At 38.9% G+C, this 124030-nt stretch overlaps 14 protein-coding genes, 2 long non-coding RNA genes and 1 pseudogene across 20 annotated transcripts in view; 11 read left to right on the forward strand and 6 right to left on the reverse strand.

Moving 5' to 3' along the window:
• LOC103408932 (receptor-like protein kinase HSL1) overlaps positions 1 to 2387 on the reverse strand; it is a 3580-nt gene extending 1193 nt beyond the window's left edge. Inside the window, 1 exon segment of the mRNA NM_001328761.1 lies at positions 1 to 2387. This exon segment is cut by the window's left edge and continues 221 nt beyond it. Within this exon segment, the coding sequence (NP_001315690.1) occupies positions 1 to 2387 (2387 nt within the window).
• Positions 2388 to 19457: 17070 nt separating this feature from the next.
• LOC139196568 (uncharacterized) lies at positions 19458 to 20720 on the reverse strand. The gene is made up of 5 exons (XR_011581628.1): positions 20581 to 20720; positions 20400 to 20497; positions 20219 to 20316; positions 20038 to 20135; positions 19458 to 19862 (listed from the first exon to the last, which is right to left on the reverse strand). It is a non-coding gene; the product is annotated as an uncharacterized lncRNA (long non-coding RNA).
• Positions 20721 to 28564: 7844 nt separating this feature from the next.
• LOC103434834 (protein DMP4-like) lies at positions 28565 to 29756 on the forward strand. The gene has a single exon (XM_008373194.4). It carries the CDS (start codon positions 28757 to 28759, stop codon positions 29555 to 29557), a length of 801 nt encoding a protein of 266 aa, XP_008371416.3. The 5' UTR covers positions 28565 to 28756; the 3' UTR covers positions 29558 to 29756.
• Positions 29757 to 33509: 3753 nt separating this feature from the next.
• LOC103434835 (triose phosphate/phosphate translocator, chloroplastic) lies at positions 33510 to 37066 on the forward strand. Of its 2 annotated transcripts, none has more exons than XM_008373196.4 (12): positions 33510 to 34221; positions 34335 to 34409; positions 34540 to 34605; positions 34909 to 34987; positions 35205 to 35325; positions 35422 to 35517; positions 35682 to 35794; positions 35869 to 35946; positions 36045 to 36161; positions 36269 to 36368; positions 36458 to 36558; positions 36823 to 37066. In XM_008373196.4, the coding sequence occupies exons 1-12, from the start codon at positions 33968 to 33970 to the stop codon at positions 36838 to 36840; spliced, it is 1218 nt and encodes a 405-aa protein (XP_008371418.1). In that variant the 5' UTR covers positions 33510 to 33967; the 3' UTR covers positions 36841 to 37066. The 2 variants fall into 2 exon arrangements, with proteins under 2 accessions (XP_008371418.1, XP_017188015.1); XM_017332526.3 differs by having other exon boundaries at positions 33808 to 34226.
• A 3380-nt stretch (positions 37067 to 40446) lies between these two features.
• On the forward strand, positions 40447 to 51179 carry LOC103434833 (homeobox-DDT domain protein RLT1-like). Of its 2 annotated transcripts, none has more exons than XM_070821481.1 (18): positions 40447 to 41269; positions 41367 to 41822; positions 42442 to 42515; positions 43183 to 43590; positions 43665 to 43754; positions 43834 to 43998; positions 44098 to 44320; positions 44730 to 44830; positions 45397 to 45483; positions 45584 to 45733; positions 45823 to 45978; positions 46496 to 46705; positions 46839 to 47543; positions 47630 to 48184; positions 48584 to 49216; positions 49318 to 49422; positions 49676 to 49936; positions 50100 to 51179. In XM_070821481.1, the coding sequence occupies exons 1-18, from the start codon at positions 41125 to 41127 to the stop codon at positions 50853 to 50855; spliced, it is 5280 nt and encodes a 1759-aa protein (XP_070677582.1). In that variant the 5' UTR covers positions 40447 to 41124; the 3' UTR covers positions 50856 to 51179. The 2 variants fall into 2 exon arrangements, with proteins under 2 accessions (XP_070677582.1, XP_070677581.1); XM_070821480.1 differs by having other exon boundaries at positions 40527 to 41269; positions 42439 to 42515.
• Positions 51180 to 51656: 477 nt separating this feature from the next.
• On the reverse strand, positions 51657 to 54149 carry LOC103434831 (protein psi1-like). The gene is made up of 3 exons (XM_008373191.4): positions 53662 to 54149; positions 52855 to 53306; positions 51657 to 52365 (listed from the first exon to the last, which is right to left on the reverse strand). The coding sequence occupies exons 1-3, from the start codon at positions 53824 to 53826 to the stop codon at positions 51927 to 51929; spliced, it is 1056 nt and encodes a 351-aa protein (XP_008371413.4). The 5' UTR covers positions 53827 to 54149; the 3' UTR covers positions 51657 to 51926.
• Positions 54150 to 59073: 4924 nt separating this feature from the next.
• Positions 59074 to 60573, forward strand: LOC103434830 (protein E6-like). Its single transcript, XM_008373190.4, has one exon. The coding sequence runs from the start codon at positions 59268 to 59270 to the stop codon at positions 60357 to 60359; it is 1092 nt and encodes a 363-aa protein (XP_008371412.2). The 5' UTR covers positions 59074 to 59267; the 3' UTR covers positions 60360 to 60573.
• A 995-nt stretch (positions 60574 to 61568) lies between these two features.
• On the reverse strand, positions 61569 to 64098 carry LOC139195815 (uncharacterized). The gene is made up of 2 exons (XR_011580849.1): positions 63850 to 64098; positions 61569 to 62045 (listed from the first exon to the last, which is right to left on the reverse strand). It is a non-coding gene; the product is annotated as an uncharacterized lncRNA (long non-coding RNA).
• Positions 64099 to 66516: 2418 nt separating this feature from the next.
• Positions 66517 to 68941, forward strand: LOC103434828 (uncharacterized). The gene is made up of 3 exons (XM_008373189.4): positions 66517 to 67458; positions 68188 to 68346; positions 68438 to 68941. Exons 1-3 carry the CDS (start codon positions 67447 to 67449, stop codon positions 68714 to 68716), a joined length of 450 nt encoding a protein of 149 aa, XP_008371411.1. The 5' UTR covers positions 66517 to 67446; the 3' UTR covers positions 68717 to 68941.
• On the forward strand, positions 68768 to 70849 carry LOC103434827 (uncharacterized). The gene is made up of 6 exons (XM_008373186.4): positions 68768 to 68791; positions 68835 to 68941; positions 69410 to 69632; positions 69736 to 69857; positions 70431 to 70482; positions 70608 to 70849. Exons 1-6 carry the CDS (start codon positions 68768 to 68770, stop codon positions 70650 to 70652), a joined length of 573 nt encoding a protein of 190 aa, XP_008371408.2. The 3' UTR covers positions 70653 to 70849.
• Positions 70850 to 72992: 2143 nt separating this feature from the next.
• On the forward strand, positions 72993 to 76363 carry LOC103434826 (protein DEHYDRATION-INDUCED 19-like). Its single transcript, XM_008373183.4, has 5 exons — positions 72993 to 73547; positions 73657 to 73796; positions 74781 to 74858; positions 74959 to 75245; positions 76002 to 76363. The coding sequence occupies exons 1-5, from the start codon at positions 73463 to 73465 to the stop codon at positions 76108 to 76110; spliced, it is 699 nt and encodes a 232-aa protein (XP_008371405.1). The 5' UTR covers positions 72993 to 73462; the 3' UTR covers positions 76111 to 76363.
• Positions 76364 to 76985: 622 nt separating this feature from the next.
• LOC139187509 (pentatricopeptide repeat-containing protein At4g39530-like) lies at positions 76986 to 79007 on the forward strand (annotated as a pseudogene).
• A 4-nt stretch (positions 79008 to 79011) lies between these two features.
• LOC103435084 (pentatricopeptide repeat-containing protein At4g02750-like) lies at positions 79012 to 79779 on the forward strand. The gene has a single exon (XM_070821964.1). It carries the CDS (start codon positions 79012 to 79014, stop codon positions 79777 to 79779), a length of 768 nt encoding a protein of 255 aa, XP_070678065.1.
• A 193-nt stretch (positions 79780 to 79972) lies between these two features.
• Positions 79973 to 83512, reverse strand: LOC103408857 (MACPF domain-containing protein NSL1-like). The gene is made up of 7 exons (XM_008347676.4): positions 82909 to 83512; positions 82414 to 82652; positions 81924 to 82119; positions 81691 to 81771; positions 81398 to 81581; positions 81155 to 81321; positions 79973 to 80860 (listed from the first exon to the last, which is right to left on the reverse strand). The coding sequence occupies exons 1-7, from the start codon at positions 83161 to 83163 to the stop codon at positions 80171 to 80173; spliced, it is 1812 nt and encodes a 603-aa protein (XP_008345898.1). The 5' UTR covers positions 83164 to 83512; the 3' UTR covers positions 79973 to 80170.
• Positions 83513 to 94325: 10813 nt separating this feature from the next.
• On the forward strand, positions 94326 to 95450 carry LOC103434825 (ethylene-responsive transcription factor 4). Its single transcript, NM_001319254.1, is given in 1 exon segment — positions 94326 to 95450. A coding segment is annotated over 1 exon segment (744 nt). The 5' UTR covers positions 94326 to 94409; the 3' UTR covers positions 95154 to 95450.
• Positions 95451 to 100177: 4727 nt separating this feature from the next.
• Positions 100178 to 105091, forward strand: LOC103434823 (protein yippee-like At5g53940). 3 transcript variants are annotated; one of them, XR_003773721.2, is made up of 6 exons: positions 100238 to 100735; positions 101654 to 101697; positions 102089 to 102197; positions 102508 to 102563; positions 102636 to 102812; positions 104719 to 105091. XR_003773721.2 is itself a non-coding variant. In XM_008373181.4 (5 exons), the coding sequence occupies exons 1-5, from the start codon at positions 100640 to 100642 to the stop codon at positions 102712 to 102714; spliced, it is 384 nt and encodes a 127-aa protein (XP_008371403.1). In that variant the 5' UTR covers positions 100178 to 100639; the 3' UTR covers positions 102715 to 102896. The 3 variants fall into 3 exon arrangements, 1 of the variants encoding a protein (XP_008371403.1); XR_003773722.2 differs by having other exon boundaries at positions 104739 to 105091; XM_008373181.4 differs by lacking the exon at positions 104719 to 105091 and having other exon boundaries at positions 100178 to 100735; positions 102636 to 102896.
• Positions 105092 to 111616: 6525 nt separating this feature from the next.
• LOC103434822 (ethylene-responsive transcription factor 12-like) lies at positions 111617 to 112629 on the reverse strand. Its single transcript, XM_008373179.4, has one exon. The coding sequence runs from the start codon at positions 112489 to 112491 to the stop codon at positions 111955 to 111957; it is 537 nt and encodes a 178-aa protein (XP_008371401.1). The 5' UTR covers positions 112492 to 112629; the 3' UTR covers positions 111617 to 111954.
• Between the last annotated feature and the right edge of the window lie 11401 nt (positions 112630 to 124030).

A 124030-nucleotide genomic window follows, 5' to 3' on the forward strand; every position in this document is an offset into this window, starting at 1 on the left:
CTTGTAGGCCAATCCAGCAACCCTCCTTTGCTGCTATGCAACAAATCACCGAGACTACCATTTTGCATATACTCATAAACCAAGAGCTTGCAGTCCCTAGCAGTGCAACAGCACCAGAGCTTCACAATGTTCTTGTGCCTAATCTTCCCCAGAGTATCTACCTCCGCCTCAAAGCCATCGTCTTGCACCCAACCCTTCTCAACATCTTCTACTTCACACTCCTTTACCTTCCTTCTCCATAGCTTCTTTACAGCAACAACCTCTCCACTGTTCAGCACAACCTTGTACACCTTCCCCGACGCCCCACTACCAATCACATTATCTTCATCAAGGCAATCCAAGATCTCATACTCACTAAAACCCAGTTTGTGAAACGACATCAGCGTCCATTTTGATTTGTCTATGGTTCGGTTCACCTTCTTGAAGTTCTTGTACTTCAAGTAAAACCAAACCACGCCCACAACAAATACTAAACCAGACAGAATGAACATGCACCTAAGCAACCATATGTACCCCTGACTTTTAACCTCGGCTCTGCTATCACACAACCCATCCAAATCTCCACAAAGACCAGGATTCCCCAGGAAGCTATTCCTATATATTTCTTTAGCAAAAAGGGGAGGAAGCTCACCTGAGAGCTGATTGTAGGACAAATTAAATACATTGAGCTTCATATTCTGCAACCCAAATGGGATTTTCCCGGAAAATCGATTCCCGGAAAGATCAAGGTAATTAAGGACGGACAAGTTCCCAATTCCATCTGGGATTTTCCCGGAAAGTTGGTTACTTGCCAGATTGAGCTCGTTTAGCTTCGTCCAAGATTGGATCCCAACTGGGAGCTCACCGGAGACTTCATTGCTGTGAAGGTCCAGAGTCCCCAGCTGCCCAAGTCTCACAATGCTCTCCGGCAAAGGCCCACTGAACTTATTGTCACCACCGGAAAACTCCATAAGATTTTCCACCCACCCAATCTCCTCCGGTATCGGGCCCGAAAACTTGTTCTTCGCTAGGATTAATAGTGAGAGGTTCGTGGCTCTGGCAATGCTCTTCGCTATTGGCCCAGAAAGCTCATTCTCAGCGAGCTCCATCAAGTACACGCGCGGCAGCCCCCAGAAGCCCACCGGAACTTCCCCACTTAACCTGTTGTGACCCAATCGGACCCGGGCCAAGCTCTGGCACTCGCCCAACCTTGCCGGGATCTCGCCGGAGAACTCATTGTGTAGCATTAGAATCTCTTCCATTTGTCCCTTCTCGCACAGACTCGCCGGAATGGTGCCCGTGAACTGGTTGCTCGACACATCAAACCACTTAAGCGGCGAGTTCTTCCCGAGATTTTGGGGCAGCTCGCCGGAGAGCTTGTTTCGGAAGAGCCTGACCTCGTACAAGTTGGGAGAGTTCGCAATGCTCGCCGGCACGCTCCCCTCTAAGTTGTTCTCGTAAAGGTTGAGGCTTTCGAGCGGCAACCGGCAGAGCTCGTCGGGAATCTGCCCGCTCAGCTGGTTCATGGACGCGTCGAGGAGTCTCAGCCGGGTCAATTTCGACATTCCAGGCGGCAGCTCGCCGGTTAATGAGTTGTTGTAGAGCTCAATCTGGACGACGCTGGTCAGCTCGCTGAGCGACGGCGGAATCCGGCCGGTTAAGCCGTTGATGGCGAGGTCCAAATCCTTGAGGTTTTTGAGTCGACCTAGCGAGTCGGGAATCTCGCCGACTAGGTTGCACTCGGTGAGCCAGAGGACCTCGAGGTTCGTCAAATTGCCGAGCTCCGCCGGGATCCGACCCGGGTGAAACGGGTTGTAGGAGAGGTTGAGCATTTTCAGGGTGGAGATGTTGCCAAGAAAGGGCGGGATGGTGTTTTCGATGAGATTGTAGACGAGAGAGAGGACCTCGAGTTTCTGGAAGCGGCCGAAGGAGTCGGGAATTGCCCCGGAGAAATTATTTCCGCTGAGGTCAAGGTATTTGAGGTTGGGGAGGTCGGGGAGGGTGGCGGGGAGGGCGCCGGTGAGGAGGTTCTGGGCGAGGTCGAGGTCCTCGAGAGTTTGGCACGTGGAGAGGGAGGGAGGGAGGGTGGAGTTGATGGAGTTGTTGTAGAGGGAGAGGTGGGTGAGGTTGGGGAGGCGGCAGAGGACGGTGGGGAAAGGGCCTGCGAGGTTGGCGCTGGGGAGGTCGAGGGAGCGGACGACGGGGGAGGAGGAGGAGGCGTCGTCGCATGTGACGCCAAGCCAATTGCAGGGGGTGGAGTCGGCGTAGTTCCAGGAGGAGAGGGCGGAGTCGGGGTCATCGAGGGAGAGCTTGAAGTGTCGGAGGTAGAGGCCTTCTTGGTTGAGGGAGAGGGTGGTGGGGAGTGGCGGCAGGAGGAGGAGGAGGAGGAGGGGGAGGAAGAGAAGCATTGTCGTTTGTGTTGTGATTTTGCTTCTAGAAGTGGGGGGAGTAAGGTACGGTGTGTTAGTGGGGTGAATAATATTTGGAGGTGTTCGTATATGTGAGGTTTTTAGTGAAAGAGTGGGATGGAGGGAAAAGTAAGATTAATGTTTTTTGTACCACATTTTTATATTATGTTATTTGATGTGGATAATCACATCATTAATCGTTAGATTATTTTTTTATATCATTATAAAAGAAATTTAACTATCAACCATTACATCATTTGATTTACAAAATATAATTTCAATAGATAATCTTTCTAACATCATTCTCGACATAAATGTTTTGTGTGTAAAAAGATAAATAAACTAAAGTGGTTTGAAAATAATCTTACCCAACCTCATTGCAGTGGTTTAAATATTTTTTTTTTTAATATTTTTTTTATGTTAGTGTAATTTAATAGATTAAATATAATATTAATATATATTTAATACAATCTTCAATTAACGGTTAAAATTATTTATAGTATTATATGTATTTAATATAAAATCAATATCTAACCGTCGAATGATATTTGTACTAAATACGTATAAGTATTTAACTATGTTCTTAATCTAGAATCATATAATATTGCCTTGCAAATAATGAAAATTTTCACAAAACAAAACACACAAGTAATTATTTACTCAAAAATGAAAACATGACTAATCGTACTCTAACGCTTTATGTTACGTGACTGTAAATTTTACTTATTAGCGGTCATCATTTATAGTATCAACAAGTTACATACCAAATTAACAATAAAAGAAAATTTTAATATTATCTCAAAACTTTATTCAAGTAATTCATAGAAATACATTACCAATTTCAAAACATATATTTTAAGTACTTTAATTTTCATCCATTAATTATTCAAACAATAACGACGATAAGGTTGTTGAATGGTCAAATGACAGGAAATGTGGAGGTGAATTGGTGGACCGACCACGTCGGTATCATCGATTGACGGTTGCGATAGTGACTGAGAAGGGCGGTGCAAAACAGCGGAACCAGGAGGAAGTGCTGGCGTTGGAGGGAGGGCTGCGATTAATCGTGTTTAATTACCAGAATAAGACAGTTACGAGTCAGATCAGTTTCTGTGTGACTCTGAGTGGAAGCTGAAATGCAAGATTAGCGTGACCAAATGCGTGAGTCACGCTTGGCAAGTGAGATTGTAGTCTGACGGTTACGGTGGAACCAGCGACCGTGGCGGGCGGAGGCTGAGCTAGCTTTGGCAGTTTTAGGTCGAGGAAAGGAAAAAAATTTAAGATGGCAATGGTCAACTGGCAGTCTCCGGTTTATGATAGAACCAAAAATAGGATAACCCAACCCACTTACAATGTGTACATGATTTTATCAAAAATAGGATAAGCTAGAAAAAATAAGTGTAGCGGAGATGAAAATATCTTATTGGAAGTGTGGACACGTAAGAAATGATAGGATTAAAAATGAGGATATCTGAGGTAAAATAGGAGTGGCTGCATTTTAAGATAAGATAAAAGAAAATCACTTAAGGTGGTTTGCACACGTAAACGAAAAACCTACCGACACTCCTGTTTGAAATGTGACTACAAAACAGAATTTTTGGGCACAAGGATATTGGGAGACTTAAGAAGACTTAGAAAAAAATTTAAGGAAATATATAAAGTACTTGGAACTAAAAAAAAGACTTGACATAAAACTGAGCGTAATGACTCTCTAAAAACACACCAATTTATTCTCGCCATGAAGCATGCAATAAAACACAAGTTTTGATAAATACGTACTAGGTTTATTGAAGAACAACATTCATGGATGCATATAGCTACCCCAAAACAAAAAATTAAATTAAACATCACCATTTAAGAAAACTTATTAAAGTTCATATTTATATTGGAGAAGTAAATAACAAACCCTTTAAACAATTAATGAAGCTAGTAGACTCTTTTTAGTATGTAATTAGTAGAAAACACTTGAAAATCTCTTCCAACATAAATATTCTTTCTTTTACACACACTAATCGATTGGTGTGACCCATGTACAATGGGATAAGGATGTAAATCTGCCAAAAATTGTAATTATTAGAGTACACATCAAGCCATCCGATCAATTTGACGCCCGAGATTCGCTAGAGATTTTGATCAGAGGGCCAGAGGCAGACCAGCAGTTTGTAAATCCCTGGAAAAACCACTGGTAAAAAATAGGACCCCGAAGTGATTTTTTATGTTCATTCAGTGAGTCGTAAGTTTTCAATAGGTGTTTTAGGGAATTTTCAAACTTCAAATTCTTGGGGTGTGAGTAGGGATGGACAACGGTTATGGCAGACAGGTAATCGCGGTTATTTACCCATAATTATTTATGTTCATATCCGTATAACCGTTTACTTGTTGGGTAATTGCATAAACGGTTATACCCATACTCATAACCGTTTATGAACAGTTAACCATACTCATAACCGTGTACCCATTTAACCATAACCGTTTACCCGTTTACCCATTTACCCTTTTTTTCACTTGTCTACATGTTTTTTTTTTAACAACTTGAAAATTACAAAAGAAAAATTTGTCATAATTTTCGTTTTCTGACAATTAAACACCGTTATAGGTACATTTTAACATGCATTTCCCTATTTTAATCATTTAAATCCTCGTACAATTCCAATAATAGAAATAATAATTTACGAACGATATTTTTTTGCCGCACCCAAGCATGTCTTTAATTGTAATCCGTATGATTACAAAGTAAAGCTTCTAAAGACAAAAAGTAGTCATTATCTTGAATACTAGATGATTCAAAGCTTCAAAATATTCCGAAACTAAACACTTTCGAACACTAATGCTTTAGCACATTAAATCACAAAGTCTCATCAACTCGTTGTCACCAAAAGAGGCCTACAAAAGAAATGTATAAATTGAATTAGTATCCCATTTAAGAACATCGACACCAGTTAGCATGAATCCAACAGATGTAAGTGATCACAGAGTAATACCCATAACCGATATAACCATTATATTAAATTAAACGGGTAAATGGATACCCATTATAATAGCGGATAATACCCATAACTGATTGAATAAATTAATTTAACATATAGTTAATCAGTTATGACCATGAAACTGTTTAACATTTAAAAAACATATGAATTCATCAACCCTAAATGTATAAATAGACACTTTATCATTGTCAAAAATCGATTCCTTTCTTTTCTTTAAAAAAAAAAAGAAAAATAATGGGTAATTTTACATATATTAAATTAAATGGGTAAATAGATACCTGTTATAACAGCGGGTAATACTCATAACTGATGGATACCTGTTTATAACCACATGTAATATCCATAGCCGCCCATTTAAATTTCACATATAAACGGTTATACCCATAACCATTTGTTCGTCTAAACGGTTACACATAACCGTTACCGTGAACTTTAAATGGGTGGGTGACTGCGGGTACCCAAACCCACGGGTATTTTGCCCATCCCTAGTGTGAGTTTTGCAACATAACCCTTGTTTTAAGCTTATTTGACGACTTAGTATGTGCATTGTGTGCAACTTGTGATTGATTTTGCTATACAAAGTATACGGGCTTATTCGAAAATACTTTTAAAATTCTCGAGAGCATTTTTAAAACAAAAAAAACAAAAGTAAAAGAAAGAGAGAGAGGAAAAAAAGAGAGTGAGTGCATGTTTGTATAAATATAGTTTTCCATGTGACAACCAATGGTGTTGAACTGGAGAAAAAATTGTACGAATGTTGCATGATTAAGGTAACTCTCACATTGAATAAGACCAAAAATACATGAAGTCTTATGCTTTTGTGTAAAGACAGCTTATTGTTGAGTTATAGTCTTATACTTGGCATAGAACTCAGTTAAACAAATTAGTAATCAAATCATACGAATGACGTGGTCTAGGTGGCTTGTACACAATGCTCCTAAATTATCAAAAATAAGCTTATAAGTTCACACTTCGTACATTTTTATTGTCGCTAGGAAGACATACTAATATATTATGCTATATTGCATATGGTTAGTGACATGCAGACATTATCACAATATTGAGCGAATGAAATTCCCACTGGTCTTGCAAAACTGAATAGTGTAAACGAGATGTGTCTGTTTTTTTACCAAAGAAAGTCCAAATCGGGGCAGTGAAAGCTGCCACATTGGTCCAATATTTTCCTTTTGTCGACAATTTCTTCTGTTGGTTACGAATCCCCACCAATTTTCTTGGCATTCTGCATTCACTGTCATTTTCCCTTGCCCAAAAATGGGTCGGTTTTAGGCCACAAAGCCCCATGCCCCGACACCAGCCATGGTAAATTGGACATGTTCTTGTTTACGTCCTTGGGGTGACCTACACGTGGCTTTTGTTCATTTGCTGTCATACTAGGACATGCATGTTAACCCGTGCAGGCTTGAATCTCTCCTTCCTGCAAATTTGACTAGTGCCACACAGTTTGTCGAGCGTAATGCACTTTCGTACAATTTTGTGTATCTGGCATGCATACAATAATCTTTTCTTGTATCTGAGTAGTAGCGCTATATGGTTAGTTTAGTAGAGTTAGAGTTAATCGCTCACGTACGGATTTGTCCTGAGCATCGATACATTTAGGGTTCCATATCAAACGCCGACGCTAGGTTCAGACCATGCATGGGTGAGTGACCCTGGTCGTATAGCACCACATCTCAAGCAACGAATACATGTGGAGCTTGTACTCCATTATCGTTCCATGATGTGTGCATATATATTTGATTAACCGTAGCATCTTTCAAATTAACACAACGGGTTGTCAAACACAAATTTACATAATTATAAAATACCAATTCGGGTTTGTAGCTTAGTAACATAATATATCAAAATAACACATCAATTGTCCTTATGTTTGAGAATGAATCTCACATTTATGGGAGGATAAATCTTATAGGTACGTTTGAGAATAAATTTCACATTATAAATTAGTTTCATAGTGAAACCTCAAATTTTTTCATTTTGACCTCTCAAGCTTTATAAAAAAATGATTGTAATTCGACAATGTAGATGTTGTCTTCCTCTAAATAAGCTTATTATTTTCAAAATCATTGCTTTTGCCCTAAATCACCTTCATTTTTTCTCAAATAATTGTTTAAAGCAGATCTAGAGAAAGCTTCATGGAGAGGCATGCATAGTAGATGTCAGACATGTAGGTATGGAGAACGCAATGTCATTATTTTGCTGGCCTGTCCGGATACGTAATCAGGTGTACTTGTACATGCATGCATTGCATAAGTTGTTGAATTTACATTAAGGTTCCACCAACTCCATTTGTAGCTGCCTTAATTGTATGTGTTTATGCCGACGGTTAAATTCTGAAATTCAAAGTGCCGATCTCTGGAAAATAAAAATTCAAAGTTTAAAGGTTGGTGAAAATTAAAAGAAATTATAAAACGCTGAGCCTACATCGTCATTTGTTTGGTGGTAGAGTCTGGGAATTGGCAGCACATTTATAAACCAAAAATCAGAGATAATACAAAACTAAAACGAATATTTTAATAATCAAAAACATAGAAACATTGTAATATTTTATTAATCGAAACAATAAACACATTGTTGAAATGGCTACATAACTCGAAGATATTACATTTTAACAAACTTATTATTTTACAAAATTCAAAGCATTATATTTATCAAGAAAAATTAAAGCAAACTCTAATCCCTAACAGCTGAAAAGTTATAAACTTACGGGCAACGAATCATAATCTTTTTCCCAAAGGAAAACTAATAAAATAAAATCATTTTCGAACAATATGATATGTACATATTTTATTTGAATTTTTAATCTTCATTTTTTGCTCATAAATCACATATTAAATTAATAAAAACTAATAACAATTTTGTCTGATGGTGATGGATTGCCTCGAAGGTGACTTGAAATCCCCAAGAAGCTTTTGGGACTTTGAGTAGACTTCGGAAGGATATTGATTGAAAGTGTGAAACCAAAGGCACGTGCTGAACATTTTCCAAGTTGGCTGCTGGGAAGGATACAAAGAGATAGCAACCTATCTTATCCTTTCCGAATCAAAATTTGATACGTGGACAGCATCAACATTCATAAATTGTAAATTAACGGGTACCCTTTTAATGCTTTTATGAAGTTTGTAATTATTAATTAGCAAAAATTGTACAAATACTTCATAGAACGTTTCTTTAATCATAAAATATAAAAAGTTTTAACTAAATATGATACTATTCATTTTAAATAAAATAATATTTTTACTTTAAAAAGTCACTCATGATACTATTCACTTACAACCCTTTTTATCATTTTGATTAAAACTCAATGTTTTCATGTTATTTTCATTAGTTTTCCTTAAACTATATAGCCAAGAGCATAGTAGCGTAAATTTGTAATTAAATAGTGTATTAAGATGAATAATTGTATGAGGAGGTTGATCTTGAAGGTCTTGAACATAGATTGACATGGCACACCCTTATGATCATGGATAGGTAGCAAATAACATTTGATATGAAAAGTTCTAGGATCATAAGTACATTGTTGGCACTACAGATCAAGCAGAAAATGCAAAAACTCAAATTGACACATAATCTGGATTCACATTAACTTGATAATTGGCAAAATTAATCAATGAATTTACAAACTTCAAGTTTTCCTGAGTACTATATGTACCATTGAAGAAAATTTCGTACGATTGAGATTTGATACTGCATGAAACATCAAACATAGAGAATTCTCCTTCCCCTTTTTTTCTTGTGGTTTTTCTCTCTTTTCGAGTAAATAATAAATATATAGTAGAGATAATTTTTTAATGTCAGAAACAAGTATGATGACTGCTCTCTGATGTTAGTGGCATCGGCATCACAACATTTGAATATCACCATAAATTGTACCTCTAACTTATCAACTTTTGTTTAATTTTGCATTAACGAATGCCACCTAAAGTATGTTGTAACATTAAGCATGGACCACCCACTCTAATTTAATTGTGATTAAATTGGCATCTGCTTCAACTTCAATTCTTTTGCTCGATCAACGTCAGAGACTTAGAGTGATAGACACAATGCTTAACTTATCTATGTCCCCGATGCAAATGTTTTGAAGTCTTCCAAGTTACTACATACAAGAACAAGTACTACATAATATATTTTGTTAGATTGTGAATCTGTACTCATATACAATTAATAATCAACTCCGTTAACAATCTCAATAATATGGTAAAATACAGAATTTAGATTTACAGTATGACAATATAATACACATAATACAGGACATGTTAGTTGAAGCACGAAGCACAACATACAATTTGAGTTGTGTTAGGATGGCCGCCTACATGGTGCATGTAGATATCAACCGTTGAAAGTAAATCTCACGACCCATCGACGACTTACAGTGCATGCACAAAGGGGAATGCCCTAGCATTCCACCAACAGTATGAGGGGGAACATCAACAGTGAATTTCTTAGGTAAAGACTGTTGTAGATCATGGGGGGGGATTTGAATGTCACCCGCGTGAAAAGAGGAGTCAAGTGCCCATGAACTCCCAGGTATATACGCATGATTCAGACAAAGGCCAAATGAACTTGAAAGCTTTGCTAATAATTCAGCCTAGTAAAACCGAAACTTCACGTCCTTTTTTACCAAATTTTGATCACGTTTGCATGAGGCTGGGCTTACATGTCACTCGCTGTTGCCAAAAGCTATATTTGCAGAATTATTGCTGTCAGTTTGTTTACAAGATACGCATAGGCTTATGATTCACATCGTGGAAAGCAACTTTTTATTTAAGTAGGATTAAAGTTTTGTTTGGAAATTTCTGAAAAAAAACGTACTTCTTAAGTAGAGTTGCAGGTTTAATTTTTACTAGTCTCTTGACGCATGGCAATTGACTTTTGTATTTTAAATTAAGTTGTTTTTTATGGTTTTTTTAGAAAAAGAATAATTTAGAAATCAAGTTTTTTTCATGAAAAAAAATGATTTAAGAATCTTTTTATATATGTTTTATCAAAAAATTATTTAAAATGTGTTGACTTAAACTCTTTTTAATTTAATTGTAAATATGTAGTATTTTGAACGTTCCACCATTTGAGGATACTCCTTTATATATAGAAATTATAAAATGATATTACTACGTTAAATTACTGTACTAAAGTAAAAATTAAAAATTTGAAAGATGCCATTAGTTGAACAAAAATGCCTAATTTATCAAGACAATCCAGTATGATTTAAGTAGAATTCAAGTTCAAGTGGGATTAAAGTTTTTTTTTTTGGGAACTTTCTGAAACACTTCTTAGCTAGAATTGCAGGCTTGATGTGGCTTTCGTGCTTGATCGACCTTGCTAATTAGTCTCAGTATAAACTAAAATGTCCCTTTTTGAATAGTTTGTAACATTCCTCTCTTCAATTAACTATATTTCTTTGAAAAATTAAATTAACAATATTTTCTTGGTGGTCTGCTAATAGATATTCTATCACCAATTCTCTGGCTAAAAAACGGTGGTCCAACTATAAAAAACAAACAGTTGGCAGTCAATAATTTTGATTTGATTAAACATAGATTTTTGGTCTAAAAGAAAAGATCAAGAAGCCATGGTCCAACTAAATGATGATTTATTTCTCTTTATTGTACTAAAATTAAGGAAAATAATTCATACCCAGAAACCCAAAAATGCAGAAAAGAACAGGCACAAAAACCCTAGTGCTATAACCTTTTCTAACTCCAAACTCCAAAGCAGCAGACTCATTCTGACCTTGAAAAGAAAGGACAGAAAAAGAGAAACCCCAGTGCGGAGTAGGATTCTCTCCGTATCGGATCCGGATGATCAGTCAATCGTCTCTGTTTATTGTACATTGTACGGTTATAAATTATTTTAAATTAAACATAATAGTACTTAACGAAAATTGACCGCAAGATATCTGATGAATAGACACGATTGATTAATTTCCGGATCTCCACAAAAAGAATCTAGAGAGGATCCTTGTCCCCCTAGTGGTGTATAAGCTTTTCTAACTCAGTCATATAAGGAGGTGGATTGTTTGTCCTTCCTATTTTCATACTCTTCTCATCCCCTCTTGTTTGTGTGGTCACGATTAAGCCACGTCAACATTTTATATTGATTTTTTTATAAAATAATAAAAAAAAAGTAATAAAAATATAAAATGCTGACGTGCTTTAACCGTGACCACACAAAACAAAAAAGAATGAGAAGAGTATGTAAATGAGAGGGCAGACAATCCACCTCGGTCGTATAAACCTTTTCTAACTCACCTTGAGTAATTTGGTGAATCCGACTGTCCGACACACAGTTATATATCTCACTATTCTACATATATTATAACCAATATATATATATATATATATATATATATATATATATTTGTTTTTTTTTTTTTTTTTTTGAAAGGACTATATATATTTGTTTATATATATTAGAAGTGAAACATAAAAACTATGTCATTATTCCCTACTCTTGTTTAACATGTAAAACATCAAAGGGTGTATTCAATTAAAATTTTAAGGGATTTTAATGAATTTATAAATCAATAAATTTTGATAAGGTTTATATAATTGATTTCTAGATATTTTATATAAATTTATAAATTATCAGGGGGAAAGGTGAAATTTGAAAATGCATAAAATATACTACGAAATCTCTTCAGTTCTCTCGAATTTCCTAATTTTTTAAAATTCTTTAAAATCAATTTCTAATTGAATGAATCCGTATAAAATCTTGAATAAATACATTTAAATTTTCAGAAAAATGACTTAAAATCCTGATTGAATACTCTAAATTTGTAAAAATTCTCAGATTCTCAATACTAATCAAAATTTCTCCATCACCCTTAATAGATTAAGAGCTATTTTGTGGACCTACTAGCAAAGATATTGCCTTACAAACTTTGAGGAGAAAAATATTGCCTTAAAGTTTAATTAATCATAATATGGGTGATGATTAAAGATAGAAAAAGATTACCAAAGGGCTATGGTGGATCCAACACATTAGTGTGATCTGTCCTTAACCACAATAATAATTGTCCTCTCTTGCTTCGATCCTGCCTTTCATTCTTCCCATGCTACCATCTCCCACTTTATCTCTATCTAAACTAAATCCCTTGTTTACCAAAAAAAAAAAAAAAAAAAAAAAACACTAAATCCCTTTTGTGTAATAAAAATGAACTAAAAAGATATTTCTCAACTGGTTGTGGAAATTCTCTTTTTTTTTTTGGGTCAATTAGTTGTGGAAATTCTCTCCCATCTGGCTTTTGGAGTGTTGCTTTGCTTTCTCTTCTTTTCTGACAGGCCTCCTCACTTCCCTACTCTTCTGAATCATTGGTGGTGAAAGATCCCACAAGATTTTATTCTCTTATTTTAGTTTTTATTTTTAGCATATGGATTTGTTTGGAGTTTATTTTTTAAACATGATTGGATTAGGAAATTATGCATAGCATTATGTACATGTTTAATCTAATTCTTTAACTGGAAGTCCAATCCAAAAGATGCATATTATAGGTCGATGTGTAACTCTTTGGAGGGCCAATTAGCTCCCAATTTTAATTATGTTTTTGGGCGAATTATTTTTAGAGTGGCTAATTTTCTAGTTGATGCAGTTACATGTTGGCCATAAAAAATATAGATAAAAGATGAATATACTGAAAGTCTGAAAGCATGCTCATTCTTTCTCTTCTCCAAAGGATTTAACGACAGAAAGGTTATGGCAAAGACAACTTTTTCACTTCTTTACAAGTCTTTGGCTGAGATCATGCTCAATAGGAAACCAACACCCAGTGCATGCCCAGCTGTACATAAACCCAGCACCGACTTCTAAATTGAGAGGATTTTTGGAAGCTTTTTTTCTTAAACAAGGTTTAAACAAAACCAGGATTAATGCGAGTAGGATTATGTTATGTGTTAAAATCCCATTGGAGTCCAAGAAGAGGAATAAAACTTTATCATCTCCATCAATCATTGAGAAAACCACCCTGAGATAATTTGTGGTTGGAGACGAATTTCAAAACTGTATTTCATACAGTACGTTTTGAGCTCGATTTCAAGCGCTTGGGAATCACATGATGATGGTTAGAAGAAGTTGAAATGCTTTGTGACTCATCCCGACTCTCAAAAAAGTTAACTTTTGTATGATGAAGTCACTAGTTGGTTCTCTTTTCAAGAAAAAAAAACAATCATTGAGAAAGGTACACTATTGAACATCTTATGGACGGACAAGGATTGTCTACCCTCCCAATTCTGGTGCTCTCCTGTTTTGTGAGGTCATGGTTAAGCCACGTCAACATTTTATATTGTTTTTTTATAGAGATAATAAGACAAAAATGAATAGTAATATAAAATGTTGACATGAGGGCACGGGAGGGCACCGGAAGTGGGAGAGCAGACAATCCTTGTCCCTTAGGGTGCGTTTGGTACGTGGGACAGGACGAGACGGAACGGGACGAGGCGTTCCATCCCGCGTTTGGTGCGCCAAAAATGTGTGGAACGGGCTGTTCCACAGGACAGATTTTGGGTGTTTTTGCGTCCCACCCCCCTGGAACGGGTTTGTTCCACGTATGTGGAACACAATGTTTTACCATTTTAAGACAAATATACCCCATGTCTTTTTCAAAAATTACACATTCGTTCCGTCCCGTCCCGTCCCGTTCCGTCTGCGTACCAAACGCACCCTTATGGACTAGTAAAATTAGAAGATAGAAGAACCAACTTACATCACCACCACGTAAGATGCTGGCTTATTTAATGACAATGTTGAATTAATCGTCTAATAAATTCCATAACCAAATTAAGTGAAGAAAAAATAATGTTATCAACGGGAATTGGACCAGAATCTGACTGGGGAATGCAGTGTCTTTTTGACTTTAGTAGTCGAAATGGAGTACATACTTGAGTATCTTTGACTAGAAACTTGAAACCTCTAAGTTAGAAAAAGCTGAAAACATTATGTAGCAAGTTAACATGGTTTTCCAAATGTGTATGAATAAATAAACGCTAATTAGTAATTACGAAGAAAAAGATTAGAATTTGAGTACAGAAGCGAAAGTAAATTGCTGTAACTAATTTAATTAACTCAAATTAATGTCATATAGTTTTAAAGGAAGGTCTTCTAATTTCGTGCCCACACCAAGATGATGTGAAAAATTATTTGAATATGTTGTAGAAACAATGAATCATGCATTAACTGTGGTACTATCTGCACACTTCTTTTTATATTTTTTATATATATTTCTTAATTTTTTACTATCAAATTAAATTAATTGAAAAAAATTAACTAACAGATATTAATTGAAAATATGTAGAACGGAAAAAAAAGGGTGGATATCACTGCTCACGCTTTAAACCCAAGACTAGTCACTAGTGGTAGTAGTGGGGGATGAGAATTGAGAAATTTTGCACAGATAAAGACTGATATGGTGGCAGCCTTAATTCAGTGACCAAGTCAATGGAGTCATGAGTATTTTTATGTTTGTTGTTACTGTTCCTCAAAGCCTGGTTTTCATTTATAGCCATTGGAGAGTCAAATGGAGGACGACCCACGAGAGGAGAGATTCTTGAAGTCGAAGAAAAACAAAGGGAAGGGAGAGAGGGAGAGAGGGAGAGACTTGACGTGGGAAAAGTGATTGATGCATGACTACCCATTGGACTTTGCAATATGAAATCATGCAAGACACGAACGCATGTTATATAAAAATTGGAAGAAAATGAAATTTCAACGCATGGCGATTCCAGTAAGCAGCAAGTCTAATTAATACTTAATCTGCTAAATTTAATACTTAAATCTAATATGAAGTGTGTTTGTACCATACTTGACCAATCCCGAAACTACCGAGCACCGGCCAACGCTATACTGTCAAGGACCCAGAAGAGTTCCCCTCCGACCAGGAGGCCAATCACTACTCGACACGTGTCAAGATTAGAAGCCAATCAGAGCGCAGCACGTGTCAACATCAAGAACCAATCATAACATGACACATGTCAATGTGACAAAGCTACAAGTTTTTCTATAAATATGGGTCATTCCCCCACAATATTGCCTAATGCCATTTGTGTTAAATCATTCACAAGAACTCACTAAATTGAGAGCTTGATCCCTTGTACTTGTGTAAGCCCTTCACTACTAATAAGAACTCCTCTACTCCGTGGACGTAGCCAATCTGGGTGAACCACGTACATCCTGTGTTTGCTTCTCTGTCTCTATTCATTTACGTACTTATCCTCACTAGTGACCGAAGCAACCAAGCGAAGGTCACAAAACCTGACACTTTCTGTTGTACCAAAGTCTTCGCTGATTTTGTGCATCAACATTTGGCGCCGTCTGTGGGAAACGACACTTATTCCTACTCTCTTCAGCTGTGTCAAGCTGGTTTCTATCATTCGTACACTTTCTTTTGATCAGGCATCCCTCTCCAACATGGGAAGCGAAGGAAGCCACAGCACACAGAATGACACCCCCCTTGCACATAGTGCGAAACAACGAAAGAAGGAAGGAAAACGAGTTTTTCTTCAAGCTAAAGTCGATGAGTTGGAAGCTCAGAACAACAAGATAGCAATGAGGAATGAGGTCCTCCAGGAGCAATATGAGAAGCTCTTCGAGACACTCCACGAAGCTAGGCAAGCTCAGACACGCGAGCTTGTTGCCCCCGTGGAAGTCAACCATCAACTGGGTGCCCTCCAACATGGAGGGTCACATGCATTCGACATAGATATCCCTGATAGGGAACAGATTACCCCTCGACTTGATAATCAACATGAGGCTTCTCTTAACCCAGTTGTTTCGACCCGAACCATGAGAAGTGGAGGGAGACACCTCTTTGCTGAAGGGGCAGAAGGATCGAAAGCCGTCTTTCGCGATTGTCGGGATTTCCTGAAGCAACGTCGAGAGAATTCCATCCATATAAGCTCAAAGATCAATGACCCAAGGATTTCTGAGAGACTCGGTCCCCTGCCACGGCCCGAGCCGGCCACCAACTTGGGGAATGGGCAACAAGTCCTAGAGAGACATGAGGGTACAGGGGACTCAGAGGTGTTCCGACAGACATACCCTGGAAGCCAGTACAGCGAGTCCAGGGAAAAATCACATGCCCTTGATCAAACCTTCCTAATTCCAAGAGGAGATGGAGATTTACGAAAGAAAGCTCCAGTGGCACATAACTCCGCTCAGGACCCCCTTGTCCTACAACTTCTTGAGGAAGTAAACAAGTTGAAGGCTGAACGTCAGGCTGAAATACCTGACTGGAACCAACCCAGGCCTGGCCCTCTTACAAGGAGGATCCTCAACACCCCCCTTCAAGCAAAGACAAAGCAGAAGCTTGGCTTGCAACTTTATACTGGAAAAGAGGACCCGATTGAGCACCTTAACCTCTTTGAGTCCACCATGGCATACCGGATGCACACCGACGAAGAGCGATGTCTTCTCTTCCCCTCCACCCTCTCTGGCGGAGCTCTAAATTGGTATTGTCGTCTTACACCTGAGACGGTAGACTCATTTGAGGAATTGAGGAAACTATTTGTTTCCCAACACATTTTCCAAACCGATCGCTTGCACTCTGCAGATGACCTGTACACTATCCGCCAGAAGCCAGACGAGTCATTACGTATGTATGCTGGCCGCTTTAGCCATGAATACTCCCGGTGTGCCGAGGCAGACGACAAGACTGCCCTCAAAGCCTTCACGGCAGGCCTACGTGATTGTTTCTTTAAATACATGATCAATGCCAATACTTGGAAGACTTACTCTGAGGTGATGGCGCAGGCTTATAACCATGCCTCCGCCGAGGCAAAGACATATTAGGAGAAACCCCCTACAACCATCCTTTATCAACAAGTGGGAGGTGGAAGCCAGACTCACCTAAATGAGAAGACCTCGACTTTCCAAACAGCAGTGGCACCTCCCCATGCCTTGCATAATGCTTCGCCGAATCAACAGACATATCAATTTCAAGGCAAGAGGAAGGATTTCCATCCTCACCACTCTCCTTTCAGTAAAAAGAGTAAGGGACACTATCCCGATAACCAAGGGTATCGCCACAATAGCGCTCGCCCCCAGGCAGTCAATGCAGTGGGTCAAACCCGCGTCAAGGGTATCGCCACAATAGCGAGGTTTTAGCCTGCCATACTTAAGGTGTCTTACGCCTGCCGAGGCGGAAATCGTCCTTCGGGAAATACATGAGGGAGTCTGTGAAGATCATGCTGGATCTCGGTCCCTAGCACACAAGACTTTTCGCCAAGGATATTACTGGCCAACACTCCACCAAGATGCCATCAAAGTATCCCGCTCATGTGACAAATGTCAACGATATGCAACTATTCCTCATTCCCCTCCAGAGCCTCTTACTCCTATGATCAGCCCTTGGCCCTTCGCCCAGTGGGGACTTGATTTGATCGGCCCAATGCCGGCAGGGAAGGGCAAAGTCTGTTACGCAGTCGTTGCAGTGGACTACTTCACAAAGTGGGCCGAAGTAGAACCCTTGGCAACCATTACTGAGGCAAAGATAGAAGACTTCGTGTGGAAGAACATCCTTTGTAGATTCGGCATTCCCAATGCGATAGTCACTGACAATGGGCGACAGTTTGACAACAAGAAGTTCAGGTTGTTCTGCTCTAAGTTCAACATCAACTTATGCTTTGCCTCTCCAGCTCATCCCCAGTCTAATGGACAAGTTGAGGCCATCAACAAAATAATCAAGCGCACTTTGAAAACCAGCTTGGACAAAGCTAAAGGCTGTTGGCCAGAATTTGTACCCCAAGTTCTTTGGTCATATCGCACTTCATATCGGACTTCAACAGGAGAAACTCCATTCTCACTTGCCTTTGGCACAGAGGCGGTTGTCCCTGTTGAGCTCGAACAAGCAACATTCCGAGTCCAGAACTACATTCAAAGTGAAAATGACAAACAACTCACCCTCAACTTGGATTTAGTCGAGGAACACAGAAACCAAGCTCACTTGAGGAATGTCGCCTACAAGCAGCGCATCTCCAACTATTATGACTCTAGGGTCAAGCCTCGTTCTTTCAAAATAGGAGACTGGGTCTTAAAGAAAAGATTACTCTGCGACAGAGTCCCGAGTGAAGGCACACTTAGTCCAAACTGGGATGGACCGTATGAAGTCATTGGCATCAGTCGCCCTGGCTCTTACACACTTAGAAGCTCCGATGGCAAGACCCTTGGCCATCCATGGAACGCTGATCACTTGAAGTACTACTACAAATAGACTCACGATGTACAAGTGTTGAGCTATAGCCGTTCGGCATCCTATGTAATGAAGGCCATTTGGCAATGAATTCAATAAAGAGGTAATTTAGCCAACTCAGCCCTCACTCTTTTACATTCATAGCAAGCGATGCCAGAACCCTTCTCAATCAGAAAGCAATCCGTCTTCCACAGTCACTACAAAACAAGCAAATGAAGACCGTGTCAAGCGCCAAAAAAAAAAAAAAAAAAAAAAAAAAACAGCTTCATCCAAAAAGCTTCACCCGAAAAGCTTCACCTCCAAAGCTTCACCCACAAAGCTTCACCTAAAAAGCTTCACCCAAAAAGCTTCACCCGAAAAGCTTCACCTCCAAAGCTTCACCCAAAAAGCTTCACCCGAAAAGCTTCACCTCCAAAGCTTCACCCACAAAGCTTCACCTAAAAAGCTTCACCCAAAAAGCTTCACCCGAAAAGCTTCACCTCCAAAGACTTCTAGCGCCAAAAAAAAAAAAAAAAACTTCACCCGAAAAGCTTCACTTAAAAAAGCTTCACCTACAAAGCTTCACCTAAAAAATCTTCACCTAGAAAGCTTCATCTACCAAGCTTCACCATCAAAGCTTCACCTCGAAAGCTTCATCTACAAAGCTTCATCTACAAAGCTTCACCATCAAAGCTTCACCTAGAAAGCTTCATCTACAAAGCTTCATCTACAAAGCTTCACCTCCAAAGCTTCACCCACAAAGCTTCAACACCAAAGCTTCACCTACAAAGCTTCAACACAAAACCTTGCTCCAAATAAACAAATTTTGTTCACAAAACCCAAGATGCCCTTGAACTTGTACAAAAACACTTGGGTAAACATAAACATTTTTTGTTTTACACCCACAAGGGCCCAAAATTTTCCTTCTTATTTATTCACTTATATATGTTCCCAAACATATTATAATAGATCCAACAACAAGCCAAAGTCCCAAATTTCATAATGGACAAAAGTACAAGCAATTCATCAATAATGAAGGTGCTACAAAAATTGGAATCTGCTCCAAAATAGAAATCCAACCCAAGAGACTTTTTCTCTCTCTCCCTCTTCCGCCTCCTTTCATCTATCAAATTTCTGCAACCTCTGCTATTCTCCAATGGAGCTGAATTTTGGACACCCTATAGTTCTTGAGCATATGAACAACTTTCAAGAAGGAACCATTTCTGTTTGAGCGACGGAAATTAAAGTGTTGAAGCTCCAAACATGATAGTCGGCTTCTTGCAGATTTCGAAGCTGTTGTGATGTTTCGAAGATCTGGAAATATTTAACCGTTAGTTCATCCTGAATTTTTGATATGTTATGAAAGAGTCGATGAGGAACAACTTCAATGAAGAAAGCATACCGATCTGAACAAGAGAAAATGGAGTTTCGAAGCTCACAACAAATCTGACGGGTTGACAGACAAATAATAACCAGTCATTCATCATACCTGAATTTCTTGAGTTATACAGCTCCGAGGGATCTCAAATTTGGATATGTTGTAGTTCACAAGCTGAGGAACAACTTCAATGAAGAAAGCATACCGATCTGAACAAGAGAAAATGGAGTTTCGAAGCTCACAACAAATCTGACGGGTTGACAGAAAAATAATAACCAGTCATTCATCATACCTGAGTTTCTTGAGTTATACAGCTCCGAGGGATCTCAAATTTGGATATGTTGTAGTTCACAAGCTGAGGAACAACTTCAATGAAGAAAGCATACCGATCTGAACAAGAGAAAATGGAGTTTCGAAGCTCACAACAAATCTGACGGGTTGACAGAAAAATAATAACCAGTCATTCATCATACCTGAGTTTCTTGAGTTATACAGCTCCGAGGGATCTCAAATTTGGATATGTTGTAGTTCACAAGCTGAGGAACAACTTCAATGAAGAAAGCATGCTGATCTGAGCAAGAGAAAATAGAGTTTCAAAGCTCACAACTAATCTGACGGGTTGACAGACAAATGATAAACAGTCACTCATCATACCTGGATTTCTGGAGTTTTACTGCTCCGATGGCTCTCCAATTTGGATATGTTGTAGTTAAGGAATTAACGAACAACTTTCATGAAGACAACTTTGTGATTCGACCTACAGATGATGGTGTTATGTTGAAAAACAATTCCGGTTGTTAGGGGAAATGAAAAACAATTCCACCAAAGAAACATCATTATGATGTTTCATCATTATGGTGTTTTCATCATTATGATGCTTTCATCATTGTGATGCTTCCATCATTGTGATGCTTCCATTATGATGTTAATGCACCAACGGTTACACCTTCTGCAATTCCACTTATTCGGGCCTAGCAACCTTCATCAACAAAATCTATGAAGAAAAAGTCCGGGGCTACCACTTAGAAAACAAAAGAATGAAGTTTTGGTACTTACGACATGGACTATTAGCAAGACACCTCATTCGTCAACTCCCTCGACTAGAGACTTGGGGGACTCCCACCATATGCTACTACGCCTTGGTACTCAAAAGTTCGTGACTACTCAGTGACTTGGATTTTTCAAGTCTCCAACCGAGAAGTTTTCCTCACTCGGGAAATTAAGGGAACACTACCTCAAACTACATGCTTCACTCACAAAGCTTCAACAATACAGGTTTCAACAAAAGCAAAAATTCAAAGAACTTTATGAAGAAGGCTTTGGTGTATTTAACACAATATGTTGAAATGAAGCAAAGCTTATTTATTAATATTTTCGATAAGCCACAAATATGTACATATACATGAGTCAAAATAAACAAACAAAAGGGAGCCTTCACAAAGGTTGCTTAGGGGAAGTCTCAGCAGTCGGTAGAGCCCCAGAAAGAGAAAACACCGGAGGGTGGTTATCCGGAGCCTCAGTACTTGACAAAACCCCAGAAGGAGGAGGCATTGGAGGTTCATCATTTGAAGCTTCATTACCAGGTACAGCCCCAAAGGACGAAGGCAATAAATGCCTTTGGAACAAACCCACAAACCGCTGATGATCAAGTAAAACCTTACCATCAGATTCCTTCATCTGGTCAAGCTTCCTCTTCATGTTTGTAGCATAGTCATGGGCGAGCCGGTGCAACTGCTTATTCTCATGCTTGAGCCCTCTAATCTCCTGTTTGAGACTCATCACTTCAGCAGCCAATGATTCAACTTGGCGGGTTCTAGCAAATAGGCGTTGGGCCATATTAGACACAGAACCTGCACACTGAACACTAAGAGCCAGAGAGTCCTTAACAGCCAACTCATCAGACCGTTTGGAAAGAAGTCTGTTATCTTTGGGAGTGAGAAGGTTCCTGGCCACCACTGCAGCGGTCATATCATTCTTCATCACAGAATCCCCAACGGTAAGAGGACCAGTAGGGGATATGAAGGATGGGCGCCATATGTTGTCTGGAGAAGGCGTGGCTGTCTCTTCTCCAAGGTTCAAGTCAAAACGACGGTCGGAGGGTCCAGACATTTTCAAATGTGTTGAAGAAGGAAGAGGTCAGACAAATCAAGATCTTAGAAGTGCAAGAAATGAGCTTCTACTGGTAGAGATTCAAGTGTGCTGTGGAACTTAATGCCAGCCTCTATAAAAATCTGCACTCGACGGAGCTTCAGAAATCGAAGAGGCGTTTGCTTTCTCAAAAGCTGGGCTGCTCAGAGACCACGAGGGCCGATCTCAGAAATCGAAGAGGCGAATGCTTTCTCAAAAGCTGGGCTGCTCAGAGACCACGAGGGCCGATCTCAGAAATCGAAGAAGCACCTGCTTTTGCAGCCTCGTCAGCACCTGTCACATGCACAATCAGCTTTGCGGAAATTACGGGCAATCTGTCGAAGATTTCTGGTGAAGTAGAAAGCACGTGAATCTTACTGATCAATCACCGCTCTCCATATGCACCATCAACTCCTCGGGTACCACATATAACTTTGTCAAAGATCTCTGACAAAGTTTAGGCATGAGAATTTCGAAGTGCCAGCTACCCTACTATTACCCATAAGGGTAAAGGAACAGCACCACTGCTTGACAACTGGAAAGTCCCTATGTGTGTCGACCTCCGTGTTTTGTGGCAAGACAGGTTGGCAAGAACGACCAACCTTTACTCACATTCGAGAAAAGACTCCCAACATAATTACTTTCTCAAAAACCGGAGTAGCACCGCTTTCCGAATCTCGAGAGTCAGATCCTCGACGGGATTGCTTGTTCGAAAACCGAAGAGGCACAACTCTCAGAACTTCGAGAGCCAGATTTCCTTAGATAAAGCTTGTCTGTAATCTCCACACGTAATATCAGCTTTCCAGATACCACATACCACTTTTTCAAAGTGCTCTGACAAAATTAAAACACGTGAAGCTGGCAGCTCCCACTACATTGCTGTGACCAAGAAGGGTAAAGGAATAGCATTACTACTTGTTATTGGGAAATCCCTATATACATTGACCTCCCTCCTCAACGGACAGGCAAACCTGCAAAAATGCTCAACCCTTTCTCGCATTCGAAAAGGCACCCTCAACATAACCTCTCGAAATACTCAGCTTTATTTCCCCCCGATAATACCTCAGCAAATAAGCCACACCAAGAACAAGAGTTTCTCATATCATCAGGGTCGAAAGCAAGAGTATCCCATATCATGCTTTCTCCCTGTCTTTGTCTTTGTCCTTGTCCACACCTGCAGGACAAGGAGAAAGAGAGCAGTCAGTCGGAACCTGAAATCAAACCTCCAATTTGGAACTGACTGCCTGGAGCCTTTGCATGGTTGCTTACTTAGCATTGCTCTCGAGTACTCATCCTCAACTGCTGTCAAGGTCACGAATTCCACCGGCAAATACCTCATGACAGTTGATCAGATATTGGCTCTTTACACTGAAGCTGCCAAGCGTGGATGAGTCACTATGAAGGAATGTTCTGAAGGACCATTTAAATGCAAAGGTTGCACACCACTTCTGCCATGCAAAAGATTGAAGCAGAAGGTTCAACGGTGAGCTGAAACAGATCACTACAGCACGACACCTTTCCATACCACATTCATTATTCCGTCAACAACAAAAGTATCCCATATCATCAAGGTCGAACGTACTCTAGATTTGATGGACTTGTTTTGACCCTCAAATTTTTGAGTCGGCCTTATACTCTGAAGGGCACCAGAAAACCCTCCAGCACAAGAATAAGCCTGTGGAAAGTTACTTCTTCAAAAGCAAAAGTATCTCATATCATCTCTTATCCATTTACTTCTCCTTATCCTGGCAGTTGAATGAGAGACAAGGAGAATGAGAACAATCAACCGGAAGCCGACGTCAAACCTCTGATCCTGGGTTGCTTACTTGGAAGTTTGACTGCTTACCTTGTCTGTCACCTCTTTCGGCAGATCTCCTAGCTCGGCGACTTGGGGGACTCCTACTATAGGGTTTGTATCACACTTGACTAAGCCCGAAACTACAACTAAGCTTCAAGTGAAATTGATACATTACCTTGTGTGTCAACATCAGCTAAATACACCATTCCCGGATGGAGGAAAGGTACTTCCAGAGAAGGGCAGATGAAGATCAGACCACACTTCGGTACTTAGAAGTTTCGTGATTACTCAAGGGATTGGATCTTGCAAGTCCCCAACCGAGGAGTTTCCTTCACTCGGGAACTTAGGGGAGCACTGTTTGTACCATACTTGACCAATCCCGAAACTACCGAGCACCGGCCAACGCTATACTGTCAAGGACCCAGAAGAGTTCCCCTCCGACCAGGAGGCCAATCACTACTCGACACGTGTCAAGATTAGAAGCCAATCAGAGCGCAGCACGTGTCAACATCAAGAACCAATCATAACATGACACATGTCAATGTGACAAAGCTACAAGTTTTTCTATAAATAGGGGTCATTCCCCCACAATATTGCCTAATGCCATTTGTGTTAAATCATTCACAAGAACTCACTAAATTGAGAGCTTGATCCCTTGTACTTGTGTAAGCCTTTCACTACTAATAAGAACTCCTCTACTCCGTGGACGTAGCCAATCTGGGTGAACCACGTACATCCTGTGTTTGCTTCTCTGTCTCTATTCATTTACGTACTTATCCTCACTAGTGACCGAAGCAACCAAGCGAAGGTCACAAAACCTGACACTTTCTGTTGTACCAAAGTCTTCGCTGATTTTGTGCATCAACAAAGTGGATTATATCGACTAATCTAGGAACAAATGTGACATTTTGTCTTGTTTTTCCAAAACTGGTGAGCTTAAATCATATTCAATTTTAATCTGATTTATCAGGTTTATACATATGACTAATTTATTTACCAACTACAGCATTTTTCATTTCTTTCTTCCAAGCCAACGTATAAAATTTGATTTCTCATAAATATTGGAAAGGAGTCAAAGCTGTTGATTCTAGTTACTTGTAGTTAATTTGAATTTAAGATGAACAAGACTTGTACTGAAAATTTGAATTTAAATTATTAATTTTAGAAGTAAAACATAGTCTTAATAGTTAGCAAGCTGTGTGCAGAGTTCAAGTACTCAAGAACATTCATCTTTGTATATGAGGTCTTGTGTTCGATTTTCATCTAATTTTTGCTTGTGTAAAATAAAATATCTTGAATTGTTGAGAAGTTCAAAATAATAAATTGATTTCATAGTTTTGGTATGCATGGGAACATGCCATCATTGGACGATCCTAAGTCAACAAAACCTCAGCTTTGTGAGGTCGGAGTGGAGAACGTTTATTGTCCCCAGTCTTACATTTGCTTTGCAAAAAAACTATTTTTACAACTTGAAACAATGACTTTTTGCTCACAAAAGAACAACCTTTTTATTGCGCCAAGACTCGGCGTCAAAAACATACCATCATTGAAATTAGGGAAAAAGCAGAAACAAAATCAATAGGTACTGAAAACTGGAAGGAAGGCGAAATAAACAACCCAACAAAAGTTTGAAGCTATCAAAATTAGCAAAAAGGAAGGGAAAGGTAAAATCTTTCCTTCCCATCCCATGATCATATGTCTCTACATGCTTGTTTGTGCCATTGGCCATGGCTACCCATGATTTGTTAAGTAAAAGTTGAGAATTCATCATCACACCCAGAAACATCATTCAGAACGCACACCAGGTATATCTTTCTCTCCAGATGATCATTTGCTTTGCATTTGTAGGGTATGTTTGACAAAAAATGAGGACAACTTTAAAATGTACCAGAAGAAACCTTTTCCATTGTATATGTTACATTTTATTTGATCATGTCCTAAAGAAACAAAATTATAATATATGGGTCCAGTTTTGATGGGGTCATTATTTCACAATCTTGATATCATTTAAGGAGTAGGAAGTTGGGGTTGGTGGTCATCATGAATTCCATAAAAATAAAAAAAAGGCAATAGCTAGGTTATTCAAAAAAATGGGAGGACATTGGTACCTGCTCTAGATGCTAGTATTGTTCTGGTAATTACAGTTAGAAATTAGAAATTGTTGTTTATGGAATTAAAGCAGCTTCACAGTTGTAGCTGGTAATAAACAGTTTCAGACCAGAATCTGCAATCTAATAGCTCAAAGATTCTTCCAAGAAGGAAGAAAAGGAGTGATTTGTCAATTCAAACTCAGGTGTAAGGACATATATATGTTAACCTAACTAATCAATTGATTTAACTCATATATACAATTGAAATATATATTTTTAAAGTGAGATTCATTTTTACCTTTAAGATATTTTAGTAGAAATTCACATTTGTTTAATACATCAGTATTTCTATTTTAAGGTGTATTTGAAATCGAACTAGTAATCCATGTGACTTTGAACTGAAGACCTTGTAACGAAGAAAAAAACCACTAAAATGTAGGGTATTACTATCCACACATTCATTTTTACTTCTCATACATCTCTCTCAATTTTCGGCAATTAGACGAATGAATTAAAAAAGATTAATAGATAAAAATTAAAAGAGGTGTGTGGACTGTGAAGTAAAAAATGATGTATGAAAAACACTATTCAAAATGTATGGCCAAAATGTACGTTGTGGATAAGTTTGTACCGGATGACATCCCAAAAAGCAGGCTGAGAAGCTACGAAGTCACAAGCTAGCTACTAGCTAGGACTAATCACTTGGGAAAAAAGCGAGGAAGAAGGCTTAAAAGGGTTTAGTGCATGCAGCTGCCCAACGTAGCTTGCTAAAATCATAGAGTTAGGGGCAGGCGTGATCTTTCTTGTCTGTAATGGCTATCCTATGTTCATGCCAAATTACTAAATTAGAGGAGGGCGCACACTTTTGTCAAACCCTTTCAACATCACATCTCTCTCCCCCGTTAATACGCCGATCACGACACTTGGCCTAACTGGCATCTGTCTTCCTCACACAAGTCACAATTACGGTGTGAAGTGAAATAACTGAGAGTAGTTAGGAATTTTGAATCAAATGCAATTATTTGGGAGAAGTGAATGAAAATTTTGTTAACGGAAATTCGGACCATGTCATTCATAAGAAAACTTTTACAAAAGAGAATAACTTGCATGACACAAGTATACTGTTATGGTAGCGTCTTGTATTAATGATATAACTCCACGTGAATAAAATCTTATATATTTTTGTTTATTAACACAAAACGTCATGATAACGGTTTACTCGTGTTATGATAGTCCTCACTAATAAGAGGAGGTAAACCCCAACAATTTTCAATTTGCTTAAAAATGAAGTAAAGCAAAACAAAAAAAAACTTTTAAGAGCATGATTGAATTCCGAATTGGAGGCCCAAATTGGTATCTTGAGCCCAGCATGAGCACCTCGGTTGTTAGTTTGTGTGTGTGATGCCTTAGACCATATTTGTAATGGGCGGGCTTTAAGGTACCAGTCCTAGTCATGCAGGACACCTCTCCCAACCATTTCCATAACAAGTTCTCACTCAACATGAAGTGAAGAAAGTTATTTATTAAACCATCACTTTTACCACATTGGAAAACTTTTTACCAAATATTTTATTACAAGCGAAGCGATCACAATACACATGAGGGCGAATTCGTAACACCACTTTTTAACATAATTTTACACATATTTTTGTGGAGCTCGTTTCGTAATGTCTTTCAATAATTTGATCCGTTTATCTTTTAGGTCTTCTCTCCAAGATCGTGTCTACCAAAAATCATCAAGTCTGAAACCATATGACCGTTGGATTAAGGTTTAGGGTGTCTTTGTATAATCGTATTTGTCTTTCTTTTTTTCACTATAAATGAATGTCCTTGTCCATTTTTTGCAATGATGACCTATGAATAATGTTATAAAAGATAAACGGTTCGAATCGTTAAAACCCATTACAGAGTGGGCTCCACAAAAACGTGTATAAAAAAATTATGTAAAAAAAGTGGTGTCATAAATCCACCCCTATATATATATATATATATATATATATATATATATATATATATATTGAAATTCCTATAGATCCAGTTAGCATGTCAAGAGATACCGTATTTTATCTTCGAGAGAAAAAATTACTACTTTTCTTCTTCGATGCATGCGCTTCGTATGTCTGAAGACTCTGAACAGATAAAGATTTTATAAGGCTTTGGTCACGAAACAAGTTAATGCAAAGGAAGTGATTTTCAAACCCCTATTTTCTCCCTTTGCACTTGTTCTCTTGGTTCTCGTTTGAGAGAGAGAGAGAGAGAGAGAGAGAGAGATGGAGAGTGTGACGATCGCTTCCAATCCAAACTCTAACAAGTCCGTAAATGAAAATATGGGCTGTTTTGGGTAGCGAATTAGTTCCAAGACAATCTTCACACCTGCTTACAAAGTAATAACGTGCAAGGTATGAGTATATGACACCATGTATGATCTAACAACAAATTCCTTCAAAGTGAAGCCTAACCTCCCTCTCTCATCCTCACCAATCTTTCATGTTTCCAAGCAAAAACCACAAAAGCAAAATAACAAATAATTGTGGGTCCCCACTTCTAAATTTAGAAATACTACTAATATAAAAGTAAAGAATACCTCTTGTGAAGCTTGCCCCTTAAGCAATGCGCATTGCGTTTCAGCAACAAAAAAACTCCCAAACTTCTTGAACCTGATCCTCCCTCCCTTTGTGACTACTACTCTGAAAGACCGTGATCGATAGACAGACAGCGAAAAACCGAACACGAAACCAAACTCTCCTTTCGGAATTCTGCTTGCTGCTTTATCTATAATTCGGCTCCAGTTTTAGGTTTCTCTTCCTTGCAAGTCATGACTAACTACTCTTTCCCTTCCTTTACCTCCACTCAAGTTTCATTCCTATTCCTATTTATGCAACATTATGCTCACAAGAAAAATGCTAAAATAAGACGAGAAAAAGAGACCAAAGCATTAAGGGATAAGAGACGTATCAAACGATTCTGGTCGATGGAGATCAAGGTAGAAGCTGAGGAATCCCGGCACCTGCATGATGGTGAGCAGAAACTCCCCCTCTTGCAAGATGCACCAAAGTCCGCGACAGAAGAGGAAAGAACGCTGATACAGAAAGCCATTCGCCAGACTTTTCAGAGCACAGCTCATCTGGCCAATCTTTTGCCAACGGGAACAGTTCTTGCGTTTCAGCTTCTGGCACCCATATTTACAAACCTGGGAAACTGTGACTCAGTCAGCCGGTCCATGACTGCTGGACTTGTAGCCCTCTGTGGGGCTTCAAGTTTTCTACTGAGTTTCACTGACAGCTTTCGGGACAAGAATGGAAATGTCTGCTATGGGTTCGCTACATTCAAAGGCTTATGGATCATTGATGGATCAGCCAACATATCACCTGAAGTCGCTGCAAATTTCCGGCTGCAGTTTATAGATTTCCTCCATGCCTTCATGTCAATACTTGTATTCGCAGCTGTTGCACTTTTCGATCAGAATGTAGTGAATTGCTTCTATCCAACGCCGTCAGATGAGGCTCAGGAGGTACTCACAGCATTGCCAGTTGGCATTGGCGTCATTTGCAGTATGTTGTTTGTTGTGTTTCCAACCAAGCGCCATGGAATTGGCTTCCCGCTGTCTGCAAGTTAGCAACACCTCTTTTGCTTGATTAATTCATATTTGCCTGCGTGCTACTTAAAATTGCCAAACCCTGCACATACAACCTTATTTATTCTTTTTTCCATTCCGGCTTCCTCCAAGTTCCGTAAATGCCGGTTATATGACTGTTCTCCTTTTTTTGTAAATCCCAGTTCAAATCCATGGCACATTGAAAGAGAACTTTTAAACATCTCAACTCTTGATCAGATAACTACAAATATCGTTTGAGGTACCGACTAAGAAACGGTTGAGATAATTATTTCTCATATGAACCGAAGAGTGCGAATGAGGACCCTCTCCGAGGATATCCTCTTTGTGAGGACCTTCAATTACATCTGTTCATCGTACATCACGTGGTCAATTTTCATCAGATATTATTTATATTTAATTTTAAATAAAAATATTTATAATGATTTATGGTCGAATGATATACGAGAACGGATCTGATTGGAGATCTTTGGATCCTCACAAAAAGGATCAAGATAGGATCTTCACAAAGAAGATCCGGAGAGGATCCTCATTCCAGTACATCTTCTTGTATTGCGTGAGTCATGTATGCAAATAATAGGAAGCCTGTCTATAACTGTTATTCTGCTTTCAGCTCCTGGAGTTGTTAGATTTATAGACAGGCTTCCTATAACTTGCAGAGCCCAACCATCAATGAGCTGTAAGTAAACACATTTGGAGCAACACCTTTGGTTGTCATGTCTTTAAACATCCCATGGTTTTTATCCAAATTCTTCAACAAGAATCCCACGTATGGTTATGTAAGATTTTTGGGTTGGTTTGCACTGAAAGTCGTCCATCTTGTGAACACCCTTACACCATCCAGGTCCAGTGGCCTGTGAACGCAGCCATAGCCTCTGCAAACAGGGAGGAATATCTTCAGTAACACTACACTTCTCCTCCTTCATCCTATCAAGTAGTGCCTCCGCGGACCTGATCCGGTTCGCGGAGACTAACTGAGAGATCATGAGGCCAAAGGTGGTGATATATAGCGGAGGCATTTGACTGCGGCGGTGCGGAGTTGTTGAATTGGGCCCAATGGTTGAAAGGTGATGTCGATGTGGATCGGGTAAATCCACAATTATATCGGATCATGTCTGTGATAGGCCTCAAAATCTTTGATCTATGCATCCAAAAATACCAAAAAAATCCAGCATTTCTAGTTTTATCTTCATTAACTTTGAATGTTTTTAGGCTAATACAATTTCTATATATACATAGATGATTTTTGTAAACGAGAAATTACTTGACTATGTAGAGTTTCTCGCCTATCAATTGTCAAACTAATTAGTTGTTTTACTTTACGTGTTTTATACAAGCTTATTTTGTGCAGGACATCTGATTGTTTTGCGAAAACTTAAGTGTTACTCAATTTTTGTCAACTTCAATCTCATGTATTGAAACGAGTGATTGTCATATATTGACATTGTCACTTCGAGCTTAAACTTTTGATTTACAATATCATATTTGTCCATCCCGTGAGTTCAGAGCCCTAAAATCAAAGCTATATATATATATAATTTTTTTATATAATAATACTCGATAGATTCATTCCATTGCAAATAAGAAGACCTGAATTACAGAGTCTTACATCGATTACAAAATAGCTTCTTCATAAAGTAAATCTGAGATGAGGTCTGGACATTCCTCAAACTAGTTACTTGTGGAATTTGAAGTAAGGGCAAACTATGCTAGACGATAAGCAATACCGTTGGCTTGGCGACGAACATGGGTAGCATAAGCTCAAGTGATTGATGACAGGATCACCTGCAAATCTTCAATTAAAAGTCCAGTGTCGGACGAATCATTGGAAGAATTGATAAGAGCCGTCACAATCTGGAGTGAATCACTCTCAAGGATAGAGTTCTGAAAACCCCTTTGCGACGCCAAAAGAGGCCAATATAAGTTGCCATCGCCTCCATGTGAAGATGTGAGGAGATAAAATTCATTGTTATGGGGAAACTTGATATAAGTCCAATTTTTTTAGCCAATAAAAGGAATTATCCATTTTATTAAAATCAGTCCAATTCAATAATTATCTCTTTAATGATAAGATTTATTATAAAAATCAAATTTCTTCCTAATTATTTCTTTGATTATTTATTTTTATTTATTTATTTGTTATTTCTTGTTTTGCCTCCTACTTTAAACCCTATTTACAGATTTTATTTTTAATTTTTATAATCAACCTGTATCACATGTTAATTGTATTTATCTACCTATATGACAGATTCTTTTTTATATTCAACCTGTCACAGATTAATATGTCTTACTTGTAGGTATGTTATGTTTTTTTTTCTTCTACCTTTTAGTTAGGTTTCATATCTCACATATAGGTATAACATACATTCATATATTTGTTACTTAACTTAGGGTAGAATGTTTTACATATACATTTTATGCTATTATACTAGTTTTTTTGTTGTTGTAAGATATTAATTAGATTTTTTAGAGTTGAAAAATGCATAATATTTTTAATTGGTTTTTAATATTTTTAGAAAATATAAAATGAGTATAAAAGAAATAAAAACATATAATTAGATAACTTAACTCACTCCTAAAAACACTCTGTATTTTTGGACCTAAATCTAAAATATGTACCTTAAAAAACAATCAAGTGTGTGAATAAATTGCGAGAATGAATGTTGCTATGTAATAGCCCGTCTCTAAAAAATTATGGTTTTTATAATTTTAATACATGAAAGGACGGAAATGCCCAATGGGCAAAGCGTGATTTTTCGAGGACGTGTGTAACTCTCGTATATTTTGTCATGTTTATTGACATATTCGGATAGAGCTTGATCTTACAGATGCGTAGGCACAGGTAGAAGTGATTTTGGAGTTTCAGTTAAAGTTTCGTGGAATTACTGCATTTATAAATTAATTATTGCATATGATTACTGTGAATATTTTGAAATACTAATACGAACTACGAATGGCTTGATCCTTGTTTAGGGTACGTAGTCAGTCTAACAAGACGTTAGATGCAACCATATAATAAATGAGAACGAATAATCGAGACAATAGTCTAGTTTGGGAAATTGAGTAGTTTGAGGGACATTGGTGGAAAGAGAATAAGATTTGACCCTATGTTTTAGTGGTTAAATGTTGATCATAAATCATTGCGTGAATAATCAAGAAATTGAAGTAATGAGAGGGAATTAATTGATAGTTAATTTAACTAGTGTTTAATTAGGCTTATCATCGATGATTACTCTCAAAAGTAAATAGTTTGGGAATGAGGCACTACAGTTTAGACATTCTAGACCAATTGTTTATATGTTTATATATCTGGAAATATTATGACATGTTTTAAGTTTAGATTTCATCATGGCATATCCATACGTATATTCCTTGCACATAATTATCGTGAACGCTCTGAAGTGCAAAGGTGAACTCATGACACATATGTAAGTTCAGGTAAGTTTAGGTAAGTTCAAGTAAGTATACGGTATTAGTTGAATTGATGAGATATGTGATTAGATATGAATATGTCGTATAGGTCATTAGAGGTGACTTCGACTTATATGCTAGCCATGATTGATGAGATATGTTATGAGATATTTTTTTTGTTACCAAGGCTTGTGAAATTTCTTACACAAAAATCATCAAAGCTTTATATGTTTTTTTTTTTCCAAGAATTTGATTCCCGTGAGAAACAGTTGAGAGGAAAGGGAATTAATTAACAGTTCCGCACAGGAAAGGGAATTAAGGAAACAGAAAGGATAAGGCGATCCAAATCAACTCGCATTCTCGTCGCTCGTACGCCTTACGCTGGGGATAAGCTGGGCCCCACCTCTCCCATTTCACATCCCCATGCGTCTCCCTCATTCCCTATCCCACCCCCACCGTAACCTCCCATGCTCCTCCCCCCATCTTATGTAATTAACTTGGCTCCATAAAAGTTGACGATGATTTCCTCCTCGGCCGATTCATAAAACTTCAAACTTATATTAAATGATCGTAGAGGTAATTTTTACAAGATGATTTACAATATAAACAATTCCAATTGCAAACGTAAAATTTTATGAATCGAACACGAAGTAAAAAACACATACTAAATGCTTTGAGGATGCACAAGTTTTTTAATATAAATTTCAACATTTTTTGTACTTAAGGCACTTATATTATAAGCACTTGCGAACAAAAGATGTGCATAAGCAAATTTCAAACCAACCTTTACCTAATCGTAGCCGCGGATGTACTTCGCTAACGTGCCCGCGTTGTAGAAGAGCAGAACCGCGCGAACACAAAAGAATAAACCGCCCTCGTTCTCCTCCAACTGGTTCGTTTCCATCTGTCACTTGTCTGCTCGGAACAACTAACAAGAGTTCACTGCATCTTGCCAATCCGCATTCGCCACTCTCTCTCTCTCTCCCTCTCTCCACATCAATCATGCAGTCGCGGGTGTTCTCACGCGCCACCGCATTCGCACCACTCCCCTACCAGCGCAAGCCATCCCACAGAGAGAATGGCGCCGTCCCGTTCGTCTCGGCCCGGCCAATCGGGGCCGTGAGCGAGGGCGGGAACCTCATATGGGGGAGGCAGCTCCGCCCGGCGCTGCTGCTCGAGGCGTCGCCGATGAAGAGGGAGATTCTCCGGCCGTGCAAAACCGCGGCCTCGTCGCCGGCTGAAGGAGATTCCGCCGGGTGAGGTCCGTCTCCTCCGTTCTATCTCGGTCTGACTCGCCCGCGTCAGCCTCCGAACTAATGAGTTTTTTTGTGTGTGTTTGCCGGTTCTTTCTGACACGGTGGTGTTACAGGGACGCGAAGGTGGCGCCGATCGGGTTCTTCGGCAAGTACCCGTTTATCCTCACCGGCTTCTTCTTCTTCATGTGGTACGGACTCCCGCGCGTCGTCTACAATTTAACGGCTTATCATAAACTGTTGAAACAGTTTAAAATTAATTTGGATTTATTTTTTAGTAATCATTGTGTCGGGAATTACGGATTTGTCCTTGGTTTGCAGGTATTTTCTGAACGTAATTTTCAACATCATGAACAAGAAGATCTACAATTACTTTCCGTATCCATAGTAAGTGTGCCATTTTCAATTTTTATTTTTTTTCATGCAACGAGACGTTACTGTGTTATATTTTAAATCGTCCACTGTTATGCAAGGAAACTAAACGTATAATTTTGTTTAACGAGATGTTGTTGTGCTGTATTTTAAATCGTACACTATTACATAAAGAAGCTAATTGTTTTATAGTGGACAATTGATTTAAAATACAGTCACAATAACATATCCATATATGTCTATATCTCAAGCCTGTTCTAGTTATTTTAGTTTCGGCTTCTTCTAAAGAAGTGAGTTTTTTGTTCTGTGTGGGTGCAGTTTTGTGTCCGTCGTGCACTTGGCTGTCGGAGTTGTGTACTGTTTGATCAGCTGGGCTGTGGGCCTTCCCAAACGCGCTGTAAGTGAACTACTTAAATGTTGTGTAAATTATTGCTCGAAGAAATAAAGGATGATTCGAACTTGAGAGTTACGACATTGGAAAGAAAAAAAACTCGAGAGTTAGGACAGGCAAACTGGCCTAACTCATATATGCAAATCTCTGTTTGGTTCACTTGAAATGAGAATTCTGGTAACTCTTCATTTAGTGTATGTGACTGGTGTTTCTCTCCATGCAGCCAATGGATGCAAACCTCTTGAAGCTGCTTATCCCAGTGGCAGTGTGCCATGCACTTGGCCACGTCACCAGCAACGTCTCGTTTGCAGCCGTTGCTGTCTCATTCACACATACAATCAAAGGTGAGAGCACAAATTTTATGCTCTAAAAGATTTCGGAGAACAATAAATGACTGTATATAATTAATGTTGGATTAACGTCGGATTTATTTGTTTCAGCTCTTGAGCCATTCTTCAATGCTGCTGCTTCGCAATTTGTACTCGGACAATCAATCCCCTTGTCTCTATGGCTGTCCCTGGCTCCTGTTGTTATTGGTATGCTCTTCTATTTATGTTCGTTCAGTTGTTGTAATCATATTATCCGGCATTTAACTAAATGCATGGATATCAATGTGTGACTCATTATTTCGATGAATCATTTCTTCAAACACATAAATTTATTGTCACGTAAGTTGGTTTTCCATGGTTTTAAAATGCAGGTGTGTCGATGGCATCGCTGACTGAGTTGTCGTTCAACTGGCTTGGCTTCATTAGTGCTATGATTTCAAATATCTCCTTCACTTACAGGAGTATCTATTCAAAGAAAGCCATGGTGAGTTTCTCTAACTTTACGTTTTGAATTCTTGAAGTTAATTTTCCTTTATAACTTTTTTGTTATTTCTGCAGACTGATATGGATAGTACAAATCTATATGCCTATATTTCGATCATTGCACTCTTCGTCTGCATTCCACCTGCTCTCATCGTGAGTATACTTCTCTTGAGAACTGTGGTAGTTTGATTCTGCAACTGATATAATAATTTTGATGAATTGTGGCTCCATGTCCTGTCTCTCGTCAATAGGTAGAGGGACCTCAACTAATCAAGTATGGTTTCAATGATGCAATTGCTAAAGTAGGACTTGTCAAGTTCGTCACCGATCTCTTCTGGGTGGGATTGTTTTACCATCTCTATAACCAGGTATATGTGTTTTCTTTACTTCGTGTTGTAGCAGTAGCATAATCTTCTCACTGGAATTCAATTGTTATGAAATCATACGAACCGTTTATGTTTTTCCAAACTATCAGTTGGCTACCAACACCCTGGAGAGAGTGGCGCCTCTTACGCACGCAGTTGGAAACGTGCTGAAGCGTGTGTTTGTGATTGGCTTCTCAATCGTGGTCTTTGGTAATGATTTTATGTCCGACAATCTTCAACTTCGTTTTTTAGATCAATGAAAATTTGACCTCATAACTAATTTCTATCGGTGCTCGCAGGTAACAAGATTTCAACACAAACTGGTATTGGAACTGGCATTGCAATTGCAGGAGTGGCGATCTACTCTTACCTCAAGGCCAAGATAGAAGAAGAGAAACGAGTGAGTTAGATATAGCTAAGTAGATAGTTCATGCATGTGGCACTTGTTTGATATACATTTCGTCTGGCATCCAATGTCTGCATTCATGCATGTTTGGAGTTGCCCTTAAACTAATTCTAGAACCGCCGCTTGGGACTGCTTATGTAGGAAGCACTTCTGCTCATATGCGTTTTTTGAAGATTGATCTTATCAGTTAACCTAATGCTATATGCACCATTTATTGTTCTTTTGACTCTAATTTTCTTTTTCTTTCCTGAAATCCAGCAAGGGAAAGCTGCGTGAGGAGGAATGAAGAACGGACACGGAGGGAACCATGCATTGTAAATTTCATAAATTCCCTTCGTAAGTAGCAAATTGAGCATCTATTATCTATGTCATAGTTTGTTTCCTTCCCCCCCTCCTCCCTACCCCCCCCCCCTCTTTTTTCCATTGATTGAGAGTACACAGACATTCTAATTTGTAATAGTCTCATGTTGTTTGGAAATGAATAAAGTATCAATTTCAATGACGATTTTATGTGCGAGTCCACTCTCAACAGTACGTGCAGAAACATATGTTATGCAGTTACTTCTTTATCACATTCTTTGTTTACATGGCCTTTATGTTGTATTTATTTCTTTCTCCCAATAGTCATGCGGTTCTTAATTCTACATGATATCAGTTGTCTAGATATTTGTTTCACGTTGCATCTACTTCTTCCTCTCTTCCCTACAGTCTTCATGACAAGTGATTGGACAATTGTTCCTACAACTCTCTACACGGATAAGCGTCATATCACTTGGTTGCGAGCTTGTAAGAATAGTTGTTCGATCACTTGGTTGCAAGTAAGTGTTTTGAGGCGATTGGAAGTTGAGACACTGGGCTCCAACTATAGACGTACTTTTCTACGAGGAATTAAGAACATTGAGATTTAGCCACTAAAGCAAAGGTGAGGATAAGGACCTTCCAAGTTCTATAAAAAGACCTTAAAAAGATGGTTCAAGATACTCGAGTGGAGAGAAGAGAACCACAAAATTTTGGGAAAGGATTGTATTCTCTACTAAATGCTTCTAGTTAGTCATTTTCTCATTGGTGATCACAAACTTGCCACGAGCTCTAAGAGCCAAATGAACAATCTGATACATCTTATAATTGAAAAAACACAATTCCAATTGTCACTTAGAACTACGAAAATGCAGTATAAGCAACTTAGGGCATGCTTGATTGATCGGATCAAATTGGATATGGATTCCGACATATGTGCGGTGTGGTGGTTATCTATATTATAGAAGGAATAAAGAATCATAGGTACTTGTCTAGAAAAAATATGACTACGTACCTAACCATTAGTCATGGGTTTCAAATCGTTCGAATCAACAAGGTGCCGGACACCCTCATCGTTGTCATCATCCTCCTCCTCCTTATTCGTTTTAAGGGACTAATTCTGATATTTATTCAGATCTATTTTTAACAATGGTGGGTTGTGAAGTTAGTTAATTGTAAATTTGTAATCAATATGATATACAGAGTCCGATTCAGTATAGATCACCAAAGATGTCCTTAAAGGAAAAAAAAATGCTAGCACGCCACAAAAATGATATATTTTTATCTTCAAATGTTAAAAATGCCTCAAATTCAAATCATTTCTCTCTCAACTCACGTCACGCTATATCTAAAGCGAGTTCAAATATTCTGCATCCAAAATTCTCTGAGCCATCTCTATGACCTATTTTATTGAGTGACACGTGTCATTTTGACTTAATTTATCTTTTGTTCTTATTTTTTACTAAAGAGATTAAATGAATGGACACTAGGGGTGGGCAAACGGGTCCTGGACCCGTGGGTAGGGGCGGGTATTGGCGGTTCGGGGCGGGTACGGGGCGGGTCCGTATTCTTTTAGATACAAAACGGGGCGGGGCGGGTCTAAGTAAACAAAGGGGCGGGCTGGTTCCAATTTTTTGAAGTCGCGGGCCCCCGGCCCGAACCGTTTGCAAACCTCACACACTCTCAAATATCTCTTTCACACACACTCAAATCTCACAAACGCACATCTCAGCTTTCTAGAAGATTCTTCCGAGTCCTCCCGAGTCCCTCCCTGCCGATCTCTATATCTCTTTCAGTCTTCCCTATCGATCTCTCTCTCCCAAAGTCATCCTTCTCCATTCGTCGATTCTCCCGAGTCCTCCCTCTCGATCTTTCTCTCCCAGAGCCTTCCCTATCGATCTCTCTCTCCCAGAGTCCTCCTTCTCGATTCGTTGATTCTCCCGAGTCCTCCCTTTCTATCTCTATCTCCGAGAGTCTTCCCTCTCGATCTCTTTCTCCCAGGGTCTTCCCTCTCGATCTCTCTCTCCTAGAGTCCTCCCTCTCGATTCTCAATCTCCTCTCCCACAACACCACTATCGCCGTCGTCTCCTGACTCTTCTCCCAATCGTGACCACCCATCATCGCCGTCGAAAACACCACCATAATCTAAGCGGTTCAGCGACTACAGCAGCTAACAGGTATGCCTAATTTCGCATTTCAGTATTGTTGGGTAGAATTGAAAGGAACCCAGATGGAGAGTTTTAATTTTTATTTGAATTGCATGTTATCCAGATGAAAAATTGAATTTTCGAGCTACGGTTTTTCGATTTGTTTAATTTGGGATTTCAATTTTATTGCTTTTTCTCATATATGATAATAGTTATGGTTTTTCTAGCTAATTCTGATTATTTTACGATCTGGGTTTAATGATTTTAGATGGGGATCAAGTATAATACGTGTGTAGAGGTTATTCTTTGAATTGCTATGTGTACAACAACTTTGTTCAGTTAGCTATCTAATAGTTGATTCTCAGTTGGGGTTTTGAGCATCCAAGTATCAATTCTTTGTGGTTTTGATTTGTCAAGAGTTTTTTTTTTTTTTTTAATGAAAGAATAAGAATTTACTTGCTTTACTAAATTTTGGAAAATCATGCTGTGAAGGATCTTGCAGGACTTGTTGAAATCGTCTTTTTATCCGCTTTGGGAGCTCGATTTGGCTTGATTTCAGGCCACTGGTTCGAGTTTGGTTGTCCTTCTAATGGCAGCAGTGGCGGAGGGTGCAGCGGCAGAGGATGAAGGTGTTAGGGCTTTTTATGCTGGGCTTGGTTTCGTTGTCCTATTGTATTTGGCCTTGTAAATGTGAATGTGTTGTTGGTAATAAAAAAAAGCAGCCCAATGTCAGACCCAGAAAAAAAAAAAAAAAAAAAAAAGAGTAATTGGACCCGTAGACCCGTCCCGAACCGGCCCGTTTAAAACGGGCCGGGTTAGGTCTGGTTCCTAAATTCAAAATCTCTCTACCCGGCCCGTTACATTTTAAAACGGGTAGGTCCGGTTCCTCCAAATTTGGGCCTGGCCCGGCCCATGCCCACCCCTAATGGACACGTATCACTCAATAAGATAAGTCACATAGAGGCCACAAAAAGATTTTGAGGAGAGGTTTTTCAGTGTGACTGGAACACGAGTGGTACATCACATGTCATTATATAAATAGTGGAATATATATGCTAAAATGTTAATAACTTAAAAAATACAATTTCCCACTACTTATGTAAAAACACGTGATGTACCACGCATAGTCCCGTCACAATGAAATTTTTTTCGATTTTGGGTATCATCTAAAGCCTACTTTCTGATCAACACACTTCACAGAAGCCCAGCCCAATTGTGTACAGAGCAGACACGGGGCCCACAAACAGAGGAAAGCAGAAACATATGGTCGTTCATCGCGCGCCCAATGAGAAGATCGCATCCAACGAACGCACAGAATCCAAACCAACGAACACCAAGAACCCTTGGATAAACATCAAACAAACACGCACGCACACGATCTGATACGATGCAATTTGCAATAACGTATTTAACATCACTGAACCAAAAAAACATAAACATAAAACAAAACAAAAAAAACCTGAAGAAAGAAAGAACCTTAAAAAGTTGAAAATTCAATAAATAATAAAATATACGCAGAATTAAAAACTGAAAAGGCCCCGTTTAACATGAAAGTAGCATCAATCGTCTGAATTTTAATAAAAGACAAAAAATTTAGAAATAGAAAAAAGTGAGAGAAAAAGAAAATTATGGAAGGTGGTGGAATTAGAATTAGAGCGAGGAGGGAATACTGTTGTTGTTTTAAAAAACATGTTCCTCGTCCTGATTTTCCCTTTTCCTATTTTTCGATATTATTAATATTATTCATTGTTTTTGTTTTTGTTTTTGATGTTAATGTTTGTTGCTGTGTTTTCTTTTCAATCCCCGTAAAAAATTCAACATTTATTATTCCAAAATGTTTATTCTTCGTATTCTTAATATTCCATCATGATAATTCTACGCCTCTCTTTCTTCTCGATCTCTTCTTCCTTGACTGTTACGGTATTTTGTTTTTAGAGAGAGAAAGAACGAACGAGAGTTTTAGAGAGAGAGAGAGAAAAAGGAGAAGGAAATCGGATTCTTTACGAAGACCCAGTTTTTTATGACAATTCGGGGATTAGGGTTTCGAAGTTTGAAGGTTTGAGGGATTGAAAGGCGGAAGATTTGGGTGGAATCCCAGATCTCGGTCTCGATTTCAATGGAGGCGGCGTCGGAGGGAGAAAATCAGAATAAAAATCATGAGAGCAATAGTAAACTTAACAATTCCAGTGAGGGGCAGAGCAAGCCCAAGCGCCAGATGAAGACCCCCTTTCAGCTCGAAACCCTTGAGAAAGCATATGCATGTAAGTTTGATTTCTCGATTTTTTTTTTTTTTGTAATGTTTGTTTTGGATTCTGTGGAAATTGAAGTTTTATTTTTTTATTTTTGTGTTTTGATCAGTGGAGACCTACCCGTCGGAGGCGATTAGGGCTGAGCTATCGGAAAAATTAGGGCTTTCCGATCGGCAGTTGCAGATGTGGTTCTGTCACAGAAGGCTGAAGGACAAGAAGGAAGGGGGTCCACCGAAGAAGCAGCGGAAATTGGTAGCCGCTTTGCCTGAGCCCCCCATTGATGATTTGGCTCATGGGTCAGAGCCGGGTAGTGATTATGGGTCCGGTTCAGGCTCCGGGTCAAGCCCCTTTGGTCACGCGGAGTTGCGGAATGTGGTGGCTAGGGGTGTGGCTGATGACATTCCAATGAGGGGGAGGAGGTATTATGAGTCGCCACAGTCGATCTTGGAGCTCAGGGCCATTGCTTGTGTGGAAGCTCAATTGGGAGAGCCATTGAGGGAAGATGGCCCGCTTCTCGGGATAGAGTTTGATCCTTTGCCGCCCGATGCATTTGGGGCACCTCTAGGTATAATTACTGGGTTGCCTTATTGATTTTACAGGTCAATTGAGCAATGCCTTGTACTTGACTTATGTGGGATTGGATTGCAACATTATTCAGAGAATTTTGTGCATATTATTGTTTAGTGAGTTAATGTTGGGTCTGTTTTTATCAGTGTATATTTGTATTTTGTGCTCCCTTCCATAAGATAAACAGAAACTATTTTCATGACTTTCTTTTTGCCATGTTTAAATGTGTCAATAGGTGTGCTTTATTTCAGCAATCATGCGCTTTGCAAGTTTTCCGACATTCAGATCACACTTGCTACTCAGTTCACCAGTTTTTTCTGATAATTAAGATTACTAGTTGGTTTGTCATCGGTTTCTAGTGTGGTTTAACATTCTCATTTGCTTTGAAGGCTTTATGCTTCATGGTAGTTCAGTAAAAAACTTGAGTTTCAAATTTCTCATCTTGTGGTGGTCTAAAAATATGGACTACTACCCAAATTAAAATGTGAAAATATATGCTTTAGTGATTGATTAAAGCCACATTATTACCCTAGCATATTATTTTCTGTTATTGGAATGATTTTTGTATGCAATTAGGTTTCATGCTAACCCTTTTGATTCTTTACTTGGTGAAGCAGTTGCGGAGCAGCATAAGCGGTCTGCCCATGCTTTGGAGGGCAAATATGAGCGTCATGATGCAAAACCAATTAAAGTCTGTTTCTTTTTCTTTGATAAATCTATTATTTTTTATACACCATATGATGGCATGTGCAGTATGGATAACATCTACTATATAAGATGCTGGTGAACCGTTAAGTGGTATACATGTACTGCTTTTTTCATTAGCATGTGTCAACCTTTAAAACTTAAAACCACAAGATAATGTTGTGGGGAGTCGAACAAACATAGGGTAGGTGGTATTCTTTTGCAGTTCTCACTTGAGTATCGTTCGATGACTTCAGCAGTATCTAGAGTTTCCTTGCCAGTTTAGAACTCTAATTCGATTGAACTGGCTTCAAGAAGTCTGAGTTTGAAATCTTAGCAAGAGTATTTGCATCTTTGTCCAAATCTTCGTAACTTAATTTTATAAGGGTGATTTAAAATTGGGTTTAGTTGCATGACTGGTAACAAAACAACTCATTATTCGCTGTCTGGATACTCTCTCCCTCCCTCTCTCTCTCTCTCTCTCTCTCTCTCTCTCTCTCTCTCTCTCTCTCTCTCATTCCCTTTTGCTTCCTGTTGTGGGATCTAATGCATTTGAATTGATTTTGTACTGTTGGTACTCTTTATCTTTTTCTAATGCATGTAATTTTGGATGTTTTATGTATCCTCAATTTCTTTTGGATGAATCATTGAATTAGAATGAATTTTCATCTCAGGCTACGCCAAGGGCTATCCATGAATATCCCTTTCTTCAAGATCACTCCAGTATTCGGTCTGATGCATACGGACAAGTCTCTCAATCTCATTTTCACGATTCAGCAATTGATGGCCCAACTGCAAGAACTTCGTCATTTGCTGTTGGAAATGAGCCATTGTCAAGGGTTCATGGTGTCCATGGTCATGCGTCACGTGTTCGTCTTCTGTCTCAGCAGGAGAGGCAAGTAGTGCCCTACTCATCTCCTGTTGATGATGGCAGTGTAGCACAAAGGGACTCCTTCACTAACGTGAGGGTAAATACTCAGTTTAGTGATCCCCCTGTTGTTGCACCTGCGCTGGAAAACTCTAATGTATTATCTGAAGGTCAAATTAATGACTCTATTCTGAGAATGGAGAGGAAACGCAAGGTATACTTGTGCAGTTAACTTTAGTATAATAGTATATTTTCTCAACCAAGGACTTAACCAGTTGCACCTTGTAGAGTGAAGAAGCGAGAATCGCTAAAGAAGTTGAAGCTCATGAGTTGCGGATCCGGAAGGAGCTGGAGAAACAAGATATTCTGAGGAGAAAGGTTCTATTTTTAAGTCCTAAACAATTGTTTCTGAAGCATAGCAATTCGTATGCTGATATTTTGATTTTTCTGTTTATAGAATGAGGAACGAATGAGGAAGGAAATGGAAAAACAAGACCGTGAGAGACGAAAAGAAGAAGAGAGGTTGATGCGTGAGAGGCAACGCGAGGAAGAGAGATTAAAGCGTGAGCAAAAACGTGAAATTGAACGAAGGGAAAAGTTTTTACAGAAAGAATATATAAGAGTAAGTTCGAGGTCCTACAAATGTAATGCATATGTGATGTATCTTTGATTTTTCAGCATAGAATAATAGATTCTTAACCCCTCTGGGTTTATCTTGTAGGCTGAGAAAAGGAGGCAGAAGGAAGAGCTTCGCAAAGAGAGAGAGGTAGTGAAACGCAAAGCTGCACTTGAGAAGGCGACTGCACGCAGGCTTGCTAAAGAGTCTATGGAGCTTATTGAGGATGAACAACTAGAATTAATGGAGTTGGCTGCTACAAGCAAGGGTTTATCCTCCATTATTTGTATTGATCTTGACACCCTGCAAAACCTTGATGCATTCAGAGGTAGGCGTTGCTTGGTAACATGAATCCTTCTATTAACCCTTAACATGGCTGCTTGAAGTACCTAAGTATATCTTCTAGCCCTTTATAGTAAATCCATCTGATCTACCATGCTATTTTGTATCCTTCCAATTGTTGTACTGCTCTGGCACTTATTCTGAGAATTTTGAAGTTAAATCTTTTGAATCTCCTTAAATTCAGTGAAATAAGCTTGATGCTGACAGATTTAGGACTTTTGATGTACTAAATTGAGCAAAAAATAAATAAAATTCAGTGCGCTGATAACTTATGAATATTTAATCGACCTGAAACCACCCACAAGTATTCATAAAATATTTAATAGTGTACTTGCGCATCTCATTATTGTCTGTCTCTATAAAATAATTCAATGACGCGTTTTTTTGTGGTTCAGATTCTTTGGTTGCATTCCCACCTAGGTCTGTGCAGTTAAAAAGACCATTTACAATTCAGCCATGGATCAATTCAGAGGCGAATATTGGTAACCTTCTCATGGTGCGTTCTTCCTTTTTCTTATTATATGAGCTATTAAAAGTACCATATATGCTGATATTAACTATTCTTGTACGATTTATGGGTACAGTATTTCTTGTGCACACAGCATAGTCAGTAATATCAATGGTCCAGCCTCTGGCTATTGCGATAGTCTCACTGTACTTCTCTTACTACTTGGTCTTGAATGTGTTTCCTAGTTGTGGTAAAATGATGACATGCTTTTATTCTTTAGGTTTCATGGACCTATAACTATGCTTTTTGACACTTCATATTTAGTACAGGAGACTCATTATCACTTGTAAAAGATGTCGTTCGATCTCCAACGATAGTTGCGATTCTGGTGACAGTTACTTTTGGTCCTATTCTAGACTTCTAGTATTTAATCAAGTGATCGTTTGGTGTATGTGACTGTCTTATTGGCTTGTGATCTCACAGTTTTTAGTTTTGTGTCTGCAATTGTACGTTAATTGTTCTCTGGTCATATGCATGTTACTTTTAGTAGATTCTTTGTTTCTGGTATTTGAATTAATGCCTCTAATCTGATGTTTGAATTGTGATGGTGACAGGTTTGGAGATTCTTAATTACCTTTGCTGATGTTCTCGAGTTATGGCCTTTTACTCTTGATGAGTTTGTCCAAGCATTTCATGACTATGTGAGCCACCATTGAGTTATTTTATTTCAAAATTATGCTTTCTAATTATTTGTCCATATGTTTTCTGCTGCTCATATACTTCGTACAATTTTGATATTAGGATTCAAGGTTGTTAGGAGAGATCCATGTTGCTCTCTTGAGGTTGATTATCAAAGATATTGAAGATGTTGCAAGGACTCCTACTGGATTAGGAATAAATCAAAATGGTGCTGCTAATCCTGGAGGTGGACACCCACAGATTGTTGAAGGAGTAATCCCCCACTCTCTTCATGGACGCAGTTACTTTGTTTGCTGATTTTGATGCTTTTTCCTAATATTTCTTGGAACTATCCGTTTCAGGCTTATGCATGGGGCTTTGATATACGGAACTGGCAGCAGCACTTAAGTCTGCTGACATGGCCTGAAATATTCCGTCAACTAGCACTCTCTGCTGGATTTGGGCCACAGCTGAAGAAAAGGAGTATCGCATGGTCATACACACCTGATAATCACGAGGTTCTCTTTCAATTCTTTATTATCTTTCTTTGAAAGGAATTTATCTACTGCATCAGTCAAGAGTAGTGTAAAAAAGAAAGCTGAAATTTGTATCCATAGAAGTTTGAATTCAAGTTAAACTGGCATCCTAGACTCCTAGTTCGAAGGAAGAGCGTCAAAACAAGGAAGAGCATCAAAACTTTGATGTTTGGCTTTGCTTAGGTTTGATTTGTTAGTTGAACTCTATGATATGACGAAGTTCAGACTTTGCTTGATGAGAACTACAAAGAAACCCATATGAATTTCATTCATACCTAGCTTGATGACTGGGATTAGTGCAGTGCTCAATGACTTAGTCTTGGACTTAAAGATTGGGCAGTGTGTTCATACTTCACACTAAGCCACCTTATAGATGGCTACTCCTGTGTATATTTTTTTCAATCAAATTAGTACATTCAGACATTAAAGATTTGGAATTTCTTCTGTTTTATTTTTGTTGCTAAAAGTTGCAAGACTCACAGTACCATTGTTATTACAGGGTAAAGGTTGTCAGGATGCAATTTCTAATCTAAGAAATGGTTCTGCAGCTGTAAATGCATTTGCAGTAATGCAAGAGAAAGGCTTACTGGCTCCACGAAGATCTAGACACCGGTTGACTCCTGGAACTGTAAAGTTTGCAGCTTTTCATGTGCTCTCACTTGAGGGAAATAAGGGACTAACAGTGTTAGATCTTGCAGACAAGATTCAGGTGACTAAAGTTTATTGTTAGCAAAAATGCTGTTGTGAATCTTGTGACAAGAATAGTCTTTTTGGTATTGAGTTTTATGTGCCTCTTTCCTGATTTCTTTTTATTTGTCCGTTATCTGTTCTTTTTCTGTAAGAAATCTGGCCTTCGGGACCTGACAACAAGCAAGACTCCTGAAGCGTCAATTTCTGTTGCTTTGACAAGAGATACTAAGCTTTTTGAAAGAATAGCTCCTTCAACATACCGTGTACGAGCTGCTTACAGAAAGGATCCTGATGATGCTGAGGCCATACTTTCTGCAGCCAGGAAGAAAATTCAAATATTTGAAAATGGGATTTTAGCTGCAGAAGATGTCGATGATGTTGAAAGAGATGATGTTGAAAATGATGAGGTTGAAAGAGACGAAGACTCTGAATGTGAAGTTGATGAAGATCCTGAAGTTGATGATTTAGCTACTCCATCAGTTGCAAAGAAATCCCCTGATGATTACAATGAAGTAATTAGTTTCTCAGAAAATGGAAAGGACAGTTTAAGCAATGATGTTGGACTTGCTGTGAAAAATGAGTTTGATAAGGATGTTTTATGCTCCTCATTGACTGGTTCCAAAGATGCATTCTGTCCTAGTGCTTCCTCAAAACAGTGTGTTTTGGGTGCAGATATTAGTACAAGTCATCTTGACCAAGAAAATATGGAGATTGATGAAAGCAAGTCAGGTGAGTCATGGGTTCAAGGACTTACAGAAGGGGAGTATTCTGACCTCAGCGTGGAAGAGCGTCTGAGTGGTCTTGTTGCCTTAATTGGTGTTGCAAATGAAGGAAATACCATTCGTGTTGTTCTCGAGGTAAACATTTCCTTACAAGTTTTTGAAATCAATGTATTACCGTACTTTCTGTGTTAAAACTTCAATTTGACACCAAAATTCAACAGGATCGCTTAGAAGCTGCAAATGCTCTTAAGAAGCAAATGTGGGCAGAGGCACAGCTGGATAAAAGTCGCCTAAAAGAAGAGAATGTTGGTAGGTTAGATTTTCCATCTTTAATGGGAGGCAAAGCTGAAGTACAAGCTACTGGAGTAGAGGACGGCCTAAGTCCCTTACGGGATGTTGATAACAGGAACATTGATGCATCTCCAGTCACTGCAGAAAATGAAAAGTCAATCCATGGGTCACAAGGTGTTCAGAATCAGCTTAATGGTGTGCATGGTGAAAGGACCTCAGCAGCCCAAGATATCTCCATGGGTTCTGATAATTTTTTGACTCAGCAACTTGCATATGCATCAAAAAGGTCGCGCTCACAATTAAAATCGTATATTGCACATAGAGCAGAGGAGATGTTTGCATACAGGTCCCTGCCTCTTGGTCAAGATCGTAGGCATAATCGATACTGGCAATTTGTTGCATCTGCATCAAGACATGACCCTGGTTCAGGCAGAATTTTCATTGAATTGAACAATGGAAGCTGGAGGCTTATTGACACTGAAGAGGTAATGCTTAACAGCTTTTATAATCTGTTTCAGGAGCACTTACTTGTCTGAGTGTTTTGGAGTTTAATTCTGCACAATAAATGTTGTTGGTTATGCAGATTACATTTTATCTTTAGGATAAATTGGCATTGACCCCTTCATCTCTTTTAAGCGAATCAAAGTTGTGTCGGGCATCATGAGCTTCTTAGCAAAGTTGGAAACTTATTATCTTTTTATGCTTGCTAGATTTGACTTGCTGTTTCAGTTGGCAGTATGTCTTAGGTTCTTAAGCCACATTTGTAATAGGTTTTTGTCTGCTTGCTGGCACCATTTTTATGCTTGCTAGTTTTGACATGCTGTTTCTGTTTCTTTTAAGAGTTTCTTTATTATCATAATGTTTTTAATTGATTGTCTGTATAGGCCTTTGATGCTCTTGTTACGTCTTTGGACGCACGCGGGATTAGGGAATCTCATTTACGCTTAATGTTGCAAAAGATTGAGGCATCCTTCAAGGAGAATGTTCAGAAAAATACGCATCGTCCTAACAATGCAGGCCCAAGTAAAAACCATGTTAAAGATGAAGCTGACGAAATGGATTCTAGTCCTGATTTCCCTTCTCATTTTGACAGCCCTGAAAGTGCAGTTTGTGCTTTGAACTCTGATACAGCGCAGACCTCATCTTCTTTCAGAATTGAGCTTGACAGAAGTGAAACTGAGAAAAGGGCTGCCTTGAGAAGGTATCAAGATTTTCAGAAGTGGATGTGGAAAGAATGCTCTAATTCATCTACCTTATGTGCCACGAAATATGGGAAGGAGAGATGCAGACCGCTGTTTGATGTCTGCGATGTCTGCCTCAATTGTTATTACTTTGAGGATTCCCACTGCTATACTTGCCATCAGACTTTTGATGCTTTCAACAGAAATTTTGACTTTGGTGAACATGTAATGCAATGTAAAGAAAAAAGGATGTTGGAACCTTGGAATTTCGATATTCCTTGTACTTCTCTTCCCTTGGCCAGAAGATTGCTCAAGACGTTAATAGCTCTTGTTGAGGTGAGATACTGATGCTTTACACCTTGGGCATCGCTGGCATCTCATGAATCCATGCTTGATGTTTTATTCAGTCTTCATATCACTCACTGTTTGTTCGACAGGTATCTATTCCACCAGAAGCTCTTCAATTGTCTTGGACTGATGACCGTCGAAAGATGTGGGGAGAGAAACTGAATGCATCATCATCAATGGATGAACTTCTTCAGGTTTCTATCCTTTTTCTTGTTTCATTCTTATGGTCAACCCTGTATTCTGTTCTAAACTTCTGCAAAGAATGTGTTCCTGGTTTTTTTTTTTTTATTCTTTTACAAACAAAATGAAAGTATCACGAGGAAAGATTTATCCATCAATTTCACTTGCATTTTTCTAACCAGTACGACCATGGCACCTCATATGTCTATTCCTCAAACTAACTTTTTATATGTTAAGTTACTCATTTTTGTACAAACTTCCTTCCAGATATTGACTCTGGTTGAGACTGCAGTGAAGAAAGACTTTCTGTCATCACACTTTGCAGTGACGGAGGAATTGCTGGGCTCCTGCAAACAGCCAGGGGTTGTTCGCGATTATCTAGCCAGTGGATCCGTTCCTGTACTTCCTTGGATACCACATACCACTGCAGCTGTGGCTCTGAGGCTTCTTGAGATAGATTCATCAATTACATATGTAAAGCAAGCGAAAGCTGAGCCCACCACAGACAAGGAAGTGGGAGAATATCTTGTGAGTTTTTCCCATTTTCTCTCTGTAAAGCTTAATGACAGAAAAGCATGTAAATCTTTAAAATACAGCTCTTATGAAATCCCATAGATGTTGAATTGATGTTGGTGGTGTCATACAACTTCCACCGTGTCATTGAACTTACATGTGTTTTTTTCGTCTATAGAATCAACCTATGAGACTTCCGACATCAAGGAGTGAGACTGAACTAACTGAAGCAGGCCTCAATGAATACATGAGGGAAGAAAACAGTACTCACCTGAAAAGTGGACGAAACAGCTTTAGACGTGGTAGAGGAGGTCGAGAGCAAGGGCGCGGTAAAAGGTGGCAGAAAAAAGTGAGTAATCCCAAATCTGTTGCAAGTCGTCAGAACATTAGGGGTAATGAGAATTTGAATCAAGGGTTGAGAACGGTGGGAAAACGAACGCAGGGACAAGGGAGTGGACGGGGTCGCCGAACTGTTAGAAAGAGGAGAATGAAGAACAGGGCTGTTGAGGGGACACCTCTGGGCCGTGTGAGTGACATGCGCAGCAGCCCTGAGAGTGGAGGAGAATCACCAAGAAACTTGGCTGAGGAATGGGATGATGAAAAGATCGATATGAGAGGTGACGAGCAAGGAGAGGGATTTGAACGAGTAGACGCATTGGAATCAGAAGACGACGACCAAGCAGTGGGATACGAACAAGGAAACTGGGAAATTGGATTTGATGGGACTTCCAGCGGATGGAACGGGGGTTTAGTAGAAGCTAGTGACGACGATATAGATGCTTCAGAAGATGACAATAATGTCATGGAAGAAGTGAGAGATGAAGATTCAGAAGGGGATGTAGATATGAGCGATGCCTCGGACGAAATGCTACCAAACACGATGAGAAACGATGATGGCACAGAATCGGAAAGTTCAGACGACTCTAGTGAATGAAGCTCGAAATCTGAAGTGCCTCTGCGCAACCACCTGGTATACCCCGCGGCTGCATACATTTTTAGATAGTGCAGCTTCAGTAGCTGCCCATCCTGATGACGGAAACGGAAATTGATACCGGCCTCCGGTAATCTTGATTTTTTGCTGTTATAATTATTAGATTAAGATTTTCCATTTGAGGGATTAAATTGTTAAATGGTAGTGTATGGATAGAAGTACTGGATTAGGGGAACTGCAGTAGTTTTGCGGTGTAACGTGTAAGTCAAGTAAGCGTGTAACAAAACCATTTATTTACCTAATGGAAGGGTAAGCAAGTTACTTAAACCGCAAGCAACACATGTTGTTCTTTGTATTTTAGTTTTATTTATGGAAGATTTTCAAGGACCATTCCTGTAAAAATCACTTCTGCTCGCAATTGCTTTTAGGAGAATAGATTGAACTTCAATTGAATTGTAAGTGTTTCTTGATGATGCACCTAGCATTTTAATAAACACTTTCATAACTCATAAGCACTTTTAAATTCTTCTAAGGAATGAAATCTCAAGCGCTTTGGATGGTGAGAAAAACGTTTTTAACTTCCACAAATCTGTCACAAAAGAAACACCATTGACACTGTCTTTTTTACTTTCTATAATTTCATCCGACTTTCATTGACACACTCAAAACCAAAACGTCTAAAGACACCCGAATGAAGACATGTTGGCCGATACCTGAAAGGTGACGAATCCACAAAATGTAGGTAATGTGAAAAAATACGAATAAATTAAAACGAGAGAAACAAACAAGAATGAATGCGCAGTGTGCAGATTGGAACTCGTATCCTTGAGATTATTCAATTTTCATGAACATCATCAGCTGTTGAAAGAGACTAAATAAGACTAATTAAGTACTATTTCACACAAGCATTGTCACCAGAAAAAGATGAATTCCAACGGACAGTGTTTTTCTCCCCCGTTGGACTAACATATGTTTAACCTTGCAAAACAAACAAGTAACACAAACATCCCAAGCCATCCAAAAAAATATTCACAAGCGCCCTGGTTTCGCATAGCACAGCGGCTCGAATTCGAATCAAGCCGGCAAATATTTCTTAATTCCGGCCTTCTGGTCGGGACTCAATCTCGTCGGAAACTTGATGTTGAATTTGATTCTGAGGTTACCCTTCTTGGAGGGGTCCTTTGGTACAGGCATTCCCTCTTTAGGGACTACCTCCTCATAGTTTGGACTGATCACATTGGTGATGGGGATGGTGATGCTCCTTCCATCTAGGGTGGTCAGGTCGACAGTGTAGCCTGTTAGAGCTTCTGCTAGAGTGATCTTCTGCGTGACGACCAAGTCGTTCCCGTCCCTTGTGAATGTGGGGTGTGGTTTCTCATCAATTATGAACACAAGATCGGCAGGAATCATGTTTCCTTGCTCGTTTCCTTTCTCCGGGAACGTGATCTTGGTTCCCTTTTTCCAGCCAGGCTTGATCTCTATGGTTAGGATTTCCTCCACTGGCATTGTCATCCTGCGCAACACAATGAATAAGGTCATTAAAAACCAGACAAATGATTTGAGAAAAAATAGATCATACGAATTGCAATACGACTGACAAGCTATCAAATTAACAGCACGAAAACAAAAGATGACTCGAATGTATTCCTTTAATACTTCATCAAAGATGAGAACATAAAAGACATGTCAAACTAACATTCTGTTTTCCCAATGCGACATTCTAAACTATTCTAATCTACGGAAAAGGAAATTCAAACTTGAGTGCAACGAGACGGGAGCCCTACCAACTAAGCTAAGGCACGTGCGCTACATTAAACTAACGTTAATTTAGAATGCAATACAATGCTGGCATTGTTAAAATTGGTGAATAATTAAACACGAGCACCTACTTTTCCTATAAGATTGAAGGATGATCAAGGAACATGACTAATTGCGCGAAAGGATGAAAAGATGTGCGTAAATCATTTCCCTTCTATAAACTGAGGAAGAATAAAGAACTTACCCGCTTGCATCTGCAATTTCCCTCGAAATCTTCATCTTCTTGGTAGTCCCCTTATAGAGCTCCTCAAGGCTGCAAGGCAACCTCTTCTCTATTGGTTCAGCTTTTCGTGGCGCATGGCTCATGGGGCGGCCTTCTCCGAATGAACTAAACATGTCCTCCCCAAACATTCCACCGAAAGACCTTCCACCCCTCATGCCGCCACCGCCCATTCCGCCCATTCCACCCATTCCACTTCCCATTCCACCCATGGGGCTCGAAAACCCGAAAATCTCAGCAAAAATGTCGTTGGCGTTTCTGGGGTTGAATCTAAACACATTTGGACCGTCTCCAGTTTGGAAGAAGGTAGCTCCACCGCCAGGCCCACCGGCATCCGGCGGCGGCGGCACTTGGCCTTTCAGCCCTTCTTCTCCGTATTGATCATAGATTGCTCTCTTCTGGGGATCACTCAGAACCTGCAAAATTAAAACACACAGAATCAGATTCCAGCTTCTGGGTTTAATTTACAATCTAGAAAAAAGTGGCAACGTTGATTTTTCAATTGTTTGAGAAAGTTTTAGATGAAAAAAAAAAATGGGCTTCCTGCAAAAATCTACAGAACGTGAAAAGATTGAATTTTTATGCCGCTTGAGGAATTTTCACATGAAAAAAAAGGCAATTTAACTTCGAAGTCCAAAACCCAGATGAAAAATCTTTCCTTATCAGATTAAAAACACAATATTTCAAGCATAACCAATATGGATTCTTCAAAAAAAAAAAAAAAAAAAAAAACAAAGCGAAAGAACAAAATGGTGAAGAAATTAAACGAACCTCGTAGGCCTCAGAGATTTGTTTGAACTTGGACTCGGCTTCCTTCTTGTTGGTGGGGTTCTTATCAGGGTGCCACTTCATGGCGAGCTTTCTGTAAGCCTTCTTCAAATCGTCGTCGTTGGCATTCTTGTCCACCTGCAGAAGCTTGTAGTAATCCACACCCATCTCTTCCTTCTTTTTTCTCCTTGTTTTTGCTTTGTAATTATTAATATTTTATTGGTATTATTATTTTCCTGAAAAAATCTTTGCGAAATTGTGGAGAGTTTGAAGGCTGTGAATATTTATAATTTGGGTAGCAGCTTGAGATTATTTGACGAACAGGAGGAGGTGGGAAGGGAAAAGAGAAGAATGTGTCGAAGTAACCAGACGAGTGTGGAAGTTTCCAGAGATACCTCAAATTTTGTGGGCTCAAATTACATTATAAAGGCCCAAATTGATGTACCAAAAAATAAGGGCCCAACTAAAAGCCCAACCAGTTCCAATTCTGTGGAAAGGTCCTGCCGTTTGCGTTGGATTTCATCAGTAAGCCATTAATTTAGAATCCGGATCCTCTTTCTGATTCTAGAAATCTGTCAATCATGTTCGTTCATTGTATATTATGCAGTCAGAAATTATTTTAAATATTTTTATTTAAAATAAAACACAAACAGTACTTAACAAAAACTGACCGCACGATATATGATGAACGTACATGATTCACGAATCTCCAAAATCATCGCTAGAAAAATCCAAAGAGAATCCTATTAGATTAATTTAAATAAGGAACGTGTAGGCGTGTAGCTCACGTGATTAATAGCATTTACTTTTGCACCATTGTCGTTTGAGACAGTAGAAGGATAAGCACCAAAAAAACAATGGAGAACACCACATGGGAGCAAAAATTGAATGCCCTAACCCACATCCTAAGCAACCCAACAACCGCGCCATCTCTCCACTCCCAGCTCGTCATCGCCACCCAAATTCTCCTCCTACCTCAACTGTGACTACCCTCCCATCCACCTCCAATTTGCCCTCTCTCTCTTTCTCAAACCGGAGTAGGGCTCCCCCAGACCTCCTGGAGGTCCAAGTGCCCTTACCACCATCCCCCGCCATTGGTTCTTGCAAAGGGTGGAGAGGAAGCTCAGTGGGGTGAGGACCAGAGGATAGAGAGGTTTAAGAAGAGGATGAGGAGAAAACGACTTGGCAGTGATGTGAATCCTGTGCTTGGTATTTTGGCTCCCAATATGTTATTGTTTTCTCTTCTGCTTTGGAAACCTTATCCGGGGCAGCGTAATGCTAGGGATACAAAATTTGAAAACCAGGTCATCTCCAACCAAATAGTGCAGAGGACCAGATGGTCGAAAATAGCCTGAAAATCGTCTACAACCTAGGGTTAGACCAGATGGCCCCACGGAATCGGAAATGACCAAAAGACTATTGATGTCATATCATTTAGTTTATAAATTTAATTTTCGTAACATTACCCTATCCAGAAAGTCAGATAAATTTAAGGTAAGGAACTTTCGTGCCACATTACACTTTCGCTGAAGACACATAATGATCCCTGCATTTCGAGCCCACCGACTTGCGCCTGTGTGGGATCCGAAGAGTTTTTTCTTGTGACTGGGCGCGGACGAGTGAAATGGCCCGAAAGTCCCCGCTCAATAATCTATCATACAAGTGGTTTTTGTTAATCTTATCTTAATAATATATCTGGGTTTCTGGGAAATCTGTGTTTTATTAATGTTTTTGGGATGCATAAAAGAATGTATTTGTACTAGCTTCGCTTTCTGCTGAAATTAGTTGTTTATTTTGAGTGATTAGCTCTTCCCACTTAACCTTACAGAACTCAACTCTGCAAGAAAAATTAAATGAAGGGGACAACAAGAAAACAGTCAAGAAAAAAAAACAATGATTGGTGTTATCCGTTGTAAAAAGGATGTGTAGATAGCACTATTCAAAATAATAGCAAGTAGGAATGGAGAACATTACCAATTATCGATTGTATATCTATTGTGTTTATCTTTTTTTTTTACATAATTAGTAAGAATGGAAAAGATAAATTACACGATATACAACTGATTGCAAGACACATTCTGTTTAAAAACACACGTTAAAAGAGAGACATGAGAGATGAGATGAGACACATAAGAGCACATAAGAGCGATGGACACAAATAAATATACAACCGATTGCCAAACAAATTAATGTCCAAAGGGCAAACTTCGAAGGACGAAAACTATGCTCCCGCTAATCGTGCAACATAAAGAAAAAGAAAAAGAAAAGTGAACTAAACATAAAGAAAAAGAAAAGGGAATTGGGTGCTTTGTCAAACACAAACGTTGACAAAAGCATCTTTCACTGTTTAATTATATTCCCCCGAATCTAAGGAATGCTGGTGGTTGAGGAAAAAGAATAACCCTAAGAGATGTGCTATCCACACATCCCATTTTACTTCTCACACGCTCCTTGATAATTTATATCCATTGATCTTCTTCAATTCATCCGATTCGACGGCCGAAAATTAAAAAGGTATGTAAGAAGTAAAATGAGATGTGTGGATATCACAACCCTAACCCTAATTTTCTTTCCATTAAAAAACGATCACTAGCAAACAAGGTTTTTTGTTTTATGAGAATAAGAAATAAACGTTTATCGTACGCAGAACTCTTTGTTTCGATTGAGAAAGGAAGAGGGAGGAAGAGAGAGAGGGCTGAGTGGGCCACCTTTGCATCAATTAGTTGATTCAATCTGCAACTGCTATAACCAAACAATGACCTAACTCTCGGATGGCTACTCACATTAGTTGGCAAACACCACTTGCCACATGCTAAACTTCAATACCAAATACCAGCGCCATTGTAGGTCACTAGTTACTAAGACTCTTCAATATTTATGAAAACCTTGATGTGAAATTTGGGTCATTTTCTTTCTTGCTTGTGTGGATAAGTTGAGAGCGGCTGTCTTGTGATTTGGCTCGGCCAAATAGCAAAGCCGATCAGGTTTAGGTTTTCAGTGTTGGAGAAGGAGAAAAGGAATGCGCACAAGTTATTTTCTATAAGAATTGAGAAACAGGTTTTCTTTGTAATCCCAATCAGTTTAGGATTAGGAAATAAGTTAGTTTCCCTTATTCTAAAAGGATTTAGAAATTCTATACTTGTAAGGTATGTAACCATCGGTCTATGTACTATAAATAGGCTTGCTAGGGGCTGCTTATGCACACGAACAATATAGAAAATATAAGGGTAGATAGCCAAGAGTTCTTTATCCAAAGCAAGGTTTTGGGTTTTCAATAAGTTCTTGTAACTAGGTTGTTATTCTTCATAGTACAAGTGATTTCTTAAGAGAGATCACACGAGGAGTAGGCAAAGTTCGCCGAACCTAGCTAAATTCTTTATGTTTTATGTGGCATGTTTACTTTTTGTTCTTATATTTGTATAGCATCATCTTTTAAGTTTGTATAACATCAGAGACAGTTGATAAACAAGATCAACTGAGACAATCGATAAACAAGATCAACTACGAAGGATTAAAATCTATCAGATATACACTTATGTATCTTTCCCGCTCCTAATGTAATATGAGTCTATCCACATTGCAAGTAAGTCTGTCTCCGTCAATCAATTACTTTAGGAAATCTAAGTATGCAGGCAATTACATAAAACCAACTTACATAATGTGAAATCATCTATAAGTTAATTAAAGACAATGTTGTGTGAGATTTTTTCACCACTTGTGGTTGCTTTTTCAAAGGTTTTATTTACTGCTTTTTTCTGTCTTTATTTTCTGGTAGGAAGGTGCTAAATAGGCTTTTGCTTTTACAAAATCAACACCAATGATACCATGTACCTCTTCTTTTTCTTCCTTCCTTTCTTTTGGCTTTTGTGAAATGGTCTAGGGTTTTTGGTGGTGCATGTACAAATACAATCAACAAAGAAGCTTCCTTTAACCTTCCACCCTTTTCCTTTGAAATTATGACTTTAAAAAATAAATAAAATGTGAATGATGGAATTGAAGAAGATATAACGAACCACAAAAACTTCAACATCATCTTTATTTTTTTCACTATTTTCTGGTGACAATTTAATAATTTAGTAGTTGGGATCTAAATATTAGCAGATGAGATTGTTGGTCACTATTTTTGGACCATATAAAAGATGAGATTGTTATGAACTATCTCTATCTCTAATTGCATTTCAGTTTTGTATTTATGCAACTTAAATATTCCAACTAACACAAGAAAAATCCACTTAAAACAAAGTTAAATTGCAGAAACCAATATCATGCATTGTCACGTTAACTCAAGCTTAGCACGTAGACAAGACAAACGGGATGGCATGGAGCAGTATGGCACGACAATCTGCTCTAATACATCAAGAAAGTTGAAGTTCTACCATAAAACCAATTGCCAATTTGAGGAGTAACCCAACTTATATATAAGCTCATGCAAAGTATGTCCTCCCATCAATGTGAGATTCATTATCAACATTACACATGTATGTGCGTGATTGACTAAGGATAGTGTTAATCACACACCCATTTTTACCTCATACACACATTTTTTTTTTAATTTGTGGTGATTGATCTTCTTCAACTCATGCTCCGACGGTTAAAAATTAAGAAGAATATGTGAAAAGTAAAAATAAGCGTTTGAATAACACTACTTTTAACTAAAAATACCGTCACAGTTGCATCCACCGTCTAGGTTAGAACATGAATCATTAACTCCACAATCCAGCATAATTACATGGCCACGTCAATGATGTCTATGGGGTCGATCACGCTTCTCCTCTGGCACCATTTAGAATTTATTTCCAAATTATCCTTCGTCATATTTCCAATTTATTTTTCCCCTCAGCCTTCGCCTTGGGGAACATCATGAGCACCCTCAATTAAAGTTAACATTCCCTTATCAATTGTGTTAGATGGGTTCTCGTTGTCCTCATTCATCTTATATCATGTTTTTGGTTTGCTTGGAATGAAACAAAAATCAATGGTCATAACTCATAAGCATAATTCTATTAGCAAGTGCTTATTACATACTCTATAAATTTCGATGGAGCTGCTCTACGAGCACAATTCTCATATCAGCACTGATTCGGTAAATATTTTTCTGAGAAGTGTTTTACAAATAAAACGAAAACGTGGATAATCAAAATGACTAAACACTTTATTGATTAACCTAAAAGCATGTGTGTATTGTTGAAGTTGGATTAACCTAAACAACACCAATAGTTGGATTAACCTAAAAGCATGTGTGTGTGCGCGCGCGCGCGTGTTTTAAGGATAAAATACAAAACTCATTAACTGGAAAAGAAACAGAGTACTCAATATTGTTGAAGTTGCATACCAAAGTGGGGACCACAAACCATCACTAATCCTCCACCCGATTTGCACCTAATGAGTTGAAAAAATTGGTTGAGAAACAAGAAAAAGTATGTGCCGGAACACAATTCGGTATATTAAGTATATTAAGTATTATGGTAAAAATGGTTGGATACTTGAAAAAAAAATTATGTCTCTCTATATAAACAATGCACTGCCCGCTAGGTCTCCCTCCACTATAACACTCCCACTCTTCACACCTCACAATTCAGAGCAGCTGCCTCCCACAACAATAGCCACTTATGGCTCCTCCTCCTCCCAAATTCTTCTCTCTCCTCTTCCTCCTCTCTCTCCTCCTCTTCTCTCTCCAAGCTCAAGCCAGAGAGAGCCAATTCTTTAGCAAAGTTGCCAGTTCTAACAACAACAATGTGAAGGAATCAGAGCTCACAAAAACAGAGACTCCAAAAACAGAGTCTCCAGAAACAGAGCTCCCAAAAACAGAGTCCCCAGTTTTCAAGCAAGAGCAAGAGAAAGAGCCAACTTTCATTCCAGAGACTCAAAACGGATACGGCCTCTACGGTCATGAGTCCGGCCAGCTGCCTCCCTCCACCACAACCAACGGTGAACCCTACAAGTACACACCCAACAACAACAACAACCTGCCCTATACGGCCGAGGCAGAGAAGCAGCACAATACAAAGTACCCCGACAGATACAACAACCACTACAATCCCAACAAAAACAATTACTACTACAACGGGAACAAGTTTGAGGCCAACCCTAATGGCCTCAGCGACGCGAAGTTCGCTCAGAGCAGCTACACCACCACCACTGCCACCCCCAACAACTACCAGAGCAACAACAACAACTTTGAGGCCAATCCTAATGGCCTGAGCAACACGAGGTTCGCTCAGAGCAGCTACACTACCACACCCAGCAACTACCAGTACAACAACAACTTTGAGGCCAATCCTAATGGCCTGAGCGACACGAGGTTCGCTCAGAGCAGCTACACTACCACCCCCAGCAACTACCAGAACAACAACAACTTTGAGGCCAATCCTAATGGCCTGAGCGACACGAGGTTCGCTCAAAGCAGCTACACCGCCACCCCAAACAACTACCAGAACAATAACAACTACTACAATGTTGAGAAGCAGGGAATGAGTGACACCAGGTTTTTGGAGAACGGCAAGTACTACTACGACCCGAGAAGCCAGAGCAACTACAACCAGAACCAGTACGGAAACTCTAGGGTGGCGGACTCAAAAAATTGGTACAACAACAGGGGCAATTACGGCAACGGAAATGCGAACCAGAACACCTATAACTCCATGGAAGAGTACCAGAATGAGGAGGAGTTCCAAGACAGTGAAGATCAGTTCGTGCCATGAGACTTGTTTTGAGTAGTACCACTTTGCTGTGTATTGATATATATATTTATGGTAATATGTTTTAATCGAAAAGAACTTGATTAAAGATAGATTATTGTCTCTCTTTCTGCATAAAAATGCTTCAGTGTTCATGCTTTGTAAAAGCTTGAGTTTGTGGACTGAAAGAGTGAAGAAAATGTATATCAGCTTCTCCCTACAAGGTATTTTGTTTCAACTCCTTGATTTGCCAATTTGGTTGGTACCTTTTATTGTAAAAGAGTTGGTTATGCAGGTAATTAAGTTATAACAATATTGGTATTAGAGTAATTAATAGTAGACCGTTGATCCGTCTCATTGAAAGCTTAACGATGATTGAATTATTAGTTCATTCACCTAATCCCTTTGGCTAAGCTTGAGGCTTAGGATCCTAGCACGCTCATAATCATATGGTGAAAGAAAAAGGAGACTCAAGGTTGCTTTCAAGTTTTCAAAGTGGCTTATATTCATTTTCCACAGGAGTAATTAGCTGGTAAAAAGAGCATAATAGCATTCAAAGTGCTTCAACCTTTTGACCAAAAACTTTATCTTTTTTCCCCTTCTTTGGATGAATATTTTATTTACTTTAGAAAGTCTTGTCGCAACGAAAATGTTGTTCTTTTAAAGTCGAAGTATCATGAGTTCAAATTGTGAAAATAACATATATGCAAAATAAGACTATGTACGATAGACGTTCTGGCCCCTCCTCTGACCCTTCCAAAGCTTGGTGCCAGGCTTCGGGTCGCCCTTTGGAAAAAGTATCATACACGCCAGGAAAACCCTCACTCTTCATAAACAAATGTAGACACAATTATAGCTATGTCACACAACCCATGTTATGCTGATAAGGTGAATCCAAGAATTTTTTTTTTAATTAAAATTTTTTTCTTTCAGAAAGACAGGAGAACAAAAAACTAAACCCCGCAAAAAAAATTATGCCAACAAAGTTATGAAAAACGATAGCTAGGGAATCCTGAAAAATTCCTAGAATAGGCTCAAGACGCAAGGGAAGAGATATGATCCCACCAATGAAAGCTTGCATGATGAACTCCATAATTAGCTAAGAAATCAACAACTTAATTACCCTCTTGAAAAATATAAGAAATTTGAGAACACATTTTAGCTAATAATTTTGAGTTTGAAGTTCACATTTTTACCATGCTATAAGAGTTGGCTATTCAAAATTTGAGCCCGTTTATGAACAATTGAATATCTAAGTTTGAAACATACACAATCCATTAATCACAATGTGCCACAAAAAATTGAGTAACAGAGCAACTTGTTTTATCTAACTATCTTCCTCTCACATAATTTTGAGCAACAAAGGACGAGTCTTGCCGCAACGGAAATGTTGTTCTTTTGTGATTAAAATGTCACGGGTTTGAGTCATGAAAGCAATATCTTTGTAAAGTAAGGATAAAGCTGCGTACGATAGATGTTCTCTTTGACTTTCGCAAGTGAAAAACCTTATTGACTTGAAATCGCCCTCTCACGTCCATCCATCCACCCAATGCATGCATATTAACAAGCAGTTACATAAATTATAAACTAACTCACTTGATTGGGACCATTTATAGAGTATGCAGTTGATCTAGGAGATGGAATTATTTTGCAGTTTGGCCATCTAAAATTGCAGAAAACTTGTTCAAGTTTTAAAGCTTCATCACCTACCTATTCAAGAGAGAAAAGCTAGTCAGAAATCAAGACACTTTAAAATCTCTACCAAAATTTTAATAAAATTATTATCAGCACTTCAAATAAATTATTATGTGTTCAATAACTATTTCCGAATGTCAATAACATCTCCCACTTTTCTAACAATCTTTCCCATCCATGCAAGAAATGCATGCATGTGGCATTTATATATTATAAACTAACCCAATCAATGGGGGACCAAATCGGGGTAGCTGCTCTCTCTACCACCAAAAGCTATTTGGCAAAGTTGGTGATGTGCCTTTATTTATGGATATGGATGCCCACTTCACCAAATTGTACCGCTATATGATTCAAATTGTAGTATATAACTGCATGCACTAATGATGAGGGACTTGGATTGTTTGCCCTTCCCATCTTATGTCTTTCCCATCTCCTCTTATTTATGTGATCACAGTTAAGTTACGTCAACATTTGATATTCACATTACTTTTTCTCTTATTATTTCTATAAAAAAAAAATCAATATAAAATGTTGACGTGACTTAACCGTAATCACAAAAAATAGAAGAAAATGAGAATGACATGAGATGAGGAGCGCAGTGCAAATCCATAAAGGGAGAATGTGGGAAGGAAGGAGCATGTGCTAGTAGGACTAATAATCAAAGCCAACCTCTATTCTTAACCCCACTCTCTCTCTCAAATTATTGTGTGTATCTCTCCATACGCATGACCTTCGCGCTAGGCGAGAAAACAGACACAAAAGTAAACACACCCTTCGACACATGGACGAGGCAACATATGCTCATTGGGGATAACTGTCCACACTCAAATCTTTTTGCCATGAAAAATACTTCAACTAAAATTATAAATTACTTATATATTCAAAAATAATGTTTCAGTCCAAATACTTAACTGAAAATACCCTCTCACGTTTTATACTTTTCTTACACTTTCACCCTTCAGAGCCATGTAATTTTTTCATTAGCTAATAGTTTACAATTTTACCGTTCTAAACACTAGTTACCCAAACTCGTGTTGTTGGACAATAAATTAATAGCATTGGATCAAAAATTCAATTTATTTTCATCATTCGAAATTGCCCTTGCTAAAAAAATGTTTCTAACTCCGTCCATGCTTCGACATGCAAGTTTCTCTCCAAGTGTAGGTCTTGGACTTCAATTTTAATTCCCTCCAATATTAAAGTGTGAAGCAGACTTGGATTGGATCCAATTTGACTACCAACCCTCCATATTTGTGTGATAAATTGAAGGCTGAAAAACTTTTCTTATGGTCAATATCTAAACCTTAAGGATGGATTTGAGGCTAGAGGTTCACCAGATGAAGCCCCAGTTTGGCTTAGCTTAACTTTTTACTCTTACTCTCACTTCCTTTCTCTGTTTCAGAAAAATCCTTCAGGTGTGAAGCCATCTCTTAAAAAAAAAAACAAATCCCGGGAAACAAACAACGACCCAGTTGAGAAAATTGTCGATTCTACAAAACCCAGATGGGAAAATTTGAAGTTCTTCCGATTTGCAAAGATAAACAGTTAACCACGAACAAAATAAGCTATACTTATTGAACAAAGCTTTCTCTTTTTTATCTGAGACAATGTAAAAATAGAAGACTTTTCATCCGAAAAGAGCATTTTCCCGGGACAACAACCCAGCTGAGAAAATCCTGGGTTTTACAAGACCCAGGTGAGAAATCTCAAAATTCTTCTGATTAAAAAACAAGTACACAAATTTAAACAAACAAAGCTATACTTTCTGGAAAAGAAACTTGAAATCACTACAAAACGAGTTGAAAAATCAAAGTCAAACCTTCTTTAACTTCAAGATGGAATGCAGAGCTCGAAGACCTTTCGTTGCTGGAAGGTAGAGAGCTCGAAGCGAGGGAGCTCATCGCCTGCTCTTGCATTTCTATCTGCTAAACCCAATCAAATAGAGACAGACAGAGAGAAATAAAACCGAATTTTCTGCCGGAACAAAATTAAAAGAAGAGCGGAACATTAAAGTTGAAATATCACATAAGATAGAATCATTATGAAATAGAATAGCGGTAAGTTTGACGAATACATCTAATTAGACTACTTTCAAGTATATTAACAATATTGTACTATTGAATCCTAATTATTCAGTTTAAAATATTTCAATTGAAGTAGTTTGTCATACTAATTAATATTTAAGATAAAGTTTATAAATATTTTTCTTTTAAAAATAAAGTATATTTAATAATTCACCTTTATTTGTTAAGAAAATTAAATTAATGGCACATCTAGTATTATATCATGTTTGATCATTTTCCACAGTCACATCTGTTTTACATAGAAGTTTACCAAACAATATAATAATGTTTTTTTTTTCCAAAAGCACTTTTACAAAAAAGTTTACCAAACACTCTGCTGCTTTATTTTACAGCTGCTTATTCTCATAGCACAGTAAAATCAAAATTTTTTTTTCAAAACACATCAATACTAAATCAACCCGAAGAACAAGAAAAATAAGCTAATAATTTATTGGGTTGCTCACATGGCTTTCTCAGAAAATACCAAATATGGGTCTAACTTTTAAATTCACAAGCCCAAAGAAACACCAAACAATCAAGAGGAGATGGGAATAACCCATTATGTAGCCCACTATCAACAGTTTGATCTTTTAACAAGAAAAGGAAACATTTCTATTTGACATATCCACTCGACACAATCTTCAACGTACATGCGGTGGTGCATCAACGGTTGAGGCTTAATAGGTGATCAACAATTCTCAAATTTTGCACGCCTAATAAACGAATGTGATCCACCATTTTCTTCCTTCATAAATAGAGTATACCTTACATCATAATAAATATTACAATAAACCGCGTTCACGTATATCATTCTGATTGTTGATTATAACGAATCGCACATGCTTCAACGAATAAAATCAAGGGAACTTTAACGAAAAGCACCCGGTACTGTTCACTTTAACGAAAAACCACGTTTTTACACTAAAAAGTCAATTATGGTACTATTCACTTTACCCTTTATTTTGTCCTTATCATTAAAACTCAAAATTTTCAAGCCATTTTCATTAGTTCCTTAAAATCAACTCATGTGCGCTTGCGAAGTTGACGTTAGCACTAGAGAAGTGCCGTGTGGGTTGGGATGTACATGACATAGGAGGAAATTGGTGGTGTCGGCACCCAAATTACTAGAGGGGAAGTCACTTGGTTGGCACTTGGGGTTTGGCTGGTAGTGTTGCTAGCGACCAAACCAATACTTTTCGATGCGTGTGTCTCTGTTTGCCACGTTTGGGAAACTTGATTCTGACATTTTTGTCCCTATCTGACCTACCAAAGTAATCATTCCTCATCACCATTCGCTTCATCATTCACCTCCGTTGTCTCGACTCTCAACTCCCACCTCAAGTTTCTCGTCAGCAGCAGTTATCATATTTGTTTGAAAGTATTTTTAGAATAGTTGGAATCAACGAAATAATTGAAAGCGTTTATGATAATATTTGTTTGAAAATGCTTCTTCAAAAGTATTTAATTTAATGAATAGTCTAATGAATGAACATATTCATATAAAAAACGCTTTGTAAGTATAAAATATTTTCTTATTCCCTCTCAGGGCTCCGAAATGTGCCCATGGCAACGTGTGATTTCTTGGTGTCTGTCTACTAATGAATCTCTCCTTCTAATTTACATGCAGTGATTTTTTGATGAATAATAATGGACACAAAATACTTTGTATTTTTTTTCTTATCAAACTAAAAGAAATGGATGCAACACAAGAGGATTTTCTAAAAGTCACCCATCTTAGTACTAATCTAGTCCAAACTTGCTTAATTTTAGAGTTCTTATGGAATGATCGCATTCACATTCGTTCAAAGTTTCATTTCCTAATGTTATTGAATCAAGTAATCATCCTGAAGTGCGAGTAGGGCATGCCTCCAGAAATCCAAGGACATGAAATCATTGCAAACTATGGCAAAAAAGGGTAAGAAGTGAATAGCAACCCAGATATTGAATCCACTAAAAGACACAACCCCAATTACCATTCCCGGTAATTGGTCGACAGTAGTGGGGCTGTAGTTAAAAGAGATGGATGAAAGAATGCAGCTGCAGGCCTTAAATTTCGAGTCACTGCAGGTTACTGAAGAACACAGCTAAGCTGAGATTGTCCTTGCACAATTTACAGTGCCTGTTTTGATCTGCAATTTTCACATTTTACAAATGCATGCTCCATTTGGATACAAATTGAACTCAATGTACTGTTTAAGTAGACAATTACGGGCTTCACAGCTTCATACATAACCACATTTCAAGTACAACCCTTGTCCCACCACCAGCAAGACGGTAAATGAGAAGTTTTAGGTGTTTAATTCACTTGTATGACAAGTTGGATACCTAATTATTAAGGCTGACCTATTACTGTTCATGATTAGTCCTCCAACTGTCCAACCTGTTAGAAAGTTCTTGGAAATGTCCCACAACTTTATGCAGATGCAGATGCAGATCCAAATTCCAATCATGCATTACGCTAAGGTCCTGGGTTCAATTTCTCTGATCTCTTGTTGTCGTTCGTAAAAAAACATGAAAAAAGTTTTGTTTCTGTCAAATTATTTGTGCAGAAATCTGCACTTGATATTCGATTGATCGCGATTAACTATCCGCTTAAGGTTAACATGTCATGATCAACACTGTTGATTCCAACTAAAGGATATATAATTTCCAACCAAAAAGAGCTGCAACATCACCTATCTCTTCTGTTACTTAATCCATTTGTAGTTGGCTTTTGGAAGGGATAGCAGAGATTGCTCAACAGCTTCAACCTCCTAATGTAATTACCTTAATAATTATATTTTCTCATGTCTAAATGGAGCCACCTAACCATTTGATTTGCACATGGTTTTGGAACGTTCAAATTCAATTCCTGCACGGCTGCACCAAAACCAGACCAACACAGTTATGAACACAATATTTACTCAAAACATGGGTTTATGTGTCAAAGATAAGATTTTAAATTATTGTATTTGGTTGGTGGTTAAAACTTGTGCCTGAGCAGTCTACTGACACTTGATCTTCACATGGTGGGATGAGGTCTAAGTTGCCATCTACTGTGACTTGTTGGGAAAGTATCTTTGTAAATATCGTATTGTTTGTAAAAAAAAAAAAAACAGGAGATTATTAGTGGTTAAACCACGGTTGATATTTAGGACAGGTTGAGGTTGTGTGAATTTGCAGCTATGTTAATGGGTTGAACTGGACATGGAGGTGGGACCAGAGCTCATTTAATCACCTGATGTATTTTTTAAGGAAGTATATGAAAACAAACCTTGTTTTCTCCATAACGTTTTCTCTCATCAGTGTGGGGATTCTCCTGTGAATACATAGTCTTCTCCTTTCTTCTTCCTGCTCAGGCTGTTCTTTAAGCCATGGTTGCAGAGGTAAGTAAACTTTCTGCCTGAAGAACTTATAATTCTCTGGATTTCGAAGTGTGTATTTGTTTGTTAATGCTTTTGTCAAGTTTGTTTCTTCTCTTTTAACCTGCAAGTTTGTTTCTTCTGTGCTTCTTGGTTCAGTGTTTGAATAGGATTATAGGATGAGAACTTAACTCAATTTGCGTATGCAGATGTGGGTTAGGCTAGTTGGTCAGGACAGTGCATCTAAGTCCTTGTACCTAAGTTCGAATCTCCTCCCCGTAGATTATTTTCCGGCTTAGGAAAGCATAACTAGAAGCATGCATGTTTGTTCTGTAAGAGTTAAATATCAGGAGGAGGAGGAGGAGGAGGAGGAAGTTAAATCAAAAGTATATTTTTAGGACTGCTTTACTTTTCCATTAATCTAATTCTAATCCTGCTTAGATATTGAGAAATTGGTTGAGCTGCAGACATAGATAGCAGGTAGACCTAAACAATGCAACTACTTTGTCGGTCAAATCCCTATTGAATATTAATCAATCAACTAATAGGGTTTAATTTTACTAATCACCATAATTAGGGATCTAATATTACTATTGATGGTTCCCTCTCTTCCACCTAATCCCTGCATTTTCATGCACAATCTATCTTTTTGTAACAAACATGTTTAGGATTTGAGTCAAAAACCTGCATTTTCTGTTGCATTTCTTTATGTAAACACGCGATCTGCGAAACGTTGAATTGTTAAATCCCCAGGATCTTGAAATGCACCATGGATGGCCCCTAGGGCTTGAGATCATGAACATGAGACTTAGAGTGGTGGGGAGCTTACCAGCTGCAGTTGTAGAACACCAGTCCTCGCACCTTCGCTCCGCCAGTTTCACCTCCTTTTCGTCCTCCAACCTTGACACCGAGGTAAATCCTGCCTTTGTTTCAATTGCCTTGATTCCCACATTGCCAACTTGTTCCCTTCTCATGGAATGTGATTGTCTACTTCCCCAACTAGTCCTCAGCATCCTTCTTCCAAGACCACAGCATGTCACTAGGCCGACTAATTGGGATTCGAACGGGTGATAGAGGACGGTTGTACTTCCCCAATTCCATCCGCTTCGAAGAGCATGACAGGATTTCGATCAAGGGTTCGCAGTCTGAGGTCTCCGCGAGACGTCGAGTAGACATGTCTCGGCGTATCTGCATCCCGCTGCTGCTTGGAGCTCTAGTAAAGATCAGCAGGAGTAAGAGCAAGAGCAAGCCTAAGAAGGCAATGTTCGATGCCAGAGGCTAAGTGCATTTTGTACACTTCCATACGAAGGGAAATAAACTTCACTTCCGTACCATGACATTGTGTCACATTTCTCCAGTCATTTGTGTACTCAGAACTGAGTTATTCGTTGTGAATCCAGATTTTTATCACAGTTGACGTGTTGATTGAGAGCCCGAAATTGCTTGGAATTGAATCAAACCTTGTATCTTGTCAATTTCTGAAACGAGATTTTGCATTTCGCACCAAGTATTGCATTTCGCTTGTTGTGCTTGGTCACTTTGTTTCAAAATTTAAAAGTTATGAATCGGAAATATACTTAACTACTTGAGTTACAAGCTAAATAACGTCACTATTTGAAGTTCAAGATTTTATTTTTGACAAATTGATATTCTATTTTAAACTACTTTAGTTTATAGGCACCAAGATTCGAACTTGGATGCAAGAAGACAAACACACTACCTTAACCAACTATCTTTGTGAAGTTTGATTTAACCGAACTAAGATTGTTAAATTTTATAATTTTGAATATAAATAGAAAGAAGTAAAAGATTTGTAGAGTAATTGTGTGGTTAAGAACGGGAATGGAGATTCCAAGCCGTTAGATCTTGACCGAAAAATCACAGCCTTGTACTTCGTCCCCCAATCATCGTATGCCACGCCCTCAATCATGGGAGTAGGCATACAAGCGAAACACACCAGAACGCTCCTCTAAAGTCCCAAAACCTTCTTCCCACTCAACGAAATCCTAAAACCCCAAAACAATCCGCCATCCCACAACCATGTCCTCCTTCGCCGCCGCCAGGTCCGTCCTCCGCTCCTCTGCGGCGCGAACCACCGTGGCCTCGAGGCTCGCCTCCGCCGCCAGACCCAAACCAGCCTCCTCACCATTTCGCATCCCCAAACCAACCCAAAGCCTCTCGGCTCCTCGCATTTTCAGGTAAATCGAACACTCATCAAACCCTAAATCTCATCACTTTCAATGTTAATTATTTTAATCAATTTCAATTTTATTTAAAAATGTGTGCTTTGTTGCTTTGAAGGTCGCCCGTGGAGTTGAGCTGCTGCGTGGAGACGATGCTTCCGTACCACACAGCCACAGCCTCTGCATTGCTCACTTCGATGCTCTCCGTCTCTCAGCGCTCCTACGGTTGGACCTCCGAAGGTATTCCCTCTTTGTCTTTCGAGTTTTCGTTTCGTGATGCGTGATGGGTGTTTGCTGAATTATTTATTTGTGGCATTGGATTTGGAAATTGCTTATCGGCTCAATTACTTGTTTCGTGTTCAATTCGTGTTCTTTGTGAGTACATTATAAGTTGTTCTGTTTTGAGTGTTTTAGTCAATAGGCAATCTGATTTGTCATAAGCAAGGCTTTGAATTGAAAGGACAAAATTTTTGCATTGTAGTTTATCTGTGTATTGATCGATGATTGCTTGTTTATGTTCGGAAATTCGAGCACTGTGGTTTCTTTTAATTGCAGAGTATTTGCTATATTGTTCCTGAAGTGAAATTGGGGTTCTTTTAGTGATTCATTACTTGTCATCTAGATTAGAATTCTAAGGAATGCAGGTCATTTAGCATTACTTCAAGTCTATCATTTAACTATTGCCTAAGTTATTACAGTGCATTAAGAAGTGGGCATCTTTACTTGCTCAAAAGTTTTAACATTTTGGCTACAATGACAGCCTAATTGTTTTAAATTCTTCAATTTTCTTTTCTTTTTTCTTTGTCTGAGAAGGGGGGTGATGTTAGATGATCATGGATGGAAGTATTGCCAGGACTTAAAATCAGTGAGACAATCTTTTTGCCTATTTTGCTCCAAAATTTCATCCTTTTCTTTTGGTCTATCCCATCTTTCTCTCTATCTCTCCCCGTCTTGTGCAATGAAAGAATGCATATGCTTTTGCTTTTGTAGGGCAAGACAAGACTAGATGAGGATCAAGCATCAGATATGGAGTGACTTGGATTTATTTTTGTTGTCGACTTCTCTTCAGTAGACTAGATAAGAAGACTATGGTCTACAACTATTTTTGTTGGCTTTTATATGTAAAATTGGGTTTTCCTCCAATGTAACAGTTGTATTTCTTGCACAAATGTGCTTTACAAAAAAAATTGCATTCACTGACGATGAATAAATCACTGATGTTTTTATGCTGATATGAACCATGAACCTTTGAATGGCAATGCAAACTCTAGCTGAACTACTTTCTTTGTTGTTTGTTATTCATGTCAGCATAGATGTACAAGGATAGAATTAGTAATAACACTGATTTGTTGTATTCACTCAGATTGCAATGATGATGTATGATGAATATCAGAGGGTTCGAGCAAAGTTTTATGTACTTGCGCTCTAAGACAAGGTGGTGAATAAAACTCTTAAATTTCTTGATGTAAAAGGAACTAAAAATTAAATATTGGTGCTTCCTAATGTTTTTTTGTTGTTTAAAGTCTTTTATCTATCTGTACTGTGATGATGGTGATGAAAAATGATGATGATGATAGTGTTTCCTCATTAATTAGGTCAAGAATTGCACTTTTGTACATTTCGGTTTCACTTCAACTGATGGTTTCATTGATTTTTTTTTACCATAACTGTATAAATCATATATCTACTCTTTACTAGAAGATGCATTGTCCTGCCTTGCTATTAATTGGTCACTTTTGGTGTCAAATTTCAAGGGTGATGGTTGTAGTAGATTCTTCTACTTGTTGAAATCTGTTAGTAGCATAATCATATCGTGCTTCAACTTCGATTCTAATGCATATCGACTACCCTGGACCTAGAACATTAATTGTGTTACTGCTTTGGCCTTCTGTTTCCAAATACTTCCTAAGCTGCTTCACTTCTTTTGACTATGCCTGTTTCTTTGTTTAGGGCTGTGATGAATGATGATTTCTGATTAGCAGACTTCAAAATTTGGCTCGGAGACTTACCATGTTGCGCTTCTGTTTACCTTGCTTATGAAGTTTAAGTTGTGAACCTAATTGTTTACTTAGAAACGAATGTCTAAATACCTACTTTTGTCCAATCGCGCACTACGTTTTCATCTGAACTGCAAATTATGTCAAAATGGCTGCAAATTTCTGTCTTCATAAATTTTACATTTTTCTTTTCTTTCGTTGTAGATGGATGATTGTTATCTGTTGGAATGCGATGAATCGGTCGTAGGTTTCATGGATTTCAATGGACTTTGTAGGACTTGCTTGAGACTTGAGGCTTGCTTCATCCTAGTTTAATCCACAGAATTGTATTTGTTCTACAATCATTCACCAAGGAGGTGACATAACGATGATTTATATTGTTTTTATGATTAAATTTCCGATCTTGACATCTCGATCATAACGAGGTTGAGGGCAAACATGTTGATGCAATTTCCAATCTCCGGTCTTCTTGATTTGTTTCGCGTTTTATTCAAGAGATGAGCCAATTTAACATTTCCTTTCTAGAGTTGTGGAGACCTCTAGGGTAGACCATGTGTAGAGCAGCCGGACCACGTAAGATGTCTGACTGCTCTCACAAACAGAGCCGCTTACGTTTTGGTAGTTCTATAAACTCACAAATCTAATTCGGTTTCAGAGTTGTCCTAATCGGCAACTCTATCGAAGTTTCTGTCCCTGAACTACCCCTAAACAATCTTACCGTGAACGGTAAAGCAGGGTAGTTTGTATTAATTATATCTCACGTCACGCAGTGGTCGGACTTGGAGAAAGCTGACCAAGTCGTCGGACCTGCTTAGTCCTTGTAGGGTAAGAAGCTTGACTTTATGAAGCGCCCAAATTGCTCATTGACCAACACGTAAACCATTTGAGGGTTTATATTTTGAAAGATGGTCTGAAAGGCGGTTGAATGCAGTTTGACCATCTATTGGTTTGATTAGAATTGTTTTTAAAATGACTAAAAGAACCAGAAGTCTGCTATTCTTAAATTGGTGTTTTTAAATCACGTAAACTACTTAAAGACATATGTCAAAATGTTAGAATGAGACACTAATTTAGGGACTGCAGACCTCTGGCCGACTAAAAGCTCTTGCAGTGAAAATATTTTTAAAACCAATTTTTAGTGAATTTAAAATAATAAAAAAAATGCTTAAAATACTTCTTATAAGAAGTATATAATTGTTACTTTCAGTTATTTTAAAAGTACTTCCAAACAATAAAGATTCCTAATTGTTTCTTCAATTTCAACAGAAAGAGGAAGAAAACAAAACCTCAGTGCTGACCACAAAAATTTTAAATATTATTCCCACAATTAATTACCCTTAATTAATATTTAAACCTGAAGAAAATGATTAAAGATATAACCCATAATTAATCAGCACTCAGCAGCCTCCGTCCAATGTCTGATGCTTCCTCATGGAGTCATTCTTACGAAAAAGTCAAATTATCCACAACTTATATTATTTATTTATTTATTTATTTATTTATCTGCTTCCAGAATCTCAATATATCTAAATATTTTAGCTTTTATATAAATACATACATATATATATATATATATATATAATTCTATTTATATATGCTTCCAGCTTCCTTCCTCCTCAAATCTCTCTCCGTCTCTCCTTCTCTCTTGGTATTTTGGTGCAGAGATCAAACTTCAATAATATCTCACAGAAAGAGAAACCAACTCAAATAATTCACAAATTCAACATTTTCTAAAAATTTGTACTTTTTCTATCAGAAATTTGAAATTTAAAATTAATCAAAGAGCTTAGCTTTAGCACCTGATCGAATCGAATCGAACCGATTTGAGTCGAGTCGAATCCGTCTTCAATGGACTCCGAGTTCTGGACCTCCCGCCTCGCCGCCGCCAAACGCCAGTACACGACGCAGCACCACCACCAGAGCTCCCACTTCGGTCCGTACGCCCCTCTTCCTCCTCTGTTCTTGTTTTTCATTTCTGATCTCTATTTACTTTTTTTTTTTCCTTTTTTTGTTAATTCTGTGGAAAATTTTAAAAATTACAGATCGGTTAAGCATCGATGATTTCGAGGTAGAAGACGAGGTCCGACCCGACTTCCCGTGCCCGTATTGCTACGAGGACTTCGACATCGCGTCCTTGTGTTCCCACCTCGAAGACGAGCACTCCTGCGAATCTAAAGTCACCGTACGTTCTTGCTTATTGTCTTTTTTTTGTTCGATTTAGTTTTTGTCGCATAAAGTTTTATGATTTGGTTCCTCCGGAGGACAAAGCTATGATCTTTGTCTTTTGTGTCGGCCAAATGTTATTACCCAATTTGGAATTCTGCGATTGACTTTTCGATTCATCAAAGGTGGCATGTAACTACATAACTGCTAAAATATCGTAGCGTTTTCCACTTAGGGAAATAAAGAAGAAAGAGAGGGCTATGAATGCACCGAATTATCGTTCTTTGTTACCTGAAATGTTTGAAAGGATTCATACCATGGTGAAATGAATTGAATTTTGTTTTTGTTTTCGGTTAATTGCACGAGGAGTAAATACAACCCAAATTTTCCAAAATCAGCTAATGCAATCATATGATTCATGTTTTAGCTGAGGAACGTGTGACAAAAATGATTTTCGCACTCTCTTTTTGTCACTCTGCACCGCTATCCTTTTTTTCCTTCGCTTTGCATTGATAAATCGAAGGAGAATCGCGGGATATAAATAAAGGGAGGAGTGCCAAATGAGAACACAGCGGTGGTGGAAATCCCGTGATGAAATATTTGATAGACCCTTCCATAGACTGAAATTTGTGTGACGTGTTTTGTATAAGAGGGCTAAAGTAGTTGATTGTTGCTTGCTTTTCTTCATACGACTGAAACAAATGCATTTTCGGGTTTGTAAAACGCGTAGGGAAATAGGAAATTCATTCTAACTATTGTTGATGCTCGAGCAATTTCAAATATTTTGCAGCAAGTAAAGCATGGATTGTCTTTGTATTATAAGCTACAAAATTTATCAACCGGACTGTGTTGCATACTTGTAAATTTTGCCCCTTATTTCTTATCCCTGAAATTGATGGCAGATGAGACTAACTGGTTTTGTGGTTTTCATCTATATTTTATTTTTTACTTCAGTCGATATTTCATGCAAGAAAGACTGTGTTTTTACTTTCTCCTTTTGCAGATTTGTCCCATTTGCTCCGTTAAAGTTTCACGGGATATGTTAAGTCATATCACACTGCAGCATGGACACTTGTTCAAGATATCCTTTAAACTGGAAAATTTAGTAAATTGGAATGCTTGATAACATATCTATGTACAAAAGCTTGATTGCCCTTTTAGTTTCCTTGACTGAATACCACTTGCAGAGACGTCGCAGATTGCGTAGAGTTGCTATTCCTAACAGTCAGGCACTGTCTCTCCTTGGCCGGGATCTTCGTGAGGCTCATCTCCAGGTGCTTCTAGGGAGCGGTGGATATCGATCAGAAAATGCTAATGTGTCTAATGCAGCGGCAACCGATCCATTCTTGTCATCACTTATTTTGAATTTCCCTGCTTCCGGAGCAGATGAAATTTCAAAATCTGTGGTAACCACTACTGAGGACACTTCCGCAAAGAATGCGGTGCCATCACATATTTGGAAATCAAGGTACTGTTTCATGTTTATCACAAACTGGTTTTAATTGACATCATCTTTCGATAGCCATTTAATTGTTTGAATATGATGCATGACATGGTTCTCATCGTCACACTACTGTTTGAATGCTGATTATCACCTAGTTGCTACCTTCCAATGTATAGCGTAAGTTTATTATTTCACGTACATGGTTATTTCTTTCTTCCTAAAACTCGTTCTGCATGTTATGAGTGCACCAAAATTATTGGTAGATAAAATCACCAACCTTGGTTGTACAGTATTGCCAACTTTTGTTTGGGTGGGTGTGGTGTTCAAGCCTCTTCAAGGTGTAAATATTAGTGACAAAGGTGGTGCCAAGTCGACGCCTTGGTTTGAGTTTTGTGTTAATACAGGGATTCTCCTTCTGATGCAAGCAAATATTCTACTTTAAAAGAATCTAAACTGTGGGGAGGGGGATTGAACTTGGGTGCATATGGGGTAGCACATTTGCTCTAGACAATGCGACTACGCCAAGTATGCTGGGGTTCATGATCAGTGTAACCAAATCACTCAATTTATAGCATTTCTTAGTTCACCTAAAGGTGTAAACAATGATAATGAATCAGGGGCTAATGTAATCAGAACTGTTGATGGTGAAGAGGATTATCCGATGATGCCCATCTTTCCGGATTATTGCTTGTGTAAGAGCCTACAATGCTGTTCTTTGAATCTGAAATATGTCTCTCTCTTCTCTCTTTCTCCGTCTCTCTCCGTCTCTCTCTTTTGCAGTTTTGATCCTTCCTTGAGTTATGAAGAGCGGGAGAAAAGGATTCGACAAGCTACTGGAAGAGCTGGTTTCGTGCAAGATCTGTTCCTCTCAACACTGTTAGGTGACTGATTGGAGACAGTAAGTTGTACCTACGATAATAAAAATGATCAGTTATTCAAAATCTTGTTAGGGGGCACTTATCGGGCGGGTTTCTAATGGTTTTACCTTCTTAAACAACCGAATACGTGCCTCGAATGAGATTAGCTATGAGTTCTTGATCAGAATAACCTATCTTTATCTTTAGCACCTTATCTTCGAGAATGTAATGCGTTCTGAAGTAACGTTCGTTGTTTTAGTCAATGGAGAAGATTAATTTATGATAGTTTTCGGCTTTTGTACATATAAACGGGTGAATGTGAAGTTTTCAGCAGATCAATTCAATCCTCTGATGAACAATGAAGCTTTTCAATTCATTCTGTTGTTCCCGATATGTTCTTTTGGCCGGAAAATTTGTGAACAAAGCTACATAAGGGATGAAACAACGTTAGATGTGGATTATTAACCGGCTAATTTTTATTGGTCAGATAGGTGACGTGATCGATCAGATTATTGGTTGGGATAGAGAAATGGATAACACGAAAGGATGATGACTTCGGCATGCAAAATCCGATTCAAAATCATGAGTTATATCACTTAATTCTTTATGAAAAAGTATTTAGAATTCACAAGATTTTTCTGTTGACATCTAGGAAAATGTTATAAATCATTTGGGAACGGCCTTACCATTTATCAAGTTACATAAATATTTTCTGTTGAGTTTTTGAAATCCAGATTGTAATCATAACAACAAAGTTTTGTCAATCTAAACAGATCATATGCGATCTCACGTTACACACTTTTTTGGAGTGTTTAGCTCTTTTTGTTAAAATTATATCAAATTACGTGAGACCACGTATATTGAAGCATCTTTCAAACTTTTTAATATAACTAGCCTCTTCCACACGTTTTACGTGAGACCACATATAAGAAGCCTCCACTCCCTCCAAAACCCTCTTCCCCAACTACTTTACCTGCCATTCAAACACCTCCAAACCTCCCTTCATTTCAGCACCGAAGCAAAAACCCTAAACCCTAATTTCACCCCCACTTCTGTATCCTACTCTAAGCTTCTGTCGCAATGCACTGCTTCCAAATCTGTTGCTGTGGGCAGAGAAATCCATGCCCACATGATCAGATTCGGATGTTCTGAGGACCCGAATCTTCCGAACCATCTCGTTGATTTGTATTCGAAATGTCGGTTTTTTGGGCACGCCCGGAAACTGGTTGATGAAAGTCCTGAACCAGATTTGGTTTCTTGGTCTGCTTTGATATCTGGGTATGCCCAAAATGGGCTTGGAAAAGAGTCCCTTTCGGCGTTCCGTGAGATGCACTCGTTGGGAGTTAAGTGCAATGAGTTTACATTTCCGAGTGTTCTTAAAGCGTGCTCTATTACTAGAGATTTGGGACTCGGAAAGCAGGTTCACGCGGTTGCGCTGTTTACGGGGTTTGAGTATGATGAGTTTGTTGCAAATACTTTGGTTGTAATGTATGCGAAATGCAGGGAGTTTGGGGATTCTAGGAGGCTGTTTGATGCCATTCCAGAACGGAATGTTGTTTCGTGGAATGCATTGTTTTCTTGTTATGTGCAGAGTGATTTTCATGGAGAATCAATGGATTTGTTTCAGGAAATGATTCTAAGTGGAGTAAGACCTAACGAGTACAGTCTATCTAGAAGAATAAACGCATGCACTGGGCTCGGGGATGGAAGTCACGGAAGGAAAATTCATGGGTATATGGTACGAATCCGACTCATTCTCAGCAAATGCGCTTGTTGACATATATGCATAAGTCAAAAGTCTTGAAGATGCAGCAACAGTTTTTGAGAAAATCGCACAGCCTGATATTGTTTCCTGGAATGCTGTTATTGCTGGCTGTGTTCTTCACGAGTACCATGATCGGGCTCTAAAATTTTTTAGGCAAATGAAAGGATCAGGAATCCGTCCAAATATGTTCACATTGTCGAGCGCACTTAAAGCCTGTGCTGGACTGGGGTCCAAGAAATTGGGTAGGCAGTTACACTCTTTCTTGATAAAGATGGATACGGAATCAGATTCATTTGTCAATGTTGGACTGATAGATATGTATTGCAAGTGTGAGATGATGAAGGGTTCTTTTTGATATGGTGCCGAAGAAGGACATGATTGCATGGAATGCTGTGATCTCGGGACATTCGCAGAATGGGGAAGATATAGAAGCCGTATCCCTCTTTTCTGAAATGTACAAGGAGGGAGGAGAATTTAACCAGACTACCTTATCTACAGTCCTCAAAGCCACGGCGAGCGTGCAGGCCATTGATGTTTGTGAACAAGTTCATTCACTTTCTATCAAAACAGGTTTTGAGTCTGATATGTATGTTATAAATAGCCTTCTTGATACATATGGAAAATGTGGCAGAGTAGAAGACGCGGCAAGAATTTTTAAAGAATGCCCAATTGAGGATGCGGTGGCTTTGACATCGATGATCACAGCCTATTCGCAATATGAACAAGGAGAAGAAGCTCTAAAACTCTACTTGCAAATGCTGGAGAGGGAAAACAAATCTGATTCATTTGTATGCAGCTCTCTTCTGAATGCTTGTGCAAATTTGTCTGCATAAGAGCAAGGGAAACAGATCCACGTTCACATTCTCAAGTTTGGATTCATGTCCGATCCTTTTGTGGGGAACTCTCTTGTTAACATGTATGCAAAATGTGGAAGCATAGAAGATGAGGATCGTGCTTTCACTGAGGTACCTGAGAGAGGGATAGTTTCATGGTCTGCAATGATTGGAGGACTCGCTCAACACGGGCATGGAAGAGAGGCCCTCAACTTATTCACTCAGATGCTCGAGGATGGTGTTTCCCCCAATCACATTACTTTAGTAATGGTGTTTCCCCCAATCACATTACTTTAGTAAGTGTCCTCTGTGCCTGCAATCACCCAGGTTTGGTAATGGAAGCCAAAAAGTATTTCGAGTCCATGACAGAGTTGTTTGGAGTTGTGCCGAGGCAAGAGCATTATGCTTGCATGATTGATCTCCTTAGCAGAGCAGGGAAGATAAATGAGGCAACGGAGCTTGTCAACACAATGCCATTTCAAGCGAACACATCTGTTTGGGGGGCACTTCTTGGTGCTGCGAGAATCCATAAAAATGTTGAGCTTGGCCAGTGCGCTGCTGAAATGCTCTTAGTTCTTGAGCCCGAGAAATCTGGTACTCACGTACTTCTTGCAAACATTTGCACATCAGCCGGCATGTGGGGTAATGTGGCGAAAATGAGAAAACTTATGAAAGATGGCCAGGTAAAGAAGGAACCTGGGATGAGTTGGATTGAGGTCAGAGACCAGGTACACACATTTATAGTAGGAGATAGAAGCCATTCAAGAAGCGATGAAGTTTATGCGAAATTCGATGAACTTTTCAACCTACTGTACAAAGCCGGCTATGTTCCAATGGTGGAGATGGACCTCCATGACGTGGAACAAGGCGAAAAGCAGCGGCTTCTGCGCTACCACAGCGAGAAGCTTACAGTGGCTTTCGCGTTGATTGCCACTCGGCCGGGAGCTCCCATCAGGGTGAAGAAGAATCTAAGAGTACGTGTGGACTGCCATACAGCACTAAAGTTCATCTGTAAGATTGTTTCGAGGGAGATTATTGTGAGGGACGTCAACAGATTCCATCATTTCAAAGATGGCTCATGCTCTTGTGGGGATTATTGGTGATTTTTGTGGAATTATGTTACAATTTTGTATGCCTATTAAAGTGTAATTTTTAATAAATTAATTGATATTATTTTTTATTTGAAAAAAGGAGTTTATTCTTAAAAACCTTAAAACTAAAACATTCAACAGTGGCGTCACTATGACAGTATCACAAATCAGATGTCGGTAAATTTTTGTCGTACGGTAGCCATGATGGAGGAAAAATAGTTGTTTAATTCTCACAAAAGAATCACATTGGCAAATCAGTTTGGATTTGAACCATATGGAATCAAGTTCCAAATCAATTTTTTTTTTTGAATCTAGTGAAGTTCCAAATCAATTTTAAGAATGGACAATGTACAAGGTATAACATTTACAACAAAAGTATGTGTTTCTTCCCTATTTTGGTTTCTTACAACATCATAGAATCCTCTGACATTATTGTCAATAACGAATACTTCACTTTCACTGAGATTCGCCCACCCTCTACACAGAGCTTGGCGCCGGTGACCACCCAATATCCTGGCGAGTCCTCGGGACCTCTTAACATTTCATTGGTATCTACAAACGTCGCCATTTTCGGTGCCTTGCTTGGTAAAGGTGGCCCTGTGGGGTAAACTGCTGAATTCAAATCCACTTTTTTGGGCGTCACAGGCGGATTCAATGCAGTACTGAACCTTGTGCTCATCAAGGTCGAGATGAATCCTGATTTTCGAGAAGAGCTTGAGGGTCCTTCCCACTCTGACCTTCGGAGTTTTGCAGACGCCACTGTTGAAAATCCTAGCCTCAGGAACAAAACTTTCCTCATTCCGACAGACTTGGCTTCAAACCAGGCCTTTGTCACAATTGAAGCCGAATCATCAATACAGGCCCCATTGTACTGTACTGGGGCAGTGCATACATGTGAAAATATGCTCCACTTGACAGGTTCAAAGTAGCCTCGTTCCTCTGGCTCGTCAATGGGATCATAACTGTGATCATCTGAGAGTTGGAGAGTACTGGGAAGAGTAGAAAGGTGCTGGAGATGGATTGCCAGATGGTCACTTTTCTTACCTTCAAGATACAAACGCATTCCTGTCACCGGTCGATTTCCAGTATCAACCTGAAAATTGTAAAATTAGAAACCACAATCCAAGGGCGATAGCATGAGTAATAGGATCAATGAAAATGTGAACAATTTTCCAGCACATTTCAACTCATTTCATGTTTTGCGAATCGAGGTAAAGAATAGTGCATCTTTCAACTCATCGACACAACAATTTTCCAGTTTTAAGAATTTCTTAAAGAGTTCATCGCTTGATAAAACATATAAAATTGAAAGTCTTCAAAGAACAAGGAATTCCCAACATGCTATCAGCAGCTACTTTGTCAATATTTTACATCACAAGATATTTACCTTCATAGTGTTAACGTATAGCTTTGGGCCCATAAAGGTGAACTGAAGTGATGGGGATACTTGTTTTCTGTGCCTGAGACCGAGAGGGAGATCGCCATACACTGGAGCCCATTGACGTGGTAACTGAAATTCCAAAAATTGATGGAGTTCCTCTATTGGCGGTTTGTCTGCAAGGTTTACCATAGAAACATGAGTGTTTTCAAACTTTTTATGGGAAAATAATTTAGCTACTGGGATACGTACATCTAAGGTAGAGATTCACTGCATGACTTAGAAATCCAATTCCTTGGACGCCACCCAACAGAGAGGTTAGGGGCACGAAGGACATCAATACGACATCAGGTGACTCTGATACGGTTGAAAGCCACTTGTTATGACTTTGACTAATATCAACACCTCCCCTTCGAACACAAACAGTAACTGTACCCTGCATTAATTGAAAAATATAGATATCTTCATCCATCCAATGCAGGTTGATTGTTTCACATTCAATGAATTTGTGAAACAAGTGTTAAAATGGACACCAAAGGGCTTACATCATTCCTTTGTGTGATGATAGGTCGCCTTATTGAGGGTGCATACATTCTACGAACATCCCAGTGCATAGAATCGTCATCCTGAAACAACGAACATAAACATTAAAATTAAAATAAGTCACTTCATCAATGTCCACAACTTCCACTTTCATAATTACGTATCAAGATAAAACAGAAGCGCATAAGATTCTAAGAAAAAGAGGCAAGGTTATACAATTCAAAATTCTGCTTACCTTCGTTTTTCCTGATAAATCATTGGACTCCGATCCAGTTCCATCCTCAGAAAACCTCTCGTCGGCTAATTGCTTTAACAATTCCTGCACTTCTGTGGGATGAAGATTTGAATTTTGCAACTGCTTTATGTGAACTACATCCTTTCCACCCATCCTCACCCCTACAACAATATGAGTACCGTATTTTTCAATGAACCTGGAATTCAAATTCTTAAACATCAGCGCAGTGGCACAGAACTGTTGTACAAACCTTAGCTGGAAAATCTACATAAATAACCGTCCGGCAAGGGGAACGATATACATTCTGCTTTTACACCTCTATGTTATCGTAATTTGTATATAGTTTCAAGTGCCTAACTCAACAAAAACTTTTATGTGCATTCAACAATGGAAGAATATGTGAAAGAGCATTAACACGCAAAAATTCAGCAGAAGCCATCACTAAAGGTATTGGAGAATTGAGCTATCCGATAAAGAAATGAAATCTTACGCAGCAAGGGCAGCAGGGTCCCATGTAGAAGGCACTTCCTGTCTCACATGCTCGGATAGCTTTACATGGGATCTCGCTAGCTCAATGTCATACAGAGTTATCAACCAACCATCACAAGCAAGAGCTTTTACGGGAGCTGCATCCTTCTGCCAGCAGCCAGTGAATCCAAACATAGCATTAAACAGACCAGACGGAATTTTGCCCGTTAGAGACAGTTCCTTGTTGCATTGCTCTGACATCTGGGAATACAAACAAAGCAGAGATTGTTAGCAGAAAACAAAGCCTTTGGCTGTCTCGTTTTGTGCCTCCCATACCTCTTATTCTGCTTCTGGTTTCGTGCTGAATGAAATTCTACCGTTGCTACTATAAAAATTTAAAAATTCGATCTTCTCCAATTCTTCATCACCAACCACAATCAAAACCCAGAAACCATTTCGCGCCAAAAAAAACGAAAAGCAGACGAATTTCCTTTCCCAAGAAAGGAAAAAACAGTACCTGATTAAACGAAACGACGTCGGAGCGCAACCTGGTGCGTTCGCCTTTATCGCACCTGATGGAGGTGGAGACGCCGCGCACGACGGGCCCGCCAGGGACGAAGAGGTCGCGGGTCCGGGTCGGGTCAAGGTCGACGAGCATGGGCTTGCACGCGGTGAGCCGGATGTCGTTGCAGAGATCGTACCCGGACCCGATCACCGCGACGGCCTTCTGGGCGGCGGATTGGGGGTCGGAGCGAGGCGCATTGAGAGCCATCGATTTGGGAGCAAACCCAATCGGGCGGCGAATAAGCGGGTGGATACAGGGATCGAGGTTTGGGGAGTGTTGAAGGGTTCTGATAGGTTGAGGCGACGACCCATTGGAGTCTCCGGTTTTGAGGTTTCAACGATGTGAGAGAAAGAGACTCAGACAAAGTTGATTTCTTTGTTTAATTTAATTAAAAAATTAAAACAAATTAACAACTAATTAATCAAAAAAGTTTGAATATTTGCATTGATTGCTGAAAGCGACTCTCCGCCTTGGATGGGTTTTGCGGAGGAGGCCTGGATTTTTGAATCGGGAGGACTCCGCCGGAAAGACGCAAGTGGGAACGTAGATATTTTGTAGGCGGCTGGGGTTGGCGGCTTCTTCCTCTTCATTTCGCGTCGCACCACGCGTCGACGTCTCTGCTTTCATGCATTGTTGTTTTACCCTTTTGTCCTTGGGTATTCCCTACGGCGTCGACCGAGAAAAATGAGTTGCTTGTATACTGAATTGGGCTGGACTTCTAAGTACTAAACCCAGTGTTGATTACTCATCCTTTCTACTAGGTTTCCATTTTTACATGACAAAATATAAGTATTGAATTCGGAATTTCGAGTGTAAGAGTGAATACATAATTACGAAATTTTCACATATTGCTGACTAATTTATATTTGATGCTACAACTCAGAGCCGTCTCTAAGATATCGGGAGCCCTGGGTGCGAAATTTATAAAATGGCCCCGTCTAAAAATAGATTGCCAAAAAAAAAAAAACAATGTATGGACGTTAGAAAACAATAACTTAAATCAAAACAAACTTTATGAATCAACATTGTAAATTTACAAACATTAAATAATAAGTAAATTGAGCTACAGACATAACTTTCACTAAATAATCAAAATTAATCCAATCTTAAACAACCAAACAAGAATATATATATATATATATATATAGCATTGTTATATAATAAATTTGAAAAAACAATAATTTTTTACGATATTGCTATTGGCACTCTAAATTTTGGGAAATTTGGAAAAATAACCAAATTTTAGACCCCATATAGAATTATAGCCACCATATTAATTTTATGATAATTATAACCAAAACTTGAAGTAAAAGTACTAATATACCCTTAATATTAAGGTTTCTCACAACAACCAAAACAAACCTTTAAACTATCCTAAAATGAGAAATTAATCTTCATCACTTTTTTGTTTTCACTATTCACTTTGCATATGCAATTTCGTATTCTTTCTTCATCCACTGGAAAAATATATTGGAATGTATGCAATTTAGTCAGTGAAACACTAAATCGAAGTATCTAATTACAAAAATAATAATTAGCTATGGAATTAGTACTGTTTGGACCCGATTTTACATTACCGGCCCAAGTAATTGAGGCCGTTGGATGAGCGGATTCTAGACTATTGAATTTTAATATTTTTCTAGGTATTAATACTGAATTTGGGCGATCTCCAAGAAATCAAGAGTTTAAACGGAAGAGTCCAGCTTGAGATTGAGATTGGTATCATGCATGTACGTGAAGGATTGGAAGACTATCTCCCATGCATTTATGCAAATATAATGGAGATAAAGATGGGATTAGATTATCATTAGCCAATAAAGGTGCTTGGATAAAGGTGCTGTTTATTTTGAACTCAGGCACGGGAAAATATGGGATAAAAGATGGCATATGTCATTTTATCCAATGTGATCTTACCTGATGACTAGGTAATTGTTGATTGGGATAAAGATGGCTGTGGTTTATCATCAGAGATGGTGGGATGTCCACGACTTTAATTCTCCAGCACGGCTAAGAGTTTTGATGCTATAAATACGAGAGCGCAAGCAACATCAGAAGACACAAAAATCAATACAAAATTGCCCTGCGCAAACTCTCACAACTTGAGATCTTTTTCTTTTCCTTTTTCGCTGACACATCTTCCGTTGGCATCAACAGCACTGTGGAAGCAACCGGTGATATCTTAAGTCGGCATAGATAGCTCTGTCACCGTAGAGTCGGTCGGTCTCGCAGTATCTTCCGTTGGCATCAACAGCACTGCGGCGAGAACGGTCGATTGCCTATCCAAGTCTCGGTCGAGAAGGGTTTTCGAATCCTTGTTGGTCGAGGTCATCTCATTAGCCTTCTCGGCGAGGTGAGGTGTTACAGTTATTACATTCGGCACATTGTAAGCCGAATTCGGTTCGTGAACTTTGTAAGAAATAGCAGCCTTGTCTTCAGGCTCGAGAACCCAAGAGGCCGAGACGCGTTCCTTTCTCGGCCGCAATCGCAAGACGCAGAAGTCAGTAGCGCGACCCAACGCAGCATCATCAAATTTACTCCTCGGCCGAGCCTCGGCCGACGAGTTGGCACGCCCCGCAATCACCGAAGGACATAGTTAGCTTAGAATATATTCGGCCTGCGCGCCACGTAGGCTTTGTAATTTCTAGGGTCAACAAGTACATTCTGAAGAACATTCTCATAGGTTGTCTTGCTAATTAAAGAGAAAGTTAATTCAGTGGCCTCAATCTGCAGTAATCCTCAACATTTTAAGGTAGTTTAAAGGTTGTGTTGTGGTTGTGTTTGGGCCCAAAATAGCAGTTTGGGCCGAGGGAGGTATCACTTTCGGCCCGGGAAGACTACGGCGAGAAAGTCATGGGGGCTTCAGCTCATGGGCTTCTAGGCCTAGATCGGTTAAATCAGAGTGCAAGTCGAGTCCTAATACAATAGGGACCCTCGACGAGATCAGTAAAACTAGAAGGCGAATCCGGCTCAGTTAAGGACTAGATTCGTAGTCCTAGCAGAGGTAGGACTGATTGAGGTAACGTTAATCCGGAGAAGGAAACCTAGTTCGAATAGGATTAGAACTCGGGCTCGGTGTTCTGCTTCTATAAATACAAGACATTCAGCAATGGAAAAGCCCCCACAAAATCAATACAAAATTGCCCTGCGCAAACTCTCACAACTTGAGATCTTTTTCTTTTCCTTTTTTCGCTGACACATCTTCCGTTGGCATCAACAGCACTGTGGAAGCAACCGGTGATATCTTAAGTCGGCATAGATAGCTCTGTCACCGTAGAGTCGGTCGGTCTCGCAGTATCTTCCGTTGGCATCAACAGCACTGCGGCGAGAACGGTCGATTACCTATCCAAGTCTCGGTCGAGAAGGGTTTTCGAATCCTTGTTGGTCGAGGTCATCTCATTAGCCTTCTCGGCGAGGTGAGGTGTCACAGTTATTACATTCGGCATATTGCAAGCCGAATTCGGTTCGTGAACTTTGTAAGAAATAGCAGCCTTGTCTTCAGGCTCGAGAACCCAAGAGGCCGAGACGTGTTCCTTTCTCGGCCGCAATCGCAAGACGCAGAAGTCAGTAGCGCGACCCAACGCAACATCATCAAATTTACTCCTCGGCCGAGCCTCGGCCGACGAGTTGGCACGCCCCGCAATCACCGAAGGACGTAGTTAGCTTAGAATATACTCGGCCTGCGCGCCACGTAGGCTTTGTAATTTCTAGGGTCAACAGGTTGTTATAAGAAACCTTAGTATTAAGGGTATATTAATACTTTTACATCAAGTTTTGGTTATAATTATCATAAAATTAAAATAGTGGTTATAATTCTATATGAGATCTAAAATTTGGTTATTTTTCCAAATTTCCCCTAAATTTTTCGTTGTGCATTCTAATATTTTAAAGTGCTAATGGTAATAGACGTAATTTTTTAAATGTATAACATTATTATATATAAATTTTAGATGGCAAGATTATTTGAAGCCATTTTAAATTTGAAGTTCAGTGGGATTGCATCTTTCGCTCCATCAAAAGAGAAATTTTTTAGTTGTGACAGGAATACGGGTGGTACACCACTTGTTTTTATGTAAGTAGTGGAAAATTTTATTTTTTAAGTTATTAACTTTTTAACACATATATCTCATCATTTATATAACGACATATGATGTACCATCATGTGTGACGGTCACACTGAAAAATCTCTTCACCCAAAACCGCCTCTGTATAACTATTCTACTACCCTTCCCTTCCTTTTTTCCCTTGAAGAGATAAAGATTAAAAAATAAGTATCAATTAGGGTGACATTTTCATATGGTTGTTAATTACCAATTTACTATTGCCCTTTGCCAACCACACACTACTAAAGAAAGAGTCAAAAGTCAATGGTCTACCTTATTTTCTCGAGGAATCAATGTATGGTCTTTATGTGTTGTGATATTTATTTTAGAGTAAATGGCAGCACCAACATACTGGTCACAACTTTTTACCTGCTTTCCCAATCCCACTTTTGAGAAATGTTTAAAAGATAACTCTGTTGAAACCGAGATTTTTTATGAAGTCTTTGCACTCATGTTTTTAACATAATAAATATTTTGTTAAGATTGCAACTTTGCTCACCCCATCATTTTTTATTCGGGTTTTATGAAACCCTTGTTTATTTCATTAAACAAGATTTGGTTAAGGATTGTCCAATTTTAATTGCAGGGTTTCTTTGAATTTGAAAATCTCACCTGATAGGTTCCCATACCAAAGCTCAATCCAATTAAGTCTGCAGCGTCTGCCAATTTTGTCATATCCCTTTTTTAAGAGGGGTGATGCTTGCCCTGATTGATTGTCATTAGATTACCTTGATTTAGTTAGTTTAAGATATGAATCTCAAAATTGAAATCAATATAATGACAATCAAATGAGAAAGGAACATCACCCTCACTGTCACTGCAGAGGGTGAACAAAAATGCTAACTCGTCGTTAACTCGTTGATTATAACTAATCCCACCATTACCTCACACATTTTTGTTGTTAAACATGTTTTGAACGAGGTTAGCATTTGACCAAGCAAAGAAAATCAAGGGGGGAAGATACTAGAAAGTCCAAAGTCCAAACTAGGCTAGGCTCCAAGGGCACATAATTAACACATTGAAAAATCCATGGAGCAATTTAGTCAAGACTCCCACATACTATATTTACTTGCTTTCACGCTCACATTTCACACTTGACAACCCCTTTCCACTTAAATTATTTGTCTGCTTTTTTGTGTGACATTCATCTTTTTTGCCCTCAAAACCAAAAACCAACCTCCCCTAGCCGCCACCACCACCGCATGTCATCATCCACTTAAACCAATAATAAGCGGAACTGTGACACCGTTACGTGCGTACCAGATTATTCTAAGCTTCGCTTTAACTATGCATGTGCGACAAGTTTATGTGTATATTATTAGAAAATTAGTGGTTATACTGTTATTGATTCAAAAGTAATTACAATGCTCAAGCAATACAATTTGAAAAAAAAACAAGCGGTTATATAACGCAACTGCAATAAATATCACAATGAATTTAAAACGCAAAGCTAACGTGATATTGAGAGATTCACACATGCACAACAGATGTATCAAAACGAGTAATTTAGCTACCAAATTACACATGCCCGTGCCACCAACATAGTGGCCAAAAATCGGCATAAGATGAAGTATTTATGTCAAATGTACACATATAAAGAACACTCACGGTAATTAAGTTTGCTTATTATACACATAGTTGTGTATTTTTCAAAAATATTTTCATTTTTCGTATTCATCTTAATAATTCGTTAAGTTGCACAGTTTTCCAAAATTCCAACATAATTCCAACATATGATATACGTACACATTTTTCACTTTTAATACATGTTATTTAGGCATATTATTCAACAATGCACGTAAAGTTGAAATATTCTATATATATTTTTTTACATATTATTGAAAAATAAATAAATAAATATTTAAAAATGAAAAATAACTGAATTTTTAAATATCTTTTTAACAAAGTTGCTGAATAATACATGTACCGTTTTATATGCACGTACTGTTTCATATTTCACTAGATATAGCCCTAGGAATATGTTGTCTTGAAGATAAAGATGCATATAGCCCTAGCTTCAATTTGACTGCTTCCTATCAAAAAAAAATTCGTGCAACGTAACAATAAATACTTCGGTGATTAAATTATTTGAATTAATTTTTTATTTATTAAGATCTCGTAGATCTATGTCTTTAAATGTTCATAATATTTAATATAGGTGGAATCCTTCCCTATCACTTCACTTTGTGTCACGGTCATCAAACAAAAATTAATGACATATTAACGTGCTTAATTCGCCTGCCAATAGCTGGAGATTACAATTAAATAAAGAAAGTGCAATTTGTCAACAAATAAAAGACGCCACGTATTAGACAATGCGTTTCACCTTCAAAATTTATACGCTTTAAGATATGCTTTATCTTTCATAATATTATATGTTAAGGAGATTTTCAATAAGTGGGATTCTCTACGGAATTTCTAACACCTCATATTGTTTGGACAATATTTTGTAATATTAACAAGAAAATTAACGTTAAAGTATGAGGTAACAAAAAGCTCAAGTCCCACTTTAAGATGATTCCAAAGAAAATCCAACCAATAAAGCTTGATAAACTTGGTGGGGTCCCCAAAATATATTGTTTGATGGTTTTATTTGGATATTATTGGCGGCCTAGATTATGAGGTGTACATTATGCAGTGGTTTGGTTGAGTATATATTCCGGTGGTTGTTCTCTAGGAAACATAAAATCTAAGTTTTATGTCAACTTTTAGGATTGTGTTTTTTTTTTTTTTTCTTTTGTTGGCGGTGGAAGATAAGGTGGTTGCTTCTTTCTTGTTTCCTAAGTCCAACCATACACAAAAAAGAGTATTTCTTTTTGCCATTTGAAAAGAAGGATAAGAAATTAAAAAGAAATAAGAAACACTTGGGAAATTAAACAAGAAAGTGTACTGTGCATGAGTTCGATGGACTTTGCTTCACTTTTAAATTTAGATGTGCTCATTATAGGCTTATATTGTGTCAATTAAAGCCATCCTGTATTACCGACATCGTTATTGTCGTTGGTACCGTCATCACCACTGCGGACGCCATTGCCGCCACCATATCACTTCTTCTACCACCATCTTGTCATACTCATCATCATTGTACCATAATCTCCTCCAACTGTCTTTTTGCCACCATTGACATGACCATCATGATCACCACCTCCGGTACTATTATTGGATTTTTGCTAACCTAATGAAGTTTTGATGAGGCACCTGTTATGGGCTGGTTATACCATTATGTGCGCATTGATGATTATCTTGAATATTGACACCTTGCATTAACTCATTTTTTCTCATTAAGACTACCGGATTACGTAGTAAGGTTATTGTGAGATTTTTGTTTTGATATGTGCCTCTACTATAAGACTCGCGTTAGCAATTATTGTGTCTGCCAAGAACTGACAACAACAACCGTCATCTCTCTCACTCACATTTACAATTGGTTTCACAATATATTTTTTGATCTTTTATAAATTGTAGTTTTCATTTAGTTGTCCAAATAAGATAGCATCTTTAATTAAGAAGAAAATAAAATAAAACTTAGAGGTTGTTTTCTCAATTTCTTGGTCCACAAAAAAAATTGTGGCTGTGGCCAAACTCATAGAGCCGCCATCATTTTCTTCATCGTCATCATCATGTTTCGAGATATAAAGCTAGAGAAGGCTGTGATACGCATCAAATGAAAGAGACAATGTGATTGGTTGGTCCAAATATGACACCTCACCCGCCTCTCCTCACTCTCACATAGAGAGACAATGTATCTGGATAAATCCGCGTTTGGGAAATAATTTTCTGACGTTCATTTTTTCCTTCTGCACAATCTTATTTATTGCTGTTGTCTCTTTATACTCGGACTAATTCAATTCTAATATTAGGAATAAAAACAAAATATAAAAGAGAAAAAAATCTATGCATAAATCTGTTTTTTTTTTTTTTTCATTTAGTACTACGATTTAATGATACTCTTCTTTATTTATAAAACGACATTCGCTCTAAATGGCAGAATAATGTTAAGCAACAAAAATGTGTTAAACATATAAACTAAAAGGCAGTTTTTCCCCTTCCATGAACCTCACAAGTCCTAATCAATTTCTACGTGCATAATATAGACGAATCATGCATGAATACTACGTGCTACTTGATAAGATAGCAACCACCATACCCTAACTATATATACGAGTCATATATAATTAATAAAGACCGTGATTCAAATGAACACGAAACTCAACAAATAATACATGACATGGCATGTAAAATTTGTTATGCATAAGAGTTGAGAAAATCTTGGCCAAAGATCTGTTGTTCCGAAGTTTGTGTCTCGGATTTGTCTCTTATATGTCTACCACTACTTGGTAGTTGTCCTACCGTATACGAAAGTTAATAGTGTTAAGTTTTATTATTTTGTTTTAAAATTAAAAAATAACAAATTGATAACATACTGGAGGAAAAGAACGAAGCAGCGCAGACCCAAATGCCCCACCATTGGCGGGTACTCCCCTCCTCCTCGCCACCGCAAGACTGCTTCTCTCTTTCACTGCCGACATCTACCGCCTGCAAGTATTAAATATTGAGCAGTGAAAGCAAAGTCTGGTTCCCTTCAATCATATTCAGTTGGAGATCAAGCATCAACTTTGTATTGATTCCTTATTCAATTCGTCGGTGAATTTGATTCCATTTGATGTCGTATGTATACCCCCACACAATGACCTTGGTACCTAACCTAACCCAGAGACGGTATGTTAGTTTGAACAGAGAGGAAGGCATACAGAGGATGCTTGGCGGCAGGCGGCAAGAAGCGATGGTAGCCACCGACGAGGTGTGGTGGTTGATTTCCGCCGTCTTCAGTATCGACGAGAATGCGCCTGCAAAACAATCAATACTTTTGATTAAAGACCTAAGCCGAGGTGGGGGGTTAGGTCAACAGATCTCCGATGCCTTTTAGAATCTTGATAAATAAGAGATAAACTTGGGGACCACAGATCCCAAACCAAAGTCATTAAGTACCCTTCCATCTTTTTTATTTTATTTTATTTATCTAAAGTAAGATGAGTGACATACAATTTTTTTTTGAAATGCTAATAACAATCTTATGTATAATTTTGAAAGGGATAATTATGAAATGGATAGAGAGTAGGAGAAGGAAAGATATGAACTGATACCTGAATCTCATGATGCATACTTAGTAAAAAAGATAATTATGAAAATTTTAAAATAGAAGAATGTTACGGATTGATAAACATCATATTTAAAACTTAATCACGTGGAGCCACTCAATACTATAGTATAGTGATATTCCTCTTCATTTGAAAGTTCGAGGTCTTTGGTTCGAATTTCATGGATGGCGAATTTGATGCCAAATTAGGCTAGCTATTATATGGCTTAGCCGAACTCTCCCTCCTCTTAATGTAAAAATATCAATGTACTCATAAAAAAAAAAAAAAAAAAAAAAAAACTTATCACATGAAGAGTTTTGAGTGAATTGTAAATGTCACCCAACAAATTTTAATGGCAAGTCGACCCTACACAAGTTTTTTCTAAAAAAAATAGACAAGGCTAATTGAAATAGACAATAAAAAAGCACCGATTTATGAGCATTTGCTTAAAACAGCACGCTGACGAACGCGGGGATAGAATCTAGAAAGACAGTAAATATTTTATGCGCGTGTGGATCACGATAACAGAGAGAGTGTGGGGAGGAGGAGCTGTCGGATAAAAACAATACCGCTCTCAGAAACCACTCCCAAATGTAGTAAGAAACGCTGGGCGGGGCTGGTTGCGTGGGGTCCTCCGCATCCAAGCAACACGCGTAATAAAAGGACACGTGTTGGATCCGGATTGGCCGAGAGGTAGCGCCCTTTTGGTCCAAGGGCGATCGGTTCAAAGGGAGGGTAAAAGCGTGGGCCCAAGAAGGAAAGTTAAGGCAACAAATTAAAAATTACATTAAGAATTAAAAAAATTGAAAATAAAAGTTAACGCGGCATGATATGATATGAGTTTATGTCGACAACTTGTTAAAATGGTTTATGTTGCCCAAATACGTTGACGAGGTAGAAAGAGGTTGCGCTCTTATGTATATTTGTATCAAACTATGGATTGTTAGTCGATCTATTTAGGAAATTGATATTAAAGAAATAATATAATATTCATATAATTGATCATGAACTAAAATAAATTACCCATATTATTTAGTAAAATTAGTCTAACAATGTTAATTGTGTTTGAATGTGTTCATCACACACATTAATCCTTAATTTGTTGAGTTTACGATTCGTTTAACGTTCATGTTTGAAATTTTCAATCGTAAAGAGTTTTTTTTTATGCATTAATTTGAAAACGATAACATACAATCTCAAAAGAAAATGTGCTTACATAGATCTCGATAAAATACCTTTTTGGGACATTCAACCGTGAATAGTTTTTTAACACTTCTACTTTTTATCCTTCTTCAATAAATTCAAAGTTAAAAACAAACACTAGTGCTTAAGAAGAAAATAAATGTGTGAATGAAACATCTTCTCTTGCCACTTTTTAATTTTGGGGAATGATTTATATGGCTGGAGTATATCACCGTAGTAACATTTAATTAATAATAAAATAAATGATTTTGAAAACATTATATTCAAATGTTATTGTTTCATTGAAACATAACGTTACATAACAATATAGGGCTCATTTGGAACAACTTTTAAAATGGCTGAAAACGCATTTTGTGAAAATGATTTTTAAACAGTTTTGAGTAAAAATACAATGAATCATAGAAAAGTACTTGAAATGCTTTCTACAAATAGCATATAACTAGTGCTTATTTCAAAAAATATTTTTAAAACATAAACAAAATTCTCTAAAAATATTTACGGTCATTGTAAAATCATTTTCAAACGTGATTATAATCAGGCTATGTAAAATATTCTTTAATATTGACTCAACAATAAACGGCGAATCGAAACGATACACGGAGTGGAGCGTGGGAGATGGGAGGAAAGGATCACCGCACGCAATCAAAGAGTGCATTCGCAGCCGTCAGATGATGATAAAAATGATGGGTGTGCTCTCTCGACAACGCACACATGCCACGTAATACGGAAACGAACATTGCACAATTACTAAATTGCCACCGATGGAGAGCCGCCCCTCCCTAATCCCATCTCAGTCAAATCCCTTGTTGACTGTGCGCCTCTCTCTCTCTCTCTCTCTCTCTCCTCTCTCTTTCTCTCTCTTCAATTCCTCGCTCATCATTTCTATATAAAACCCACAGCCTGCCTCCTAGTCCTCCATCGCCATCTCCACACCCGTTTCTCTCACATATTTTCTGCAGCCAAACACTCTTTCCACCCAAACACTACATACACAAAACGCCACCGTTTAGTTATGGCGCCGAGAGAGAAGACGGCCACCGCCGCCGTTAGGATGAACGGTAACGGAAACGTGAAGGAGGTGCATTTTAGAGGTGTGAGGAAGAGGCCGTGGGGGAGGTACGCCGCCGAGATCAGAGATCCCGGCAAGAAGAGCCGGGTCTGGCTCGGAACCTTCGATACGGCGGAGGAAGCCGCCCGGGCCTACGACGCCGCCGCCATAGAGTTCCGCGGTGCCAAGGCCAAGACCAACTTCCCTCAGCCTTCGGAAAATGTTACCCTGAATGTTACAAAAAATAATAATAATAAAATTAGTAGCGGAAGCAACAATCAGAGCCCGAGTCAGAGCAGCACGGTGGAGTCCTCCAGCCGTGAGCCGCCGGCCCTCATGGTCGATTCTTCGCCGTTGGATCTAAATCTCGCTCACGGTGTCAGCTCCGCGCCGATGAGGTTCCCCTTCCAGCACCATCAGGTTCCGGGATTCGGAGCTGTCATCGGAGTTCCGTCTTCCGCCGCGGCGGCCGCGAAGCAGGTGCTCTATTTGGACTCGGTTTTCAGAGCCGGCGCGATGAAGAATCACCAGTTTCATCCACGCATGAGATTCGATCACCCCAACTTCCACCAGCCCGATTTCCACGCTGCCGGCGGGGCCCAGAGCGACTCGGACTCGTCCTCGGTGGTCGATCTGAACCAGAACGATCTTCCTCGCGGCGGCGGAGGGTTCGATCTTAACCTCCCTCCACCACCGGACCTCGCTTGATTTTGGTTTTCGAGAAGCGCGCGGCGACGGCACGAGTTAATAGGGAATCTTCAATTTCAGTTTCCTTTTATTAATTTTATAATTTTCTAATTTCTAAGATAGAAAAAGAAAAAAAATTACATGAAAAGAGAAACCAATTAAAGAAGCTCCATGTAAATACGTAGTTGATCGGATCATCATCCTTTTTTTCCAGCAGCGAAACTCCACCGTGTTTCATTCTGTTGTGACTTTTTTTTTCGATATCAATTTTCAGGTGTAATCTCTCGTTTAAGAAATAATTAACTGTTAATTTCTGAATTTCCATAATCTATTATATTTTAGTTTAATCATTACCGTAATTGTTTCCTTTGCTCTACGAATATGATATTCTGACCGGACGATCTAACGCTCTTTATCACATTTATAATCAGTTTCGTATTCTATTTAATAACGACGGGATTTAACGATCATCAAACGCTACAAGCCATTGCGCAATAGGAAGTTTCGTTAATTTTATCAGGGTATATTTTCAAGATTTGTGAAGGTTTTTTTTTTTTTTTTTTTTTTGTAATTTAATTTCAGCCGGCTATTAATATAAAATAGCACGAAATTTGATGATTCCTGTGGTTAACGATAGCGTTGCCCATCATAATTGGTGTCCTAACTCGATGCCGCGTGGCTACGTCTTTTGCCCCAAGCGTCGGCGGCCATTACTTGACTCGAACGAGTGAAAACCGAGTGCTTTGTATAATTCCGCTTTTGTCCCCCACCTTCTGATTTTTAGAGAAATGTTGGGATTAAAGGGCAAAAAAAAAATATTATAGGCGCGTGGGAGCAGTGGTTAGAGGGCGCGTAAGGGTAGCAAGCCGGTTTCGGAGGGTGTTTCAGACCGAAAGTTAGTTCCACGTTGACTGGGTAGCTCTCGAGATTCGTGTTTGGATGGCACGTGATATACGGCCGTCCGATCTTAAGTACCTATTTATTGTTTTATATTTATCTTTTGGGGAAATTAATTAAATGGTTTTGCTTAGCAACGAGAAACAGGTGGGAGGAAAGAAGCGGACAGAGTCGGGGCCCACGTGGTGGCGGGCGCTGCGAGCGAAAGTGGGAAAGCGCGGCTGCCGCTTTTAGTGGAGCCCACCGTCCTTTTGCTGAAGAATATTTTGATAAGATAATGGCTGAAAAATAATATTTGGACAACACTTCAACTTCGATTCGAAATTCCGGAAAACATGCTCCTGTCGAGTGAACGACGTCAGCTTTCGAGCCGAATAATAGATGATGCAATCAACTCTGAGAGATTTTTCATGTTGAAAAGACGGTCCGGTAAATTAACTGTTGTCATATAATTAGTTGAATTTTTTTTTTAAATTTTAAATAATTATATTATTAAATTTTATGTATCAGATCTTGAACTGACATAATGTAATATCTCTGGTTCAATTCAATGCATAGATTTAGAGATATGTGCAATTCAATGTTAAACTTTATGTATCTGATCGTGAACCAACATAATGTAAATATCTTTGGTTCAATGCATAGATTTAGAGATACGTGCAATTCAATGTTAGAGCATGCGTGTATTTAAATCAATCAATACGTTGATACCGCAATTTATATTTAATTCAATGGATTAAAATTTACGATAATTTAAGGTAGCAACGGAGAAGCAACGAGAATTAAGATAATATTATATAAAAAATATAATAAGAGAAAGTAATGGAGTACGGCGCAGAGTGGTGACGTGTCGGGAAGTGACAGACAGTTAAGCGGGGCGGCATGTTTTAGTTGAAAGCTGTTGCCGCGTGTGGGCCCCGCGGTCTCGTCCGGCCAACAGAAGGAGAGAGACTGGGACGTCTCGCGACGGGCCACGTTTCGCGTCCGTGTTGAAAAGAAAGCCAGAAAAAAAAAAAAATAATAATAAAAGCAACCGTCAGGCAATTAGATAAATGAATAGAATAGAATATACGTTTAATAAAAAAGAAAGAAAGAATAAAATATAGGTGCGGGCGGCTGCTTATGGCTTTTTCCTTGTTGCCTCCTGAGGTGACACCTCCCGCTCACTCCTTTTTCTTATTACTTCTCAATATGAATTTACTGAAACAAAAGTTTTCGATGCAACGGAAACAGAGTTACATAATATTATTATTTTACTCAAATTATATCAACGACCGACGAGATGAAGGTTTATTTATTTAATTAGTCGCTGGATTTTTACTTCACTGGCGGTGAATTCCCTTTTCTCTCTTATATTCTTTCTTTTCGTACCAGATCTAATAAGCTTTTTTAGCCATTCAACAACCCATTGGCTGAAAGATGCTCGGGAAATTGACCCAGTCGGGCAACTCGGGAGTTTTAATATTTGGCCAATATTATAGTCTGCAACCAGTCAGCCGATGATTAATGTTCATCAGACGGTCAAAATTCGTTGGGTAAAAAAGCCGATGTAGTATCATCCTTTAATACACTTGTGGTTGTGACAAGGAATAAAGAGTTGTGTGGCGCTTTGGAGTTTGGAGAATAAAAAAAAGACTCTCTCGCACTCTTACATGAGTGAGGATCTCATTGGATCCATTTTGTGAGGATCTCAGAATTCTCAAATCACATTTATTCATTGTACATTGTACGGTCAGAAATCATTATAAATTTTTTTATTTAAAATTGAATATAAACAGTATATGACGAAAACTGACCGCATGATGTACAATGAACGGATATGATTGGAAGATCCCCATAATCCTTACATATGCGTATTGGGGCCCAACTTGTGAAATTGCAATCCCCTTTTCTCCATTTCCCACCAAAGTTATCAATTATTTACGTTAACCACGAGCTGGTGACCTAGTAGTCAATGACGAATTGCGAGATTTCCTTCAAATTAAAAATTGGAGGTCTTGGGTTCGAAACTCGCTGCTAGTGTGGAAACCAGACTTATGGTCATGGGATGGCTAAAATGTCTATGTGAGTCTTTCCAGTCCTGGACCTTAGCTGATTAGCTGGATTTCGAATTGAAGGCTGCCGCATGCATTTCCCACGACGCGTTATTGACATTGTCAATGTCATTCGTATTTGGCTTTAGCTTTGTTGAATGGTTATTGATTTGGATAACTGTTTGTGGGAGTTTAGGGTTGAGATTTCGTTGTCAAGCATTTATTTTGTTTTGTTTACCAACTAATGTGTCTGCTCAAAGTCCCTTTAGGTACATCAATCAACTATATGAACGTGTATCGTATCCACTTGTTAAATTTCTTTTCAAATTTGAGCGTATGTGCAACATCACGTACTTTGATGTCAAGAAAATGTTCATCATCAGCAAACTTACAAGGAGTTGGGACATTTGTCCCAATTATTTCAAATTATATCAACTTTTATAATGGTATCAGAGTTAGGTTAGCCCACATATAAAAATCAACGATTACATGTGTTTTATGGCACTCGGTTTAAATTATAATGAGTTGTGCTCCTCTTTCTATTATATAATATTAATATTTTAAGAATTTGATAGCCAACCACATTTTGCGAAAAAAAAATACTGATATCTCAATGATATATGACGATTCTTGACTAGTTACAAATTGCACAAAATTATTTACAAAAGAAAGAAAAACACCATCATATTGAATGTTGTTAGGAGGTTGTAATCAAATCCCTATCATTCTATCTGGTATCCAATTGTTGAGCAATAGCTGTAATAATACTACCATGGATGATGGAACCCACATCGGAAGGAATAGGTTAGCGTCGTGTTATTCACACACATTTTTTTATACTTTTACACACTTTTTTATTAATTTTTGTCATTTGATTTTTTTTTCTATTTATTCAATCTTAAGTTCAAAAATAAAAAAAAATATATGAAAAGTAAAAATAATATATGAATAACCCCACCCGTAGGCTATATCTATGATATTTGATCATGATTTGGAATTATACAGTTATTATACTATAAAATTAGAATAAAAATCATTAGAAGATGTTTAAGGTAAATGGATCAATGGTGTCGTGACACTTAGCCGTTACAATCGCATGGACTAATTCTTGTCATTGAAAAAAATAAAAAATATTTAAATCCGGTGTGAGACATGATTTGACCACAAACCATATAATAAATAATAATGTATTACCAAATAAACTTTGGTTAGGTGTGTGTGAGAGATCACATGTTTTAGCGTACAACAAACAACTCAGTATATTATGCGTCACAAAATAATTAGTTGAAAGTTTTTATTTTTATTTTTTGAATTTCTAATCAATTATTTTTGACACTTGTATTCACCTTCCGATCAAAAAAGGGCATTTGGTACTTGATTTTTTTTTTTGCTGATTGTGTAATTAAAAATAAAAAGACAAAACCAGATTGAATTCATCGTCTATCCTAATGTTTCTAATTTTGTTTTGGGAACTTTAACGAAAAGTTTTCGATACTATTTACTTTAACGAAAAATCATATTTTTATACTAAAAGGTTAATTATGATACTATTTATTTTGTCCTTATCGTTAAAACTCAAAGTTTTCAAACATTTCTTATTAGTTTTCCTTTTTGTTTTTCCACTTTCCTCGTTAATTATGATATATACTGACGCACAAGTAATCATTTATGCGAATGTGAACAACTAATTATGATATTATTTATTTTGTCCTTATCGTTAAAACTCGAAGTTTTCAAATATTTCTCATTAGTTTTCCTTTTTGTTTTTCCACTTTCATCGTTAATTATGATATATACTGACGCACAAATAATCATTTATGCGAATGTGAACAACTAAATCCTAGAAAGACAAAATGAGATGTCGTGTTTTGTTACAAATTGGTGCATGGGACAAAAAAAGATCATTTCTTTTCTAAGTCGAAAACAGATCATCTCTTCGGATCTCTTCCTCCAAAGCGACCAAATTAAGTGATTTGGATTCTTGAAATTTGATCAAACAACAAAAAACATAGAAGTTATTGAAAACTTTTAAAATTTATAATAATTTTTAACCGTTTGATTAAATTTCAAAAGTTTGAATCATTTGATTTGATGGCTTCGGTGGAAAACATACGAAGAGATCTTTTTTCTCCTTGGTCGCCCATCTTATTTGTGAGATGATTGTTACCAAACGATAGGATTTGCTTTATTATTTGTTACAATTTGATTTTAATTAGGAAAAAAAAACTATTTTTGAGAAGAGGTGGACCAAAGAACGACACGTCGCCTGATTGCATGTGTACCGACTAACGAACGCGCCACCACGTGACTGAAACAGCAGGATGCGAAAGAAAAAGATTGAATGCACCGGGACTTTCCGGTGGCGGTGGGAGAGGAGTCAAAGTGGCGCAGCAACAGAGCACACCCAGTTTGCGAAATTGGAATTGGGATTTTGATTGTGTGAGTAAAAAAAGAGAGCGAGTTCAAAATTGGGGGCTGAAATGGTAGAATTATTGGTAGCGAAAAATTGGGGTTGAGGACAGTGACTGTTAGATTGATAAGGTTAGGGTTTATGTTGGAATTAGGTCAAAATTTCAAATGGGGAGAATTTTTCTGATTGAATTGGACGGCAGAACTTACAGATGCAGATTCTGTGACAGCGCTCTTGCCCTTGCCGACGATGTCCTCTCTCGGGTACTCTCTCTCCCTATTTCTTTCCCCTAAAGTTTGCATCTTTTTATACATGATGAGGTTTTTTGGAATGATATAAGCATGATTACCAGTAAAATAGGATTAGTTTGTGATGGAATGGAGAAAAAGGTTGAGAATTTGTTTCCTTTTGAGGGAATTTGAAATGGGTTTGTATTGATTTTAGGAAAAGGGTTTTAGAAGTTGGGGTTTCGGGTCCTGCATAAGTGAATTGGGGTTTTCAGGTCCTGCATAAGTGAATTGGGGTTTTCAGGTCCTGCATAAGTGAATTGGGGTTTTCAGGTCCTGCATGGACTAGATTATATGTAGGCATTTTTTTTCTGGATTGGGAATTGGGATTAGGGCGTTCGTTAGAGGATATGTGGTATTTCTTGGTGAAGAAGCTTTGTGAAGCGAGAATGGACACATGTAAAAGGAAAAAAACCGAAGAACCAATAAACTGCACAGAACCAATCAAAGGAACAGCAACAGCTGCAGAGTCAAGATCTAAGAGTGTTTTGCTTTCGCCTTTGAGCGCTGTCAATGGTGTTGGCCCCAGTGCATGACATCACACGCACCTACCGAATTAATAAACACTTTCTCGGCATATTACAGATTGTAAAAGCTTAAAAACTCCGGGTCAATTGGGAGGAGAAAACCACTTAGTGCCATGGTAACGACTGGAATGTATACACACATAGATTCGTGGAGAAACTAAACATTTCGCAACTAGACTGCGGCCAAGCTATTAAGTTTTGTTGTTGTGAAGAGTGACAAGTGTGATACATTAGACATGGATCTTAGTAATGTTTTCCTTTTCGAAGAATATATAGAACCGTGTTCAATTTTTATTCTGTTATATGTCATGGAGCTTATTCTCATTATTTTGAGATGTTTATTTTCGTTGTTGCTTTTTTTGATTAGTCTTTCAACAGCCATCAAGGAAGGGCATATCTGTTCAGCAATGTGTAAGTTCTTTGCTATTATAGCCTTTGCTTTTAGTTGCCTTTCGTATTTGTCATGTCGTTTTCTGGCTGACATATTGCCAGACAATGAACAAATATCCTTATAGTGAACTAATTAATTCTTGACTAGCCATATTGTCAATTTTTCATAGGAATCAGTCTCCTCTCTATATTGTAGGTTTGCTGATCGTTAAAATTCCTCATACGTTAAGCAGTAGTTGGAGGAGGACACAGGCATTCTCAACCTTTTGGTCACAATAATATAAATTTGATGCTGTCGTATTTGTTCTCATAAAAATAACAATGTTATATTATCTTCAAATGCCATGGGTAAATGTGGATTGGCTTTACCTGCATCCTCATTCTTCTCATCTGACCTATGAAAATTATCCAGGGTGAACATAACGCTCGGTCCTGAGGAAGATAGGCTAATGTACTCTGGTTTGCATACTGTGGAAGATATTTTTTGTTGCTGCTGCGGACAGATTCTTGGCTGGAAATATGTATGCCTTTTTCATGTCTCTGCTTGAATGTTTTCCAATTTGTTGTTAGCACGAGTAGGTAGGAGCAGGACTAGAGAGTCACGTTTAGGTAACCTATATTTTTTTGAATCAAGTACTCGAAATGCACTCTACGTCTGTGCAATCATTTACATTTAGACGTGGACCCTCTACTTTTGAATTAGTGAGATTATTTGTGGCAAAGTTTACGTATAGCAGTTGATCAATGTTATTAAAGTGCTATTTGTGGACTGAACACCTTTATTTTGAACACAAAACAATCTTATGCAATACTGACGGTGAATTTTATTAGGTAATTGCACACGAAAAAAACCAAAAATACAAGGAAGGAAAGTTTGTGCTCGAAAGGTACTTGCTGTCTTTTACTTTTGTCTCTATTTACGGTTTCTATTGAACTAAATGTGCCTGTTTCAATAACAGATGGAGGATAGTGGAGGATGTAGCTGAGGAATTCAACTTGGACGCTCGTCTTGGTTCAAGTGATGGAGAAAATCCCTAGCAAAGTTCAACACTTATACAAATAATAAGAGGTGGATGCTACAGTTATAATCATTACAGACAATATCAAGAGTTCTGAATTCTGTATTACACTTTCAGGTGAGTTTTTATTTTTTGTTTCCAACTAAATGTCTTAATTACCAACCCTATCCATCAAGTCAATCCATCGATCGATGTTATAAATTTGTCTTTCGCGGCTGGTTTTGAGAATTGTGATTATGAACAACTAGTTCGAGCGTATACACGGTTTATGAGAACCTAAACACCCTACACAAGTGAGAGCCTTTTGTAGCATCAGGATTGAAGATGCAATTTTCCGAAAACCTTTGGAGCACATGAAAAGTTAGAGCTCTCCTACTAGAAGCTTTGCTTTGTCAATATTTGGGAAGAAACATGGGATGGTACTCATGGTAGGACCAAAATACTCTACGTATTTTGTGTGTGTGCGGTCTAACAGCCACGTGGTCTGGTCATTCACTCGCAAAAATTTCTCTCGCTTTGGCCTTCGGCTAGCCATTTTAAAAAAACCAATGTGCCCCAATGATCTGATCCCTTCATATTCATTAGAATGATAGGTATAATTTTTCTGGGGCCCATTTTGGTTTCTTCTCCTTTCCACCCATCTCACTGAAGTGTTGCAAGGGCTGGGGCCGAGGGGGAAAAGTCAATCGTACGTAGTTTTACTCTTGTTTTGCGCTTATTAGATATAATTATTTAATTACAGATGTGGGTGGACGGTGTTCCTTTGGATAGAGAAACATCCTGGCTTCTTATTGGATACATGAGCATGCTTAATTTTAGGTCTTCTGCCGTCCAACAGATAAAAAATTAACTTAGCTTATACAATAATTGTTTAGTAAGTTAATAGGGCGCTAACCACTCACTTGAATCTACGTCCCAATGTTTTGCATCGGTGAACACATTTTTTTTTGTCATTGTTCAATGTTCGTCGCGTGAAAAATTTACTCGTGTCGAGAAACGTTTCATCGTTTAATAATGCTTCGTTAACAAACACATGAACATTGAATGTTTTGTGAATAATTAAGGATTTATAGAAGGGAACTTTGATGAAAAGGGTTTGGACTAAGTTTATTTTAATAAAAAATTATGCTATAACTTTATTTAATTAAAAAGACTTAAATTTTAATGAAAATGATATAATTTTAATAAAAATGACAAAAAATCTGACACGCTGATTCAAGGTACACTGTTTATAAAACTTATGACACTGTTTATGAAACTTCTTTTCACATAAATATATTAAATCAAAGAACAAGACTTCTTTGTTTCTTTTCTGGTACCCACACATTTGCCTCAACGGGAAGATGTGAAAGCACATAAAGCATAATTTATTTTCTTAAATTCTCTTTTATTGTACCCACTCATATGTGCATTCCTTTTCACACCGAAATTTCCTTGAAGACGACGTGAAAACACATAAAGCATAATTTCCTTTCTCCCTTTTGCATTGACTCATTGACTTGGTATTGATCAGACCTGGTGATCCAGTGTGTAGATCAATTGAGAATTTTTATTAGTTTTTTTGTCTTTATTATTAAATAAAGTTTATGGATTATTTTTTATTAAAATGTAAAGATTTGAAGCCATTTTCTTTAGTTTTCCTTTTATAGAATGAGCGGTTTTGATCATAAAATTATATTGAGAAGTTAGTGTGATTAGTGGGAAGAGAACCCCACTTGCGGAGAAGTAACTCACATGAAAATAAGTTTACTGTCACTTAACGTTTAGATTCAATAATATATTATCATGCGCATAAAAGATTGTATATAATAATAAATTATTGAACCAAAAAAGGTCACGTAACAGTGAATTCATTACCTAATTCAATCTACGTCGGTAATTCTCAAAAGTATGTAGCTTTATTTTAGAGTGTTATGCATGCTCTTATTATTATTATTTTTTCAAATATTTTGTTTATTTTTATGCTTTAATTTCTTTAATTTATTTGATCTAAGTACTGAAATTGAGAGATGTGTGTAAAAAGTATAAAGGTACATCATTCAGTATTGTCTGACCGAGTCTTGGACGGAGCCATGGAGATGGGGACCACAGAATAATCGGGTAAAAGAAAGAAAAAATAATAAAATGTCACCGTCCGGGGATTGTTGTGGTGGTATTAATTGGAACGGCACGGCCACGCGCCGCTCTGCAACTCTCTGCCCCCGCGTGATGCACACCACGGTTGGACTCTCAGTGCCCTTCCCTTTTCGAACAACTTTCATAGCATACGAGTGCATCGTTAAGGTAATGTTTTGTTGTTTTGTGTCGATGATACAATCTGATATGTAAATGTTATTATGTACGATATTGTATTTTTGCACGTGAAATTATATTAGCAATGTATTTATGTTATATAAGTATTTTATTTCGCTATGTAATTTTCTGTTTTCATCGTTTTAGAACTTATAAAAAATATTACCCTCAATTGATCTAAATTATGAAAAAAAAAATTTGGCCAAGTTTTATGGAACTCTAATTTAATCTTAATTTGTTCCTTGTAAGTCAAAAGTCATCACTTTACTCATTGAAATTCAAAGTTAGCTTCATTTTGCTTCTTGAAACTCGATTATGATCTCATTTTGCCCTATGAAACTTGAAAGTTGTTTCTATGAAACTCAAAATTTGCTCTATATTGCCTTTAGATATGTTAATCTCTTATGTGGGTTTAATTTGGATGCACCAAGCTAGTCATTTCTTTTTTATATTTTTTTCATCTCTTCAATTTATTTTAAACTTAAATATTCTCTGCTTGTTGAATGTTAACGCATAACGGATATTTATAATCAACTTTATTGCACATGTGGTATAGTGTTATTGGGTATTAGGTCTCACATATGTTTTAGGAGGCAACCTATAAGTTTCATAGAGAAGAAAGAGTCCACAAATCAAAATGAAACGATTGTGAGTTTTTACTTTCAAAGAGTAAAGTGGTGATTTTTAAGTTATATGGAACAAAGTAAGATTAAAAAGGAGTTCTAGGTATCACAACTAAAAATAAGCCAAATGAAAATTGAAACTTAAATGCAATACATGTAGTATACGGCTCTGACCAATTTTGTTAAATCTTAATACGTTTCGTCATTCTAATCTAAGCCTCTCTTTATTTCCAATTTGTTTTTTTTTCTTTCACCTTATATTTTGTTTCAATTTTCTTGAGTTGTCAATCGTTGGTCTATTTATGTATTTGCTTGCTCAATATTTTTATTCTCGACAATTTTGAAATGGATTCGTAGCTTGTTTAAGAAAGGAAATTGAAAACGACATGCCAAAGACAAAATCTTTCACTCATCGTGATGCGATTAATTTGGTTTTTTCATTCTTTTTTCATTTTTTGTCGACCACCCTCCCTATCAAAACGGTAAAAACCTCCTTAATGCATCATTATCATGTATGAATAATGCTCATCGGTCGTTATCGTCACGATCATGAGAAATTTTTAATTGTGACGATAAAATAAGTGGTATACCACGTGTATTAATAAAATTAGTAGGAAATTTTATTTTTTAAGTTATTAACTTTTTTACACACATATCCCACGATTTGTATAATGATGCGTAAAGTATCACCTCGTGTACCAATCACAATGAAAAATCTCTCCATGATCGTAATGTATTTTCATGTCATTTCTTATAACGGGCACACGTGTCACATAAAATATAGCGTCGTCGTGTCCCAATGCTTTGCCTTTGTACCTGTGACTGTGAGTCGTTATTTATGCTTGCTATATCTTAATCATATGTACCAAAGTGACTCACAAAAAATATATAATTATGTAAATACGTCTTGATTTGTTTGAAAATATAAATTTATATATAACCAGGCAAATATTTCATATAAGAGATTTTTCATATAATATTATATAATTCGTAAATATATTTTAGCGGTCAAATACATGACAGCAAGTAAAATTATAAATCTTTGACAAAAAAAAGGTAAAATTGCAAATCAAAACATTAAATCATAAAAAGTATTTTTATACTAAATTACAGTATGACAACATAATAAACAGAAGACTTTTTAGCTAAAATGATCCATGAGATTTGCATAACACATTATTTTGGTTATTGAGATTTGAAATCAATAGAAACAATCCCTAAGATTGTCCATCATCAATCATTTTGATCTTACCTTACAAAATTATGTTAAATAAGGACCAAAAAGATAAATATACGCTCAATTTAATAAACAATGTGCCAGAATAATTTGACAAAAATTGTGATATTTTGATCATTATATTCTTATTTAATAGAGATTTTTTTAAGAAATAACTAAAATGATTGATGGTGGACATACTCAGAGATTAATTCTATTGATTTCAAATCTCAAGCACCTGAAGAGTTGTACAAATCTCAAAAATCATTTTAACTAAAAAATCTAAATAGAAAATCAAAAGCATAACTCAACTTTTGTTGTTGTTGTTTTTTTTTTTTTTTTTAAATATATCGATTTATTAAGAATGTGGTGTGGGCTGCGCAACGTAATAAAAAGCAAAACCAAACGTTGGAGAGACGGCCGTGACGCCCCTGGTTCCGACAAGATTCGACTGGTCCGGGGACCCGCCACAGTTTGAACGCCAGCCACTGCGCGCGCAGAGAAGCCGACACGTACGCGGGGGAAGTGGCTTCCCGCCATAATAAAAAGGGCAAAAGAGAGAAAAGGGAAGAGGGGAAGAGGGGAGGCACAGAAAGGGATGTGGGGACCAACTGGGGAGGGTCAAATCGGTCAGTCTATGAAGTGACGGCCGGGGGTAGGTGTACCCACGCGGCAGAGGGTGGCAGCAGATGCAACGTACAGATTCTGCAGAAGTTGCAGGAGGGAGCAGCTGATGTGCATGTGTGCTGAGTGGTGATGATGGCGAGTGGTGACGTTGGAATTGGGTGAAATATCTCTGTAAAAGCAATTCAAGTCTGCTGCTCCACCTGCACCTGCAGCTCCTTTGCGTGTTGTATTCGGTCTTCTTCCTTCTTTCCCCCTCTTATTTTATTCGCTGTCTTCTTCTCTGTAACCCTAACCCTAAACCCGACTTGTATATTCCATGCAATTAAAGATTTTATCCACTAATATTTAACATAACGGAGAATTCTTGATTGTCAAGGGGGCTCGAGTATGAAAATTATATTTGAATGCAAAGGCAATATTGGGTAGTGTTACTAATTTTTAGAGCTGATGAAATCAATACTTAACGTGGACAAATTATTGGCAAATAGTACACGCTGAGTGCCTTGATATTATCACGTTTGATGGATTTCACCCACTTATTACTCTTTGGGTACAATAAGACATGGTTGAAATGGTAATTCAAATTAGAGAAATACTAAGGAAACTCTTTCAAAGTGGAATTCTTCATAAATTTTCTATGATCTCACAATTTAACGATAATTAAAAAAGACCAAGGAGATAACCACCACAGAGTGATCCATTTGTTGAGAACGAATTCCAGACTCATATTTCGCACGGTACATTCTGGATTCGATTTCTAACGTTGATGAATCGCACGATAGTGGCTAAGACGATACTAAACTACTTTTGTGAGTCTTCTCATCTCGTGGAAGAATGACTGCTGTGACGAAAGGTCTAACTGATTCTCTTAAAATAAAATAAAATAAAAATAAAAGACCAAGTTGGTAGCTAGTTTGCTTGCGCTACACATGAAAACGACAATACGTTTTGCACATTTGAGTCATGTGGACCTGAGTCTGAGGGACACAAGCACCATCATAGGCTACCTATATTGATATATAAAATTATATAATATTTTTGCGACCAAAGCCGCCGGCCTAAAAGGAGGCTGTGAAAAGGCAAAACATTGACAAACTATATAATCCTAATGCTAATACTTAATTAGTGGCCGTCTCATCCACTTTCTTTACCCTAATCAAACCATCTTTCCCCCTTTTCCCTTCCTTTTCCAATTATTACATATTAAATCCTAATTTAATTGATTAACAATTGCGTAATTTAGCTTTTAACTAGATTTTGCAATCTTTTGTTTACTTTTGTAACTTAAGTGACCTCCTCTTGTTACTGTGTACGGAGAATTTGTTTGAACGTACTTTTAAAATAATTTAAAATATTTTTAGTAAAAATAATTTTAGATTTAAAAGTACTTTACTAAGAATTTGTTTAAAAAAATATCCTATAGGAAGCGGTATTAACCATTTTAATTTTACTTCTAAATGAACCCTGAATTAGCAACTGTACATCTGGTTGCGTCACAAAATACCCAAAAGCAGTGTCTGGTCGACTAATCAAATTATTTGGTGCCCCGTGTGAGCCCACAGGCTTGGATTCATACTAATTTATTGGTTTTAATATTGTTTTGTCTAATCTAATACACGTCCTAAAAGTAATTGTGTTTCTGGTTGACAACTACTTACGATTTTGTATTACAACTTCATTTTCACAATAATTCAGAAAAATTGGTATTGCACCACTACTTATTTTAAAATTAAAATAAACAATATGACATATATAAATAACATCCAAAAGTTACAGTGAAAAGAGTAATTTGGAAGTTTTATAGAATAATGCTACGTAGGCTAAAATTTTAAATTAAATTCGTAAATTATACGATGTGTCACCAATAATAAATAAACTTGTTGATCGTATTTTAAGTAATGATCTAATCATCAACAACCATATCATATACTTTACAAAATTTAGTCTAAATAGCTGGTCTCTTTAACATTACCTATTTTCTTATATTTGAAGTTTTGAACACATTAGTTTGGTAAAAATGTGCTAGTTAAAATTACTTTGCGTTTATAAATGACCACCGACAGCTAATTAAAAGAGACTCTTATAACGTGAAAATTTAGTAATCGAATAACTTGTAGTCACAGCCTGTATAATGTATCAGTCATCCTACAAGATGCATTTATAACAAACAAGCCGCAAAAAACGACAATATACCACAAATTATAAAGAGAGCTCAACTTAAAACCTTCTCAAATTATGAGAAGATAAAGTGTCGCTAAACCACCTGAACAAGATTGCGATTATATTGCACTTTGAGGGTTCATTTTTTTCCACTTAAAAGTCTTAAATACAAACCCTAATCCACCAAAATAGCTAGTGGTGTGATTGCATATAAGTTATATATTTGTCCTTCGCGACTGGTTCGAGAATTGTGATCAAGAATCATTTTACAGAATACATGTACAAAAAGAAGAAAAATCCAAAGGTTGTCACTCACAAGGCTTGAAATTGACATATAAATAATGCATGTGATTTTTTTATCGTTAACGTTTTAATCAAGGTTTTGTATAAAGTAAATAATATTATTTTTGAAATATTGGTTGGGTTGAGAGAGAGAGAGAGAGAGAGAGAGAGAGAGAGAGAGAGAGAGATTTCCAGAGGATGGAAAAAGAGAGAAGAAGAGAAAGTGACCCAAAGCCGGCAACATCACACCGCATGAAGAACGCGGCCATTTTATTGTGTACGTATGTATTTTCTTGCTTTTAAATAACAAGGAAAGGCTACCTCTTCACACTTGTCCCATGAAATTAACAAACAAGACAAACCAACTTTTTCCCAAAATCCAAGTTTGTCATATCAATTAGGCCCTACAATAATTTCTGTAAATCACGATCACAATCTCTAATTATCGGGAAGAATCGTCTAGGTTTATGGATCTTAGCAAGTATGTAGTCACGATCTACGTATCTTGTAATGAATTTGAAAAAATTAGCTGGAACTATTAGTCACAATCTCTAATTATCGGGAAGAATCGTACAATATATACAAAATTTAGATAATTTGTAACCAGATGTTCATAACAGTACCCATCAATATTCCATTGGTTGCACTTGCACTGCACGGAGCCAGAATTTTAATGTAAAAAGTGTGCAAAAATTATATTTGAAATGCTCTCCTAATCCTACAAAAATAACTATGTCCTTTAGGTTTGCTATAGTATTGTCCTCACAGCTCACAAGCAACGGATTACTTAAACTTCATAAGAGCCACAAATATCAAATCAAATATAATGAAAGAAATTAAACTAAAAAGTCAAATTGGGGCCCTGAGCTTACGGAAAATCATAAACATAACTCTAAACTTTTCTGCATGCGAAAAATGTTAGAAAGGGCATGAGACCAGTGTGGTCCCTTCATGACTCCGACTGTTGCACATATACAGGAATATGAGAAGGTGAAAAATCAAACACTGAAGCTCGATTGCAAAAACTGTAAACCCCTTAAGGATGGGGTTTCTCTCGCCTCCCTTTTCCCGTCCCCTCCCTCCCTAGAAAGTTTTTTTTTTTTCTTCTTTCTTCTCTACACAAAGATGAAAAAAAAGATGAAATCTCAAGCGTTCAAATAGAAGGAGAAAGAAAGAAAGAGACGGGAGAATCCTAGTCCATTGCTTAAGGAGCAAGTTTATGTGCGACAAAAAAGCCTACACTCAATCATCTGTTACTTATCATTTCACTTAACTTTGGTTAATTTTGAAAAATTAAAAAAATAACATTTAATATGAAAGTTAACATAATTAAGTGAAAACACATGTGAGTCTTGATAGATGATTAGGTGTATGATGAACACTCAACATAATTATGATAGTGAGCAACAATGCTCTTGAAATTGTTTGAAATATGAAGAGATAATTAAATTAGTTTAATTTTCAAAAAAAAAAAGAAGATATTTATTGTGAAAGTTAATAAAAATAAGTGAAAAGGCATGCGACAGTGTCGAATGAGCATACAACCACAAAAATGCTCTTGAAATTGTTCGACAGACGAAGAGATAATTAAACTAGTTTAATTAATAATTAAGGTACCGCAATCGTCATGTCGGGAGAGATACGGACACTCTCAACTACCACGCGCCTCAGAACTGCAAGTGGGTCAATTTTTCGCTTCAGATTTCATGGGGATGCTCAGATTATCGGAAACAGGCGATCCCACTCGCACTGCACTGGAAAAACCAGAAGACATTTCTAACTGATAAATTACAAAATATTAAGGAAAAAAAAAACATAAAATATTGAAATATACATACAAAGAAAAAGCTCCCTCTCTAATAATTTAATTTGAACAACAATTTTTTTTTCCTCTCTCAAATATTAATATCCTCATACATCCGAAGCGTAACGGTGAAGATTTTCTTTAGATAATTAGTGAAAATACTAAAATAAAAAGAAAAATTATGGCGAGAGATAATTAGAACCAACGATGAGAGGGAAAAACACAGAACGACGGCGGGATGATTAATGTTATTCTTCACAGCCACAAGGGAGGAGGCTCATTGAGATCAATCGGCAAGCCACGCCGGACCAGTCCCAGAAAAGACGCCGAACTGCCGAAACCCGAACCATCCGCGACCGTGCCATTACCACCGCCGCCGACATTTCCCGCCACACCAACGGGAGCTTGCTGAGGTTCCCTCCTCGCCATCAACGGCAGCGTATCATTCGTGGAAGTGCCGCCGCCCATGTCGTTGAGGACGCCGGTGTGGAGGAATTCGACGAGGCGGCCGGAGTGAGTGGCCCAGTGGGCGGCGGAGGGAGCGTTGAGATCGAGGGAGATGCCGCTGGGGATCGGCGCAGGGAAGTTGGTCTTGGCCTTGGCGCCGCGGAGCGTCCTGGCGGCGCCGTCGTAGGCGAGGGCGGCTTCCTCCGGCGTGTCGAATGTGCCGAGCCAGACCCTCGTCTTCTTCCAGGGGTCCCGGATTTCTGCGGCGTACCGGCCCCATGGACGCTTCCTCACGCCCCTGTAGTGGCCCTCGCGGGAGGAAGAGGGAGCAGCTGCAGTCGCCATGGAAAGATCTAGAGAGAGAGAGAGAGAGAGCAAAGCTTCTGAGTGAGAGAAAGTGAGAGAGAGGGGGGTTTTGACAGAAGTTGAATGGGTGTAGAAAGTGAAAATCTCGGGGCCCCACTCAGACACCCGTAATCCTCGGCTGGACGGCACGGCTCTTTTCTACTTATATATATACGAATTGTTTTGATTGGATTATGCTGTCTTTTTTACTTGTTAATTATTTGGGCCGTTGGATTGTTATCAAGATTGGAGATGTGCGTTCATGTGCGATCGGACGGTTATGGTGAGGGCGCGAGAGGGGGTTGCACACGTGAGGATAGTGCTGTGGGCCCTAACGGTAAAGGAAAGGAAAGAGCCGCCGCCTGAGTAGACGTGTGGGGGTGGTGATGTAAGCCCTACCGATATCTGTACGGCGGCGTGGTCAGGCTCAGCCGCGCCCGCCATTTATTTCGTATGTTGGAATTTTGTTTTTAGATTCTTGTATTGATTATTTAAATAATAATTCATGGAAAGTGGGGGCCGGGGTGGCGTATTCGGATAGTGAATTGTATTGAAAGGATAAAATTTTAGTTGTGACGGGAACATGAGCGATACAACACTTGCTTTTATGTAAGTGGTGAAGAATGTTATTTTTTAAGTTAATAATTTTTTAACACATATATCTCATTATTTATATAGCGACACGTGGTGTACTACGCGTGACGGTCACATTGAAAAATCTTTTAGATGTTTGGTAGTGAGGAGGGGGACACGTGGCGGGCAGAGAGGTGGTGTCTGAGTAGCAGGAGACAGAGGGCGGGTTGGGTTGACCCATTGAATTGAATTTGGGGTGGGTTTTTGGGTTACTTTTGAATTGAATTCTGAGATGGGCTGCTGCTGGGTGTGGGTAAGGCTTGCGTCGATGGCGTGTTTGACTGGGACTGGGTTGGGGAGTGGGTGCGACTCGTGTGACCACTGACCCACTGACTGCTGACTCCACGTACAGACATCTGACGGAGGTAATCGTACGGTTGGTAAAGTAGTAAAGGGCTGAAGGCTCTCATCCTTCGTAAGCAACTCACGGAACCTGACTGCTTTTTCTTCTGTTGGTTTTGTGAATATTGTTTTGGATCTCTGAATTTTGAAGGCTTAGATACCCTATGGTGGTAGGGATTGTACTCTTAGACACGTTTTATCTCTCTCTCTCTCTCTCTCTCTCTCTCTCTCTCTCTCCCTCCCCCGCCCCCCCCTCTCTCTCATATTGGTATACACTCTGTTATGTGTAGCTTATTCTATTATTACGCTATGTGCATGATATTAATAATTTGAGGTGAGAACGTTGGTTATACTTTGTTATATATAACTCACTCCATTATTTTGCTACATGCATCCTACTAAGAATTTGAAGTGAGGTGCACGTAACAGAAAGTGTATACCAACGTGAGAAGAGAGAGAGGGAGAGAGAGGAAGAGATAAATACAGTGCATCTCGTTGCAAACAAGTTTTTGAAGGCTCTCATCCTTCGTAAGCAACTCACGGGAACCTGATTGCTTTTATCTCTCTCTCTCTCTCTCTCTCTCCCCCCCTCTTCATGTTGGTATACATTTTGTTATGTGTAACTCATTCTATTATTACGCTATGTGCATGATATTAAGAATTTGAGGTGAGAATGTTGGTTATACTCTGTTACATGTAACTCACTTCATTATTTCGCTACATGCATCTTACTAAGAATTTGAAGTGAGGTGCACGTAGCAGAAAGTGTATGCCAACGAGAGAGAGAGAGAGAGAGAGAGAGAGAGAGAGAGATAAATACAATATATCTCGTTGCAGACAAGTTTTTTGTGCTCAGCAATCCCCAAAACCTTAATGTGTGACAATATTCAAATGCCAATGCCAAACAATTTCTTAGAAATCTTGTTAAGTAACACTATTTTAGTATTCTAAATTCCATCTGGGAGTAAGGTATGGAAGCACGGAAACATTTTGATTTCTACATCGACATCCTTACCTGCAGTCGGATTTTGCCTAAAGGATCAATCAAGGGCAGTCAGACACATAGGTAGTCCCGGTATACCGCATAGTCCATGATTATCAGTGAAACTGAATCAAAACCAAACATGTAGTTCAGGATTAGTAGACATACATTTCTTTTCATGTTAACATATGCAAAAAGCCCCAAAAGCGTGCAGATTATTAAGTGTCTAATTCTTGCTTGAAGCTTGCTCCGTGCACATTTTGGTTTCATACAACTATAAGTTAGCGTTATAATACGTCTTACAGTCTTCGCAACGAGGTCAATTCTCCAAGCGATTCAGGCATTGAACGACGAGTCCCTGCCAAGGAAGGAGCATGAGTTTTTTTTTAGACATGGAATTGAACTGTTGATACGCTGTCCCGGAAAAGAGAATATATGAGCTGCACTTACAGTACTTCTATAAGTTTGTTAACTTAATTTCCAAGTGAGGAAGGAATGGACCCTTGTATGCTATTTCTGCTCAATTTTCTGTAGAACAAAACATGCGTTAAAAAGGCTGTAAAACACTTGGACTTGCTTGCTGTCGCATTTATGCAGTGAGTACCATTTCATCGAAGTTTAGCACGTCAAGTTGAATAAAAAACGAAGATGCCATACAGAAGCTAACGAAGTTCCATTTTGTTATTCAAAGCGAGGAACTGACATGCTTCAAAGATGGCGTAATTTGGATATGTCATTCGGCAAGAATCCCTTCAGCCCTTGGCTGTCCAGAGCCCTGTGCATGCACAGTTAAAACACTCATTACCGACTTGTTGCTTGTTCTATCAAACTGGCAGTCAGCTCCGCTCCATGGATGTTGTTGGGGGAGCACATTGATCACCATTCCACCCCAACCGAACAGGAAGCTCCATTGTTTTCTTCAATGACAGTGACGCCTCAACTGGAAATTTTTTATTGTGAAGTAGAAAAGGAAGATAAATTAGTTACAGTTTCAGTAAAATTTTGATAATAATTGGATAAAAGTCACACATTATGTGTATTGAAAAAGTCACCCTAAAAATTAGATAACATTTTGATAAATTAGTCACCCTAAAAATTATGTAGTCATTTGTATGCAAAAATAAATCGACAATTTAAATAATAATTAGATTAAAGTGACACATTATATGTGCATTAAAAAAAAAATTAGGTTCAAAATAACCACAACAAGCTCCATAGTGGTAAGGGTGCAGAATGCGGCTCTCTAATAAATATAAAATTTGAAGTGTAGAATGAAATTTTTGAAATGCTAATAACAATTCCCGATATATTTATACTAATATATAATGCCAGTAGCCCGTTTGAGGTCACGGGTTTCATAAAAAATAATGGAACATAAATGCCCCCAACGAAAAAGTTCAAAACCAATTGAAAAAATGGAACTTTAACGAAAAACACCCGGTACTGTTCACTTTAACGAAAAACCACATTTTTACACTAAAAAGTCAATCCTGGTACTATTCACTTTACCCTTTATTTTGTCCTTATCATTAAAACTCAAAGTTTTCAAGTCCCTTTCATTAGTTTTTCTTTGAAAAAATGCCTAAAATAATGCAAGGATAATTTTGTCATAAAAAAGAATTATTTATTTATAATTATTATCTCACTATAACATAGGATATACACAAATTTATTCTATGGGAACTTTAACGAAAAGCACCCGGTACTGTTTACTTTAACGAAAAACCACATTTTTACACTAAAAAATCAATCATGGTACTTGTTTGGGCCCAAAATAACAGTTTGGGCCGAGGGAGGAATCACTTTCGGCCCGGGAAGACGTACGGCGAGAGGGTCATGGGGCGTTCAGCTCATGGGCTTCTAGGCCTAGGTCGGTTAAATCAGAGTGCAAGTCGAGTCCTAATACAATAGGGACCCTCGACGAGATCAGTAAAACTAGAAGGCGAATCCGGCTCAGTTAAGGACTAGATTCGTAGTCCTAGCAGAGATAGGACTGATCGAGGTAATGTCAATCCGGAGAGGGAAACCTAGTTCGAATAGGATTGGAACTCGGGCTCGGTGTTCTGCTACTATAAATACAAGACATTCAGCAATGGAAAAAGCCCCTGCAAATCAACACAAAAATTGCCCTACGCAAACTCTCACAACTTGAGATCTTTTTCTTTTCCTTTTTCGCTGACACATCTTCCGTTGGCATCAACAGCACTGTGGAAGCAACCGGTGATATCTTAAGTCGGCATAGATAGCTCTGTCACCGTAGAGTCGGTCGGTCTCGCAGTATCTTCCGTTGGCATCAACAGCACTGCGGCGAGAACGGTCGGTTGCCTATCCAAGTCTCGGTCGAGAAGGGTTTTCGAATCCTTGTTGGTCGAGGTCATCTCATTAGCCTTCTCGGCGAGGTGAGGTGTTACAGTTATTACATTCGGCACATTGCAAGCCGAATTCGGTTCGTGAACTTTGTAAGAAATAGTAGCCTTGTCTTCAGGCTCGAGAACCCAAGAGGCCGAGACGCGTTCCTTTCTCGGCCGCAATCGCAAGACGCAGAAGTCAGTAGCGCGACCCAACGCAGCATCATCAAATTTACTCCTCGGCCGAGCCTCGGCCGACGAGTTGGCACGCCCCGCAATCACCGAAGGACGTAGTTAGCTTAGAATATATTCGGCCTGCGCGCCACGTAGGCTTTGTAATTTCTAGGGTCAACATTTTGGCACGTCCAGTGGGACCTAGTGCTAAACTACGAAGTTCATGCCAATTGAAACACGATCGGTAAAAAAGAAAACCACTATGGGAAAGTCGATAGCTGATTTGCCGAATCAAAGCACGGGACAAAGTGTGCCACAGGCGCAGAATCCCCATAGTGCCGTGACACCTGAGTCCACGAGTGCGACCCGCCGAGAGAGAGAAGTTAATCTCGGCAGTCAACTCCGCGGTCCAGAAATCCCTAACAGGAACACCTGTGTTCTCACTGAAGGGATAGTGGAAGAGTGTGACGAGGATGGTGGTGAAGGATCTGATCCACCAACAAGGTCGTTTCTTCGAAAGCGATTGGACGAGCAGTCTCGGTCAGTCGAGCAGACGTTTAGTCGAGGCATTGACAAGCTGCATGATGCGATACTCAGTTCCAATGATCGACAAACCAGGCTGCTTGAAATGCTGGTTAGTCAAGTTGGTGGTAGCAGGCCTTTCGAGCTTCGCCAACATTGTTTACCAGGAAACAACCCGGTACCGATTGTACCGGCCGAGCCTATTCCTGCCCCGCTCAAAACAGTTAACTTGGAGAAGGGAGGAGGGTCGAACAGTAGGTCAGACGGGACCGACCAAAGGGTCGAAGCAGTATCTGTTGATATGACCGAAGTTCAGCGGATGATCGACTCGGCTATGAAGAAAGGGCCGAAGTTTCCCAAGTTTATTCATCCGTACCCAGCTTGCGTGGAGACGTTTGGATACCCGAAGGGCTTCAAGATCCCAGATTTTAGTCTTTTTGCTGGTGAATCGTCCCTGTCTTCGTTGGAGCACGTGGCTCGTTTCACCGCGCAATGTGGAGATGTGAATAGTGATTTCCACAAGTTACGGCTGTTCAATTTTTCATTGACCGGCTCGGCATTTGCCTGGTACATCAATCTCCCGCCTAATTCCGTCCAAAACTGGGAGGAGTTGGTCGAGAAGTTCCACGAGCAATTTTATCGGCCGGGGATGGAGATGTCAGTTTCTTCACTAGCACGGATGGCTCAAGCATCTGATGAGTCACCAATGGATTATCTTACTAAGTTTAAATCGGCTAGGAATTGGTGCCGAGTGCCCTTACCCGAAGTCGAATTTGTCAGGCTTGCTTTGAATGGCCTTGACGTCGAATACAAAAAGAAATTCTTGGGGGCAAATTTTCGGGATATGTACGAATTGGCCCAGCATGTCGAGCAGTACGACTATTTGCTCCGCGAGGAAACGACTTCAAAGACTCCAACTCGGGGAACGATTTACAAGAACCCTACTGTCAATTATGCATCAACCGAGGACGAATGTGTTAGTGTGGATGCGGCTGAGATAGTAATAGATAAACCATACATTTGCAAGGCATTGACTCAGGTTGATTCTAGAGAAGCCAAAAGTCGCTCGGCCATTGAAGGAACATCGAAACCGTCAAAGGTTTATACTTTTGATATTACCAAGGCTGACGTAATTTTTGACCAACTGTTATCAGCAAGAATCATTAAGCTTCGGCCCGGTCATAACATTCCTAAGGTCGAAGAGCTTAAAGGAAAGGTGTATTGCAAATACCACAATTCGAGCAAACACACGACAAACAATTGCGTCGTATTTCGTGATAACGTCCAAAGCTGGATTGATAATGGCAAACTGAAGTTCCCCGAGAAGAGGATGAGTGTTGATACTGATCTGTTCCCCACGGCAACAGTAAATATGGTCGACGCGTACCTACCCAAGGACAAAGGGAAAGGCAAGGCTGAAGTGGTTGAGACACAACGCCCGCGGAATCAGAATGTTCGGCCACGGTTCATGGCCGATTCGCGTTCAAATAAACCATCCGCGGCCTTAACGGGGCCCGCTATTGTCAAAACTATGACGGAGTGTAACGCCGATGAAGATAGTAGGACGGCGGTTCTGTGCAGGAAATGTAAAGCGAAGGTCGACAGTGAACCAGAAGAGAAACCTTCTTCGCAACCCGTGGCCGTAACTCGGCAAAAGGTAGCCAATGAAGACCAACATCATGGGGTTTTTGGGAGGCTCGGTCCTAAAGTACGGATGGAAGAGACACCCCCGGTCAGGCGGCGCCTCGATTTTGATGCTTCATTTTATGACGATGATTACTATAAGCGTAATTCTAGCAGTTCAGGATCATCACGGAATCAAAAGACCTTCAAGCCTCCTGAGCCTAGAGATCAACGTTGGTATACATACCATTCTTCGAAGGGCGTCTATACCGCGTTGTCCAAATCTCAGAAACGCCGGCATCAACGGATAGATTGCATGGCTCGCCGACAAGCAGCCCAAGAAACTTCGGCCCCTAAGTGGCGGCCGAAGGATACAGTTGCTAATGATGAGGAGCGACCACCTCCAGCAATTATGACAGAGTTGGCTCAGGGGAAACGGCTGGTCGATCAAGACGTCGAGACCATGTTTGAAGAAGCTGATAAACGGATCAAACTTCTTATTCGACCAGGGGAAATGAAGGCACGCCTTGAACATTTCAGGCAAGAGGCCGAAAGCAAATTATCCCCGCTAGTTATACAAGCGCCTTTGGTCAAAATTAGACGGAATTTGCATCCCCCGTTCCTTGGGGAGTCTTTAGAGTATATGCGAGAATTTCATAAGAGTCATTCGGCCAACGATCTGTATGGTTTGCCGAAGGCATGCCAGGACACCATTGATCTGATCCTGACTTGTCCGGATGCCGAGCGAATCATCCAGAAGACCTCAGACCCCGGGTTGAAAGCAAGGTTCCAGCACATACGAGAAGCTCGTGTTTTTGGGTTTGAAGTCGACCCGTACATCGATATCAATGCAGCCGACCTTCCTTTCTCGCTAGAGGACCTTCAGTATTTACGGTATCACTTTGAAGTATTTTCGGCGGTTTCTCTCTTCGGCCTTACGACCGATGAAATCGCACGTATTGCTCGTCTGGATGCTTATCTTGACACTAGGGATGCTCGACTACACTACCAGGAGCAGGTTCAGGTTTTGACCCCAAGTTCATTGTCAATCTCGACCTTACCTGAGGCGGTCACGCAGAACCAACAAGTGGCCGAAGCGGCTCCGCTGAGTGACATTATTGAAGAAGGGACGGAAGAATCTCATTGTCCGACTCTGACGATAACTGAATACGAAGTCGCTGACCAACCGAACGAGGAAGGTCTTGACCAGTTGGGCCCGTCAGTCTTGGATAATATGGAAATCAGTATGGTTCATGTGTTACCTGCTGATTTTCAATCAAGCACGGCTCAACCAAATTTCCTCGATGGAGATGTGGTTGCTGAGGAACCCGGCCATGTGGATTTTGTATCAATTGCTGAAGGCGAGCCAACAAAAGATGATAGTCTAAAGGCTGCTTTGGCCGAATTGTTCCCTCGTTTATCATCTGCCAAGCTTCACCATTTAAAGCCATTATATGTAACGGCACACATCGAGGGATATCCGGTTTCTAAAGTTTTTGTCGATTGTGGAGCTACTGTCAATATCATGCCCCTGAACATCATGAAGGCCTTACGCCGTTCAAATGACGAACTTATTCCGTCAGGGATCACAATGAGCAGTTTTGTCGGTGACAAGTCCCACACCAAAGGTGTGCTTCCGTTAACTGTGAATATTGCCGGTCGCACCCATATGACCGCCTTTTTCGTGGTTGATTCCAAAACCGAGTATAATGCACTGCTCGGCCGAGATTGGATTCATCAAACCAGCTGTATTCCTTCCTCATTGTACCAAGTGCTTGTCTTTTGGGACGGCAAATCGGTCACTGTTCATCCGGCCGATAGCCAGCCCTTCGAAGCCAACATGATTCAAGCACGGTATTATGACGATCACGTCGGCTATATTACGTTGCAAGGCTTCAATGAAGAGGGACGGCCGACTCGGATTTCCGTTCAGAAAGCTATCGAGGTTGGCGCCGAGACTGTCCAACAGGATTCGGCGAGACTCGGATTAGCTAACTTTCTCCCCGAAACCGATGTTTGACGCCGATCGGGAAGCACGTAGGGCCGCGGTTTCATCTACTATGGAACGACTGCTGGCCCATTGGTATACGATATCTAAACAACCAAATTCGGGCGTCAACCTCGTCGAGTTCCTTGCTGAGGGAGATAATGGGCCTGTATTATCTATTGATAAAATTCGAGCCGCCCCGGCCGAGCTCGAAGATCATCGGCCCCTTGTTAAGGACCCGTTGGAAGAGATTAATGTTGGGACGGCCGATGACCCACAACTTTTGTTTATTAGTGCGTTACTTCCTCAACAAATGAAGGACGAGTTGCGGGCCTTGCTTACGGAATTCAAAGATTGTTTTGCTTGGAGTTATCATGAAATGCCCGGCTTAGATCGTGCTTTAGTCGAGCATGAATTACGTATTAAGCCCGGATTCAAGCCTTTCCGTCAGCCACCTCGTCGATTCTCGACTGAAGTACAACTCAGTGTCAAGGACGAACTAGTTCGGCTTTTGAAAGCCGGGTTCATTCGGACAGCTCGATATGTCGAATGGTTGGCGAATATTGTTCCTGTATTAAAGAAAAGTGGTGCACTGCGCATCTGCACCGATTTTCAAAATCTGAATCTGGCAACGCCCAAAGATGAGTATACAATGCCGATTTCAGATCTGTTAATCGATGCCGCGACGAATCATGCGATCTTATCCTTTATGGATGGACATGCCGGATACAACCAGATATTTATTGCCGAAGCCGATGTGCACAAAACTGCTTTCCGTTGCCCGGGGGCACTCGGCACTTACGAATGGGTTGTCATGCCATTCGGCCTCAAGAATGCCGGCGCCACGTACCAACGGGCGATGAACACCATCTTCCATGATTTAATTGGCACCATCGTCGAAGTTTATATCGACGATGTTGTCGTCAAATCTAAACGCCGACAGACACATCTGGACGATCTCCGACAGGCTTTCCTCCGTATGCGTCAGCACAACCTCAAGATGAATCCTGCCAAGTGTGCCTTCGGTGTATCGGCCGGGAATTTTCTTGGTTTCCTCGTACATCATCGTGGGATTGAAGTCGATGAGAATAAGGCACGCGCAATCATCACCGCCCCACCCCCAACAACGAAGAAACAATTACAGTCCTTACTCGGCCAGATCAAATTTTTACGCCGATTTATTGCTAATTCGGCAGGTAAAATGAAAGCGTTTTCCACACTTTTGAAGCTCAAGGACTCAGATAAGTTCATGTGGGATGAGGAGCACCAGGCGGCGTTCACGCAGATCAAGGTTTCCCTTACAAACCCACCTGTCCTGGTCCCTCCTCAGCGCGGTAAGCCTCTCAAGCTGTACATTTCGGCGGCCGACGAGTCCATCGGTTGCCTCCTCGCGCAAGACAACGATGCCGGACGGGAACAGGCTATCTTCTACCTCAGCCGTAATCTGAGTCCTCCGGAGATCAATTATTCCGCCGTTGAGAAGCTCTGTCTCGCCGTGTTCTTCGCTGCATCCAAGCTTCGGCATTACATGCTCCCGTCGGTCACCCAAGTCATTGCCCAGACCGACGTTATCCGGTACATGCTTACCCGGCCAATTGTGAAGGGCCGAATTGGGAAATGGACGATGGCGTTGTCCGAGTTTAGTTTGCAGTACGTGCCGCAAAAAGCTGTGAAAGGACAGGCGTTGGCCGATTTCCTTGCCCAGCACCCTTCGCCTTACGATTTCGGGGGTGCTGATGTCGAGATTGGCATGGTGGTGACCCGCGACAACTATTGGACGATGTATTTCGATGGTTCCAGTACTTCGTCCTCGGCCGGCGCAGGCATCGTCATTCAATCTCCTCACAACGATCGTTGGTATTTTTCGCTCAAGTTGGATTTCGACTGCACCAATAATCAGGCCGAATACGAGGCTCTGGTCATTGGTCTAGGCCTACTTCTTGACCTGCATGCCACTCGTGTCCTCGTCCTCGGGGATTCTGAACTAGTGATTAACCAAATTAATGGGTCTTTTCGCTGCATGAGTTGTACTCTGGCGCCTTACCACATGGTCGCCAGCTATTTGGCCGAGTCCTTTGACGGTATTACATTCGAGCATGTTTCTCGGGTTCATAATACCGACGCAGACGAGTTGGCTCAAATCGCCTCCGGTGCACAACTCCTGGGGGGCAAGCTAGGCCGGGAGATACCAATATTACAACAATTATACCCGGCCTTGGTTGATCAGCAAATCCTCCGTCGAGACAATGTGATACGCACCAGGGTCATGTCCTTGCCTTCGTTGTTAGATCGGCAGGACTCTATAGAAATTTGCGCGGCCGAGGTAGTACCAGATGATTGGAGAAAGCCCATTATGCAGTACCTGGACAATCCTAACGGAAAACATAGTCGCAGGACACGGACTCACGCCACGAACTATGTCACGTACCAGAACGAGTTGTACCGAAAGGGCGAAGATGGTTTGTTATTGCTATGCCTCGGCCCCCAAGAGAGTGCTCGAGCGATCGCAGAGGTTCATGAAGGGGTATGCGGAGCTCACCAGTCTGGACGGAAAATGCGATGGCTACTCCGACGACACGGTTATTTTTGGCCGAGAATACTGAAAGATTGTATCGAGTTTGCACGAGGATGCGTGCAGTGCCAAATCCATGGGCCTATACAAAGGGTCCCGGCCGAATCGCTACATTCGGTCATTAAGCCGTGGCCGTTTAGAGGATGGGCCATGGACGTAATCGGTAAAATCACGCCGACTTCTGGAGCTGCTAAGCATGCATGGATAATAGTCGCAACTGATTACTTTACTAAGTGGGTCGAAGCAAAATCATATGCCGAGTTAACATCTAAAGAAGTTTGCGATTTCGTGGAGGAACACATTGTGACCCGGTTCGGTGTGCCAGAAACGATCATAACCGACAATGGAACAATCTT

This window comes from Malus domestica, chromosome 05, assembly GCF_042453785.1.
Source record: "Malus domestica chromosome 05, GDT2T_hap1".
In the NCBI taxonomy this organism is placed as follows: domain Eukaryota; kingdom Viridiplantae; phylum Streptophyta; class Magnoliopsida; order Rosales; family Rosaceae; genus Malus; species Malus domestica.

Bases quoted from the DNA above. Each gene is read 5' to 3' on its own strand.
- LOC103434834 (XM_008373194.4), top strand. From the start codon at position 28,757: ATGACTAACTACTCTTTCCCTTCCTTTACCTCCACTCAAGTTTCATTC.
- LOC103434835 (XM_008373196.4), top strand. From the start codon at position 33,968: ATGCAGTCGCGGGTGTTCTCACGCGCCACCGCATTCGCACCACTCCCC. The intron at 34,410-34,539 runs GTACGGACTCCC...CTTGGTTTGCAG, and splicing joins GGCTTCTTCTTCTTCATGTG to GTATTTTCTGAACGTAATTT. The intron at 34,988-35,204 runs GTAAGTGAACTA...CTCTCCATGCAG, and splicing joins TGGGCCTTCCCAAACGCGCT to CCAATGGATGCAAACCTCTT.
- LOC103434833 (XM_070821480.1), top strand. From the start codon at position 41,125: ATGGAGGCGGCGTCGGAGGGAGAAAATCAGAATAAAAATCATGAGAGC. The intron at 42,516-43,182 runs GTCTGTTTCTTT...TTTTCATCTCAG, and splicing joins ATGATGCAAAACCAATTAAA to GCTACGCCAAGGGCTATCCA. The intron at 45,734-45,822 runs GTAATCCCCCAC...TATCCGTTTCAG, and splicing joins ACCCACAGATTGTTGAAGGA to GCTTATGCATGGGGCTTTGA.
- LOC103434823 (XM_008373181.4), top strand. From the start codon at position 100,640: ATGGGGAGAATTTTTCTGATTGAATTGGACGGCAGAACTTACAGATGC. The intron at 101,698-102,088 runs GTAAGTTCTTTG...AAAATTATCCAG, and splicing joins GCATATCTGTTCAGCAATGT to GGTGAACATAACGCTCGGTC. The intron at 102,564-102,635 runs GTACTTGCTGTC...TTTCAATAACAG, and splicing joins GGAAAGTTTGTGCTCGAAAG to ATGGAGGATAGTGGAGGATG.
- LOC103435084 (XM_070821964.1), top strand. From the start codon at position 79,012: ATGGAAGCCAAAAAGTATTTCGAGTCCATGACAGAGTTGTTTGGAGTT.
- LOC103434830 (XM_008373190.4), top strand. From the start codon at position 59,268: ATGGCTCCTCCTCCTCCCAAATTCTTCTCTCTCCTCTTCCTCCTCTCT.
- LOC103434826 (XM_008373183.4), top strand. From the start codon at position 73,463: ATGGACTCCGAGTTCTGGACCTCCCGCCTCGCCGCCGCCAAACGCCAG. The intron at 73,797-74,780 runs GTACGTTCTTGC...CTCCTTTTGCAG, and splicing joins CCTGCGAATCTAAAGTCACC to ATTTGTCCCATTTGCTCCGT. The intron at 74,859-74,958 runs ATATCCTTTAAA...ACTGAATACCAC, and splicing joins AGCATGGACACTTGTTCAAG to TTGCAGAGACGTCGCAGATT.
- LOC103408857 (XM_008347676.4), bottom strand. From the start codon at position 83,163: ATGGCTCTCAATGCGCCTCGCTCCGACCCCCAATCCGCCGCCCAGAAG. The intron at 82,120-82,413 runs GTAAGATTTCAT...TTTGAATTCCAG, and splicing joins GACCCTGCTGCCCTTGCTGC to GTTCATTGAAAAATACGGTA. The intron at 81,322-81,397 runs GTACGTATCCCA...TAAACCTTGCAG, and splicing joins AGTGAATCTCTACCTTAGAT to ACAAACCGCCAATAGAGGAA.
- LOC103434828 (XM_008373189.4), top strand. The intron at 68,347-68,437 runs GTAAATCCTGCC...TTCCCCAACTAG, and splicing joins CCTCCAACCTTGACACCGAG to TCCTCAGCATCCTTCTTCCA.
- LOC103434827 (XM_008373186.4), top strand. From the start codon at position 68,768: ATGACATTGTGTCACATTTCTCCA. The intron at 68,792-68,834 runs GTCATTTGTGTA...TTGTGAATCCAG, and splicing joins CATTGTGTCACATTTCTCCA to ATTTTTATCACAGTTGACGT. The intron at 70,483-70,607 runs GTGAGACAATCT...TTGCTTTTGTAG, and splicing joins ATTGCCAGGACTTAAAATCA to GGCAAGACAAGACTAGATGA.
- LOC103434822 (XM_008373179.4), bottom strand. From the start codon at position 112,491: ATGGCGACTGCAGCTGCTCCCTCTTCCTCCCGCGAGGGCCACTACAGG.
- LOC103434831 (XM_008373191.4), bottom strand. From the start codon at position 53,826: ATGGGTGTGGATTACTACAAGCTTCTGCAGGTGGACAAGAATGCCAAC. The intron at 53,307-53,661 runs GTTCGTTTAATT...TTAATTTTGCAG, and splicing joins AAATCTCTGAGGCCTACGAG to GTTCTGAGTGATCCCCAGAA. The intron at 52,366-52,854 runs GTAAGTTCTTTA...TGTGTTGCGCAG, and splicing joins GAAATTGCAGATGCAAGCGG to GATGACAATGCCAGTGGAGG.